This window comes from Thamnophis elegans, chromosome 2 (assembly GCF_009769535.1).
Source record: "Thamnophis elegans isolate rThaEle1 chromosome 2, rThaEle1.pri, whole genome shotgun sequence".
Taxonomy (NCBI): Eukaryota; Metazoa; Chordata; class Lepidosauria; order Squamata; family Colubridae; genus Thamnophis; species Thamnophis elegans.
In genome coordinates, this window is record NC_045542.1 from 146860469 (window position 1) to 147004647 (window position 144179).

The 144179-nt window shown below is 40.8% G+C and overlaps 7 protein-coding genes, 1 non-coding gene and 1 pseudogene across 16 annotated transcripts; all 9 read right to left on the reverse strand.

Annotated features, from left to right (window-relative positions):
* Positions 1-2163: 2163 nt before the first annotated feature.
* TRNAY-GUA lies at positions 2164-2252 on the reverse strand. The gene is given in 2 exon segments: positions 2164-2199; positions 2216-2252. It is a non-coding gene; the product is annotated as a tRNA-Tyr (tRNA).
* Positions 2253-16710: 14458 nt separating this feature from the next.
* Positions 16711-59900, reverse strand: MGAT1 (alpha-1,3-mannosyl-glycoprotein 2-beta-N-acetylglucosaminyltransferase). 8 transcript variants are annotated; one of them, XM_032208920.1, is made up of 3 exons: positions 59801-59900; positions 58437-58966; positions 16711-21238 (listed from the first exon to the last, which is right to left on the reverse strand). In XM_032208920.1, exon 3 carries the CDS (start codon positions 21162-21164, stop codon positions 19836-19838), a length of 1329 nt encoding a protein of 442 aa, XP_032064811.1. In that variant the 5' UTR covers positions 21165-21238; positions 58437-58966; positions 59801-59900; the 3' UTR covers positions 16711-19835. The 8 variants fall into 8 exon arrangements, 6 of the variants coding, with proteins under 6 accessions (XP_032064811.1, XP_032064812.1, XP_032064813.1 ...); XM_032208921.1 differs by having other exon boundaries at positions 59795-59892; XM_032208922.1 differs by lacking the exon at positions 59801-59900 and adding an exon at positions 59563-59683.
* Positions 59901-74807: 14907 nt separating this feature from the next.
* LOC116502912 (olfactory receptor 2G3-like) lies at positions 74808-80826 on the reverse strand. Of its 2 annotated transcripts, XM_032208932.1 has the most exons (2): positions 79900-80826; positions 74808-74849 (listed from the first exon to the last, which is right to left on the reverse strand). In XM_032208932.1, exons 1-2 carry the CDS (start codon positions 80824-80826, stop codon positions 74808-74810), a joined length of 969 nt encoding a protein of 322 aa, XP_032064823.1. The 2 variants fall into 2 exon arrangements, with proteins under 2 accessions (XP_032064823.1, XP_032064824.1); XM_032208933.1 differs by lacking the exon at positions 74808-74849 and having other exon boundaries at positions 79888-80826.
* Positions 80827-96051: 15225 nt separating this feature from the next.
* Positions 96052-96990, reverse strand: LOC116502918 (olfactory receptor 2G3-like). The gene has a single exon (XM_032208937.1). It carries the CDS (start codon positions 96988-96990, stop codon positions 96052-96054), a length of 939 nt encoding a protein of 312 aa, XP_032064828.1.
* Positions 96991-104247: 7257 nt separating this feature from the next.
* Positions 104248-105186, reverse strand: LOC116502919 (olfactory receptor 2G3-like). Its single transcript, XM_032208938.1, has one exon. The coding sequence runs from the start codon at positions 105184-105186 to the stop codon at positions 104248-104250; it is 939 nt and encodes a 312-aa protein (XP_032064829.1).
* An 8923-nt stretch (positions 105187-114109) lies between these two features.
* On the reverse strand, positions 114110-115054 carry LOC116502914 (olfactory receptor 2G3-like). Its single transcript, XM_032208935.1, has one exon. The coding sequence runs from the start codon at positions 115052-115054 to the stop codon at positions 114110-114112; it is 945 nt and encodes a 314-aa protein (XP_032064826.1).
* A 13079-nt stretch (positions 115055-128133) lies between these two features.
* LOC116502915 lies at positions 128134-129077 on the reverse strand (annotated as a pseudogene).
* Positions 129078-133666: 4589 nt separating this feature from the next.
* On the reverse strand, positions 133667-134611 carry LOC116502913 (olfactory receptor 2G3-like). The gene has a single exon (XM_032208934.1). The coding sequence runs from the start codon at positions 134609-134611 to the stop codon at positions 133667-133669; it is 945 nt and encodes a 314-aa protein (XP_032064825.1).
* An 8101-nt stretch (positions 134612-142712) lies between these two features.
* Positions 142713-143651, reverse strand: LOC116502916 (olfactory receptor 2G3-like). The gene has a single exon (XM_032208936.1). The coding sequence runs from the start codon at positions 143649-143651 to the stop codon at positions 142713-142715; it is 939 nt and encodes a 312-aa protein (XP_032064827.1).
* Between the last annotated feature and the right edge of the window lie 528 nt (positions 143652-144179).

The window sequence follows — 144179 nt, forward strand, 5'->3', positions numbered from 1 at the left end:
TCCCATGGGGCCATGCAGGGGCAACTCTCTAGGCTGCATTTTGAATCCAGGTTTGGTTCAGTTCTCAGATGCCATGTAAAGTGCCAATATTATCATGCCTTAAACCCCTCCCCCCTGGAGCTGAAGTGGAGAACACTTTATTATGTAAAGGGACTAGCTTGGCCTTCATTTTTCTGGGAGAGGACTGGGTGATAACTTCCTACAGCAACAGCAGCATCTCTGAACAGACATTGTCTCAGAATGGCCACTGAGCGGCAGCAGATTGAAAAGGAAGTGAAGGCTGGATGTCTAAAATATAAATATTATTGGTGAAAATGGACATTGATGGAAATATCTTGCTTCCATATTAGAATGTATGAACAGGTTTTGCTCAACTCCCCTCAGTCACAATCCATGTTCCAGTTCCCTATAATGTCTTTCAGATTTATAGCAAGAAAGTGGTTTATATAGCACCTTTGTAATTCTTTAAAACAGTGCATCTTTTTCAGAAATTACAGAGAAAAAAAAGAAGAAAAACTTCCAGAAACCTTTTTTTTAATCGCAATGTGTTATGCACCCCTAACTCTCTCAATAATATTGGACATTTTTCTGTGATATCATTCCACATCACTCAACCTTATGTGTGCCCCAGTCGTCATACTATACAAAACACAAATATTAACTGGACACTAACCATGGAAAAACATGGGGAGGCAAACGAAGGATTTATTTATCCTTTTAAATGATCTATAGCATTCATAGCAGTGTCAATAGCTAACCCTAGTGACTTCAAAATGGTGAAATTTGCCTCACAAAAATAATTGCTGTGTAGTTTGTATAATGTGAGGAAGTGTGTCTTCATTATTTTGACTATGGCTTGTTATGACATTGAAGTTACTATCCATCATTTAAGACATTGTAGGTGGAGAGTCATGTTACTCCATGGGGGCACATTTGAATTGAAGTGCATCCTATGAGGTTGGGTGCAAGTTCACGCTTTTAAATAAATTTTGTGAGCCAGAAACGCTGCCACCAGATTTCTGACTTAAGACTTCTTGTTAGTTCTGAAGTCGTGTCCAACCCATCGCGACCCCATGGACAACGTTCCTCCAGGCCTTCCTGTCCTCTAAGCTCACGCCAACTGCTTCAGCCACCTCATTCTCTATCATCCCCTTCTTTTTTTGCCCTCAGTCTTTCCCAGCATGAGGCTCTTCTCCAGTGAGTTCTTCCTTCTCATTAGGTAGACAAAGTACTTGAGTTCCATCTTCAGGATCTGGCCTTCTAAAGAGCAGTCAGGGTTGATCTCCTCTAGGACTGACTGGTTGGATGGCCTTGCAGTCCAAGGGACTCACAGGAATCTTCTCCAGCACCAAAGTTCAAAGACCTCAGTTCTTTGGCGCTCAGCCTTCTTTTATGGTCCAACTTTCACAGCCATACATTGCAAGTGGAAAAACCTTAAGACTGAAGAGAAACAAATCCTCACTCAAAAGCAAATTCCGTGTCCAAAACTACAGGTAGGCAACACCTTCATTTGGTCAAGCCAAGGCCCCAGAAGAGCCTGCAAGCTTTCAAACTCTCCAGGACTACTGTGATGTGGACGGCATAGCTGTGTGCATTTTACAAAGCACATGTGAACAGGTTGCGAGTCAGATTTCAGCTTGCAACTGGATTCCGCCTGCAAGTGACTGGACGAACCTCCTTGGGCCAGGTTCAATTTAGGCTTTCTATCCTCTAAGCAACCAATAGGAGGGCTCATGCCGGTCTGTAGGAGCCAATCGGGAAGCTCGTTTCCAGCCAGAGCCGCAACTTTTTTTTTTTTAACAAACTGGTTTGCGGTTTATTTTTCTCAATTGCTGCTGTTCGTTTTCTCCGTTCTCACGTGTGAGCAAAAAACCGGTCACGCTCCAAGTTTTTTTTTAATTTTATTTCAAAATAAGCAGAAACTCATATCACAACGCGCGAAGATCAGGCTAAGAACACATAGAGAAACAAAGGGCTCCTTTTATAAAAACGCATCCTTCGAGGAATACGTGGCGCCTAATCTAGCATAAGCTACTTTTTAATTTTAAAAAAGTTGCAAACGGGCAAAGGATAAGAAAGCGAAATGTATTCAAAACGTTCGGCTTCTGCTTTGCTCGGCCAAGGAATTAAAATAAGATTTAAAAAAAATAATAATAAAAAATCTCCTTCGAGCCGGAATCGAACCAGCGACCTAAGGATGACTCTTGGAAAGCCTCTACAGTCCTCCGCTCTACCAGCTGAGCTATCGAAGGAACATGGCAGCTGCTTCGTGTCGTTTCCTATATATTGCATTGGGAGGAAAATGTAGTGCTATATTTCCCCCCCCCTTTTTCTCATTTCATTTCTCTCATTTCTTTTTTATCCGAGCCTATTCCTACAGTGAATATAGTACATATTTTCTAATTCTAACGCCAACTCACAGGCCGATCATGGCTTGAGAATCTTGACGCAAAGCATCTGAGAAAATATAAACAGAGGTTTTCGGTTGTGCACAGAATTTCACTCCGGTTCATTTGCGGGGTTTTTTATTTTTAAATGCAGTGAATAAATACAGGATTCGGGAGACAATGACCGGTCGCTGCCAATGGCAGAGGACCTGCGGGCGAGCATATTTTGGGAACCACAAGTCGGGAAAGGACGACCCAACTGAAGCGCCTGCAAGAAAAGGGTTTAAACCAGTGTTTCCCAACCTTGGCAACTTGAAGATGTCTGGACTTCAATTCCCAGAATTCCCCAGCCAGCATTCGCTGGGGAATTCTGGGAGTTGAAGTCCGGACATCTTCAAGTTGCCAAAGGTTGGGAAACAGTGGTTTAAAATGTGCCCAAGACCATATTACGGTAGGTGGCAGCAAGAAACACATCTATTTGTGTGCCTGCGGGCTAAACGAAACAAGTATCATTGAAAAGATCCAAGTGAATGACCCACTCAGATTCCCGGGAACAAACTTCATAATAGCCGAACAGCCAAACCCCGCTCATCTAGCCACTTCACCGATTGCCATTCCAGCCTTCCTCCAGCAGAGGGCGTGGCGTCAACAAAGCAAGGAAAGCTCCGAGCCTCCCACGTGCTCAAGTGCAAAGATCCGCGAGCTCTCGTGGGGGCGCTGCCCGTCACCCGGCTTTAAGGTGCTCGAGAGCCTGTGAAGATTTTTTGGCGGCGGGGTGGGTAGGTGGGGGCTTTCCATGTTTCCTTTAGACTTTCCTGGCGCGTATCGCGCTTGCTTGGAAGCGCATATCAGTTTCAGCGATATTTTTTCACACCATGGCCCTGAACTAAACATACAGTAAAGAGCAGCGCTGTGTCTGCTCCCTTTTTGCCGAATTCACACGAACCGCCTTAAATTCGGGCGCGGGGTGTGTGTGTATTTCATCCGATGACCCCCCTAAAGTCGTCGGCTCGGGATTGCAAAGGGCCAACCCCTCTCTATAGAGCTGACCCGCATTCTATTCTCTCTCCTTTTTCCCCATTTAGCTACGTGGTAGGATTGCACCACTGTTAAAAGTAGTTTCAGGTTTATTAGTTTGTGGGAGGTGGAGAGAGAGATTGCCCCGTAGGCGTTATAAATTTCGATGGCTGAAGAATCAAAAATACCCCCCCCCCCAATGGTCCCATTTCTTTATACTTTCTGAAGGCAGAAAGTGTAGAGATTCCCAGTCATCCAGGTCATAGTTGTCCCAAAGGTGTTTTTTTCAAGAGGCAACTGGACTTCCTTGTTTTTTTTCTTTGAAGACATTTCGTTTCTCATCCAAGAAGTTTCTTCAGCTCTGACAGGATAGTGGGGAATGGAAGGATTTATACTCCCTGCAGACAGCTGATCATCTGCATCCTTTTTGAAGCACTTGGAAGCCGTGACCCGTCAAAACCGCGGTCCACTAAAGTGCGCCCGATCAAAGCGCGTATGTGACGTCATCAGCAGCGCGACAAATAAAATTAAAAATAAATAAAATTAAAATTAAAATAAAATTAAAGCAAGCCGATTCACATAAAGGTAAGGGTTAGGGTTAGGGTTAGGGTTAGGTTAAGGGTTAGGTTTAGGTTTAGGGTTACTTTAAGCGTTAGGGTTAGGTTTAGGGTTAGGTTAAAGGTTAGGATTAGGTTTAGCGTTAGGTTAAGGGTTAGGTTTAGGGTTAGGTTTGGGGGGGTTAGGGTAAGGTTTTTGCGTTAATTTTAAATTTACTGCTCACAGCGTGCCGTTTTCGTCGCGCTGTGATGACGTCATGTACGTGCTTTCGGCGAGCGCGCTTTAGTCTACAGCGGATTTGTGGTGGAACCCTTGGAAGCACCTGAGAACCAGGAGGACTACTCAGATGACTCTCCTCCTGTCAGAGCTGAAGAAGCTTCTTGGATGAGAAACGAAATGTCTTCAAAGAAGAAACAGGAAAGTCCAATTGCCTCCTGAAAAAGCACCTTTGGGACATTTTTGAAGGCAGCTTGTTCTGAATTGGTTTGTTTATTTATTTGTTTCAGAAGCCTCACAGTTAAAATAAGGCGTACTCTATGACATAGAATTAAAAATACAAGATTAAAATATGCACACATTAAACAGATCTTGCCCAGAAACTAGCAGCATTTTGTTCTGTCGCACTGCCATGAAGTCCCCAAGTGTACACTGATCAGGACACAATGGACGGGGGTGGGGGGTGGGTTGTTGTCTGCATGTCACTATAATCACAACGAACAGAAGCCACCAGATAGCCTTATTTGTTAATTTTAAAGTGTCTCTGGATCTCGTACTGGAAGATAGTCTACTCATTGATTTTCATACTTCCCAGCTGTCATCGGATCCAAGTGCCAGCTCCTCAATTGGTTCTATCCAATGTTGGTGTGAATTGGAGATTGACTGAATTCTTAGTTTGAATTGGTGATTGACCGAATTCTTAGTTTGAATTGGTGATTGACTGAATTCTTAGTTTGAATTGGTGATTGACTGAATTCTTAGTTTGAATTGGTGATTGACTGAATTCTTAGTTTGAATTGGTGATTGACTGTAAAATGGCAGAGATCCATGTGGTTCATATCTGATAAACTTGAGAGAAAAAGTACTATATGTTTGCAGGAGCGTGATTGACAACAAGTACGTCTTAAAATTGGCCCTGGCCTTTTTGTTGCTTGGACCATCAGAAGACAAGACAGACAAACATTTTCCTCTGCCCATCTCCCCTTTGAGCATTTCTCATAACTTAAAGATGTGTCTTTGCAAAAAAAAATTGTAGGAGACTGCCACTTGCTATTGAACTCCCGAATGTGATAGAGAATTGTGAGGTGTTGGGAGCACAATTCAGGCTTGCTGATTGGTACCCACTTTTTGCAAACCCTGTAGAGATAACCTGTTGTTCCTTTCAATGACGAATCAACTCTGTGTGTGTGTTTGTGTATGTGTTGCTTTCCCAGAATTCAAACCATGTGCCAGTAGAGAAAGAACACATTTTTTTAAAAAAAGAAACCACTAGCAACCTTTAAAAAAAAAAAATTGGACAGAAAGAGATGAAAGATCAGCAGGGCTCAGAATATGTGTCTTTATATCTTCCTATGATGTCTTGAATTTTGTGCTAAATAAGATTTGCACAGAATGGGATCATTTAAATATCTGCACAGTTCTAGATGTTGATGGGTATTATGGATTATGAAATGGTGTAACATAATTTTTAATATCCAGGAATAATATATTCTGACACACACACATCCTACTTAGCAAAGGTAGCACTTGGCTACAACTCAGTCAGTGATAATCAATTATTAGACTTTGTGGCTAATCCTTTAATGTTATCTTTTTTCAAGTTTATGCTCCAACCACTGCTGTAGAAGAGGAGAAACATGGCTGATTAGTTTATCAAGTTCAATCTGAAACCAACAAAACATATAAGTAAGTACTCCAGTTTATGCTTTGGTACTGGAATAACAAAGTTGGAACTATTTAGGAGGAAAGTAGTTGGACTATATGGCCGAGGTAACCAAAATGAAATCAGAGAGTGACTTACCACTTTCTGCCAATCCAATTTATTACTAATGGTTTTAAAACAATCCAAGTGATGCCTATATACATGGATATCACCAGATGGCGTATAGTCAAGTTGATTGTATTATTACCACGAAAAGATGAAAGAGTTCATATAACAGCAAAAACATGACTAAGAGTTGATTGTGCAACAGATCATGAACTGATAAAAATCAAGCTGAAGCAAGGGGAAAAAAACAGCTAATGATTTTTCATGATACTATTTTGAGCATATGACCCATCATTTCCAGGAGGAAAAAAACAAACAGGAATCACTTTGAAGTTCTGAGTCTCATTGGCAAGATCCAGACCAGAGTTTGCTTACACTATTTGCACTAACCTCTAATGTTAGTATTCTGGACATTACGAATTCAGAATGCTCTACAGAAATATGGCAAACCACAGGAAAAAAACCAAACCAGGGAATCCAAAGAATGACACAGTGGCCAACAGATTAGAAGAGACCAGCCTACATAGGAATTCCACAAAAAGAAGATTTAACACAGTGTATAAACATCATACAATAGCCTTAATTTCAAATACTAGCAAAACAATGCTTATGAAAATTCAACACAGATTAGAGCTGTAATGGAAGGAGACCTGTTCAATCTGGTTTGATATAAAGCCAAAGAACAAGAGACATTATTGCGGATGCATGCTGGATAATTGAGAAAGTCGAAGAATAGAAAGGGGGAAAAAGGCCCATATATGCTTCACTGATTACACAAAAGCCTTTCATTGTGTCAGTTAGTTGGAATGTCCTTAGGAAAATTCCTAGAACAGTGATGGCAAACCTTTTCAGCACCAAGTGCCCGAACTAGAACACATGTGCATATGTACATGCCAGAGCACCGGAAACCCAAAGACCAGTTGGCCGGCGCGTGCATGTCAGTTTTTTGGCTGTTTTGCGCTGTTTTCAGTCTGTTTTTTAAGTCCATTTTCAAGCTGTTTTTCAGGCCATTTTCCAGCACTTCAGCGCCCATGAACAGCAGCTGGCAATGGTGCACATGCCCACAGAGAGGACTCTGTGTGTCACCTCTGGCACACGTGCTATAAGTTCGCCATCACAGTCCTAGAAGATCTCATTGTTCTCATTGTGATGATTAGGAGACTGGAGGCTAAAACATATGAGGAACTGTTGCAGGAACTGGGTATGTCTAGTTTAATAGAAAGAAGGACTAGGGGAGACATGATAGCAGTCTTCCAATATCTCAGGGGTTGCCACAAAGAAGAGGGAGTCAAACTATTCTCCAAGGCACCTGAGGGCAGAACCAGAAGCAATGGGTGGAAACTAATCAAGGAGAGAAGCAACTTAGAACTGAGGAGAAATTTCCTGACAGTCAGAACAATTAATCAGTGGAACAACTTGCCTCCAGAAGTTCTGAATGCTCCAATACTGGAAGTCTTTAAGAAGATGTTGGATAGCCATTTGTCTGAAGTGGTGTAGGGTTTCCTGTCTAGGCAGTGGGTTGGACTAGAAGACCTCCAAGGTCCCTTCAAACTCTTTTTTTTTCTATTCTCATGAGAAACCTATACATAGGACAGAGTGCCAGAATCTGTGGCAAAGCAGGCTGCTTCTTCGTCACCAAAGGTTGTGAGAGGAGGCTGCGTATTCTCTCCTTATTTATTCAAACTTTATGCTAAATATCGGTATACATTGACAAAAATGAATTAGAAAATGAATGAGGTTTTAAAACTGGAGGAACCTGTTTTATGCTAATGACACTCCTCTCAATAGCTGAAAATGCAAATGATCTGCAAATACTAGTGAGGAGAATCAAGTAGCTCAGTGAAAAAGAAACAAGTATAAACACATTCATTTTCTTTCAATATAAAGAAGACCAAATAAAGGATTACAACAGCAATCGCCCTTAGAATTGACAATGAAGATATTAACAGAATAACAGAGTTGGAAGAGACCTTGGAGGTCTTTTAGTCCAGTATTAAATATTTAGGTGTGCCTGTGTATCGATGGTGGATATCCTCTGCTTTTTAAGGGTCCTTCTTCCTCTCCAAATTTTATTGTTTGCTTGCAGACATTTCGTTGCTAAACTGACAGGGCAAGTCATTAGTTTATAAAATGATAGCAAACCCCACTCTCTGCGAGCACTGATTATGTTACCTAGTTGGGTAATGAAATGTCTGCAAGAACACTAAGCTCAGAATACACTAAGGACCCCACAGTTAAACTCTGAGCTACAAATGTTCTCTTCTATAAGTTTGACTATCAACAGAAAAGGAACCAGAAGTCAAGGAATATGTCACAGATTAGGTACATAGCAATAAAATACTTTCGTGGGGAAATATTCAAATGCCACTATGTGTTCATACCTGCAAAAATCAGAATGGTGCAAGCAGTGATTTTCTCTTTGTGCACTTTGGATTTTGAGGAAACAGGAACAAGTACTTTGAACTTTCATGTTGGAGAAGATTCCTGAGAATACCATGAAAAATCAAGGTATATATGTCATAGAATAAACCAATCCACACTTCTCATTCAAAGCACAAATGACCAGGCTCAAATTATTCTATTTTGTTACATTTGCAAAGATCTGAAAATCTAGAGGGGTCCTGGATGCTCTCTGAGCTTGGTTGTTTTCTTGCAGACATTTCATTACTCAAACTAGATATCCATGTTATCCTGAAAATAAGATCATGTCTTATATATATATACAAATACAAATATAATACCAGAGTTGGAAGGGACCTTGGAGGTCTTCTAGTCCCACCCCCTTCTTAGGCAAGAAACCCTATACTATTTCAGACAAACGGCTATCCAACATCTTCTTAAAGACTTCCAGTGTTGGGGCATTCACAACTTCTGGAGGCAAGTTGTTCCACTGATTAATTGTTCTGTCAGGAAATTTCTCCTCAGTTCTAAGTTGCTTCTCTCCTTGATTAGTTTCCACCCGTTGCTTCTTTTCTACCCTCAGGTGCCTTGGAGAATAGCTTGACTCCCTCTTCTTTGAGGCAGCCCCTGAGATATTGGAAGTGCTATCATGTCTTCCCTAGTCCTTCTTTCATTAAACTAGATAGACATACCCAGTTCCTGCAACCGTTCCTCCTATGTTTTAGTCTCCAGTCCCCTAATCCTCTTTGTTGCTCTTCTCTGCACTCTTTCCAAAGTCTCCACATCTTTTTTACATTGTGGCGACCAAAACTGAATGCAGTATTCCAAGTGTGGCCTTACCAAGGCATTATAAAGTGGTATTAACACTTGACGTGATCTTGATTCTTCTATCCCTCTGTTTATGTATACATACAAACACACAAAAACACACAAACACACACACACACACACACCACCACCACCACCACCACCACCACCACCACCACCACCACCAAAAAAGGCAGATCTTATTTTCCGGGGGGGGGGGGGGGGATGGGATATCATCCACTGACTTGCCTCACTTGCATGTGTCACCCCCCCCACCCACCCCGACCTCCTTTTTGCCATCAGAGGCCATCAGGAACTTCTTCTGCAGCCCACAAGGCTTTCCTGAAAGTCTCTGCAGTCATAACAGAGCTCTGGATCGATCCGGAGCTCTGTTATTGGCTACAGAGGCCTTCAGGAAAGCCTTGCTGGCCTTGTCAGCTGCAGAAAAAATGGGATGGCAAGGCAGGTGTTGGAGTACACGAGGTCTGGCTGCAACTATCCGAAGGTAAGTAGTAGGGCAGCTCCATCCCCCATCCCCACTCTGGAAATTTTTACCTGTGCAGCCTGGAGTGGGCAGTGTCTTAATTAAGGCTTAGTTTGTGGGGTACGGCTTATCTTGGGCACACGTGTAAAAATTAAGCTAGGACTTACTTTCAGGGTAGGTCATAATTTTGGGGAAACACAGTGACATCACCAGTGCTAAAAAAAAAAACCTGTTGGCCTAGCCCTAGGCCTTCCATGCAGGGGAATAAGGTCCACACTTCATCATGCTTGCCATTTTTTAATCTTTGTTATACTTCATTGATTTTATTGTAATTTCTTCCATTGTTATGAGCTGCCCAGTCAGGCAACATACAAATTTGAACAATACCCTGTTTCCCTGAAAATAAGACCTTCCCAGATAATAAGCGCAATCGGGCTTTTGAGTGCATGCGCTAAAACAAGCCCTTCCCCAAAAATAAGCCCTCCCCGAAAATCTCGCAACACAGCAGCGGCCATGAAGTGACCACACTTGTCATGTCCTGCACCTCAAAAATAATAAGACCTCCCTGAAAATAAGGCCAAGTGCTTATTTCAGGGGTCAAAAAAAAATAAGACTGTCTCTTATTTTCAGGGAAACATGGTGGTGGTGGTGGTGGTGGTGGTGGTGGTGGTGGTGGTGGTAGTAGTAGTAGTAGTAGTAGTAGTAGTAGTAGTAGTAGTAATAATAATAATAATAAACACCCTGAACCTTCCACATCTATCTATCCCAGGTCCATGGGAAGATCACAGTGGATAATCAGTGGAGGATCAGGTGGATAAAAATGCCACATCCAGTCTGAACATCTGGTTGACTGTGTGACAAACAATAACAACATAATAATAGCACCAAGGAGGATGACTTGATTGCAGCGACGGTCTTGTGTGGTCACTAACAGTCAACACCAGCTTGATAGAAGATAAGTAACTCCATTAAAAGAATGTATATGAACGGACAATTGCTCTAAAATCAAGATTTCCAGTCAGCCAAATGGAAATAAGGTTATCAGACAGTCACAAAGGGCTATCCCATGACTCTGGGATACTGCCACCATCATAAATGTGTACCAGTTTTGAAATGCCTCAATGATGATCATGTGATTGAGGATGCCGAGACAGTCATTAAATAGTCTTTCAGCATAGTTGTAAATTTGAAAAGTTGCTAAACTGGGCAGTTGTTAACTGAGGACTATATGTAGGTCAACTGGTACCTTCTAGGGTTAAGGGAGAGATCTCTGTGGCTCTCCTGATGTTGTGGACTGCAGTCCTTATTAGTGATTACCGATAATTGTGGCAGCCAAAGAGTTGGACATCTTTATTTGGAGAATTACCAGTCTTCTTTTTATAGTCCAGATTCGTTTTCTCCAATCTGGCAGCTTCCACATATGTATATAGCCTCAATCTGGCAATGGTCATGCTGGCTAGAGATTCTGGGAGTCAAAGTCTGCACATCTGAAGGGCACCACCAGTTAAGGAAGGCTGAGCTAAATGTTTCACTCCATCAACTTCAACAAGTACTGTTAATGGTTAAGTGTAAAAACAAAAACCCAGAGGACATCAAGTGGCCTACCTTTGAAAGGATACGGAAGGCTAGGAGGGTAAGAAGCCAACCACAAGGATGTTCTACAAGTAAAGTAAGGTAAAGGTAAAGGCAGTGACGTGCACTCAGGGGAGGCAGGGCCTCACCACTGTCATCATGAAAAGAAAAATGTAAAAGGAAAAAGGCTGAGGTAGTTGCTGCCAGTCACAGTGGATGACTCTGCTTAGTGCTTAACCGTTTAAAAAAGCCTCTAAAAAGTGTCCTCTACAGGAGGAGGCGGGAGAACCACGTGCCTCATTTAGTCTATCTTTATGATCACTCGAGCAGTTAAGCAAGGGTTAAAAGCCAAAAATTCCTTATGTAGATGAGGCACGTGGTTCTCTTGCCTCCTCCAATAGAGGGCGGTTTTTTTAGAGGCTTTTTTAAACAGTTAAGCAGAGTCATCCATTGGGGACTCTGGAAGCAGCTAACCCAGCCTGACCTCAGCAGCTCTTGCCTTTTTCCGTTTACATTTTTACATTTGCATCACGGCAGACAAGAGCAGAGTTGAAATCCTCTGTGAAACAGCTGGAAAAGGTATGTGGATTGGAGGGAGGGGGAGGAATTCAAAATTAATGTAATTTGTAAGTAATTGTATTATTGTAAGTAATTCGTGTGTGTGTGTGTGTGTTTTACCCGCCTCTGCTGGCACGCGGGCTGGCACTTTTTTTTTATGTCGGACATAGCGGCAGGACTTTTGGACATAGCGGCAGGGCTTTTGGACGTAGTGGCAGGGCTTTTGGACATAGCGGGACACCTCTATACCGTCTGAACGCCCTGCCGCTGTATCCGGCATAGGGCGGCTTATGCCCGCTTGCCTCACCAGCCATAAACCTCACCGCACGTCACTGGGTAAAGGTTCCCCTCACACATATGTTCTAGTTCTTCCCGACTCTAGGGGGTAGTTCTCATCTCCATTTCAAAGAGCCAGCGCTGTCCGAAGATGTCTCTGTGGTCATGTGACTGGCATGACTAAACACCGAGGTGCACGGAACGCTGTTACCTTCCCACCAAAGGTGGTCCCTATTTTTCTACTTGTATTTTTACATACCTTCAAACTGTTTGGTTGGCAGAAGCTGGGACAAGTAACAGGAGCTCATTCTGTTATGCGGTGCTAGGAATTTGAACCGCCAAACTGCCGATCTTTCTGATTGACAAACTCGGCGTCTTAGTCACTGAGCCACCCTTGTTTTACAAGTAATGGTACTCAAAAAAGGAAATGAGAAACCTCTTGGTCTCAATATATTTTCAGAGCCTGTCTCTTTCAGATCACAGCAGTGATCCATTATTGGCCCAGCAATACACATTCTTCAGTGGACAATCAGTTGCCCATAGAAAGCCTAGAGACCAGGCCTATGGCAGCATGTTCCCATGTCATATTGCTCTTCAGCAACTGAAGGGTTGGGTTGTTGCCTCTGGGGATGTGGACAAGGCCATACGAGCTGTGAGTGCCTCCACCTGTATACTGGACCCGTGTCCCTCCTGGCTGGTTGCCAACAGCAGTGAGGTGACACGAGGCTGGATCCAGGCGGTCGTTACCGCCTCCCTTCGGGAGGGGCACTTCCCCACCACACTTAAAGCGGCGGTGGTGAGACCCCTCCTGAAGAAACCATCTTTGGATCCAGCCGTTTTTAACAATTACCGTCCAGTCTCCAACCTCCCCTTTGTTGGGAAGGTTGTTGAGAAGGTGGTGGCCTTCCAGCTTCAATGGTCCTTGGAGGAAGCTAGCTATCTTGACCCCTTCCAGTCCGGCTTCAGACCTGGTTACAGCACTGAAACTGCCTTGGTCGCATTGACCGATGATCTCTGGAGAGCCAGGGATGGAGGCCATGCGTCCATCCTGGTTCTCCTTGACCTCTCGGCGGCTTTCGATACCATCGACCATGGTATCCTTCTGCGACGACTGCGGGAGGTGGGGTTGGGAGGCACTGTTCTGCAGTGGTTCTCCTCCTACCTCTCGGACAGGTTGCAGTCGGTGTTGGTTGGGGGGCAGAGATCGTCCCCGAGGCCCCTAACATATGGGGTGCCGCAGGGCTCGGTCTTATCACCCCTACTATTTAACATTTACATGAAACCGCTGGGCGAGATCATTCGGAGGCACGGGATAAAATACCACCAATACGCGGACGATACTCAGCTGTATCTGTCTGCCCCGTGCCAACTCAATGAAGCGGTGGACGTGATGAACCAGGGTCTTGAGGCCGTTAAGAACTGGATGAGAGCTAACAAACTGGTACTCAACCCAGACAAGACCGAGTGGCTTTTGTGTTTTCCTCCCAATAATTTGGCCAGTGTTCCATCGCTCAGGCTGGGGGGTCAAATTTTACACCCCTCAGATAGGGTTCGCAACTTGGGAGTCCTCCTGGACCCACAGCTGACTTTCGACCATCATTTGTCGGCTGTGACCAGGGGGGCATTTGCCCAGGTTCGCCTGGTGCGCCAGTTGCGACCCTACCTGAACCGGGAGGCCCTCACAACAGTCACTCGAGCCCTCGTGATCTCTAGACTGGAATACTGCAATGTGCTCTACATGGGGCTGCCCTTGAAGAGCATCCGGCGACTTCAGCTAGTCCAGAATGCGGCCGCGCGAGTGATTGTGGGCACACCGTGGTTCGCCCACATAACACCTATCCTCCGTGAGCTGCGCTGGCTACCTGTTGATCTCCGGGTGCGCTTCAAGGTGCTACTTACCATCCATAAATCTCTCCATGGTAGTGGATCTGAGTACTTGAGAGACCGCCTCCTGCCGATTACCTCCCTTCGACCGATTAGATCGCACAGATTAGGCCTCCTCCGAGTTCCATCCGCCAGTCAGTGTCGACTGGCGACTACGCGGAGGAGAGCCTTCTCAGTAGCAGCTCCGACCCTTTGGAACGACCTCCCCGTGGAGATTCGTACCCTCACCACCGTCCAGACCTTCCGCACAGCCCTTAGGATCTGGCTATCCCGTCAGGCCTGGGGATAAGATTCTGATTCGCCCCACCCGAATGTTGAATGAAAGTTGCGTTTTATTGTTTTATTTTTTATTTATGCACTGTCTTATGTTTTTTGTGTTGCACCCCCCTTCCCATGTATTGTAGCCGCCCTGAGTCCCCTCAGGGAAAAGGGCGGCCTATAAATCATAAATAAAATCCTAAAAAAATAGATAGGGTCCCATATGGGAGCAATCTTCTGAAATGCAGCTGTTTTGGGTTTAGTGAGGGTTAGGGTTCTAGTGAATGTCTAATCTTGCCATTTCTTTATAATATATCCTAGTTAGTTCACAATCTAGTATTCAGGCATGGTATTCACCTAACCCTCCAAATGAAATCCAGGCTCCTTATTTAAAAGGGAACAAGCAAAACAAAACTAGACTTTCTTGCTGTCAAAAATATTGTTGGTTGTCAGCAAAAAAAGTACTGTAACATCTGCTTGGAAAACTTCTCTCTGGGGCTTAGTTTGAGACAGTGAACATGGAAAAAGAGAGGTTCACCTTAGCTCTCTTTTTCTTCATTTTTATTTTATTTATTTGATATCGTTTGCCAGATAATAGGCATAAGAATAGACATGAGTATGAATGAAATGGGTACGAATAAATGGGGACAGTAGGACAGGGACGGTAGGCACGATGGTGCGCTTATGCACGTCCCTTACAGACCTCTTAGGAATGGGATGAGGTCCATGATAGACAGTTTAAGGTTAAAGTTTTGGAGATTTGAAGATGTAACAACAGTCAGGTAATGCATTCCAGGAATGAACCATTCTGTTGCTGAAGTCGTATTTTCTGCAATCAAAAAATTTCTCAGGCGTATGATTCTTTCTCTTTTTCTCAGTACTGCCAGAAAGTAACATATTTTCCTCTTTTGCAAAAGGTTGGCTAACACAGGATTTGTAAACTAGTCTTCTGTTTAATTATTAATCTGGTGTCTGAACCTGCCACGTGGCAGAGTAAAATTGCCTGAGTGTAAAAAAAATCAATCAGCATTGCACAACTATTTATTCTTTGGATGTTCTTTTCAGAGTACATATCCTGACGCACAAGAGCAGATCCCCATTAGCCTACTGCCAAATATTTTTATACCCAATGCCCGCATCCGTATTTATATAAGGCTCAGGTACTTTTCAAGAGCTTTGAAAGCAGTGCCACGGAGGTGCTTTTCCCAAAAAATCTATAAGGAAGGGAGAATGGCAACACTCCACTAGTACTTGCACTAGTAGCTTTTTACCAGTTGCTGCTCCACAGGATTCTGCAAATAATTAAAAAGAAAAAATGAAATTGCTGGAGAAAAAGTATTGGAAACAAAACAAATGCAGTGTCTGGATTGTTCAATTTGAAACGGAATAATCAAGAAGTAATCCTATAAAAAGCTAACCGAGTGGAATTGTTGTGTTGCGTTTGCATTACCAATATAAATAGCAGCATTCATGCTAAACAAATGCTCATTAAAGAAGTACGTAGAACCTGAGCAGCTCAGAATTCTGGGATTTCAGAAAGCAGCAATTTCTCAATTTGCTATTTCTCAAACTGCATGTCCCCCACCCGTTAAAAAGTGGGAGGAAATCTAGGTTTTGATAGAAAATATCTTTTTTGCTTCACGAAGCAACATGGGCTGCAACAAGAAGTCATTGGTGTGGTAAAGTGCCCTTCCATGTATTTCATTTAAATACATCAGTACTAAAATTGCCAGGAAGTGTCCTGGAGCTTTGACAGCTGGATTACATAATAATGCTAATAATAATATAGGGCTTTGCATAAATCGAGGATAGCAAGGTAGGAAGCAGGGGTTGGGAAAAGAGAGGGGAGGGGAGGTTGGTTGCTTTTGAAAAGTGTTTGGGAAAATATCAGCAGGTAAATGAATGGTACCTGGGATTCCCATAACAGAATACTCCTTGTTGCAGTCTATAGGGCAGTCTCTCTCAACCTCCGCAACTTTAAGACGTGTGGACTTCAGCTCCCAGAATTCCCCACACGTCTTAAAAATTGCTGAGGTTGAAAAACACCTGATCTATCTTCATAAACCTGGAGGTAAAATTGAAGAACTAGAACACTTAAGACCACTGTGTCCAACCCTCTGCTCAATGCAACCCAAACTCTAGTCTAGAGCATCCTCGAGAGATGGTTGCCCATTGCTTCTTTGACTAGTTAGCCCTATCAAAAAGCTAGAAAAAAACATCACAGTGAAAAACAATTGGAATTTGTCTTCCTGTAACTTAAACCCAAAATCCCATGTCCCACGCTCTGGAACAACAGAGAAAAGGGTCTTGATCCCATTTCATGTAAAGATATATTTGACATGCCTAGAAATGCCACTTTGGATGCCAGGAGTTTTTCCTGGTTCAAGTGGAGAGTAACAAATGGTCACGTATGCCTCTAAAGAGACATTGTTATTCCCCGCCACCCCCGCCGTCTCCTTTGTCGAGTTCCACTTAAAGCATTACCAACGCAATAAATTGCTGCATGAGATCAATCACACAGGCTGTCTGAAAAGGAACGGTTTTTATTTTATTGTGGAAAATAATTCTTTTTTTGCTTTTTTAAGCTCTTCTCACCAATTGTCAACATAAAATTAGCGTCTCTCCATCCAACAACCTTGATTCAAACATCCAGATGTGATGACACTTATTTTTCAGCAGAGATATTTTCAGGAACAGAAGGCAGCGCAGGACAGAAAGGGAGAAAAATGGTGTGGCTGCTGGTGGGTTTTCCTTTCTGCTGGGATCTCCGCTGAGCATCTTCCAATTGTTTCACCAAAATCACAAACTGGAATGGGAAATATGATCATTTCACTGTGATCCAGGACAAAACACTAACACGGACAGTAGGCCAAAGGAGAGAGTTTGGGCTACAGATGGTGTGGATTAAGATACACAGAACTGAGGATTGGTGGGGGGACGGGGGACCCATGATATAGTATCTCTATCCTCCTATTTTCATTTCCATGATTGATTGGCTGACTGAGCACCAGAGGACAGAAATGAAAGGAAGGAACCTGAAAAGAAAATTCCATTTTCCCCTCCCTTCCACTGTTAAGTTCAGTAGCTGCCTTCTACTGAAAGAAGATGGCAGTATAACTTGCAAACTGAGACATCCAGGCCGAGTCCCAGAACATAATACTAAAAGTAAGAACAGCTCTCTTGCTGTTTCTAGTTTTAAAAATGGCAATTCTTCACCCAGCATCCAGCAAATCTTGAAAGTAGGGATTAAAATAATCAGCAAAATAATAATAATAATAATAATAATAATAATAATAATCTGATTTTCCATTACAACCCTCTCCTCCTCCTCACACACCCTCCGCGTCCAGATAAGGTAAGAGCACAATGGTTCCGATGGGGACCAGATTGCAAATGGATGACTCGAGGGATCATTTCTGCATGTATATTCAGGATGTTATTAAAGGTGAGTAGCATCATGCTGAAAGATCTTTGCTCTCCACAGAGACATTTCCACTCATGGTCTATACACATTTCTGCCCTACTTTATACATTTTTTTTCAAATGGAAGCCTGACCTAGAAAATCGTTAAACGGTAGTCTCTTGCAGAGAATTAAAGTGAAATCAAGGTACGAACATGTCCAAATTATCAACATCCCAGATGCAGATCACAGTCAGTCTTTTTTTAAAAATTATTTTTTTTTAGAACGCCTCTTCCTCTGCAGCATTAGTTTCTTTTTTTTTTCCCCAAAAAGAAAAATCTCAGGACTTAAGCAGATGCAGCAAACCATTCAAAGCAGTCTCCCCAAGGCACCATCTCCTCCTATCTGCCCATTTGCCCAACCAGAGGAGCAAATACACAAGGAAAAAACTCCCCTCACGGAAGTGAAATGCCAAAACACAATCTTCCCTCCTCCATTCACCACAGAGGTGGCCTTACGCATTTTTTTTTAAAGAGAGAAAGTAATAAGCATTCAAACAACACAATATACCTTTTGGTGTGGTCTAAACTTTGGCCAAAGGAGGTCTGAAAGTCACTTCCTCATGCCTGCCTCATAAAGTGGCATCTGGAGCAGCTCAGTGGCAACTCCCAAAGGCAAGAATGGGGAAGACTGGACTGTGCCCCACGGAATAAGGCTGGACTCCTTGCTTGGAGAAGTCCTTTCATGAGATGCTCCAATGCCTCAAGGAGTCTCCTCCCTCCACTCTACTTTAGTAAATATGTAGCAGTGACCAATTCCAATATGGCCATTCAGAAACAAAAAACCACAGCAATTTAAAAAAATGCAACAGCACACTCCGCCGTAGATCTGGATGAACTTCCTACACCAGGCAAATTAAGGCAGCCTTGGGCAAGTTCTCCTCATAAACCTGGGAAGAGGACATGGCACCGACGTCAAGCCATCGGTCGGCTTCCCTTAAAGAGATATACCGGAAGCCTCTTATCATTTCAGGTGACAAGTGGAGGCTGAAAGGTCTGACTGCTCCCTCATGCGTCATAAAGAGCTAGCCTTAGGCCTTCCTCCCCCAGCACCGCTTTCAAATTTCATGGCCCACTTGCAGCTCATCATTTCCCGTTGCAGCTTAGAGAAAAAGGACCATTTGACAGCAGGCACTGGCTAGAAGGCTGCAAAGTCAAGGCTTTCATGTATCTCAATACCAGGTAAGAGGATGAGAAGAAAATGCCCGCCTCCACCCAAAACGTTATTTAAGCTAAAGTTAACAGGTGCTAGCATGGAGCTATAAAAAGGGTAGCACGTAGCACATGCTCTCTGACTACTCTATCCTAGTGCCCAAATAAAAGCAATAAAAAGAGGCTCTGACTTTCCTTTCCATCTCATCTGAGTGACAATCATATTAAGTTTGTCGTTGTGCACATTGTTATCTCCACTGTCCCATTCAATAGGGTTCAATTAGGATATCTAAGAGATCAACATAAAAATGGCCAATATGGTCAATAAAGATGGTCCTTTTGAGGGTTCAATGATCATCCAAAAGAGCTTCCTGCTTTCCAAACCTTACAGGTGCCCAGGTGAGAGGTGAAGCAGCCGCCAAGAGCTGAGGAAAAAAACCTTTGATGTTCTCCCTACAGCTTTACCTGTGGCCTATCACGTTGAATGCAGAGTGCCGGTTTTGAATCATAGTTTCTCGGCAACTTAACAAGCTTCCCCAATTTGCTTGGCTAGAATTTAAAGATATGTATGAAGTCTGTGGCCAAACACACTATTTGATTGAGGAGTTACGTCTGCCGCGTGAGATCACAAGTTGCTCTGGCCTGCTGCATATCTCAACAAAACTGGGAAAACTTCAGTGGGTCACTGCTTTGGTTTAGCATTCACTTTGACCTCAAAATGCACCAATTTGGACAAGCTACCAAGGATCTAATCAGTGGACGGGCAGCATTGTCAAGAAGGAAGGCAGGCACTGGGGAGAGAACAGAGAACCCAGAACGCTCCTACGATGTTGGGGCTTTGGAATACCACCCCCACCCCCACCCCCGGTAACCTATCCCTCCTGCCATGAACTCCTCCCCCAAATTAAGTGCACAAAACAATCCTCATTCCTGGAATGCACCTTGAATGCCACACAAGAGAAGAAAATACAGAATTCTGCCCCCCTCCCAGCACCCTTTTCCCCAATGGGGTCCAACATGCTCAAAAATCATCAGCTGCTAACTCCAACTGGGGTCATAGCCTGTCCAGCCAGGAGGAGGAGCCAGGAAAACACGGCGGCCTCGGTAAAGGAAGCTGATAATGCCCTGATACCCAGCACGGGGCACTCCTGATTTGAGGTCATCCATAACACCCAAGGCTTTCGCAAAGGCCTTGAAAGAGTCACGAGTGGTGTACTGCACTCGGACAGTACCCAACTCCCGGCGCTGGTTCCCCTGTAATTCTTCGACACGCAGCTGAGGGGCATCGTAGACCTGGGCCAAGAATGAGTGTTCATAGTTATTCTTCTTGAGGTAAGAAAGGTCCATCTGGGTGAAAGGCACAAAACGGTCATTGAGCTTGATGAACTTCAGATATTGGTCAAAGAACTGACCGTGGCTCACGCCCTTACGGCCAAAAGTCATTGTGCGTGACACTTCAGGCCTGATGCACGAACGGCCCTGCCGCTGTTCAGGCTGTCGCATCCAGTCGTCCCAGAAAGCCTTGGGCCACTTGGGTTCCAGCTCGTCCCACAAGTCAGAGAGCAGAAGCCAGCCCAGACCAGGGAAAAAATCAGTACGATAGAGAAGTTCGGGATGGGCAACGTCTACCATCTGTTCCTTGCCGTTATCGTTCCAGGCAGAGATACACCAAAGAGTTGGGTCAGCCAGTAGAAGCGGGAAACTCGCTTGAAAATATTCAAAGAAATCAGGAGCGACTTCCAAGTCGTCTTCCACTACAATGGCTGCTTGGTATTTGAAAGTCCGGAAAACCTGGCTCAAGGCCCAGCGATAGTGTCGGGCAATTTTGTAGTATCCTTGAAACTTGCGATGGTCGGTAGGCACAGGGATGTCACTTAAATTGGGCTGCTTGATGTGCATGATAGAATCTCCATAGGAGGCAATGACTCTAGCGGTTTCCTCATGCCCACAGTCCTGGCTTACAATGATGGGGAATCGCTCCTTTGAGGGGCGGTAATGCAATAGTTTATCTAGACAACGGCGGACTGTGCTGCGGTCACAGGCAATCACCACCACAGGCAAAACGGCATCGGGGGATATCTGATTGTGATGGGGCAAGAGCACAGCTGTGGGAGGCTGGACCGACAGGTGGAGGTTTTTGGCCTTCCGTTTGTTCCAGAGTGCACTATAGCGGTAGATCTGATGTAGAAGCTCCTTTTGGTGCTCTAATTCTACCTCGGCATCCTGGGCCAGTCGGATCACCTCTTCAGTTAAGCGGCTATGGTCCGATAGATACTGTGGCCGAGTCCACAGGAAGAAAAGGATCAGGGCGTTCCAGGCCACAAAAAGCACCAGGCCCCAGGCAATCAGGCTACTTTTCTTCAACATCCTTCACAGGCATAGGCCACACCCTGTCCTCTTATGTCCACCCCTCGGATGAGCTTCAAATTGTCACCATCAACCTGAAAAATGAGGGAAAAACAGTATTATTGATTCATCTGCCTTTCCTCTCCTTCACCACTCTGATTATCGCCTGGCTGCACTTACATCCATCACAGTGAAACGTTTCGAAAGGCTGATAAAAGTACTTTAATCTATCCAGCCTCTCTCCAGCGTTTGACTCGCTTCAGTTTGCTTATCGGGTGAATTGCTCCACAGAGGATGCTATTTCCTCTGCTGTTCCCCATCTGAGCATGGCGCACTTAAGAGGAAAAAAAATCTCATGTGTGAATGCCATTTGTCGATTTTAGTTTGGCTTTGAATACAATCACCCCAAAACGTTTAGTACAAAACTGTACACAAGCCTTTAGGGTTTACTACTCCTTTGTGCAATTGGATTTTCACATTGATACACCCCAGAATGTGCGAGTTGGGACTAATATTTCTAACACATCTTTTGAGCACATGTATTCAAAACACACACATGCTTCTCTTTTGTTAAGTGTAAGTTTTTGCCAGTAGAGAAAACATATCTTCGTGCATTGTATTAAAAGCGCACATAAGCAAGTTAACAAGGAAGTAGTTATATGCCTTCATTCACTTTAAACAGCTCTTGCGTAAAGTGGAACAGGAAATCTCACCCCAGAATAAAAAAAATGAATTTGTGATTTATGGTTTTGACAATTATAGAGAGGCCAGATTGTAGAAAGAAGAATGTGATGCAACTTTGGGAGAGAGTGGTTAAAATGTATTTGTACTTGTAACTGCTCTGAAGAATATCAGAAGTGACTTAAGATCATTTTGGTTTATTTTCTATTTTTTTCTTTTCTTGCACTTTCTGCTTTTTCTCTGATTTCTTTTCTTTTTTTCTTCCTTCCTTTATGTTTGGGCTAGTTTTTTTTAATATTCTTGTTGAAAAGTTTTAATAAAAAATTTTAAGCAAAAAGAAATGAAAAAAATAGAAAAACCAGCATTTTTTATCCCAATATATAACATTATCAAGTTTAAATGGCTGTTATTGAACAAGGAACATAAAAATAGACTGCAGGATAAGCAACTAAAGTGAATAGAGATTCAAGCCCTTATCATCTCAATAAGCAGTTCTCAAAGGGTGATCTGGGGATCCTTTTTTAAGGGATCTGCAATGTCAAATAAACAAATATTTACACATTTCTCCCTTTAAATTTCCAGCACAGCAAATATTGATATAACCCCACAGGAATGAACATTCTTTGGAGTCCTCAAACAATTGTAAGAATGTAAAGGGATCCTGAGACTAAAATGTTTGACAACCACTGACCTAGACTACTACAGTTGTCTATATAGGGCTGCTCCTGGATATACCTGGTGCAAAATATTGCTGCCCACCTGCTGACAAATGAAAGCTATGGTAATTCCAATGCTTTTAGTACCTGCATTGGCTCCTGGTATGTGAATTCAAAAAGCTGGTTTATTACTGGTGTCCAGGTTATATTCAAGAATCTCTGCTCTAAACGCCCGAAACTGTTTGGGGTCAGATTGTTTCTAAATGTATTAATTAAAAAGTAAGTAATTTAGAATCTTCTCATGAAGTAGGAGCAGAACAAAGGGGCATGTTGTAGATAGCCCCTTCCCAGGATGTCAGTGGGCAGGGATTTGAAAACAAGCCTTTTTAGACAACGCCCTCTTGCAAACTGACATCAATTCCTTTGTAGAATGTTTTTTTGGGGTGGGTGGGTGGGGGGAAGAGTGATTTGAGGCAACTTCTGATTTCCATGCTGGCTCATTGCTATGTAACAGCCTATATGCGTTTTTATAATGTGATGCTTTTGTAATTCTTAGAATATTGTTTTATTTGTTATTGCTCCATTGTCCTTTCATCTTTTATTATTCTATGAATCACACAGTATTTCTTTGACTATTGGATAGAGGTGGCATGCAAATAATAAAACCAACTAAACAAAACCCATCAGTTTTAATTCTAACCTATAAAATTAGGCCTTCAGAAAATATTATCTTGATTGTATTGCACTAATCTACTCTTTTAAAAACTGTATTGCAGAGTTTAGAATTCCTATATTAAATAGAGTTAGAAAAATGGGATAAACTGTGGGAAAGAAATTATAAATTTACAACGGCAGTAGCTTACAAAGAAAATCTCTATAAAATGTTTTATAGATGGCATTTGCCTCCAGCGAGATTGGCCAAAATGTACCCAAATTTATCCCCTAATTGTTGGAGATGCAACCACAAGCCTGGAACATTCTATCACATGTGGTGGATGTGCCCCATCACAAGGAAGTACTGGTGCAAAATTCGGAAGTGGTTAGAAGAAATTACTGAGTGAAAAATAGAACTCAAACCAGAAGCATTCTTATTAGGACTACTGGATCAAAAAATGGACAAACAATCTCAATACATAATCATACCCATACTCACTGCAGCCAGGATTGCCTTTGCACAAAACTGGAAAAAAATCAATACACCCTCAGATGAAACAACAATCAGGAAAATACTCTAATGCGCAGAAATGGATAAAATGACAATAGAACTAAAAGAAAGAGAAGAATTGGACTTCTATAAAGTATGGAATAAAATGTACAAGTGGCTAGAAAACAGCGTGACCCGACAAATGTGCGAACGTCAAAAGTGCACCGACAAAACTGCGGCGCTAAAACCGCGATGTCAAAAGCGTGCCGACAACAGCGCGCCGACAAAAGCGTGCCAACAGAAGCGCGATTTAAGTTAAGGTAAGGTTTAGGGTTAGGTTTAGGTTTAGGGTTAGGGTTACAGCGTGCTTCTGTCGGCGCGCTTCAGCGCTCATTCATCGGCACGGTTTTGTCGGCGTGGTTTTGTCAGGCGCGCTTTTGTCGTTCGCGCATTTGTGGTGGAACCAGAAAACAGAAGCCAAGACAGAAAATAGAGAATACAAATATATGGAGATATAAATAATGAATACTATTATAAGTGTTAATACTATGTTTGTTACATTATAGGACAAGGTTATAGTGAGAGGAAGGCAATGCAGAAGGGAGAATTATAAAAACTAAGAAGGAAAGCCGATAGAGAAAGCATATAAATCCCAATAAACCTAAACCTAAACCTAAACCTATATATTGTTATGTATGTTCTGTGTTTTGTTTTCTCTTATTGTGTTTCTTTTTCTTTGCTGTGTCTTTCCTATTGTTTTTAAAGATCAAAACATTTAATAAAAATTATAAAAAAAATAGAATTCCTATATTAAAAAGCTTTCTTTTTTTCTTTCTTTCTCTCTATCGCTCTTTCTTTCTCACATAATAAGCTTCAAGTTTCCCTGATATGGATATTCATATAGATGCCGTAACTCCATTAAACCTAGAAGAAGAAAATGAACAAAAGTTTATCATTCCTTGTATTGGCAGGCAGGGAAATCCACTTCCTTATGTGCCAAGCCGGGCTCAAACCAATGATAAGAAGACAAAGAGATCCTTCATTTCAGTAGTGCAGGGTAAAATAAATACCTTCCTAAAATACCGTATCTCTTTTCCCCAATTCTGGTAGGCCTTCCAAATAGGTAGGTTTGGAAAGGAAGACAGCCTAATCCTAACTTCATTAGATTAAATGAACCTTTTTCTGCCCCGAGTAAATAATAACAGTACTGCCTTTTATGTTGGTGGGAACAGGAAGTAGTAGTATGCATAGGGATGACAGATCCTCACATATCTTTTTCTGAATTTTATCACCAGAATCTTTTACTTATCTTAACATATCATTTTCATTATGTTTTTTACCTCCACAAAACCTTAACATTATCCACTACAATGTCCTATCTGTCAATGACTACTTCAACTTCAACCACAACAATACACGAGCACATAATAGATACAAATTCGTTCACCGACAAATGCGCGATAGACATATGTGTGCCGACAAAACCGTGACGGACAAATGAGCGCCGTCAAAATCGCTAACTGATTTTCGACAATAGCACACCGACAAATGCGCGATGACAAAATTGCATCATCAACAAACTATAGACAGCCCAGTGAGTGTGCTGGGCCTTTAACATAATGGGATGCATATACGTACATTATAACCCTAACCCTAAAAAAATTTCGATTTGTGCTTGTCATCGTGTTTTTGTCGGCACGATTTTGATGTCGCGTTTTAATCGGCGCTATTTTCTCAGCGCGCAAATGTCTATCTCGCAATTGTCGGGTCACGTACAAATTCAAGGTAAACTGCTCCAAACGCAACTGCAGAAAATATGATTTCTGCAACAGGGTAGCCGATGCCTGGAATGCATTGCTTGACTCTGGTTTTTTCCCCAGACCCCAAAAATTTTAACTTTAGTCTGTGTACTGTCGACCTCTCCCCATTCCTAAGAGGTCTGTAAGGGACGTGCATAAGCTCACCAACCTGCCTACCGTCCCTATCGTAATGTTTCTTTTGATTTGTATCCATTTCATGTATCCAAAACCATGGTTATACATACATACATACATACATACATACATACATACATACATATATACACTGTTGTCTAATACATGCGTGATGAAATAAATAAATAACAAATATATAACTAAGTACAATTCCATCTTTTGGAGGAACCAAGTATGAACTTGGTGACTCCTTTCAGACTCACAAAAACCCCTCAACTTGGTTTCTTAAGAAAAGAGAATGGTTGGGCTGTTTTTGCAATAATACATAAAAATAAATAAAATATAAAAATAATAAATTGGGGGGGGGACCCTCAAAGGGCAGACTCGATGTACCGGTAGGTCTTTTTCTGCTGTCAATTTTCTATGTTTCTGGGACAATTACATATTTAAGGAACATTTCTTTCTTAAACAATTGGGGCTCCTCTGTAACAGCACCATAAAGGAACAAAGCAGGAAATATTCAGGATGGCTTTGTAATGCATAGCTCATTTAATGTTGTACTTTAATTTCAACAGCTTCTACATTTAGGAACATAGCAAGTGATTGACATTGAACTCAGAAGATAAATAGTTAAGAAGCAACTGATTATCAACTAGAAATCACACAGGTAGTCCTTGACTTACAACAATTCATTTAGTGACCATTTGATGTTACAATGGCACTGAAAAAAGTGACTTATGACAGTTCGTCAAACTATCTTGTTTAGCAACTGAAATTTTTGACTCAGTTGTATATCTGCAACAGCTATTTCTTCTGCTTATAAGGAAAACACTGAAGTATACTACTGAAATTACATGCCAAGCCTTAGTTTTTAGTGTTGGAAACCATGTTTTTAAGTCAAATGGCATAGCTTTGATAGTTTAACCAGGCAGGAATCTGAGCTCTGATGCAAATGAAATGATATATAATGTCTGACTGGCATTAGTAGGCTGAAAAACACCATCACCTACCTGGACACAATTCAATTAGAACAGAGGAACTGGAGTGGCGGGGGGGGAGGGCTGTTGGACTCAGTCAGTAGATGTTTCCAGAAAGTTTGGTTATTGTTATTGTACATGCTAGAGATGTAATCAATGTAAGTAAAGTTAATGCCTAGCCTCTGGTGGTTGTTTTTTTTTTTTTGCTAGATATTACTTTGGGGAATTACATTCTTGGAAAGAAGTTAAGAGCAAAAATATCAATGTTTTGTTAAATTATACTCCAAAAATGTGGAGCATCTCTCTCTCTCTCTCTCTCTCCTTCCCTCTCTGTCTCACACACACACATGTAGTGATAATTATGAATTCGTGGAAGAACACGAACATAAAAGCTGGTATAATGAATCTGTCAACTCTCAGCTTTTGAATTGGCTTTTCTCCATCAGCAGAGAGGAATCAAAGGCGAGATAATTCTATGGTCTAGATTTAATCTTCTGCTATAAAAACAAACTGAATAAACTGTTAGGGAGGGCTGCAATAATAATGGGGACTGTTGTTCACTGACCAAGCCCCCCTTTTAATGAGAAGGATGGCAAGATGGCTAACATACTTTTATACATAATGTGTGCCGAGCAGAAATGCATGGAATGAAGTTCCAGAGAATATCAGCATGGAAACCTAAATGTAAGACTGGGATCATTGTGATATACAATGGGGTAAGAATTAGACAATATAAAATGGTTTGCCTGACATTTCAATTTCCTGTGACATCATTTATGCCAAATTTACTGCGGCAAGTGATATCTGGTTCACATCCACCTTCAATTTGTGAGACTTTGAGTGAATCAAGCTCTCTCTCTGCCTGACTTACATCAAAGTAGGATTATTTCAAGAAAAACTGAAAGAGAATGTAAGGGAAAAAAAGGGATATAAACTTAATGAGCAATCGCTTGACTCTATAGACTCAGTTGGTCTCTTCAAAACAAATCCCTGATCGTCTTAACTCTGCTGTGGCTTCTGCTGCTTAGCAGCTGGATCAGTCGCCTTCTTAATTCCCCCTTCAGCAAAAGTTCCAGCACTGCATTAAGTCTTTTGGGAGACTCCCTATAATTAACATTGCAGGTTTGCAGGCGCTTTGGTACTTGACTACATTTTTTAAAAACAAACGAAAAGAAAATATTCCTACCTGATATATGAGGTATGATCTATAGAAAGCAGCTATTATCTAGAGCTCTTTGTGAAACAAGTGTGTTGAATGGAAAGAGACACCAATGCCATATTTGGTGTGCTCTATTGGGAACAGGCGTGCAGCCACATCTTAAGGCACAACATATAATAAATAAAAAGTAAAATGAACAGCAGTGTAAACTGAACTGCAGCCTTCTACAATCTAATTTTCTCCAGACAAAGTAGCTTACGGTAATCTCAGCTAGCACAGGATTTCTGGTGGGTTTTTTAAAAAACGTCTTCTTACCCTGTCAACCAACTCCAGTAGTTCCCCCCCTCCCCCCCAAGCCACAAATCAACTGGCAAACCCAAGTTTTAACACTCTTCCAGAAGTCCAAAATGGTGGGAGTAGTTCTCACCTCCGGTGGTAGAGTGTTCCATAGGAATGAGAGCCACAGTTGAAAAGGCTCTTCCCCTTGACCCTGTCTGCCGGAATTGCTTAGCAGACGGGGTCCATAGTAGACTTCTTCTGCTGGAGTGGGGCAGGCTGGGCCAATTGGGGTGAGAGGTCTCTTCAGTTTTCCTGGCAAGATTTCAGAAGTAACCAATGTCTGCTTCCTAGGGCTGAGAGAGAGGGACTAACCCAAAGTTACCCAGCTAGCTTTGTGTGGGTGCAGAATTCTTGGTCTCTAGTTAAGTGCCTTAACAGAACTGGTTCTTTGACAACTTTGCGGTTACTTTAGATCCACATATTTGAATGACATTACATCAGAAAAGCTGTTAAGAGTAGTATCGATATGACTACACTTTGAAACAGCAGAGTGGTAGGAGAGAGAGAAACAGAACTAGGATGATTTCTCTGACATTCTGGGACATTCCCAGAAGTTGCTTTTAACAAAAAATGGCCTTCATTCTTATAATATGAATGAGCTCTATAAGACTACTAAACCTCTAAAGTTTCCAACAGTTCTGCTGAAGAATTATTGCTCATTTTGCAATTGTTTTTCCGGGATCATAATGCCACTATTTCTTTAATACACACTGAAATTTTTGAGATAATACCACAAAGAAAAGTGCTTACAGCAGAGTAAAACATGTACAGTATTCTGAAGCATAGACACACACAACTTTGTAGCAAAGTATTGTCTTTATGTAACAGTGCATTCCTATACAGATATACATACATAATTTCAATTGCAAAGATTTGCCTTGTCTGATTTCAGCATTTTTCAAAAGGTAACATTCTGTACTTTTAGGCTTTGTGTTACTGGCCTAAATTTCAGCATCTGTCTCCATAATATAAAGAAGTATAAGTACGTTTCCTCATCAAAAAGCTTGGGTTCCCATTAAGTGTTACATAAGAAGCAATCCATTTTTTACGTGGAACTCAACTCTTCACCAAAGGAGTCTTGAAAACCGAAAACAGAAGACATACTTCAAGAAGATGGAATGAATGAGATGGAATTTTGGAGCTCACTAGAAGTGTGTGTGTTATATTAACTACTTTAAGGCTTATGCTATTTTTCATTGCTTTCCTATCACAACATGAAGGGAAACAGTGCTGACAATTTTTAGAAATCACGACCAAAAGAAGTTTAATTATCCCAGGGTATGTAGTCACTCAAATGCAACTGAAACTACAATTCCAAACTTCCTAACTAACGGTTACACTAACTAAAGTTAGTAGGAACTTTAGTTCATCAGGAGGGTTATGGATTAGGGTTTGCTCACCTGGCTCAAGAAATGCCTTGGCTGCTATCTTCCACCCACTTATTTAATTCCAATCAGATTTTCTGAGAACCACCAGCACTGCACTTGACATACTAAATTCACCAAGGTTGACTGCATTTCCCCAAATACACCTGACCTCTGATACAAGCCGTCTGAAGCTTTTTAGGGTGCAAGAGGAAAAGGCATGGGGAGAGTCAGGTTCTACACCATGGAAGCTCATAGATAAACTACTGGCAGCACAATTTCAGGCTGTTTTGGAGTACATTAATCATTAAAACATTTTTTTAAAAGGATGCTAATGGAAAGCTCACCTTCCACAGCTCTCTCTTCATTTCTACCCTTTTAAAAGACAAACAACCAATAATAGTTATAAAAAATAGCAATTTTGCCAGTGATTTTCAGCAGCATGAAAGATTCTTCTCTTGGACCCTGATAGCCAAAATTCCTTGACCAAGGGGCCCACAGCCTGCCTCTTCTGTCAGAGTGGGTGGGGAGTGCTAATCCCATCAGGATCACCCATATGCAGTCTTGTTAGCCAAGGGTTTTACTATTTTATCTTTTAAAGCAGAAGAACTGTTTCCTACATAGTAGTTTACTAAGTGGGAGAAAAGTTCTAAGAAGTGGATCAGTCTCTTATTTTTTCTCCTCTTAAATCAACTGAAATTTATCCAAGCAGCAGCAAGTAACTGAGAGTACTCTCTTTTTTTAAAAAAAAATCCTCAACAAAGTTGTTTTTCCTCTAATAAAAACAAAGTTCAGTTCCTTTTCAGAACAGGAAACTAGATTTTTGTATTTGCCTTGCAAAATAAAGATTAGGATATGCTGACAAAGAGAATTTCAGTATTAGCATTGACTTTCCAGAATGTTCCGTCTCCCCAAAACCTTTTATTATGTTTCAATTTCTTGTCTATGGAGATTCTCAGTCATCCAGGTCCCAAAAGTGCTTTTTCGAGAAGCAACTGGAGTTTCTTGTTTTTCTTTGAAGACATTTCTCTTCTGATCCAAGAAGCTTCTTCAGCTCTGACTGGATTCTGAATCCTTCCATTCCCCTCCATCCAGTCAGAGCTAAAGAAACTTCTTGGATGAGAAGCGAAATGTCTTCAAAGAAAAAACAGAAAGTCTACTTGCCTCCTGAAAAAGAACCTTTGAGTTTCAAATTCTTATTATGTTTCACTCAATAAAGTTTTTAAAATGGTAAAGAAATCAGGCCTGGTTATGTGGGTGCCTAAACTTATGACTGTTGTGATTTATGACTGAAATTCCAGTCACACTCTCAGTTGTCAGTTGAGAATTACCTGTACTTTCCAACCACAACACAGTTCTATTCACAAAGGAAGACAGAACGTTGTTTCACTAGTGCTTTGACTTTGAACTCCTAACTACATGTTTCTGCTGGCCATTTTGACTGTGACTTGCGAGAGCTGAAATTAACAATTCCTGGAGGACACCAGGGTGATTATCTCAGTCTCAGAGCAAAACAGAATAGTGTTTGATTCTCTAGAGACCGGTCCTCTAGAGTACATAAAGTAAGATCTTGGTGATATAAAGGAGCAAAGCATAGCTTTAGTTAGTCTACCTGGAAGCTTCAGAACTTTCTAAGTAGAAGACTTCTAACTTGAAGAAGACAGTTTTAAAACCAAGATAGGTTATTTACTAATTGACGGCAGACTCAGATTTCAGGCAGGAACTGTTGTCTGTCTCACAATGAACTCTAATAGTGTATTAGCACATGCATCCCATAAATTGCACTATAATTATTATCAGTTCTTTAGAAACAAGAGGCAGGAAGATCTTTTTATATTTTGGAGCAAACCAAGGATGATAGTTACAATGGTTGATTTATATTTCAATGCAAAGCAAAATCACTTGAATTGCTCAAATATGCACAGAGCAGAACACTGCTACAAAATACTGTTTTACATTTCAAGTTTCTATGAAGCCATTTTAAAAAAAGTTTTCACAATTTTTTTAAAAATTTTAAAACAGATGTGAAAGCACATGTGCCCCAAATGCAAAAATAAATCTGTTTTATGTACTAGACCCTATGAATCTCTACCAAAACTAGGGTGCTAAATTAATAAACTTTATTACTTTTTATTTAGCTTGCAGGATTCTGCCTTTTGCAACTGAGAGCCAGTCTGGGGTAGTAATGAAGGAACCAGGCTAGAAACCAAGAGATTGTGAGTTCTAGTCCCATTTGTGTACACAAAACCATTCAAACATAAGTTAAAGTCCATTTTAAACACAGAACACAAAACCAGATGGGCGAATTTGGGGCAGTCAGTCACTCTAGGAAGGGGGCAATGGCAAACTGTTTCTGAAAATCCTTGCTAAGAAAACTGCAGGGACTTGTCCTGGAAACTGACATGACTGAACAGAAGAAAAACATGTACTTAAATGTGGCATCATGTCAACACCCTTCCCCATTAAGAGAAAAACTTTCCAAATGCCCATTGTCTGAGTTTGTAAAATGCAAGTATCAATTCAGTAAGGTTTAACAAAAAAATTTCATGTATGCCTCTGTGGCGTTCCATCAGACTTCTAAAAACCAATGGTAAATAAAATTCCATTTTCCCTCAGAACCAGACTAGATAGAGAGTACGTGATTACAATGAAGTCATTTAGCAATCGTGTAAGCCACAATCCCAAGGACAAATACTATACAGCAAAAGAGTGTTTTAGGTATTCACCTCTAACATGCAATAATTTGGGGGGTGGATTGTGGGTGGAGCGTGGGCATTGCACAGAGGTTGACTTAGCACTGTTTAAACAAATGGAGTTTTCTTTCCTCTAAGGAAAAGGATGGTTCTGGGTATTAAAACATGATTAAATAAAGGAAGCAAGCCTTTGTGAATTCATGAGAAATGAAAGGCCAGACAAATCCATTTAGGAGAAGTCAGTAACTCATGTTTTGAGTCTTACCACCAAACCAGAGTTTTTTCAGCCTCAGCAACTTTAAGATGTTGGTTTAACCATGTTGGCTGGTTAATTCTGGGAGTTGAAGTCAACACTACTTAAAATTGCGGTGCTTGAGAAACACTGCAGGACTAATAGCTACTAGAATATCAGGAGCATTTATCAATCTGTCAGAGGAAGTTTCTGGCAGCTAAACCAGTTTGATTGCCTACCACTGAACCCTGACCTTATCTGAAAAGGAAATGAGGTTAACGGATCCTGGGTTCCCCCTGCTTCATCTGGTTGCAGCTTGAAGCCTCAGGAAGGAAAATCTGGTCTCAAGCAAGAAAAAACCAAGAGCACATACGGGTCAATTTCTCAAAGTGCTTTGCTCTTCAGATTCATAATTGTTTTGTTTTGTTTTAAATATAGCATTTGCTATAACCATCAAGTAAACATGCTTTCCTCAATTCTTCAAAACAAGAAGAATTCCAAATAATAATTATTGTATGTATGAAAACATGCATGTATACGTACATATGCACTTCTACCTTGAGATAACTGTATTTTTAACCTCAAACATACTTTGCGATGGATTTAGTCTGAACATTGTGACAATTTACAGTTTTATTCATTTGTTTAAATTTAGGCCCTGCCCCGATTAAGCTCACCATAAAACATGCCAAAAGTAGTACAGTATAGAGAAAAATAGAAACCCACATACCCCAGAAATAGAGAACAAGATAGTGATATTGTTGATAATACTGAAAACCATAAAAAAGCCATGGAGCATGAGAACAGATGCACCACCTCCACCCTCCACTATACTAAAGTTGATCTGAAGCCCAACTGAAACAATTCTCCAGGCAGATAATCTACTCCCTCTAGGATCCTAGGCATTTTTTAAAAATCCCGCCTTTATTATTTTTATAAATAACTCAAGGTGGTAATGTTTCTAATACTACTTCCTCCTCCTATTTTCCCCATAACAACAACCCTGTGAATTGAACTGGGTTGAGAGAGAATGATTGGCCCAAAGTCACCCAGCCTTCATGCCTTTTGGGGGGAACTAGAGCTCACAGGTTTCTAGCCTGGTACCTTAACCACTAGACAACCTTCCCTTTTTAGGAAACACAAGGATAAAAACCCTGGGTGCAGGGACAGCCTCTTGAGGAGGGGGTGGACTCCCACCTCCTTCAAGATTCCCTCAGAGAAGCTGCCGCATGGTCCCAATTCAAAGTCACCTCCTTGCCAACCCTAAGGACCCAGGAGGGCCACAGATCCAAGAAACAACTGTACTGATAGAGCACCTTAGTATCAGGCAAGAAAATGGTGTCCTATTTGTTGTTTTCAGTGTCCTAGGAAGAGGAATTATGATTATTCCAATTTTCCCCCATTATATATATAAAAACTACTATCAGTATTCCAACAAATAGGTTCATGAAACATTATCTTAGATTGATGTCACAGTTCTAAGCAATTAAGATTCCAGCCCTTACAATTATAGAATGCGGGGATGAAATGCAAGTACTGTATTTTTCAGAGTATAAGACACACCAGAGTATAAGATGTACCAAGATTTTGAAGAGGCAAATTTTTAAAAAAAAGTTTTTACACTCTTCAGACCTCTCAAAAATGGCCCGTTTTTGCTAAATGGCCTCCTAAAGGCTATTCATGCCCTCAAAAAAAGGGCATGAATAGCCTTTAGGAGGGTTGTAGAGTACTCCTGGGGGTGCCCCCCCCAAATGAGCAAATAAATCGCCCATTTTTCATGAAAATGGGCCCGTTTTTTGTCAATTTTTGTTTTGGGAGGCAAAAATATGCTGTATTCAGTGTGTGACACACCCAGGTTTTCAACCTCTTTTCTGAGGGAACAAGGTACATCTTATACTCAGAAAAATAATTAAGAAATTAAGAAAAAAACAGGATATGTTGATCAAGGTATTGGTTATAGTTGGGGAACTGGGCTCAACTCCACTCTCAGCCACAAAATTCAGTGGATAATTTTGGACCAATTAGTCACTGTCTATCAATTCAACAGACCTCACAGGAATGTTGTAGCAGGAAAGAAAAAAAGGAAATTGAATGTTATGTACTGTACCTTGGCATCTGAAAGGGATATGTTGTTTTTAATAAATAAAAAAGGAATTGGTTCTAACATCACACTTTTCTTCCATTAGAATTAAACTTTATGAAAGTTAGGGAGCTATTCTGAACTGGGTTTGGATCTTCTCATTACATTTATAGAGGATCTGAACATATTTCCTCCATATTTCTAGGGATCTAAATCTAATTACTAATAAAATAAACAGCTAATGCAGCAAATTGTAAATCACAAGGTTAATCAAATTTAAATTCTCTTAAGTTTATTTTGTAGCTCCACCTAGATAACAACTCCCTTTATCCTTGACTAGGATTATATAGGTGATATGTAATCAGAGAGCTGAAGGTATATGAGGAACTGAGGATAGCACCTCTCAAATAGATTAACAATATTAATATCTTTGACAGGAATAAAATTGGGTAGGGAGAGCTTCAGGCATATTAAAAAAATGTTGTTCAGCAAATTCTAAATCAAGTCCAAACCTACCCAGAGAAAATAAAATGTGTTTTCATACTGTACTGGAGCTAAATAAACTAATTTGGGTTATTGAGGAATTCAGTGCAGCTGCAGCCTCAGCTTAAACTTGATGGAAACACCCTCTTCCGTCCTGTTTTATATTCACAGGAACCCAATCCTGCTCTCTGCTCTCCAGGAAAGAAATGGGGGTGGGGTGGGGGGACTGAGAGAAAACAGATGTGTTCCCCTAACCACAATTTTTCAATCTGGAAGGAAGACCAAAAAGCACCAAAACTTACAAAGTTTCAGTAGCCCCAAAATGGGGCAGTCAGGTTCAGCAAACATTGTAACAGCAAAAAGTAAATAGCAACTATCAGCAAGTTATCTCAAGGTATATTAGCAACACAGCCTATGGACATGAGTCGCACTTTAACCTTGAGTTCTAGTTATATTTCTACACCCATGAACAGTGCCCAGAAGGCGCCATAAATTTGTTGCAATTATGGCACAGCTTCAAAGAATATATCCCTTAGGGCATATTACGTGGGGCCAAAATGTGGAAAGATTAATTATAAATACATAGCATGTGAAACTGCCAAATCTTGCCTGCTTGTCTCTTGTCTCTCATGAGTGTAAGTAAGCAAAATCGTATCCATATCTTATTTTAGGCTATATGCACACTGGACCTCTAGCTTGCTTCTCATACCAAAGAAGCATTTTCAATTCTCATAATTCTCACAATGCAGAGAGCAGGGCTCATCAAGTCTGTTTAGCACAGGGGTGTCAAACTCGATTTCATTGAGGGCTGCATCAGGGTTGTGCTTGACCTCAAGGGGCCGGGGTGAACATGGCCAGCTTGACATCACTCGTGTCAGGGGCGTCTGTGGTGGACCATAGTGCCTCTGCCAGCAAAAACAGGCTCCCAAGCTCTGTTTTTGCTGCCAGAGGGTTGTAGGAGGCTGTCGTAGCTGAAAACGGAGATTGGGAGCCCGTTTTCGCTGGCGAGCTAGATCTAAGCATCCTGCAGGCCTTGAGTTTGACACCCCTGGTCTAGCACTTCACACTAGGAGGGAGAAGCAAAGCTAGAATGAAAAATCAGTGACCATTTATGATTTAGTTTTATCTTCAGACAGCTTATAAATATCTTGAACTGTTATTTTTTTGAAAAGTGTTGAATACAAATATTCGTATAAATAAAACCTTTAGAAAATAAAACTTTTCTCTCAATTTATTGAAAGGAACACATTATCTAATGTTATTACTCCTAATGGAAGGTACAGCTAGTCCTCAGCTTACAACCATTTGTTGAATGAATGAAGTTACATCGAAGGGACTTATGACTTGCACTTACAACAGTGGCAGCATCTCCAAGGTCATGTGATCAAAATTGGCCCGCTTGCCAACTGGCATGTATTTACCATGGTTGCAGCATCCCGGAGCCACGTGATTGCCATTTGTAACCTTCCGACAAGCAAAATCACTGGGAGAAGCTGGATTTGCTTAATAACTGCATGATTCACTTAACAACCATGGCAAAAAAGATTGTAAAATTGCATGTGACTCACTTAACAACCACCTTGCTTAGCAGTGAAAATTCTGGTCCCAAAAGTAGTCATATGTCAAGGACTATCTGCACTGGATTTCAACTCTCATAACCCTACAGCCTACACCAATGGAACCGAGAGGACAATTTCATTAAAGAAACTATTCAAGTTTCTCAATGATTCTGAATATTCATTTTAGGAAAAATACATACAAAATTAGCAGGGATACAACATCCACAATTTACAGAGCATTACTGGGAAATTATATTATTTTAAAAGGTGGGAGGGGGAGATATATGTGCTGTATATGCTAGGTAGCAATCCAAGTCCACACCTGAATATAAACTCCTGCAATCAGTTTTTTCCAAGGTTATGTATGCGTTCCCAAATTTTTGCACAGTCCTGTGATCTTATTCCAATTAAGACAGAGCCACATTCAACATCTAAGACACACATGACTGCTTATACTGCCCCTACACACCATATTTCTTATGATCCTTCTGTGCGCCACAGAGTTACAGAGTACAGCTGGAATTCATCCATTTTAGAAATATTCAAAGGCCCTCACTACTTTAAACTTTTGCATGTGGTGCTCCTTAATCCTTCTCTCTGTACAGCCATTTTTTTGGGGGGGGGGGAGGAAAAAAAGTTCAGCTGCTACCATCACCACCATATCCCTCATCACACACTTGGTACCAGCGTTTTCCTCTCTCTACAAAGCTGTTTAAATCAACACATAGTAAGCAGATTATCGAGCCTACTTTGGAAACATCTCCTGTGTCCCAGCACAGAAATAAACCCAGCTCAAGAACACTCTGCTGTGAAGTTCTGCCTTTACCTGTTTCTTTCTCTTCCCTTTCCTCTACCGCTCTCCATTCCCATCCATTGTGATGAAGCTGCTGTCCGTCAAGCACCATTAATCGCTTGGAAAATCTTTGCTACCAGGATCCAATTCCGATTGGCAGCAAAGTTCCCGCTCTCTGTCAGATCTTGTGTGGGGATGCAGAGTAAAACGGCAAGCAATGCTTGGGCAAGCAGCCCTGCCAAGTCTGAAGCTCTGAACGCTTGTTTCATTTCCCTAAGGGGAAGTCAAAATCGTGACCCCTCCCTTGGAGGGGGAGGGAGGGCAGGGTTACAGAGGTTGCACAGGACAGCCCTCAGCCAGGAAGCCAGGGCCTCTTCTTCCCTCCAACCTGAGCAGAGAAGAAGGCTGGAGCCTCACACACACCCAAAGCCACGGGGAAATACCAGAATAAATAATTTGAATACTCACAAACTGTAAATTCACAGCAGTTGAAGATGGGCTCACACTCACACTCTCACATGGCTGGGCTTTTACTTAGGCCTTTGCGATCCTACAGCTGCTGCCCTGACAAACATGGGAAAAGACGAAGGCTGGGATTTTTACTTCCATTAGTGGCATCGCACTCGATGGCGCAACTCGACTAAAGTTCAAGCAGGAAACAGATTCTAATTCCTTGCTCTCACATCATATGACAGGATCCTTATCAAGGTGCAGTTAGCCAGTTGGGGAAAAATAAAATCAAATTAGGTTTGTTTTATTAGCCGTGCATGTGGGATGGGGCTGGAGTGGAGTCAGTACTTCAAATGGCAGTAATAGGGGAAAGATGAACACAAATTCCCGGTAGAAGATGACTGTTAAAAACGTTGAGAAAAAAACTCTGGTAAACAGCTTTTCTGGAGATGATTAGCTAGCAAAGCGAGCAAAGACCACAATGAGCTAATTTCTGCTGCCACGTTTCACCACAGAAGAAAGTTAACCATTAGCTATTCTCTTCCCAGTCAATTGTTGGCTTGTTTCTTTTGGACAATCTAAAGGGAAAGCTGTTCAGGAATAAACAGGATACAGGATGGGGAAGGCAGAACTGTATGGAACCACCAGTCAAAACAAACAGGTCTCTTGTGCATTAGATCCAGACTGTGGCCACCCCATCCAAGTCCTGTAGTGGAACAGGAGCTGGAAGGTAGAGAGGAAGCACGAGCCTTTCACTCTTGCTGGGCTCTATTTGTTGATTCTCCCACCAGCACAATGATCTCTGACCGAATGGGAAGGCGCATCTAGTATAAGTTTATAGGTACAGGTAGTCCTTGACTTACGGGCACTATTGAGCCCAACATTTCTGTGGATAAGCAAGAGAGTTGTTAAGTGAGTTTTGTTTCATTTTATGGCCTTTCTTGCCTAGTTGTTAGGGTGAGTCATTGCAGTTGTTAAGTTAGTAAAATGGCTGTTAAGTGAATCTGGCTTCCCATTTTAACTTTGCTTGTCAGAAGGTCGCAAAAGGGGAATCATCCTGGGACATTGCCACCATCGTAAAAAAAACCAGCTGCCAAGTGTCTGAATTTTGATCATGTGACCATGGGGATGCTGTAACAGTTGTGTGAAAAAAATGTTCATAAGTCCCCCTTTTTTCCCGTGCCACTGTAACTTCAAGCAGTCACTAAACAATTGGCTGTAAGTCAAAGACTACCTGTATTACCTGTTCTGTGACAGAGGAATTGAAAGAGCTACACAGTGCTTTTAGTTAAACCCCCAAAGGTGCTTCGGACAATAAACAGACCCCATCTGCAATTCTTTTTTTTTTAAAATATATTTTATTCATTTTTCATATTCCATTTGCAATCACTTATATACAGGGTATTTACTATAAGAAAAGAAAAAAAAAGGAGATAAAACGAACAAAAAAAGGAAACACAACTCATCATTCACAACCCCACCTAACCCTTCCATCCTCCATACACCCCATCTACCCCCTCCAACTTTCCTTTCTCCCTCTAACACTCCCCTCCTACTTCCCTTTCCCCTCAAGCCTTCCTTCTCCCCTTACTCCCCACACACCCTCCTTACATTCCCCTTACTCCTTCCTTACTCCTCCCTCTTCTTTCCCTCTACCTCCCTCCTTGGTGTATGCCTTTATTCGAGTGTTGTTTGATCTGTTAAAAGTAAAATGAACCAAGGAAAAAAAAAATAAAAGAAAAAAAAGAACCACCGTATATAAATACATTCTTGTTCTTATTAAGACTATGTTAACACCCACCCCCCCCACAAATCCCCATCCCTAATCCTCCCGACTTCCCAGGGCCCACACCTGGCACTACCTTCTGTCTAAAATATCTTGTATACATATGGATTAAAAAATAAAAGTAATATGTCAAAAGAAAGAAAAACAGAAAAAAAGAAGAGAGAAAAGAAAAGAGAAAAGAAAAAAAAAGAAAAAAAAAGAAACCACTCTTTGTGTTGATCTCAGCCCCCCATCTTTATCTATGCTTAAATAGTATAAATCATTCTATCTATATTTTATTCTCGTCTCTTACTTCTTTGCTATTTACCCCAACCTTCTGTAGACTCTCCCGTTCCTCTTCCTAAACCTTATGATCCCTTCCGATAAAATTTAAGCAACGTGGTTCATGCCACATATTCAAATTACTTTGCAGAAGAGTAATCAAGCTTTCCCTTCTAGTAAAATTTAAACAGCGTAAATGATCTTTCTTAACCTCCTTTTCAAACAGTAATTCAAAATAATCTAGCCAAGCTTCCCCTTCTTAGTAAAGTTAAGCAGCGTAGATCAAATATTACTTTACACAAAAATCAACTTCTATCTTAAGATAATTCCAACCGACTTTCTCTTCTAATAGGATTTAAATAACGTAGTTCATTCCACATGCATTTTACCCTCATCCCTTACTTGTCTGATATTTACCACTATCAAATTTATGCTAACATTTGTTTAAAATCTAACTCAAAGCAATTTCAACCAACTTTCCCTTCTAATAAAAGTTAAATAGCATGGATCATTCCACATATTCAAATAATACTTTCAGCAAGAGTCAGTTAACCTTCTGTTTTAAAATAGTCCCTTCTAACAAAGTTTAAACAACATAAATCATTCCGCATTCTTTTTACACCTATCTTAAGATAATCCCAACCTTTCTGTTCTAATAAGCTTTAAACAACGTAAATCATTCCACATATATTTTACCCTCATCCCTTGCTTGTCTAATGTTTACCACTATCAAATTTATGCTAACGTTAATTTAAAATCTAGCTCAAAGTAGTTTCACCCAGCTTTCCCTTCTAATAAGAATTATTCCGCTTTTTCTACCGGAGAGAGGTCTCAAACCCCCATTCAGTCCTTAACTTTGGCGAATATTTTGAAATGTCTAAATTCTCGATCTCCGTTTTTCTGCTTCTCCGAGGGAGGAAAGGCTACCCCCTCCATCTTGCAGCCACATGGCCTGCCACTTGCCTTCTCCTTCCGCTTGTCTCTCCTCTCTTCCAAGTGAGTCAGGAAGTCCCGCCTTCAAAGTCCTACAGTAGAAATCTTGAGCCTCCGAAACAGAGTTAAGACGAAATCTTTGATTCTCAAATGTAACCGTGATGCCGGCAGGGGCCTCCCATCTGTATCGAATCTGTTGACTCCTAAGCTCTTTAGTTAAAAAGGTGTAGTCCCTTCTTGCTTTCAACATCTGGAAAGGTATATATTTGAAGACAATCAGGTCCTGGTCATCAACTCGGAGACTGTTGTTATGAAACTTTTGCACAATCGCGTTTCTAGATTCTTTTGTAGAGAAATGTATAATTATGTCCCTCGGGAGCTGTCGCTGTTCCGCTATCAATGAGTTCTGGCGATAGATTTTCCGAATCTGCCAATCAAAATTAAGTCCCGGGCTTCCCACTGCATGGCTGAAGGCTTCAGCAAAGGTCTGTTTCAGATTCTCTTGCTCCTTTTCACGGAATCCTCTGACTCTTATTGCAAATGCCTTCCTATTAAAATTTATCATCATAAGCTGTTGTTCAGTGTCTCTAATTTTTTGTTGTAAAATTTGAATATTGGTAGTCAAATTAAAATTAGCCTTCTCCAAACTTTCCAATTTGTTCTCTATTTCAGCAGAATAATCTGACAGGGCAGACACGGCTGCAAACGTATTCGCCTTCAATTGATTAACTTTAGACTTTAAATCATCATGTAGTTCCAATACAAATTCCTTAATTTCTTGTTTAAAATCATTAAACATTTTAAAGAAATATTCCTGTGTTAAAAATTCTCCAGTAGAAAGCATAGGAGACAAAGGCTGTGGTTCCAGTAAAAATTCTTTAAATTCTTTAGACACATTTGTAGCAAGGCGCTTCTTTGACCTGGGTGCCATAATAAATAAACAAGTAAGCAGCGCTTTGCTCCCCTCTGTTTCCAAAGAAGAAGAGTTTATTTTGTTAAGGAGCGGTCTGCAGGAAGGTAAAACCGGCTAAGTATATCCACTATCAATCATCCACGGAGAGAAATCGCCATTTTGAAGTCCATTTAGACAAAGAAGTCTCTAAGACAAATGGTGCTGGTATTTAAGATAGTAATAAAAACATAAATCTCACAGGAGTGGGACCCGCCCGTATCAATTCTAGCTTGAAAAAAACTTTGTTTTGTCCTGGGGGGGGCTAGCCTGTCTGGGGCTGCCAAAAAAAAAAGGCAGCTGAGAAGAACTGGCTGGAGATAAAAGCTCCGCTCCGGCTGGATCTAATCTCTATCCACAGCCAAAAAAAGAAAAAGGCTGTGGCTTACGAATAGACCCTAGCCTACAGAGCTACTCCCTGCCCCTTTCTTAGCCAAAAAGGGGTGCTATCTATGATCTTATTTAGATATACAGACCAGATCTCTGAGGAGCTCGGTGGAGCCCTCCTCGGCAACAGGCCACGCCCCCAGGAAGTCCCCCATCTGCAATTCTTTAAAGCAGCTGTGTCTTGTCCTGGAATTATAAGGCTATACTCTACAGCGGCTTAAAAAGCTTATGTTCACATATAAAAGCATACCCTTCCCCAATTGAGCACTGTACTGCAGAGGCCTGAGCTTTTAAGCAACCCTAGACTTAAATTAAATTCTTTCCAATTAAAGGTGTTTGTAGATGGAATGGAAGGAAGGAGAATTTTGATTTATTCTAATCTATTGGAAATCAAACTGATTTAAGAGGACAAGTTTTAACTATACGCAGATAATGGAAGTTACAACATCTTTTAGTGTTTATATGTCATGTTATATACAAGCAGCACTTCTAAACTGATTTCATTTGGTTTTGCTTTCCAGGCAATTCCATGAAATCAGTTATCAAGAGGGTTGGAATCAAGAGAAAAACACTCTAACTTTCTTTGTGCCCTTCTAATTAACTTCACTTTTATTGGAATAAACCAAACTTCTGTCTGCAACAGAACAAGGACAAAGCCAGACATAAAATAAGGAAAAGCTCCTGCTCCACCTCCATCTACAGCCCAGCTGCCTGAACACTAATGGGAAAGAGAAATCTGCATCATGCGTGATCTTCTCTATAATATTAAGATGAATTAAAAAACAAAAAAACAGAAAAAAACTGCTTAGAACCATGGAAACTTCTACCCACAAAGATTTAAATCATGGGTTTTTAATTTATTCTTCCTATAATATTATAATTTTTATCATGTGACTGCTGGCCATGGGAGTAACATGTCTTTCCACAAGAAGAGGCAGGAAGGAAGAATGACTTGAAGGCTAGAAAGGATATCCAGAGAGATAACTGCTATTAATTGATTCCAGACAGGACAAATAGTTTCAGAACTGGTTTCTTGAAAAGACAGAGGGAAAGAGAAGGGGAAGATTGACAGTGCAATTTGGCCTAAAGTGTTTTTATATTGACCTTCAAGGGGAAAAAAAACTCCACCCTCTCTCCTTAAGCCACTTTCTTTCATGTAATTCAGACATCAACAAACTACTCTTCAAGTTTCTTCTGCCCACCATTACTTGCTTCAAACTGTATGAGAGACTCCCATCGCCTCAGCTGCTCACTCCCATTTCCTTACATTTTGGCTCACACAAAGGAATGTGCAGCTGGGATGCATTGTAAGGGCAAAGCTTTTCCAAAGGCTATGCTGCTTAAAATGGAAAGAGAGAGTATTAGTCATCTGTCCAGATCCTGATCAGTCCTAAAGCAGGTTCTCCCACAGATGTGACACCAGTAGCTCTTTTACTCAAAATGCAGCATCTGTTAAGAAGCAGCCACTCAGTGCTGACAGACTAATCAGTTAGGTCAAGTACTTTTCTCACAGTTGGACTGGATCTCTTCCACAAGGCTAGAAGGCAATGGACTAGAAGGTAAAGGCACTTATAAAAGAAGTACTACATAAATGTTAATATCTGAGCATAAACAGCAATGATGAAAATTCAGCTTAGTCACCAATACAAGTAGTCCTCAACTTTCAACAGTTCATTTAGTGTCCATTCAAAGTTACAATGACACCTTAAAAAAGGGAGTTATGATGGATGTTGATTCACATTTATGATTAATGCAGCATTCCTGATGGTCATGGGATTAAAATTCAGACGCTTTGCAACTGGCTCATATTTATGACGGTTTCAGTATCCCCAGGCTCGTGTGATCGCCTTTTATAACCTTCTGACAAGTAAAGTCAATGAGGAATCCAGATTCACTAAACAACTGTATACTACAATAACTACTGCAGCAATTCACTTAACCGGTGTGAAAAAAGGTCATAAAATGGGTCAAAACTCATTTAACAAATGTCTCACTTAGCAACCCAAATTTTGGCTCAATTGTGGTCATAAGACAAGGACTATTTGTATTAAATTCTCCAAATCCAATGCACGTGATTCATACATATTGATGTCAAAAGGAAATTCCAATCCTCTACCTTCTAGCTTATCAATGTAATAGAATAATACCTTGATCCCACACTGACATTTGCTCAAATGAGTCCAATTCTTCATGTAAATAATTTTTTGGACAGCACATGTAGATGTGCCTCCACAACATACACGATGCCTTAGCTGTTTCAACCACAAAATCTGCAGTAAATTCACAATCTTTGCACATGCAGTACTGACTCCTAAATTAACGGAGAGTATATTCAATTCTAATCAGTTTCATTAGCCACTAGTCAGGTTCTGAATAAAATTCAAAGTGATAATTATGACCCACAAAGCCTGATATTCTTATCAATTCAAACTGAGAAACCACAAGTGCATCACATGATCTTACTTAGATTTTAAGAATCTGCAATAGAAGATGTGCAGTCTTGCTTGCTAGCACTTATGGCACATTTTTTAAAAGGATCTGAAAGTAGGCCATCTTGGTTATTACTCCAGATTTCTGGAAGATCATGAAAAGGAAAACAGGACTAGCTCCATTCTCTTAGTAGCTGAGGAAAACATTTTTATTCATGTAATATTCTAAGAGGTTTGCTGAAATATATTTTACAGATTAATTGTTTAGGATTAACTTATTTGCTTATTCTATTGTATCTTAATTATAACAGCTTGTTTTCTCTGTATTTTTACTGCTTATGGTGTTATTACCTCAGCTTATATGCTGCTTCATTTCTATAGACACTGAGCAGCTCAGTTAATGTTAAAATCACTAGAAAATAACAATAATAAACTGTAATTAATTAGATGTGCACCATTCAGGGCCAGCATATTCTTCAATTACAGGTATTTACTGTAATTGGGATTGGCAACTTTTTTGCTAAATGACATGGTAGTAAAATGGGGGGGGGGAGGTATCATGTGACCATTAAGGGAAGCACCCGAGGTGGCGCAGTGGTTAAATGCAGCACTGCAGGCTACTGCTAGATCAGCAGTTCAGCGGTTCAAATCTCACCGGCTCAGGGTTGACTCAGCCTTCCATCTTTCCGAGGTGGGTAAAATGAGGACCCGGATTGTTGGGGGCAATATGCTGACTCTCTGTAAACCGCTTAGAGAGGGCTGAAAGCCCTATGAAGCGGTATATAAGTCTACTGCTATTGCTATTGTTAGGGTGTGGTGTCAAGTGACTGTCACTTGTAACTTTCTGCCAACTGCAGGTTGGAAACTGGCTGTGGTGGCTGCAGATGGCAATCATGTGACACCGTGGCTGTCACAAATGTGCAGCCAGAACTATGAAAACTGGTTTTAACTCTCCTTATTATGTAGCATTCTAATTTTTAATGCTCAGTGAATGAATGATTGGAAAGCAAGGACTACTTGAATCCCAAAATGTTTAAAAATAACATTGAGGAAGATAACTTTCTGTTAAATTTCTTATCAGAAAGATATAAAAAGATCAATGGAGCAACTTATAATTTCACTGAGCTATGCAGTCAAGAATAAAGTCAAACTTGAACAAAGGTGTATAAATACAGCCTTCTCTGGAAACTTCAGGAGGAAGTCCTTCTTGTCTAGCTTATTCCTGCACAATGTTTCCTAATGTAAATGGCCCCTTGCCTACCTATGGCACCCAGCCATAAAGGACCGGGAGAATTAATTATGATAATGCAGGGTGAAATATTACTACAAAGCTTTATATCTATATAAAGAAGAGTTGGAGAAGCAGAGCTGAGAGGTTGGCCTCAAAGAACAGACCATCCTGCATTCCTCAAGCAGCCAGGCCTTTTCTGGAAAAAAACACTTAGCATTTTCAAGAAGGCACCAGATGTTAAACAGGAAAAAAACAGACTCAGTTTATCTTTAGTTGAGCAAGACCATCAAGCATAATTAGGACTGGAATTTCTAGCACTAAAAAAAAAAGCTGTTAAGAGCTACTTCAAGTCTACACTTTGCATTCTGGAAACTTTCTGGTTTCTCTGTTTGTACACCTGTTGTTTTTAACGGCAAACTCCGCGGCTGGCTTTGGGCTGTAGAAATCAGTACTCAGAACACTGAACGTGTGTGTTTTAAGCATACTTTGTTCCTTTTTAGCAAATCCCAAATTCAATCCAGCTTTGTACTGAAACAAATAGGGAGAAGCATGAGTGCTGTGAGGAAGGACGAAAAAAAGCTTTGTCCAGGCTTTAACCTTTTATCGCAGTTGCTTGGCCTCAGTAACAAACTAAGTCACGTTCTACAATTTATCTATAAGAACTCCACAAATGTACTTAAGTAATATTATTACAGAAGACCGCAATGTATGCTGACCTAGAATCATGTGTGTTCTCTTTCAATCGTTGTGTTAATATGAACAGTCGTTATGCTTAACTGCTCTACATAAACGTTTCAGTGAACAAATTCAAAGCCTTTCCATCCAATTTCCTTCCTTGTTTCCAATCGTAATTACTGTAACAGAGACAGTGCACCTTCTGAAGTAGGTTCTAGCTGATGACTCAATGAATGTGTGGTAACCTTTAAGATTTCAGAAGATATTTTTATAAGAGTAGACAATTAAGTTGCCCAGATGATTAATTCTAAGTTGGGAAAAATAGGCAGAAGAAGAAGAAAACTTGCTGGGCTGTCTTCTTAGATGGATGAAATCTACCTACTAGATCATTTCTCCTCTCTGTGCTATACCACTCACTTTTGGTTTATATCCATTCTTTTAAATAAACTGTTAAACTGCCTTCCATTGAGGACCTGTATACAGCTTAGGTTGGAAAGAAATCTGAGAAAGCATCTACAGATGCTCACATCTTGGGCATAAACTGTTTCAACTATTCCCCTCGGGATACTGCTATAGAGCATTGCATGCCAAAACAACTGGTCATGAAGACAGTTTTTCCCCCATGCCATTACTCTACTAAACACCTAATTCCCACAGCGCTGTCTTACGCCTAAGGATATTTACCCAAGTAGTAGGGCTGTATTGCTATTATCCTTCACATTGTTCCTATTACTTTCTCCTATTGTTATCTTATGATTTATCACTTTGTTGCTTGTATCTTATGATTTATGATTGTGCCTTATAATTTACAATTTATGATTTATCACTTTGTTGTTTGTATGGGCACTGAGAACTTATGCACTTGGAAACTAATTCCGAGAAACAGAATTGGAAGGGACCTTGGAGGTCTTCTAGTCCAACCCCCCCTGCTCAGGCAGGAAACCCTATACCCTTTGAGACAAATGGTTATCTAATCTCTTCTTAAAAACTTCCAGTGGGGGAGCATTCACAACTTCTGGAGGCAAGTTGTTCCATTGATTAATTGTTCTGTGTCCAATCACATTTGGCCAATAAAGAATTCTATTCTATTCTATTAACAAGTACTTTGTATGTCAGTACACATACTAGGTAGTGACCCCCTATCTACTCCATCTGGGGTATCATGCTTGATAATGGCTATGAAGAGATTGAACATCTGAAACAGATTTATAGCCACACATAAGGCAAAATTCATTAGATAGATAGGTAGGTAGGTAGGTAGGTAGGTAGGTAGGTAGGTAGGTAGGTATAAATATAGATATATAAATAAGCCAAATACTACTCACTCATCACGAAATCTTCAGAGCCTACAAACTTGAAATTTGGCATGCATGTTCCTCTTGGCTTCTAGGTGCTCACTAAGAAAGGATTTTTCCAAATTACCATCAGATCATCAGTATTTCCTATATAGTATTATATTAACATGTGTCGATAAGGAGTTAGATGTTCTACTCCCCCTCCCACCTGAAAGGAACTATGTTCCAATTTGTATTTGTATTTATTGTCACTTATAGGCCGCCCTTTTCCCTGAGGGGACTCAGGGCGGCTTACAACTCATGGGAAGGGAGTGCAAGACAGAACGTAAAATAATATGTGGGTACAAATAAAAATAGCAATAAAACACAACATTCATTCAACATTCGGGTGGGGTGTATGAAGATCTTATCCCCAGGCCTGACGGGATAGCCAGATCTTAAGGGCTGTGCGGAAGCTCTGGACTGTGGTGAGTTGCCAGTTGCTTTATATGGGCTTGACCAGCATTTCTCATCCGGTCTGCCGGCTGGCCCGATTACATGGTTTTCTAGCGAAGCACAGATATCCAGCTAGTGTTTAATAAAATAGATTATTTGTGAGAATTTTTTTTTAAAAAAAACTATTTTTTTAAAAAACCATTTTTTTCTGTGCTAGATACTTCCACCATGAAATACAGTTGGTGGCCTCATGGCATACGGCCTTGTCTAGTCCATGAATAATTCCAAGGCTAATGAAACAAAATTGGATTGAGTGGAACACATTCAGAAGTTCTGTTTATATGTGCCACTTGGGGGACCATAGACAACATGTAGCTAAAAATACATTAATAAAGCATGTCAAATGTCTGCTATCTTTCTGTTTATAAAACTCTTAAAAGCAGCACGTTAGTTTAGAAAATGAACAGATAATAGTAAACCAAATGCACAAGCAAGCATTTCCTGTGCAAGGCAAATGTGCCTGTTTTAGTTTCCAACTACTATAATTGGCTCTCAAATTGTTCAAATCTGAAAGTTGTTATGTCATTTTGGACAGACACCTGTTGAGATAATGCACTCATTTTAGCAGCTCTACTCTCATTTCAATGACTTAAAATACTTAAAACAATTTTATTTTAGATCAGAAAGATTTGTCATTTCCAATTTAGCGTTTCTCTTTTTCAGTGAAAATCTTTTCCACCCCTTCACAGCTAACATCTTGGTATTTTAACAGACTGATACACACATACGCACATAACAAACTTTGGAAGAAATCTTTGTTAAATTTTGTAAGCAATTCATTTGTTTAGCTGATAGTGATGAATAAGAATTGTTTCCAGGTGATGAAGCAAATGATTTTGCATGAACAGCAAACAATCCTAAAAGAACGCTTATAAAAATATTAATGGGCTGGTAACCTTGGCAAAACTAAACAAATTTGAATTGGTCCCTTAATTTATGCTATCCCTTGTTGAGGAACATTAATAATGCACGACTGTATTGAAAAAAGAATTAAAACTACCCTAAAGTTAGTTTTTAAAATATGAGGCGTGTTGCCAACAATCTTGAAAATACTGTCTACTTGAACTTTCAAGTAAGTTTACAATAAGTATTATTTGGTTATGCTTTGTTCTTTTAAGCTGTGTATAACAACACTGGTTTGCTGCAACATGTCCTTGTGCTGGGAGAAAAATAAAGTACCACAACAGCATTATTTTTAAAAAGTAGGCCTAACGCTTTTTTGTACGTTACATGTTTTAAAGAAAAAAAAAGATATATTTCATATTTGCAATGAAATTGGGATGAAGCCGCGATATTTATTGTTCAAACCTAAAGCCCAACATCTTAAACATGAGAATCCTCATTTTATTTTTATTTTTTGGAAAGTGGGGTTTCCAAAAGGTTTCAATCTAATTCATTGTGCCGAGATTTAACATGTGTTTATACATACTTCCTTTTGCCCCTCTCAACAGGTTGATTATATACTTACTCTGAGCTAATAAGAAAAGCATAAAAATAAGGCTGCAATGAAATACAGGTTTCTGATTTGAATAGAAGTCTGAATAATTCCATCTGTTAACCCATTAGTACCTCATGACTGGCACCTATAAGTATGTTGCTTCCTCCTCTTTTACCCAGTATAACCTATGTATATTTCTCAAATCATAATTCCCCATGTACTTAACATATACACTTAAGCAGGGTACTAGATGATGACTGCAAATTCAAAGGAAATTACTAATGTGAACATTTATTTATCTTCTTCCTCCACTTTTGCTTACAGGAGGGAGAGTACAGCAGGCTAACCTTAATCAAGTCATCACATGACTATTTTCTAGGACATGCAAGGGGTCCTTGCTTACTGAAAGTTATTGAGATTGAGAACTCTGTCATTAAGTGATGCTGTCATAAGGTACAATGTCATGCAATCATACTGATTTATGACATTTTTGGTAGTCCCAGCTGCCGCTAGGCAAACCCCATGCCATTGCAGTGACCTGTTATCACATGATTGCTATTTGCGATTGCTTATCTACCTCCATGTTGTTGAAAGTTACCACTGAAAGTCGTAAATGGTGACCACATGACTGAGACACTGTGACAGCCACTATTACAAGAGCCTGTTGCAAGTATACCTTGTTCAGTGCTATCATAACTCTGGACAAGTGGACATTAAATGAGGAGTATCTATATAAACAATGGAAGCAAAAATAGATCCATATCAAAATGGGAGAATAAAGTAAGACTGAAAGGGTCTCTGGGCCAAAATATGATTAAAAGGTAAAGTATTGCATTACCAAGAATGTTGTTATTCAATTTAGGATGATTATGGACAATAGGTATACATATAATCTTGGGTTATAGTGGCAATCAGGACTGGGATTGCCATCACTAATGTTGCACTTTATGACTTCATTGGTTAGTGACAGCAATCCTGGTCCCAAATATCACTGTAACCCAAGGACTACCTGTATATTTTTGTACACAGCTGTTCTAAGATTGCTGGACAACATCTTGCATATGTCTGCTCACAACTGTGAGCAGTATTTCCTAACTACATAGTTGAGTTATTTTTCCCCAGAGAAAAGTTTATATTGTCCAGAATGAAAGCATATAAAAATGACAATGTCAAAGTATTCAAAATCTGTTTCATTTCATTTATAAAACTTTCTAGGCAGTTGTAACTGCTGAAAACAGGTCAGGACTTATAACTACAAATGATTTGCTATGCCTTTCTTGTGAATATTAGAAGACCATGAAACGTTTTCCACAGACATGTGATACTTAAAAAATACAACCTTCCAAAGTAGCTAATATTCACCAGATTCCACTTTTCTGGCACTGCTGATTGCGATCTTCCAAATTTTGTTAAATATTCCATATAATATGCCCATTGGCCATTCTTTCTGGATTGGATCATTTATTAGCACTGGCCACAGAATGGCAAGATCTATCTTCTGTTCAACCACAGAACAGCCAGCATTCATCCTATAAAACTCTTCCATCCTGACCTACTTTTTTAAAGACCTGCCACCAATTGCCAACACCACTCTCTTCAGGGTTTTGCTGCTTTCCCCAATTAAGCTATATGACCTAGCTTTTCCTACAGGCAACTCAAAGCAGAGAGAACAGAGTGTCAGGAACAAAGTGTGCAAAAATATACAACCAAACAGAGCAGTGCACCTTCAGCAAGCCAACCAGACAGAATGTTATTAAACTGGTTGAATGTCAATAGGGAGGTGGTGAGGCAAAGCCAGCTGGCCAGGCAGATATTTTTATTGTGTCTACGTGCAACATCAACCGCTATAAAGAAGGTAACCGTAAGGGCAGCATCTTTTGTACTTCTCAATTGTTTTCAGTTTACTCCCTAGCTCAGAAGATATAGGAGGTATATTATGGTTAGGTTAAGTTTATTTATAGGCCGCCCTTTTCCCTGAGGGGACTCAGGGCGGCTTACAATTTATATAGGAATGGGAAACATACAGTGACATATAGGACAATACATAATTAAAAGAGTAAAGCAACATTCATTCAACATTCGGGCGGGGATGGATTATACTCTTTAACCCCAGGCCTGACGGGATAGCCAGGTCTTGAGGGCTATGCGGAAGGTCTGGAGGGTGGTGAGGGTATGAATCTCCACAGGGAGATCGTTCCAAAGGGTCGGAGCTGCTACTGAAAAGGCTCTCCTCTGCGTAGTTGCCAGTCAACACTGACTGGCAGATGGAACTCGGAGGAGGCCCAATCTATGCGATCTAATGGGTCGTGAGGAGGTAATTGGCAGGAGGCGGTCTCTCAAGTTATTATGTCCCAATAAACCTAAAATTCAATCTATCCAGTGAAATGGATTCATTCCACAAACGTTTGTGTAACTTATTTTTACTTTTATTTTATTTAAATTGTTTACGTGGCCACCTTTCTCACATCAGTAACTCCGGGCAGCCTGTAAAGATTAAAACACAGACCATTATCATATAAACATGGCATCCAAGATAATGTATTTCTTAGTTGCTAAAGTGCCACATTTTTGGGGGGGGGGGATTGCATGGCTACTGTTGTTTTAAGGAGGCAGAGAGAAACAGATCACTGCCTACTAAACACTTTTCAGTATGCATAATGATCTGTTGAATATTGTTATTTCTTATTATTTTTTTTAAAAATCCCTTTTGAGAAGTGAAGAAGGGAAGTTTGCATCTTCTTGGTGTCACAAATACTGTGCAATTGTTTCAAAGTCAAAAATTAACACAAGTCATTGCCCTGGATCAGTGTTTCTCAATCTTGGCATTTTAAAATGTATTTGGACTTCAACTCTGAGATGAAGTTCAAATACCTTAAAATTGCTAAAACTGAAAAACTCTGTCCTAATATTCAGGGCTACCATAGGCCAATGAGCTTATGGTAAGGAGCAGACATTATATTTATGATTTACTTTTATGTATGATTATTCCTGAACTTCAGGCACCCCAAAAGAGACTTTTTCTCTTCCTATATAGGTAGTCCTTGACTTACAACCATTTTACAATGAAAAAAGACTTATAACTGGTACTCGCACTTACAACTGTTGCAGCATTCCCACAGAAACATGAACAAAACGTGGACACTTGGCAACCAGCATGTTATTCATGACTATTGCAGTGTTCTGGGGTCTTCACCATTTGCTACCTTCCCAGCCAACTTCTGATGAGCTTTGTCAATGGGTGAAACTGGATTTACTTGACTGAATGATTCACTTAACAACTGTGGCAAAAGGTTGTAAAATTGAGCATGGCTCACTTAACAACAGAAAGATTGGTCCCAACTGAGATAATAAATTGAGGACTACCTTATTTATTACAATTTTGTTTGTTATGTTGAGGGAAACCGTTTGCATCGAGACTAGCCAGAAAAAAGTTTTGGCTGAGTCAAAATATGAAGCTGTATTACACAGCATCAGAGTTCTTTAAACATTTATATCAGTGTTTTTCCAACTTGGCAACTTTAAGCAGTCTAGACCTCAACTTTCAAAATTCCCCATCTAGCACACTGGCAATCAAATGCGGAGCATAAAACCTGAGCATAATCAGTCAAAGATTTCTAGCTTTGCAAAAATCTCTGAACTTGGCAATGTTTATTCATACATTCTGCCAAGCCACACAACTCTGCTGAAATGGCTTTCAATATTTAATACCAATAAAATCAATTATTCTCCAGAACATGTACACATTCCTAGAACACTGAATTCGTGTTAGCCTATGCTGAACTCTAAATCTCAGAGCTTCAAAGAACATAGTGGTCATTATCCACCCACTAGATTATATCAAACGTGTTCAATCAACCTCAGCAATTGAAGGCTCATCACAAAAGTAAAGATCAGTCAATTTATAAATTTAGATTTTATTTACATCCCACCCTTTTTATTTTTATAAATTACTCAAGGCTATAAACATACCTAATACTCCTTCCTCCTATTTTCCCCACAAAAATCACCATCAGATGACATATCAGATGATATGTGATTACTTCCATTTAGTTTGATAACTAAATGGAAGTTATCACAAATGAAGGCAGTGTAACTGACCGTTTGCTGATCAGGGGGAAATATCTTCATATTTTGTCTATTGCTTCCTAGACTCTGTTTGAGAATAGGCCATTAGCCAACCCAGTGAGCTGATATCATTCTGGTAAAGGCCATTAAGCTTTTCTTTTGGCAGTTTACTAAATTGTTATGTTTATTTATTTAAAATACACAGTGATTTCTTCCTGGAGCTGTGGTTTTGCTATAGAATAAAGGCACTCTTATAAAAACACAAATAATTATTTAGCAACCCTGGAAGAACTGAATAACTCGTCAGATTGAGCAAAACAAAGAAGCCATTTCCCCCTGCAGTTCTGATAGTAAGAGATTTTCTTGAAGACAAGTCATTGTTGACACATGAGCTTTTCCTGGATCCATCCACATGTGACTCATACCTGAGCCAAAATGGTTAATCCCAATTTCATGAAAATGAGGTAGTTATATATCCTCATACTGAATTGACAAGCCACCGGGGGAGGGGAGGGGTGTGTGTGTGGGGAGAGAGACTCTTTAGGATCACACATGAATTCTTCATTTTATTCTGGAAGAATTAAAGTGTCTTAAAAAATGAGGGGGGCTTCTAAGAAATAAGACAGAACTTGAAATGTTCATACAGAATCAAGGCAATTTACTAGGATGTACAGTATATATGAGCTCAAAAAATAAAAAAATAAAAAAACTGCATCATAAAATGTTTTAAACCTTAAAAAAAAACAATCACAAACCAACAAAGGGAAGAATTATGGAATATAACATTTACTCTAGGTTGTAAGTTATGAGGAAACCAATACAAATTTTTTTATAGATGGTATACAACTCTGTCAATAATTATCAACATTGACAAATCATAGACTAGTAATTATTGGAAATGTCATCAACCTGAAAAAAACATTTTACCAAATGCGATAGACATGTAAAAGCCCCCAAAGTACTGGAAAGAAACACACAGCATTATTCAGAGAATTCTGGAAATCAGATTTGACATCTAACCACAATTCTTCTTACTAGGCATAATTCCAAAATGTTAACAAAAACAATCACTAAGATACTGTTTATGTCAGCAAGGATAAATTTAGCCCAACAGTGAAAAAGAGATGTGTTACCTAAAATATCAGAGTGGAAACTTAAATTTGAGAGAATATGCAATAATAGCAAAAGTAACAGCATATATTCACAACAGAAGTTTAATTAAATTTAAGCAAAAATGGGCCCCACATATATTACATATTGCGCACAGCACAGTAAGTAAAATATATGTATCCAGAGTACAACTTTTAAGAGGAAAAAGAACCAATTTCAATTAACTTTTTAAAATGTCTACAAATATTGTATGTTAAGCAAAGTATGACAAATAGTTAAAATCTAATGCTTTATCTATACTTTTTTCAGAAGGTATTCTTTGTATTCTTAAAGAACAAATAGTGGATTTTAGACTTAACTCGATATCAAAATTCCTTCTGTTATGTATTCTGTTATGTACTTAAATGCAACTTGTTTTTTATGGTTGATCTCTAGTCAAATATATACTGAGCACTAACTGTACAATCTTAATCATTATTTTGTACACTCACATATGTCTCTGATTTTTTTCTTTTCTCCTTTTGCTTGTTTCTTTTAAAAATACTAGTAAAAATTAAAAAGATGACATGATTTCTTCACAAGCTTTTATACCCCTCTGTGAAAAAAAAATCAATATTAAAAGGAACTTAAAAGAACAATATAAGTAAGAATTCTTACTCTGATTATATAATTAGAAGCAGAGTCATGGGTAGGGGAAGTCCTGTATTCACCATACAGATAGTCCTTGAATTTTCATTGCTAAAGACGACAACCTTTTTTTGTCAGGGTTGTTAAGTGAATCACCACATTGTGAAGTGAATTTGGCTTCCCCAATTGACTTAGTTAGCAAAGTTGGGAAGGTTGGAAATGGCAATCGCATGACTCAGGATTGCAAATACATATTGGCTGACAAGCACCTGAATTCTGGTTACATGGGAATGTTGTAGTGGTTGTATGTGCAAGAACTGGTCGCGTGTCACTTTTTTCAGCACCACTGTAACTTCAAACAGTCGCTAAATGAATGGTTGAAAGTCAAGGACTTTCATCTGATAAAGGTGAGCCAAAACCTCCTTTGGGGGACCAGCCTGATCAATTATCATGGAAGCAAATTCAGCATTACTGATTTGTTAGTCAACATGTACAGAGCGTGTACTATAGCATACATATACTGCATTTAAACACAGAGGCTGCATATGTCTGATTACTCAAATCAATTACTTCAGTATATCAATTCATCAGTTATGCTGTAGACCAGTGGTGGCAAACCTTTTTTTCCTCGGGGTCCAAAAGCGCGCGCAGAGACCCGACACCCATAATCTAATCCTCCCACAGACCCCGCCCCTTGCACATGTGTGCGCGATCCTCTTGCGCTCCCCCTGCATGCATGAGGAACCCCCATTTTGATGCTAGTAGGCCTCCCTGAAGCCCCCTGGGACAAAAACAGGGCTCAGGGGGACACCGCATCATCTCACCCCATGCACGTGCACGTGACCTCCCCATGCGCTGGCGACCCCTCCCCCCACGCATGCAGTCGCGTCTCCCAGCAGAGACCTGAAAATCATTTGGCTGGCAGGTGGTGCGCGAACATGTGCAGTGGAGCTGACCTGGGTGGCAGCTCACATGCCCGCAGAGATGGCTCCATGTGCAATAGGTTCACAATCACGGCTGTAGACCATTTGTGAAACAGAGTCTCAAATGATTAGTGGCAAAGAGACTGATAAGAGATCAATCCATTAAACAGAACTAGGCCCGGTAGAATCTGTCCCTCCTAATCAAAAGGAAGTGGCTTCTAGCCTATTAACGTGGACGCATGAGAGAAAGAGGCACAGAAATGAGAACCTTGATTTCATTATCAACTGAGCTTGTATTTGATATGGAGGTCACTGGAACCCTTTTCATGTTTCATTAATTTAATATTATATGATAATAAATTACTTAGGAGAGCTTGATGTCTTGGAGGTCTACCACAGTTCCTAGTCTTGCTGGCTAAGAGGTCATACCATTTATCATTTCCCTGTACTACTGATAGAAAAAAAAACTACACAGACTCTTTTATTTTGGCACATCCAGTATATTTGGAACACCTTTCTTGTCCTTTGTAGTATTTTATTATTTATACTATATTTTATTGTTGTTATAATGTAAGATGCCCGGAGTTATCTGAAATCATGCAGCATATAAATGGAATAAATTAAGTTTATCATTCATGTTCCTATTCCAGTTCAAAATAACTGCCCAATTCAGTATTTGGAATGATTGAGAAGAAATCCACATTCAATTCTCAGAGAATTACTGGCTCTTCTGAAACTTGCTACGCTTCAAATAAATTATGCAGATATTTTAATATACATGTATTATCAGGATCCCTATAAAGAAGGGTGCTTAAATCTTTGGTCAAAATATATTTTCATCAGAGTACTGCAAATTACACAAACATAAACTAAAAAAACCCTGATATAGTTTATACATAACAGCTTTTACTTGCAAGATGTTGCAGATTAACTCATGATATAGGGACACAATGGCTCAGTGGCTAAGACGCTGAGTTTGTCAATCAGAAAGGTCGGCAGTTCAAATCCCTAGCGCCATATAATGGAGTGAGCTCCCATTACTTGGCAGTTCCAGCTTCTGCCAACCTAGCAGTTTGAAAGCATCTAAAAATGCAAGTAGAAAAATAGGAACCACCTTTGGTGGGAAGGTAACAGCGTTCTGTGTGCCTTTGGTGTTTAGTCATGCCGGCCACATGATCACAGAGACGTCTTCGGACAGGGATGGCTCTTTGGCTTTGAAACGGAGATGAGCACCACCCCCTAGAGTTGGGAATAACTAGCATGTATGTGCGAGGGGAACCTTTACCTTTACCTAACTCATGATATAACTACCATACCAGGATAGCTACCCTAGTCAAATGTGGTTAAAACTGCACTTGAGAAAAGGCAGGATCAATACTGGGCATTGTCCTATTCACACCTTTTCCCAGTACAAATGATTATAAAATCTGGTATGATCCAAAACATATGAATAGGAACATATTTTCATATTAGTTTCCAGGAATTAGAGCTACATTGGTCCTGAAAATATTTATCAAACAACTCATCATCATCCTAAAAGAATCCACAAGGACTAATATGTACGATTAGTATTCAATACAACTATCCTATATATTATTGGCTTGTTCTGCAAAATTTATATATGGCCTTTGTCTGCCCTATATAGCCCCAATTCCTGGATTCCCCTGAAGTTCCTTTATGAAACTGTGGGAAGGTGTAAATTTCTTCACAAACTAATGCCATAGGACCATAAAACCTGTTCTTGCACTAATTACTGCTATCTTTTGGAGGCCCAAGTTCTATATGCAAATATTCAAGTGCTGGCAACATTTTTTTAAAACACTGCTTTTTACCAGAAACTTCAAATATTTAAAGAACTGTGAAGCTAAATTGAAACACTGCCCAAAAATAAATAAATGAAAGCCAAACAAACATCAATCAATTTACCTTACCTTATATACTAGAAGAAAATTAGACACAAAAAGAAATCTAAAGAGAAGAAATTGGCTGTTAACAGGTTCTGTTCCTAGGACCACAAATTTAAAATAATTATATTAAACATGTCAAAAATGGATCTGAACACTGACATGCAACCACGCTCTTCCAACATTATAAAGTATCTGAAATGAATTATACCCAATCCCATTCCACTAAAATAAATCTCACCTGGTAAACATCCTTGTTCCATAGATGTAGGATGGAGAGCCAAAAACCCTCTCTTGGGGGAGGGGGGGCTCTTGGCACCCCCTCCCCCTTCCAAGCTGCTTCTTGAAGGATCAGTGCAAACAGGTAAAGCAAAATGAGCGATGTTTCTTTAACTGCCTAGATAGATCTTATGCTGGAAATATGAAAAAGTATTTGTGGAATCCCAGCCACTACTTCAGGGTTTGTGACTTGGTTTCCTGATCCCAACGTAATTCCCTTCAAGTCTTTAAGGTTCTTAAAGAATTTTCCATCTCATAACGTAGATGTCCATTCTACAGTACGATGTCCATTCTACAGTATGTGTACTGTTGAGTGCACAAGGCACAATGTCCCATTGTCATATCCTGGCTGACTCCTCAGATCTTGTCTTCAAACTTAAATCTGTCCATGGAGTAGTCTTCAAAGGCAAAAACAAATAAGCACAATTGTTCTGGATTTAAACTATCCATACAGGGTCTTCTCCCAGTTGTTCCAGGCTCGGCCACCATGCCCTGCATAACATGTAAATCCAGATTAGAAAACATTTCTGATCTTGGAATAAGTTACTGCCACATGCTTTGACCAGTAACTGCTAAATCCAGAAGTAGAGTTTTGGGCTTCAATGTTTTCCCTTTATCCAGGTTTCTTTTTTGCTTTCCATAACAAAATCTAATACGTTAGGCTCAGCAAAGACATTTCTCATGACCCAAAAATGGAAGCCACAGAGTTGCTCAGCCACCTCACCTCCAGGGTGAAGGCAAGAAAGAATCAGCCCCCCCTCACTATCTCCTCATATAGGGGATGCCCCTGCATCTATAGTGTACACCCAGTCACTCATCCCCTCATACCCTGCCCAAAAACCAGTCTGGGAGAGATCTCCACTGACATCTCAGGTGCCAACCAGAAAGGCCAATACTAGCCTAGATTAACCAATACTCTGGCCCAATATTAGGCAGCTGCTCATGTTCTCCTATTTACGGTATAAATGCCGCGGTTGCTTTATGCACCCATCTTTTAGGAGTTTTCCTCATGGGTTCCCCTTGGAAAATTGAACGTTATCTCGGCCTTCCTCTCCTCAGCAACGCTGGGGGTTGGGGTCTTCCTTCACCTCGCCATAGGTTTTATGAAATAAGACGGTGGTTATCTGGAGAGAAAAACTGGCGTCCTCCCGAGGTCCACGAGCCCCGCGCCCCCTCCAGGTTCTTCCCCCACACTGCCTCGGTCACGCTCTCTCCCTCTGGGAGCCGTTGTTGCCCTCCCTCCTGCGAGCGGCCAAGGGGGAAAAAAACGGGACTCCCGCCTGCTCCGTCTTCACCCTCCCCCCCCCCCGCCTCGCTTACACTGACCGACGGCGACGGCGACAGACACCAAGCAGCACCAGGATTCCAGCCACTTCCGCCTGGCAGCGCCGGAAGCGAACCCATGGCAACCAACCGTTCTACCCCAGCGCCCCCTCCCCGCGCCCTCCCTTCCTCACGCTGAAACCACGCCTCTTTCTTCGAACGTAGTGGGCGCACAGGAGCCACACCCTCTCCTCCTCCCCTGTTTCTTCTGATTGGACGTTGGAGATGAACTCCTTCCTTTACGGGAAACAGCCAGGCCCACTCCCGGCTCGTAGGCGCCACAAAGCGTCTCCTTCCTAATAGCGATGCCCCTCCGTCATTTCTAAACACTAATGTTTATCTAATGACGTAAAAGCCATACACTGTTAGGCTCGCTAGCCACGCCCCACTGCTTCCAGCGCTCCAATCCTCTCCCGGCAGTCTCCCTCAAGCCACGCCCTCTTATAACTACTTTGCGTCTGCGAGTCTCTTGCGCCATCTAGCGGCTGAGAATAGTCGCGTTGGGTCCCGGGTAGAAATGGGAAACGATCAGCCTTTCTCTGAATCTATCTGAAGGGGGAAATGGGCAACTGGTTGGTGCCATTTTTGGCTTCTACAAAAGTTCAAAATGCAGAGTATGAGTCCAGTGTTTATAACTCGCTACTCTAAAAAATACCCCAATTAATTGATTGATTACTTATCATTCAATCATTGTTGACTCTTAGTGATCACATAGCAGAAGTCTGCAAACCTGGCCACTTATAGACTTGTGGACTTCAACTCCCAGAATTCCTCAGCCAATATGGCTGCTTAAAGAATTCTGGGAGTTGAATTCCACAAATTTTCAAAGTTTGAAGACACCTATCACATAGTTTTCTCCATAATGAGCTGTCATTCAGATCTTTCATTGGTGCCTCATCGTCACTGTAATTGAGCCATGCATCTTGTTTTCTTGGCTGTGTGTGATATTCTGAGGACTCTTCTCCAATACTGTAGAAAGTCAGCACCCACCCATCCTCCTAGAGAATGAAATATTTTGGGCAATATTATTTCCCCTAAAGGAGAAATGGGGAAAAATCTTAAGGGAGACAGTCTCCCTGCCCCAAGGAGAAACTGAGGAGGCCACCTTTTAGAAATGCAGATTTAGTAATCCATTCAGAAAGACTGGGTCAGACAAAGACTCCAGATGAGCCACTCAAATAGGCAAGCCAAAGATTGACAAGATTAGCTCAGACAAACACTTAGGATTTGCATTTCCTCTTTTGCCTATAGAGTCAGCCATGACCCCTACATGACCCCATAGGAATCAAGAAGGTATAAAAACCCACCCACTCTCAACTCCATTTGGTCAGCTGTCCCAGTGTGTGTGTCAGCTTTGACCATCAATAAACCGAACTTACTTTCTTAAGCAGCCTTCATTTTATTCCTGGCTTGTAACTGGACCTGGATTTTTCTTCCAACAACACAAAAGTTCAAAATGCAAATATTGCCTATCCACCTTTCATTTCCATTGCCACAAGGAATACCATCACTAGCACAATTCTGAGTTTTGAAGGTATACAGGTAGTCCTCGACTTACAACCATTCATTTAGTGACTGTTCAAAGTTATACCAATAGCATTTAGACTTATATACTATTTTAGCACACTCTGAACAACCCTGAAAAAAGTGACATGGCTTTTTTTCACACTTACAACCATTGGAGCATTCCCACGGTCATGTGGACAAAATTTGAATGTTTAGCAGCTGGCATGCATTTACGACAGTTATAATGACCTCTGTGACCTTCTGACAAGCGAAGTCAACGGGGAAATCAGATTCATTTAACAACAGTGTTACTAACTTAACAGCTGCAATGATTCACTTAACAACTGTGGCCAGACAGCTCGTAAAATGGGGCTAAACTCAGTTAACAACCCTCTTGCTTAACAACAGAAATTTTGGACTCAGTTGTGATCGTAAGTCAAGGACTATCCATATACAAATTAGGGTATCTCTTCCAAAGCTTTCATGGCTGTTCTATGGTGGCTAGTCTGTTTCTTCATTGATTGTTCCTTTGCTGTTGATGATTGATCCTAAAAGGCAAAAATTATCCCACACTTCGATGTCTTCACTGTCAAAAATTAGGTTGCTGTGTCCCTTAAGGTGAACACCATTTCTCCATCACAATTATTTGTTGCATGAAACTCAATTGACTACATGTAACTGTTATGTCTTAGCCTCGGAGACGTGGCTCCGTCTCCGAGTCTCGCCATTGGTCGAGGCACACGCGTGGCAAGAGCGGGAAAGTTACTGCGCAGTGATTGGCTACCCGGGGGTCAGCCTGCATATAAATTGCTGTCAAGCGGGAACTGTTCAAGCTTGTTGGTTCTAGAGTTGCTGTTGCGTTAGCTGTTGTAATAAAGCCTTGTTATCCGAGTCACTGCCTTGCCTCAGTCATTGCCACCCCTTCAAACTTAATAGTAACATTAGGCAGCTAAAGATAAAGGTAATGACTTTGTAAAGTCATTACCTTTGTCTTTAGCTGCCTAATGTGAGAGAAGCATGTTATGGCCCCAACACTCCAATATGGTTAGGTTAGCTTTATTGGACTTATATCAGAGGTGGGTTCCTACCAGTTTGCACCTATTTGGTAGAACTGATTCATCAAATCTACCGAACCGGTTAGAAGAGGTTCCACCAGTGGACCCGGAAAGCAGGCCACACCTACAGAAGAGGTTCCAAACTTTTTTGAAACCCACCACTGGTCCTTGGATATGATTATTCTACACTATCATGCTCATATTTATAAAACTCAGTGCCTCTGTGAAAGGTAAGGATGACTACTGCGTTTGTGGTGCAATCAGAACATTGCGTGTGTTGAAGTTGTTTTAACGCAAACCGAAGATGCCTTTTAAAAAACAAGTTTACATCATATTCTTATGCAGGCCAGTGCTGTGTGTGAGGTAATTTAAGGTGGTTCTGACAAGTGTCGTCGGCATCTTCATATCCGGTCACATGGGCGGCAAGCCACTCCCATCCGGTCACATGGGTGGCAAGCCACTCCCACAAAGGAGGCCACACCCACAGAGTAGGTTCGAACAATTTTTGAAACCCACCACTGACTTATATGCCTTTGTTGTCCCACCCCTGGGAGGGGGGCTGAATCAAGCAAATATTGCCCTAGGAAAAGAGGTGGTATTCAGCAGGTATTGACCAGTTCTGGAGAACCAGTAGCGGAAATTTTGAGTAGTTGGGAGAACCATTAAATACCAACTCTGACTGGCCTGCCCCATCTATTTTCTGCCCCCTGAGTCCCAGCTGATTGGAAGGAAAGGGGGATTTTGCAGTAACCTTCCCCTGGAGTGGGGAGGGAGTGGGGATTTTACAGTATCCTTCCCCTGCAATGCCCACCAAGCCATGCCCACAGAACCGGTAGTAAAAAAAAATTGAACCCACCACTGCCTAGGATGGTTCTTCTCACACACCTTTTGACTTCCTAGTTGGGAGCACCTTTTTCCCTTTACCTGGTGGGTAAAAAAAACAAACATGAATTTTCTGATACAAATCAAATTGAAAAAGAGAACTTGAATTTCTGGAATTTGGTGTTTTAAAAAAGCCAATCTGATATTCTGCCTTTCTTTCTCAAACATTTGTGTTTTTTTATATAGACGAGCATATGCTTTAAATAAAAATAATCATTAACCAGAATGCCGTTTTGCCATCTTTGAAAACAAACCATGCTGTGTGCTCAGCTATGAGAGAAAGCGTACAGTGCGACTAAGATGTATTTTAATAAGCCATGCGACTAAAAAGTTGAACTGTTCTCACTGTTTGCATTATGGAGCGGATCCAGTTGCAGAAGCTGCCAATAAAAAGCTCCTTAAAGTTGGGCAAGTGCCAGCAAATTGGCAATTTATCTGAATCCAAGATTGTAAGCCAGAGACTTAAATGAGAGCCAATAAAATCAAGTAAAATACAGAATGTAGATGCCCTGCAAACTAAGCAGCAACAAACCAGCCATCAAAGCTGGAATATAGTGTGAATTAATATATAATTAGAATACAACTGAATGCAATTGAAAACCCTGGGAAAAAAATCTTTACTTGATGCCAAAATGATGCTAATGTTGGTGCCAGTCATGCCGAATTCCATACATTATTTATTGTGGCTTCTGTTTATCTAGAGCAAGGGTATCAAAGTTGATTTCTTTGAGGGCTGTACGAGAGTTGTTTTTGTCCAGGATGGGCATGGCCAGCTCGATGTCACTTGTGTTGGAGGCGCCTGTGGTGGCCTGAGGGCTCTCCCACCAATAACGGGTTCCTGAGCTCCATTATCAGCTGCAACCGCCTCCTACAACCTTCTGCCAAAGAAAACAGCTTGGGGGTGGGGCACACATGTTTTTGCTGGCAGAGGCACCGCAGGCTGGTCCTTTGCTGTTTCCAGGGTGGCACTGCATGCCAGATCTAAACACCCCGCAGCCCAGTTCCAGCCCCCAGGCCTTGAGTTTGACACCCCTGGCCTAGAGAATTCACTTAGAGTCAGACAGCAAAGAAATAGTTGTAATAAATTAGTAACATTGGTGTCTGGGAGAATGGCGTGTTTCTAAAACGTACAAAGAGTTAAGTATTCTGAATAAGGAGTTAAGCCAGTGGTGGGTTCCTAACCAGTTTACTGCTTGTTCACTGAGATGGCATTTTGCATGTGCACTGTCGCTTAGCTCATGTGCACACTTGGGGGAGACAGCAAGGAAGAAAACAGGAAAGTGAGAGTAAAGGAAAGTGAGAGGAGAGAGAGATAGGGATTCTGAGGGAGAGAGAGTATGGAGAAAGAGAAAGGGGGGAGACAGAGAAAGAGGAAGAAGAAGAGGGAGAGAGACAGATCGGTGGGAGGGGGGAATGAGAGAGGTAACAAAAACCAGTTGTCAACTCTGAAGCGAACTTGGCTGAAGCTATCTTTTGTTCCCTCATAGTTGCCACAAACTCTGAACGGGGGAAGGGAGGGGGAAATAAGACTGGCTAGCAGTCAAAACAAAAAGCTTTCTTGTGGGAACCAAGGTCATCCCAACAGATTTCAGTTCAAGGAGGAATGACCAAGAAGCCTGCCAACTACTTTAACTGGACAATGTGACCTGTGACATCTGGGGACGGAAACACTTGCTCTTTTAATTAGGCTAAAACCACGGGAAATGTTAGAGTTGGTTTTCACCAGCTGTGCCGATATGATGTATCCAATAAACATGTTCTTTGAGGAATCTACCTGCTTCGGAGTTCTGCTTTTGACAGATGCGTTAGTCGGGACACTAACACCAGTTTGGTGTAGTGCATTTTTTCCTCAATTTGGACAGCCTTCAGATGTGGGGATCCCAACTTCCAGAATTCCCCAGGCAGCAGGGAAATCCCCCAGACATGTCCTTCTTTTGCTGAACATTTGATAACTTTCCCCAGGATGGATGAGATACTTTGCTCATTCTGCTCCACCACCCTACAATGTCTGTTTATGTCTTGCCATCCCTGAATGGACTCTGCCTTTTTCTCTGGATGCTGCTGAAGCCAGGAATGCACCGCCTAAAGGCATGTTGCCTCTCACTTCTTTCAAGTCCTCTTCAGAATTCACTCTTTCTGTGAAGTCTTTGGCACAATCCTTTCATCCATTCTGGAGCCTCACCAAAGAATTTGTGCATTCAATTAGATTCTGCCTGGGAGGCAAATAGGGAAATCCAGTTGGAGACTACTAGGCTGGGAAACTGAAAAGCCTCTGAAATAAAGTGATGGCAAACTACTTCCATCTCATTGCAAGAAAATAGCTTGAATGTGTCCAAGAACTGCCCAGAGTCAAGTTTGACTTGAAAACTTTACTTATTTTTTTTTCCTAACAAAAGGCACTTTGGGATATTCTTCCTTCTTTTGCTCCTCCCCATTTTGTTTCTCTTTTTTATCATTTTAATTTTTTTACCTACATTGAATGTAGCTGGAGTTTTCCTCTTGTTCTTTATAAAGTCTTAACTTACCTTCCTCCTCCTATTTTTCCCACAATAGCAGGGGCTGAGAAGCCTTTTCTGAGTCTGCAAAGGTAAATAGAACAGCGAGGGGGGTAACAGCTGTGTCACACGATTTAGATTAGCTAGAAAGCAGGATTTCCTGCTTTCTAGCAAATATAAATTGGGCAGCACAACTCATTGTCGCACAGCTGATTGTTGGAACTTTGAAAAAACTGTTTAAAATCATTTTTTTAACTACCTATTTGCCCAAACCGTTAGTAAAAAAAATGCTTAAAGAAGTAAAACAAGGTTCCAACAATCAGCTGTGCCGTGAGATTGTCAGAACCTTTTTATAAAACTTCTTTAAAGCATTTTTTTTACTATCAGTTTGGGCAAACTGGCCTGAACTGGTAACATTTCACCCCTGCATAAACCCTTATTTGTAAAGTTACCAGGCCCATAATTATTTTTGTTGGATTCTTAGTGACATTCTTAGTGTCAACACTACCCTGAGGCCAGTTTGGTCAAACTCAGTTCAAAATAGGTCTAGGTAAAATTCTGGGAGATAAAATTTGCAAAAGCTTCATGAGCTTCTGAAAAAATGTTGAGGTGGATAGAATTATCCCAAGCTTCTTCCTTTTGCACATGATTATAGGTTTGCATGATTTATATCCAGTTTATTAGGTGAGTTTTCTCCTCTTCATTACCTTGCTGTCCAGTTCATTTTCTGCCTACCTTAAACCTATACATTGCACAGGAGTAGTGCTAGAAAATGTGTGGAGTGGTAATTCTCAGAATAGAACCCCGCAATCTGGTGCTCCCCAGATATGTGGTGCTCTAGATCAGCGGCCCCAGTCTTTGTATTACTATTCTTCTTCTCATCCTTCCTACTATCTATCTCCTTTTCTTGTTGCTTGTATCTTTATGGTTTATATTGTTTTATTTAGTTTCCTAGTATGATTTTGATTGCTTATATAGTATCCTATGACTATCACTAAGTGCAGTATCTCACGATTCATAATGAATGTATTTATGATGACTGTGATCATGATTTATCACTTATATCTTTTATGTACACTGAGAGCTTATGCACCGAAGACAAATTCCATGTGTGTCCAATCACACTTGGCCAATAAAGAATTCTATTCTATTCTATTCTATCCTATCCTATCCTATCCTATCCTATCCTATCCTATCCTATCCTATCCTATCCTATCCTATCCTATCCTATACCAGGGACCAGTTTCGTGGAAGACAATTTTCCAATGGACCAGGGTTGGAAGGAAGGGGAAGAAGAGTGTGCAACCTAGATCCCTCACATGTGCAGTTTCATACTCCTATGAGAGTCTAATGCCTGATGATCTGAGGTAAAGCTGAGGCGGTGATGTTACTGTTGTGGAGCGGCTGCAAATACAGATAAAGCTTCACTCACTCGCCTGCCATTCACCTCCAGCTGTGCAGCCTAGTTCCTAATAGCCCATGGACTGGTACACATCCGTGGCCCGAGGTTGTGGACCCCTGCTCTAGATTGAATTCCAAGCTAGGGTATTTTGTAGTGTGGAAAGGAATGTCCTTCTGGGTTCGGCTCCAAGTGGGGAAAAAGACACTGGAGACAAGGAGGCTGCTTGGAAAGATGGTTTTAATAGTGGACAGGACCACATGGCTTGAATCCTGAACAGAAAAGGTGATCACATGCTTCAATGTTAATGGAGAAAAAGAGAAGAGAAAGAAAGCTGAGATGCTGAGTCCCTGGTTTTATGCCCTCTCTGGCCTTTGATCTTGAGCTTGTATTGGTTGTCAGACTCCCATGGGGCCATGCAGGGGCAACTCTCTAGGCTGCATTTTGAATCCAGGTTTGGTTGAGTTCTCAAATGCCATGTGGGGAGTTGGGTAAAGGGCCAATATTATCATGCCTTAATCCCATCCCCCTGGAGCTGAAGGGGAGAACCCTTTATTATGTAAACGGACTGGCTTGGCCTTCTTAATGGCTCATTGACAAAGTGGGTGGAGGCAGGAAGCTGCAGGGAGCTATTCTCTCTTTAAAACATGTTTCTTCCTTTTCACATCAGGGAAATATAATATTCTGCCTTTTCAATATTTCCTAGGATATTTCATTTTTTGCCCTTTCCACAGTAGGATTCCTGGAGTTGAGATCCTAATGTATCTGGAGAGTACCAGCTTAGAGAAGGCTGCCTGAGAGGTTCTCTGAGGATTACAGTATCTCATTAAAACTTTTTCAGAACACTCCATAGTTAGACACTGTTTGCAACTCATTTGGGATTCATCAAGAAACTTTCTGCCATTAAAAATGTGAAGATGTTTTTGTGGTTCTATAATTGTCAATAACTATCGGTGTTAATATAAAACACGCTCCCCTTCAGGTACCGTTTCCCAGCAGAGAAAAACTAATGAGACCCATTGTGCCAGGATAAAACATTTAAAACAATGAGATATAATGATGACTGGGGATCAGACCCCCTTAGATAATACTTCTCTCCTTAGTCATTCAAATTTTCTATGAACACAAATTGCCAAAAAGAAAAATGAAAAGAAAAGAAACATCTAAGGAGATTCAACATAGTATATTCCTGAATTTCAAATCTAATTAACACAAATTGCATATTTAACAGAAGAAACTTTATTTGAGGTGAGGTGAAGTTGGTTCTTCCTCCCTCTGCTGTTTTTTGGAGCTCTTCCTTGAAGTTGCTGGGAGTTTTTCCCAACTCACAGAGGGGTTAATCACAACTTTAAGAGTTGGCCAATTGAGTGACATCATCCATCTTATTTCCTGAATGAAAAATAAGGGAAACTTTGAAAACAAACACTTTTAAGACTAATGCAGAATAAACTTTTCTGGACCTTAGCGGCCCCACTCAATGTCTATGGAGATTCTCAGTCATTCAGGTCATGATTGTCCCAAAAGTGCTTTTTGAAAAGGTAACTGGACTTTCTTGGGTTTTTCCTTGGAGATGTTTCGTTTCTCATCCAAGAAGCTTCTTCATTTCATGGTAGAACTGAAGAAGCTTCTTGGATGAGAAACAAAATGTCTTCAAGGAAAAACAAACTCTAGTTGCCCTTTGAAAAAACACCTTTAAGCCCCACTAGATGGTAACCACTCTCTCTCTCTCAAGCAAGTGGAAGAAATCTAGGGGAATGTTGTAGGGGAGAAAGGAAAGTTGGAGGGGGGTGAAAGAAAGGGTGTATGGAGGGTTGAAGTGGTATATTGGGTTTGTATTTTGGGGAATATTGTTGACAAGGATGGCTGTGTTTATTGCTCAATGTTATATGGCCCCGGTTATGCACAGTATATATGTGACTGTATGAAATGAAAATGAAAATGAAAATAAAACATATTTACACACAAAGCAAGTGGAAGAAATCTAAAGAAGTTAGTACAAATCTAAACTGAGATTACTTGAACCCTTTGCAATTGGATTTCTACTATAGATCTGGAACTGAGGCAGCCATGGCTGATCTAATAGATATGCCATTCCAAGACAAGGTATACAGTGTTTGCCAATATTTGTCCTGTGAGTCTTTACAACAAGTTTTCATATCAACATTAGTAGTAATTTCAGAGTTTCTATTAGAGATAACAGTATAATAGAGTTGGAAGGGATCTTGGAGGTATTCTAGTCCAACCACTACTCAAGCAGGAAACCCTATACCATTTCCGATAACCAATGGTGGGATTCAAATAATTTAGCAACTGGTTCTCTGCCCTAATGACCGGCTGAGTAAGCATGGCCATGGTGGGCATGGCCAGAAGGTGTGAGAAGCAGCACTCGGCCTCCTGCACCCCTCTGGGAGCAAAAACAGGCTACAGGGGAGCATACCTCCCTGCACCACATTTTGGGCCTAATAGGCCTCCCTGCAGCCTCCTTGGAGCTAAAACAGGCCGTCGGGGTGTGTGTGTGCACCCTCCCACACCCTGTTTTGGGACTAGCAGGCCTCCCTGCACTTACCTAGGGGCCAAAACAGGGTGTGTGGGGACTCCTAAAAGGGTCAGGCAGACTAGGAAGGGGAGGAACCAGCCAGCAATTTAACAACCGGTTCACTTGAACCGGCCCGAACTGGCTGAATCCCACCACTGCAGATAACCTTCAGATAAGATTATTTATTCATTAGAGGATAGTGTTTATTATTATTTTGTGGTAGCTTTTATCCAACAGCAAGCAAGTGCAAGAAGACAGTGATATATGGGGCATCTGTTCCTTTCCTTGCTTCTGGTCTCTGGAATTCCTGCATTTCTCATCTTATTCTTTCTGTTAATTAAAATAATGAATCTGGAGTTTTAAATCTTCAATATGCTTATCTCCTGGCTCTGAATTTTCCTTTACTTGTGAGTCTGGGGAAATTGTGGCGATTTTGAGCCAATCCAAAACGGAATTAGGGTGGATGGGAACTACCAAGTAACAATTTATTCCAGGCAAGAAAGAAATTATGGTGGTCAACAAGACAATCAGTGTCAGATTTGGTGCACAATCTGTTCTGAGCAGGTTCACTTTCTTCTGAGCCTAGATCTGGCAGTGCTTCTGAATTTCTGGCAACTGCTGCCAGGACAGCTTATTCAGTGCTTCAACTAGTGAACCACCAACATCTTTTCTGGGTTCTGGTTTTCTGGCTTTCCACAAAATCAGTTCTCTGTGGGTCTTGAACACCAATCTGTTATTAGACAAGTTCATGTGTTCTGGAAGCCCCCAAATGCAACTGTCATTAATAAGCAATCATGTGTTAAATAATATTTGTGGGCTAAAGCTAAAAGGTCTTGTTATATATTTATGTAAGTCATCATTGTCCTTTGATGAGGTTCAGTAAAAGTGATTAGAACAATGTGATTTGCTATTATAATCCATTTGATATATTTATTTTTATTAACCGGAAGAATTCATATAGTTAATAAATATGTAGAAAAGGGTAGAAACCTGAGCTCACACTTCAGCTCATGCAAAAAAAGAGCTTTAGACACCATTGCCACCCTATTCTTTGTGTCAGCCATGCACGCACAACCCATTGTCTGCTACTGCTACGCCAGAAGAACCGGGTGGCCAGTGACAGTGGTAGGACTGAACTGAAGCTCTTTTTTGGCACGTTCAAGAAGAGGAGGTCAGTGGTTTGCGGTGCAAGAAGCCTGCAGCTGCCACTGCCAGCTCGCTTCCAGTTGGCAAAGAGGCAGTGGCTGGGAGGCTTCTTGAGCCAGAAACTACCAAAAGCTACAGGCCAAAAAAGAGGCCTGAACTCCCATTGCTGCCATCACCACCCTGTTCATTGCGCCAGCTAAGCATATGCCCCCTATTGCCTGCTAGTGCGCGTGCGCAGCCACACTCCACTGCCACACCCGGCCAGGAGAATGGTCTGCTGTGCCAGAGGGACAGCGTCACAGCGGAGTTACTTGGAAGGCAACTGGACTGTGGTGTCCCTTTAAGGTACTTTGATGTGGTGGGGAGGGGGGACCAAAAGGGACAGGCCACAGGAGCTGCCTTTTCTGCCAGTTCTGTGGTTGTGGCTTGGTGGAGGGAGCATCTTGTGACTGAGTGGGCATGGCCAACTTGATGTCACTCACATTGAATTGGCCACTCCCATTCAGTCACATGACCACCACCAAGCCACACCCACCAAGCCTCGCCCACAGAACCGGTACTAAAAAAAATTGAATCCTACCCCTGGTGATCATGATTCTATCCCTCTGTTAATGCAACCTACGACAATACAAGTGAAAATAAATAGATCACCATCGCAACATGGAAGGCTATAAAGAAGTGATATAGAAAGATTTGTGGCTTGACTGAGCAGCAAATATAGCTTGCGACATGAATCTGTGATCCGGAAATATAGTTAAACTTGGTCATAGCTAACTATATCTTTTAGCTCTTCAATCCTCAGTGAATTACTATGTGAGAGGAGAATATAGTAAAAATGTTTTTGCTATCCAGATATTTGAACAGAATTCTTTGTACAGGATTGAACAAGATACGTTTCTTCTTACAAATCTTTCTACCTTGCTTAAGAGACTAAGGTAGTACAAAGGGAATGAAATAAATCAAATCCTCAATATAGTCATAGAACAAAGTTGAATCACCAATAAAACATGTAACCTGTTTGGATGTTAAAACCTAACAAAATCAACTCTGCTTTTGTGAAACTATAGTTTGATTTAGAGTACCATTGTCAGCGTTCCAGATAACCTCCAAAATTAAATTAGAGTCCAAGGCAACATACAGCTCAAAGTTCCAATTTATTAAGAGAGCCATCCTGGCAGATCTGAGGGAAAACCTGAATCTGAAGCTTCTTCCGTTTCCCCCTCAAAGTTAAAGTTCATGATCTTGCCCCCATGCCCACAAGTCCATCACATGGTCCAATCTTCCACTGCCATGCTGGCAGTTCCACCCATCCAGTTCCAGTCAGGTGCAGAGGTGCTGAGACAAAAGATGACCTTGGCAATCTAGAAAGGAATTTTATTTTCTTTTCTTTTTTTTAAATATAATTTTTATTAAACATTATTACCTTTAAAAAACAAGAAGAAAAATACAACAACATAAATACAACGACATAAGCAAGACAAATCATACATAACAATATAGAGTAAAACATACAGATACAAATGCCGTTTTAAACATACAACCCCCCTCCCCCCCCACGGTGACAGTCATTCACAGCCCAATTTTTTCTTTCTTTCCTCATTATTAGGTCTCTAAGCCACATCTTCTCATTGCAAGATTCAGGGATCTATTACGGTACCTACGTTAACTTTCCCCATTTTAAGTCCCTGCTGTTCTCCTAGTCGCCCACATATACCATAGGTTCCAGCTAAGATAATGTTCTGTTTCTCCTTTGTCTCTCAGCCAGCCCGTCATTCTGTCCATTTCTGCACATTCGTAGATCTTTTTAATTATAGCATCTTCCGACGGTATAGTGGTGGATTTCCAAGATTGTGCATAGGTTATTCTTGCAGCCACAATTATATGCAGGCTCAAGTGCCATATTGAACTGCTTATGTTATCTGGTTTGATGCTTAGTAACAGGTTCTCAGGTCTCCATTCAATGTTTGCCCCGGTAACCTCTTTTAACCATTTTTTAATCCTTTTCCAATATTTCGTGGCCTCAGTACAGGACCACCAAATATGATAGAATGTGCCCTCCTTTCTTCCACATTTCCAACACAATGGAGATAACCCAGGAAACATCTTGGCTAACCTCGTTGGGGGGAAGTGCCACCTATAAACCATCTTGTATATATTTTCTTTGAATGCAGTGGATGTTGTAAGTTTAATGGTCTTACTCCATAGCTCCCACCATTTGCCCATTTCAATTTCATAACCTAGGTTTCTCTCCCATACTATTAGAAGGCTTTTGTCCATCTCTTCATTAGTATCTTGGCAGGTCAAAAATTGGTAGATCTTCGATAACATTTTCTTGTCTCCACCAAACAAAATCTTATCTAGCCCCTGAGGGTTTGGGTAGATCCCGAAACGTGCCTTATCACTTTTAAACCTGTTTCTAACCTGTAAATATTCCCACCATTCCAAATTCCTTCCCTGTTGCTCTAATTCCATTTTTGTTTTCATGTTGCCCTCTTTTGTCATGATATCTTTATATGTTATGTTTCTTGTCCAATTAAATAAACTCGGATGCGTTAAGGCCTCTAATGGTGCCAACCAACACGGAACCCTAAGATAATATTTTTTCCTCATTTTTTCCCAGACCCCCATCAAAATCTTCCGAATATAATGTCCCATGAAGTACCTATGGGGGGTGTCTCTTTCTTGCCAGAGGGAGGCATGCCATCCCTGGGGGAGGTCATGTCCCTCTATAGCCAATAGGCGCCTTCTATTCAACATCACCCAATCTTTCACCCATGTCATGATTGCTGCGTTATAATATGCTTCCCAATTGGGTACTCCGAAGCCTCCCAGTTCTCTGCGTTTTTGCAAAGTTTGGGCTTTGATTCGTGCTTTCTTTCCTTGCCATATAAACTGTGTCACTATTGTCTCCAAGGATTTAAAAAAATTTTTGTCCAATTTAGTTGGTGCCGTTTGAAACAAAAACAAAAATTTTGGTAATACATATGTCTTGACTGTCGCAATCCTGCCCATCAGAGACAATTGTTTGCTACTCCAATTAGTCATATCTTTGGATACCTGTTGTAGCAATTTCATATAGTTATCTACCTTGATAGAGGAACATCTCTCCGTCAGCCAAATTCCCAAATATTGTACTTTGTGGGCCATGTTGATCCCTAACAGGCTTTGTACTTCCCTTTTCTGGTTCAGAGTCATATTTTTAATTAACAGTTTTGTCTTCTCTTTGTTTATACGTAGCCCCGCTATCCTGCCGTACTCCTCTATTTTACGTAAAAGTTGTATCCCAGACGCCATAGGGTCCTCCAGGATAAAAACAAGGTCATCGGCGAAAGCCTGGACCTTAAATTCCTGAGCTTTAGCTCGTAACCCTTTAATTTGTGTATCGCTTCTCACTATTCTAAGAAGGGGTTCTAATGTGAGGATAAACAATAGGGGGGATAGCGGGCATCCTTGTCTTGTGCCTTTACCAATCACAATGTCACCCGCCTCTTCTCCGTTTACCAATATTGTCGCGGTTTGTCGTACATAAATTGCCCGAATTGCATTTAAGAAGCTTTCTCCAAACTTCATGTTTTCTAGTTGTGACAACATAAAATTCCAATTTACCCGATCAAAAGCCTTTTGTGCGTCAAGAAACATAAAGGCCACTTGTTTATCTGGCCGAGCTTCATAATATTCTAAGGCATCCAAAATAATTCTGACATTGTCTTTCAAATGCCTTGACGGCAGGAAGCCGTTCTGATCAGGGTGTATAAATTTGTTAAGGAAAAATTTGAGTCTATCTGCCAATATAGCTGCAAAAATTTTATAATCCACATTCAAAAGTGAAATGGGCCTATAGTTTTTAATTTGGGTACGGTCAGCTCCAACTTTAGGCAAAAGGGTTATATAAGCCTCAGCCCATGATTTCGGTGCAATAGAATCCATCAAGACAGCATTAAATATTGCTATCATCTCTTGTCCTAAAATTTCCAAAAAAGATTTATAGATTTCAACTGGCAAACCATCCATGCCTGGAGTTTTGTTGTTTCCCATTTTTTTAACTGCCTTTTCTAGTTCCTCTAATGTTATCTTTTGGTTCAGTACCCCTTTTGCTTCATTTGAAATCTTGGGTAGATTTGCATTATCTAAAAATTCCTTAATTTGGACCTCAGAAACTTCTTCCCTACTATATAGTTGCTGAAAAAAGCCTTGGATAATTTCCTGTTTCTCCCCCTTGGTTTCTACTAATTCCCCTTTACTATTCTGCAGTTGAGCTATACGTCTGCTCTCTCTTTCTTTTCGAAGTCTATAAGAGAGCCAGCGACCCGGTTTGTTGGCATGCTCAAAAAAGTTTTGCTTAATCCCCCTAAGTTTTCGAGCGACATCCTCCTGGTCTAAAAGAGAGATCCCATGCTTAATTCTAGCCATTTCTTCTTTTTTCCTATCGTCTAGTGGGTTCTGTTGCAAGGCTTTTTCTACCACCTCCAGTTTAGTTACCCATTTTGCCCTCTCTTCTAATTTTTTCTTGTGGGTACCTATTGTATGTTTAATAGCTAGGCCTCTCATATAAGCCTTGGCCGTATCCCAAAGTATTTGTGGGGTTACTCCTTTCCTATTTTCTTCAAAAAAAAAACCTCATTTCCCTTTTAAACATTTGCTGAAATTCTTGTTCTTTCACTATCTCTGTATTCATCATCCACCTTCTCTTCCTCCCCTGCCTTACTCCCTTCCACACCAATAAGAGTGGATTGTGATCGGCCCAAGTGTTGACCTCAATTGCTGCTTCCTTAATCAAGTCCCCAATTTCTGGTGTCAACCAGGCAATGTCGATCCTAGAACAGGATTGGTGTCTATGTGAAAAAAAAGTAAATTGTTGTTTCTGTGGGTGGAGTTCACGCCATACATCCTTTAATTCATATTCCTCCCTCATGTCTTCAAAGGTTTTGGGGAGAACTCTCCTCCTTTCTCTTAATTTCCCCCCCTTTTGGATGTTTCCTGGGTTGTAGTCCATTGTCCTATCTGCCACCGCGTTATAGTCACCCACCACACAAATATGATCATAGCCTAACTCTGCAATTTTTAAATGCAACCTTCTGAAGAAGGTACTTTGGTTGTCATTCGGTGCGTATATAGCCACCAGCAAGATTTTATATCGACCAAATTTCAATTCGACCATTAAGATTCTACCCTCCCCATCCGTATACACCAATTTAGAATCGATATGGTCTTTAACATACAACACAATGCCCCTTTTCTTTTCATCTGCTAAACTTGTATACATAATACCCAGCCGGGGGTAATACAACACATTTTGCTGGTGGTTCGCTATATGTACTTCTTGCAAGCATGTCAAATCACAATTCTTTTTCCGTAAAGCATTCAGTATTTTATTTCTCTTTCTTAGTAAATTCAAACCATTTATATTTAAGGAAATTAGGCGAAGTTCATCCGCCATGTTTATTTGTTTAAGGCTTTAGCTTTTGTTGTCTGCCTCGTTTGCGGTCTCTCATCTCTGCTTTGTTTCTCATTTCCCCCTTTCTCATCTCCCGGGACACTATTCTTTCGCTCCTCTCCTTGGCTTTTATTGTCCAATTCTCCCTCGTTATTCTGAGTTCCCTTCTTCAACTGGCTTTCGATAAAGTCTTGCGCATCTTGCAATGATTCAATCCGAAACCTCTGGCCTTGCCAGAGAAAAGATAACCCTTCTGGGAAAAGCCACCTATACATCACCTGAAGTTTCCTCAGTTGTGTTGTTAGGTCCTAATATTTCTGCCTCCTTTCCCTCACTCTTCTTGGTATCTGTTTTAGTACTATGACCATCTCCCCCGCATACATGGTATTCTGATTACGTGCCTTCTGGTAAATTTCTTCCCTCAGGGATCGCTTAGTAAACCTCACGTGCACTTCACGTGGCAGTTTCTGTCTCCTAGTATAAGAAGTGTAGACTCTATATACGTCATCAATGTCACTCTGTATCAACAATTTCTCTTTCTGGGCGATCCCTGCTATCATCTCCACCATGATTTCTTTCAGTTTCTCCCCTCTTTCCTCTGGGATATTTTGAAATCTGAGAAAGAAGGCTGACTTTTCTAATTCCAACATAGCAATCTCATCCTCCAACCTTCTGTTAGTATGTAGCTGCCTCATTTCCCACCTTGCCATATTCTCTTCACTTTCCTTCATTTTTACTCCTAACTCTTGAATTTGACCCTCCTGTTTCTCCATTTTTGCCCAAATCTCCTTTTGCTGTAAATTCAACTGTTTCAGTTCACCCCTCATGTCTCCCATTTCATTTTTGATGTCGGCCAGGGATTTTTCGGTGGTCTCTTGATTCCTAGCAATACTATTTTGTATCGATAGCAAAGTTGTCTGTATACTTTGCAATGTGGGTGCCTTCTCTACCCCAGCCATATTGTCTGAAGTTCTGTGTGTTATTGGAGGAGTTGAAGATGGGGACGGCTGAGTAGGTAATGTCGAGGTTTTTTTTCCCACCTTTGCCCAGCTCATATCAATTAAGTTAAGAATATCCCACTGTTTCATAAGCTATCTGCTACCAGTTTGAGCAATGTTCCAACTTATTTTGCTGCTATCTATACAGAAAATATATATATAAATATAGTCCCATAAAAAGGTCTAAAAAAGGTACAGGGAGGGGCTCATATCAGGAAGAAAGGAAAGAGGGGGAGGCAAATACCTCAACACAAAAAGAAAAATAGAAAAAACAAACCTCAAAGGGAAGAGAATAAAAAAGGAAAAAAGGTTCAACTTGAAGTGTTCACCTTTCAAGTGTCCAACACCAGTTCCAAAAGGAGAAAAGAGAAAACAATGCACACGGTGGATATAATATTGACTGTCTCACGTGGAGCCTCTGCGCAAAAGTTTTCCAAAAGTCTTAATAGCAAGCAGGGCAAGTTCGCTGGTTACTCAGCAAAAAAGTTTTCCACAGGTCTTGATAGCAAGCTAAGCAGATTCGCTGAGTACTGTCAGCTATGCCTCTGGGTAGAAAAAAAAAACAAACTTCCCTCTTCTGTTTCCACCAACCTAAGCCGTCTTCAACGACTCTTTATAATGTAAATCCGTCTTCAATTGTTAGTTCATTTACTCCTGTTTGTCTTAGTTGCCGCTAAAAGTCCCATCAAAGAGGAAAAAAAAGATTGCCAGAGATGCAGTAACCAAATAGTAAATCCAACTTACACTTCAAAAAAGTTAGGGCGTCCAGATTCACTCCAAAAAATCCTACGCCGGACAAAAATGCTGTATCATGGCTGGGACAGCTCACGCGTCCCTCTCCAGGAGTCTGGGATCAATGCAGAGCCTCTGTTTAGCCGAGGAGATTGCACTTCCCCCCGCCTGCAGAGAAGCACCTCTATTCTTCGCTGAGTCCCTCCAAGACAGCGAACGGCAGCTCTCTCTGCCGCCAGACCCCCTGATTGTCAGCACGGCTTCGGAGCAATCTCCAAGCCTGCCGCCATAGCCAATGACGTCACCGGCGATCGGAATTTTATTTTCGCTGCATCACATTCTACACCTTACTATCCCCCCTCACAACTCCCCACTAATGAAACAGCATAGTAGAAAGAAGTGTGGCAGGCCAAAGATCCAAAAGGAACATGGCTGCAGGCCTGACAACCATTAATAATGTAATAAAAAAAATCAGCAAGCTTTTGATTAAGTCTACCACCTGCTGATTTCTTTATGGCATTATTTATGTTAGGGCATGTGTTCCCACCTTATTTGATTCTTCTCATCAAAAGGCAGCCATTCATGTGAATTTCCCCTAATGTCTTCTCCATTTATCTTTTTCTCACTTCTTTCTTTAAATGTTGCCAACCTTTTGCTCTTTGAGGAACATCTTGCTTTCCCTTGCAAATTCTGTCTCCCCCTTTTCTCTCTTACGTTCTTATTTTCATCTTTAAAAAAAAATTTCTGATGTCCCTTTCACCTTACATGTAAAACATTCTCTGAACGAATGATATAAGAGAACAGTAGTATAGTAAGCCTTAGCTCAGAAAAAAATTCTAGGGAGAGAATTTTCATGAGAAACCATCTATGACAGTACAGGTCACATTGCATGTTGAAAGTACAGGTTACAAATTGGGAAAAAAATATTCATATACAAAATATACAATTAGGATATAATGTAATGTAATAACATAACATCATAACATAATAATAATTATATATGTATGGATTGAACTAGATAACCCATGACCCAATTGAAAAGAAACAAACACAATTATGGGTTGTATACCAGACACAGATCGGCACTTTCTTTGCTGCTGATTCAGGGACTCAGTAAACTTCTCTATGTGGCCTCAAGATGATAAAACCAAGCTGGCCAGACTAAAACATTTTCGAAAAAACAATACTATATATTTAACCTCTGTCCTTTTTAGTCACTTAAATTACTTCTGCAACTTATAGTTCTATCCCATTCTAAGATACTGTATTTTCAATATTCCTCTGTCTTGGGAAGAAGCAGCTTCTTTCCCTCCATATCAAGTTTGTACTGAGGCTAGGAATATCTTTGATGCACCGATTTTGGAATGTGAAGGTCTACAGCTGTATTTTTGTCTTACTGTTTGAATGAGACAGTAAGTAGACAATTTCTCTCTAAAAGAACACAGCGAGAACTTCAGAAGATGCCTTTTTCACAGGGGAAAAAATCCTGAAGAGACAGAGTTGACACAAGATGAAAGTGTGCTATCAGCAACAACATAAACACACTTCAGAAAGAAAGTCCTGACCCGTCTGTTTTGGGGGTTATATGCTCTTTAATGTACAGTCTTGTGAACTGTTAGGGTATCTAAACATGTTACAATTTTATTATGAAAAGAGAAAGAGAAAGGAAGGCACAATCAAAACTATTGCAAGCAGTGGTGGATTGCTAGCCAGTTTACTACTGGTTTGTTTGCGTGCATGCGCAGAATCGTCTGGGTGGGTGGGCGGAGCCTCCCACCGCCACCACTACCAATTCAGCTGAATCGGGAGCAACCAGGCTAAACTGGGAGCAACTCACCTCTGATTGCTAAACTAACAAAGATTATTCCTGTCGAACCTTCAAATGCAGTTTCCAGTCATGTGTTTGTTTATTTCTTCATCAATAGTCTTTGGAGAGCCTTATGCACTTCTTTGTTCCTCAAAGTATAGATCAGTGGATTAAACGTGGTGGTGAAAAAGATATAGAAAAGGGAAAAAATCTTGCCTTGATCACCAGGGGTGTTGGAATGAGGCAGCAGATAACTGAAGATGGCCGTGCCGAACAAGAGCCAGACCACTATCAAATGGGAGGAACAGGTGTTGAAGGCCCTCTTCCTGCCCTCAGCTGACTGGATTCTCATCACTGCAGTTGCGATATAGCCATAAGAGATTGTGATGAGACAAAATGGTACTACGAGGAACATCACACTACCTGCAAGTAACAAAACCTCATTGAGGGAAGTGTCAACACAAGGCAATTTAAGAAAGGAAGGAAGCTCACAAAAGAAATGATCTAACTGATTTCGCCAACACAGCGGAAGTCTAAGAGTCATCACTGTTTGAATTAGTGAATGGCTGAAGCCGCTTAACCAGGAGACAGAAGCCATTGTGATACACACAGAGGGGCTCATAATGGTAGTGTACTGCAGTGGATGACTGATAGCGGCATAGCGATCATAGGCCATGACAGTCAACAAAATGCACTCCACAGAGCCCAGAGCAAGGGAGATGCAGAGCTCAGTTACGCAGTCACCATAAGAGATGGCCTTGCTTTTTCTCCAGAAGGTCACCAGCATGCGGGGCCCAATGCTGGTGGTGAAGATGATGTCAAGGAAGGAAAGGTTGTTGAGGAAGAAATACATGGGAGTGTGGAGCCCGGGATCTAGTCTCGACACCACAATGATGGTTGTGTTGCCTAGGAGATTCATCAAGTAGCAGACAAGAAGAAGGGCAAAGAGCAACATCTCCAAGCGTGGCCGGTCAGCCACTCCCACCAAGATAAATTCTCCTTGGAAGCTTTGGTTGCTGTGTCCCCACATGGTTTCCATGTTTATTGTCTAAATAATTAGAACAAGTAATGTCATAAAAAAGGAATCCAGTACAAAACAGATAGCATGATCAAATGGTTCCCATTTTTGGAGTGAGGCTTGAATGTGTTCTCCAGTAACCTAGATTGATGCTTAATTAATAGACTCTATGGAAATGATTGGAAGACCAGATCCATTGCAGGGATGGGTTGCTGCCGGCATTACTGCCGGTTTAGTGCATGTGCACTTTTGCTCCTTGCTCATGCACATTTGCCCATAAATGCAATTAAAATTGTTCTGCACATGCACAGAACTGAAAAACAAGATCGCAGCACCATCCGCGCCACCCGGGGAACCAGTTTGGGGGCATGGCAGGCCTGAGTTGCTGTCGGTTCCAGCGACCCAGGCCACCAAACCATTACCAGTTCGGCTGAACTGGTAGGAACTCACCACTGATCCATTGGCACTGGGAGCCAAAATGGGGCTTGTGGGGATCCTGGAAGGGGTGGGTGAAGATAAGGTTGTGAACCCGGTGGAGATGGTGGGGGAAGCGCAGCAAGCTCCGAGATGGGGTGGGGGGGCAGTGAGCCTTACCTATAGGCAGAAGGAGGCAGCTAAGTTGGGGCACAGGTTAGGCACTATGTGGCAGTTTAGGCAGGCAAGGGAGTTTAGGCAGCTTGGGCAGGGAAGCCGCTGAGGAGGTGAGGAGTGACCCAGGAGGGGTGAGTGTCCAGGGAATCGGTTCAGGGGCGTGTTAGGCCTGGGTCACTGCCATTTCCAGCGACTCAGGCCGCCAAGTTACTACCTATTCGGATGAACCAGTAGGAACCCCCTCTGTGATGGAGATCACCCATCCCTGTCCAGCTAAATACCACCACTGGTCATGACCTTCAATTCTGGAGGCCGGGGGCAGGTCTCAGCATCCCGTATGTTTTATTAGGATTTCAGCAATTAAATATACTAAGATTTTGTCAATCAACCGCATCCTTCATTTCCAACACCATTTCCAAGATATGATCACCTGTCTTACACAAGTAGGTTCTCCAGAAGCTTCCTCCAGGTTCTTTATGACAGTGAAAAAAGGCTGTTCCAATTAGGTCCGTTCTGCTAGATCCTCTCCCCACCTGTGAGATATTTATTGATATATTTATTCACTTATTTGTTGCATTGATGTCCCGCAACCTCTAGACTCTGAGAGATTTCAACAATAACACTATCTGAAGTATTTATTGCAGGATGAAGAAAAGTTTTCAGAAACAGCTAAAATGTCATCTCCAAAGGCAATAATTACATCACTAGGAATTACAAAGGGCATTAAAAACTGGAGAGGTAGATACAAAAGAAGATCAGGTTCTTGCGGGTTTAATAGTGAATGAATTTCAACAGGTACAGAATCAAAGCAGGTACAGAATCAAAGAAAGAGAAATCTGAAGCAAATTTTAATGTGCAAGGGAAGAGAAATGAAAAAACACTCCATTCTCCTGCCTCCCCAGTTGCCCTTTTCTCTTACCATCCAGGAGTCTTGCCTGTCCAAAAATTAGGACAAATCATATTTTTTCTCTTTCACACTATTTATGCATTACATTCATATCCCACCTTTTATTCAGGAGTTCACAGCAATGGCCATTCTTCTGTAAATTGCGCAAATTAATAATAAACTACAAATCAAATTAGTTTCGTCAATATTTCTAGCACGAGTATCAGTGCTTGCAATGGAAATATATCCATTAAAAAGTGACATTTTAAAATAAACAGATACATTCAAAAATAACACTGACAACTTGGAACAGAGACCAGCAGACATAAAGACCCAGAACAACTGAGACACGTATGCTAAGATGGGTGACTAAGAAATTTTATTAAAAAATAAAAGCTTGCCTGTGATGAATTTGGCTGTAATCAAAGAAAAGCCAGATTGTAGCATATTTCATGAACAATGTTTATTCAGTCTACAGAACATTCAAAAATATTGAAAATATATAAAATATTCAAATTAGTTCTAAAAGCAAAAAAAAATTATGCCTTCATAATTTAGAAAAAGTGGTACTCATGATAGAAATATGACAGGTGTGCGTGTGTGTGTGTGCGTGTGCAAGAGAGAGAGAGAGAGAGAGAGAGAGAGAGAGAGAGAGAGAGAGAGAGAGAGAGAGATTGTGTAAGGTCACAAAAAAACAACAACCACATAATATTTTCCACATAGAAAACCCCAGATGGATAAGATATAATTTAATATGTATGGACACTGACATCACACAAGGCAGTCAACTTAACCGGATATAAGACTTACTGACATTAAGCTTTTTCCTAAAGTCACCTAAATTATATATTAATTCTCCTCACCACCTACACCACCCCAACACACTTAAATGAAAAGAAGAAGGGAAATGAATGTTTATTCATTTCTAAAAAATATTCAAATGAGTTCTAAAATGAAGAAAATGTATGCTTTCATAATTAAGAAAAAATACTCATTATGGGATTACATAGATATACAAAGAGCAGAGACAGAAAGACAGACAGAGAGAGACAGGCAGAAAGACAGAGAAAGAGAGAGAGACAGAGACAGACAGAAAGACAGAGAGAGACAGAGAGAGACAGAGAGAGAAAGAGGAGGTAATCGATATATTACCTCTCCCCATCCTCACCTGTGTCTGTGCAAGAGAAATGTTGCTACCTCTTGGCTCATCCAGGTGTGTTGGCTTGGAGGATCTTGGATGCCTGTATGATCTCAAATAAGAATCTAACTGTGACTCTTTTTCTACTTCTTATGAAGAACCAGCCTCTAGTCAAGCAGCAGATGATACATTTTTCAGGTGAAAATAATTATCACTGGAGGATCTCTGAAAAGACTTTCGTCTTCCACAGATTTGAGGCTGAAACACTTAGGAAACTAGACAGGAGGAGAAATATAGGGACACAGAGTCCAGGAAAGGAAAGAAGACATGAAGTGGGCTAACAGGGATGAAGATGGAGGCAATGACCAGCATGAAAATTGTAAGACTGAATGTCTTTCTCCTAAGCAAATGGATATAGCATTGCAGTAACATTTCAAGACTATTTTTCACTTGATCCTCTAGGGAAATAAAGATAAAATCAAAGATTAATGCATCTTTCCATTTAAAAAAATGGTGAGAAATTGTAATGGAGAGAAAGAAATAAGAAAGAAAGGGAAACCTTGCAGGTTGAGCATTTGGAGTGCTGAACAGGCAACATCAAAGCAGATGGGGAAAAAAGAAGCTGAGGTCACCTTCCACCCAACTTCAGCCTCAACTCCATCTCTGATCAGCCCACCTGCTTCAGCCCAGCATCTTAGCTCTTCCAGGTCAGCAGTGCTCCAGAAGGTTTAAGGATATCCTACAGACACACAAGCAATAGGCAACCCGAGAAGGCAAAATTGAAGGATAGTAGACTTTATAAGCATTTTGAGTGAGGAGAAAGTGGAGAAAGGAATGAATATTCCTGCCTATTTCTCCCCCTGTGGTGAAAGTTGCTATAGAGTAAAGATTCCCAGGACACCAGCACTCAATAGGAACAATTAGCATTAAACTAATCATTTTCCTCCTGGGTTCAGTAGAGTCCTTGAAATTTTTTGAAAAGTTCATCCTGGAAGAATAGAGGGGGGGGGAGAGGGCTCAGAAAAATGACAGGAGCAATGATTAAGCAGTGGGAGGAAAAGATCTGCAAAAGTTTGGATCAGCAAACAAAGGAGTAAATATCAAATGGGGCCAGAAAATAGTATTTGCTATTGCAACAGTATGATGGAACAAATTTCCGTACAGCCTTTTGCAGCACAAGACACCAGATTAAGGATGGTGGGCAACCCACACACAGAAACACTTCAATTGTTTGCTTCTCTTTTTATTAAAGCTGTACACACACATCTACATTCAATTCTGGATAAAACGTTTAAAATGTTTTTGGCCACCACATTAAGGTGACCAGATTTTCAGATTGGTAAAGAGGGACACCATTGACCGGCGGGGGGGAGGGGGTGGTGGTCTTGATTAAAATTTTTATATGGAGCAACAAAAATTTTCATAGAACACAAAAATAGTATTGTAATATATATATATATATATATATATATATATATATATATATATATATATATATATATATATATATATATATATAGTGTTTTTTTTAATTTGTGCTGATAAATAAATAAAGGGAGACTAGTATAGATCTATTTCAAGCTATTTAGCTCTCATCAGCTAGCCATACCCTTACTGGGCTTTGAACCTGGGCTATATTACATCCTAGGCAAACTTCTTAGCCATTAGGCCACAGGCTCTTATCCTCTTATCCGTTATCAGCGAAGCCAGGGTGAAAGGTATCTATTAGATTTTTTACCCCGGCTTCGCTGATAACGGATAAGAGCCTGTGGCCTAATGGCTAAGAAGTTTGCCTAGGATGTAATATAGCCCAGGTTCAAATCCCAGTAAGGGTATGGCTAGCTGATGAGAGCTAAATAGCTTGAAATAGATCTATACTAGTCTCCCTTTATTTATTTATCAGCACAAATAAATAAAAAAACACACACAAAATATAACAAAGGCAACAGTAAAAATATTGGGTTTCTGTCCTGATGGACTCTTGTGACGAGCCGATGGACAGATGATGGAGGCAGTTAGCTTCATCCCATAGTTGGGGCTTACCAGGGGTTGTAAAAAATCTTATATATATATATATAATTTCAACATAACTACAATTTACAAATATAATACATTTATTTACATTTATATTTATTAAATATATTTACAAAAAGTATGTACAGTATTATTTTATTCTTTGGCATATTTCTCACTTGAGTGATTTTTTTTTAGTAGATTGCTGTCGTTGTTTAAAAGGTCATGAAATTTTTCACAAGAATTTGTTAAATTATATTTCACACATAAAATGGCTTTCAATGTCTCAACACTTAATTGTGATTTTTATGATGTCCACACTTTATTTACCGTAGAAAAAACATGTTCAGTCACAGCATTAGTTCCTGGTAAGGACAGCGCGTATTCCACAATTTTTAGTGCATTATTCTATGGAATATGGTTTGTTTCAAAATGATGAAATATTTCTAACCATTTGTTCTCTATTGTGATTTTTGCTGATGCCCAAGATTTAACCTTTTCCTTATCAATATATTTTTTTAATAATGATATCTCATCAAAAAGATCATTTTCAGAAATATTACTATATGGGAAATTTTGAGTAATATGATCGAATGATTTTTGCACATCATTCCAATTAAGTTCTTGTTTTAATGCAACCCAGTGAAAATGTTCAATATCATTGTAATGTACCGTCCACTCTTCTAAATAAATCTATGCAGTTACTATAGAACTTTTTAATGTGATTCATGATATCTGCACGATTTATTGCACCTTGTTCTTCTAGCTGGCTTATACTATTACCGATAGTTAACGGAATAAAAATATTTTCTAACCGCTCTTGATACTGACATTTTAAATTATTAACTTCATTTGCTACTTTGATTACCAAAATTTTGTCACCTTCAATAAGTTTTATAGCATTTTGAAAAAGAGCTGCTTGATTGTGTACAAACTCTAGCCAAATTTTTGAAGATTCTTTTTCAAAAAACTCTTCTAAAATTCTAGGACATTTATCCTGTGATAGAAAGTAGGATTTCAAAGGATTGTATATTTTCAAAATTCTTTCGACAGCTGGCAAAAGAGCTAACTAGCGCGTTTTACTGTATCCAAGTATTTTCTGATATTCGACTTCCGCAGTTTCACAAAATTATTTAAGCATTTCAATGCACACAGTGTATATATAGAAATAAGAATATATATTTAAAGTCACAACCCCTGGTATGCCCCAATTATGGGAGGAAGCTAACTGCTTCCATTGTCTGTCCATCGCCACAAGAGACCATCCAGACAGAAAGCCCAATATTTTACTGTTGCCTTTGTTACATTTGTGTAGTATTTGTGCTGATAAATAAATAAAGGGAGACTAGTATAGATCTATTTAGCTGATGAGAGCTAAATAGCTTGAAATAGATCTATACTAGTCTCCCTTTATTTATTTATCAGCACAAATACTACACAAATAAGAATATATATATACCGATATATATATATTCGAATCCCAGTAAGGGTATGGCTAGCTGATGAGAGCTAAATAGCTTGAAATAGATCTATACTAGTCTCCCTTTATTTATTTATCAGCACAAATAAAAAAAACACAAATATAACAAAGGCAACAGTAAAAATATTGGGTTTCTTTTTTTTTTTTTAAATATATTTTATTCATTTTCACATTCCATTTTACAATCACTTATATACAGGGTATTTGCTATAAGAAAAAAAATAAAAAAAAAATAAAAAAAATAAAAAAGAAAACACAACTCATCATTCACAACCCCACCTGACACTTCCATCCTCCATACACCCCATCTACCCCCTCCAACTTTCCTTTCCTCCCTCTAACGCTCCCCTCCTACTTCCCTTTCCCCTCAAACCTTCCTTCTCCCCTTACTCCCAACACGCCCTCCTTACATTCCCCTTACTCCTTCCTTACTCCTCCCTCCTCTTTCCCTCTACCTCCCTCCTTGGTGTATTCCTTTATTCAAGTGTTGTTTATTATAATCTGATAAAAAGTAAAATAAACCAAGGAAAAAAAATATAAAGAAAGAAAAGAGAAAAAAAAGGGGGGGAAAAAGAACAACCGTATATAAGTCCATTCTTGTTCTTATTGAGACTATATTAACACCCACCCACCCACCCCCCCTAAATCCCCATCCCTACTCCTCCTGACTTCCCAGGGCCCACACCTGGCACTGCCTTCTATCTAAAGTATCTTATGTTCGTATGGATTAAAAATAAAAGTAATATATTAAGAGGAAAAAAAAAACAAAAAAAAAAGAAAAGAACAAAGAAAAAAGAAAAAAAAAAAGAAACTCTTTGTGTTAAGCTCAGCCCCCATCTTTATCTATGCTTAAATAGTATAAGTCATTCTATCTATATTTTATTCTCGTCTCTTGCTTCTTTGTTATTTACCCCGACCTCCTGTAGACTCTCCCATTCCTCTTCCTTAACCTTGTATTCAGATAAACATTTATCCAAATTTGTATAGACATCAATATACAATCTAGCTCAAAAATAATCCCTTCTAGTAAAATTTAAGCAGCGTGGATCATTCCACATATTCAGATATTACTTTACAGAAGAATAATCAAACTTTCCCTTCTAATAGGATTTAAACAGCGTAAATAATCTTTCTTAACCTTAATTTCAAACAGTAATTCAAAATAATCTGACCAAACTTTCCCTTCTTAGTAAAATTTAAGCAGAGTGGATCAAGTATTACTTTAAAATGATCCCGACCGGCTTTCCCTTCTAATAGGATTTAAACAACGTAAATCATTCCGCATGCATTTTGCCCTCATCCCTTGCTTCTCTGATATTTACCACTATCAAATTTATGCAGACATTAGTTTAAAATTTAGCTCAAAATAATTTCACCAAGCTTTCCCTTCTAATAAAAATTAAATAGCATAGATCATTCCACATATTCAAATAATACTTTCAACAAGAATCAGTTTACCTTCTGTTTTAAAATAATCTCATCCAGCTTTCCCTTCTAACAGAATTTAAACAACATAAATCGTTCTGCATTCATTTTACATATATACATTCAGTATCACCCCACCAATATACGTAAATCATTCCGCATGCATTTTACCCTCATCCCTTGCTTCTCTGATATTTACCACTATCAAATTTATGCAGGCATTAGTTTAAAATCTAGCTCAAAATAATTTCACCAAGCTTTCCCTTCTAATAAAAATTAAATAGCATAGATCATTCCACATATTCAAATAATAGTTTCAACAAGAATCAGTTTACCTTCTATTTTAAAATAATCTCTTCAAACTTTCCCTTCTAACAAGATTTAAACAGCGTAAATCATTCTGCATGCATTTTACATATATACATTCAGTATCACCCCACCAATAAATTCCGCTTTTTCTACCGGAGAGAGGTCGCAAACCCCCATTCAATCCACAACTTTGGCGAATATTTTAGAATGTCTAAATCCTCGAACTCCGCTTTTCTGCTTCTCCGAGGGAGGGGGAGCTACCCCCTCCATCTTGCAGCCATGTGGTCTGTTGCTTGCCTTCTCCTTCGGCTTGTCTCTCCTCTTTTCCAAGTGAATCAGGAAGTCCCGCCTTCAAAGTCTTGTAATAGAAATCTCGAGCCTCCGAAACAGAATTGAGACGAAGTCTTTGATTCTCAAATGTGACCGTAATGCCGGCTGGGGCCTCCCATCTATATTGAATCTGTTGATTTCTAAGCTCTTTAGTTAAAAAAGCATAGTCTCTTCTTGCTCTCAACATCTGGAAAGGTATTTCTTTGAAGACAATCAAGTCCTGGCCATCAACTCTCAAACTATTATTGTAAAATTTTTGCATGATCGCGTTTCTGGATTCTTTTGTGGAGAAATATATAATTATGTCCCTCGGGAGCTGTCGCTGTTCCGCTACCAACGAATTCTGGCGATAGATTTTCCGAATCTGCCAATCAAAGTTAAGTCCCGGGCTTCCCACCGCATGGCTGAGGGCTTCAACAAAGGTCTGTTTCAGATTCTCTCGCTCCTTTTCGCGGAATCCTCTGACTCTTATTGCGAATGCCTTCTTATTAAAGTTTATCATAACGAGCTGTTCTTGAGTGTCTCTAATTTTTTGTTGTAATATTTGAATATTAGTAGTCAAATTAGAATTAGCCTCCTACAAGCTTTCCAATTTATTCTCTATTTCAGCGGTATAATCTGACAGGGCAGACACGGCTGCAAATGTATTCGCCTTCATTTGGTCAATTTTAGACTTTAAATCACCATATAGCTCCAATACAAATTCCTTAATTTCTTGTTTAAAATCATTAAACATTTGAAAGAAAAATTCCTGTGTTAAGAATTCTCCAGTAGAGGGCGTAGGAGACAAGGACTGCGATTCCAGTGTAACTTCTTTAAGTTCATTCATAGATTCTTTAGGCACATTTGTAGAGAGACGCTTCGATTTTGACCTAGGTGCCATTATAAATAAACAAATAAACAGTGCTTTCGCTCCCCTCTGTTTCCAAAAAAAACAAAAAAAATTATTTTGTTAAGGAGCGGTCTGCAGGAAGGTAAAACCGGCTACGTACATCCCCTATCAGTCACCAACGGAGAGAAATCGCCATTTTGAAGTCCGTTTAAACAAAGAAGCCTCTAAGACAAATGGTGCTGGTATTTAAGATAGTAATAAAAGCATAAATCTCACAGGAGTGGGACCCGCCCGTATTAATCCTAGCTTCAAACAACTTTGCTTTGTCCTGGGGGGGGGGTCGCCTGTCTGGGGCTGCAAAAAAAGCAGCTGAGAAGAACTGGCTGGAGATAAAAGCTCCGCTCACGCTGGATCTAATCTCTGTCCACAGCCAAAAAAAAAGAGAAAGGCTGTGAATTACGAATAGACCCTAGCACACAGAGCTACTCCCTGCCCCTTTATAGCCAAAAAGGGGTGATATCTATGATCTTATTTAGATATACAGACCAGATCTCTGAGAGGAGCTCGGTTGAGCCCTCCTCGGCAACAGGCTCCGCCCCCCGGATGACTCAAAATATTGGGTTTCTGTCGTGATGGACTCTTGTGATGAGCCGATTGACAGATGATGGAAGCAGTTAGCTTCCTCCCATAATTGGGGCTTACCAGGGGTTGTGACTCTAAATATATACCTTCTTCCCTGGCTTCAGCTGATAAGGAGGAGACCTGTGGCTTAGTGGCTAAGATGTTTGCCTAAGATGCAATACAGCACAGGTTCGAATCCCAGTAAGGGCATGGCTAGCTGATGAGAGCTAAATAGCTTGAAATAGATCTACACTAGTCTCCCTTTATTTATTTATGGCAGGAAGCTAACAGCTTCCACTATCTGTCAATCGGCTCGTCACAAGAGTCCATCATGACAGAAACCCAATATTTTTACTGTTGCCTTTATTACACATTTTGTGTTATATTTGTGCTGATAAATAAATAAAGGGAGACTAGTAAGGCTATGGCTGGCTGATGAGATCTATACTAGTCACCCTTTATTTATTTATCAGCACAAATATAACACACACACACACACACACACACACACATATATATATAACATATTTTTAATTTCCATTTTCACAACATACAATCACATGTATACTATACATAGCCAGTATCATATAGTAACAAATAATGATCACATCAGTTCCTCTTGTCATCAACACCCCCCAAAAATAAAAACCCATTATTAGCTCTTCTGCTCTCCATACATCTCCCTCTTCTACCTCTCTCCTACTTCCTATCTTATCAATTTGCCAATCATAATTCCCCCCTGGCCTTCCCAACAGATTATCAAAGGCTTCTGAGAGAATCTGTTTCAAATTCTCCTGACTGTTTTCACGCAAACCTCTTATTCTTAAAGCAAACTCCATTTGTCTATAATGTAGCATATTATGCTACAGAAATAACAATATATTTTAACAACAATATTTTCCACATCTATGGGCAACAAGTCAGCAGCTCTTTGAATGGCGTTATGTATTATGTGCGCTGCACAACCAACACCAATAATGTTTTGATTAAGGTTTTTGTTTAATTTATAAAAAATATTATTTGTACCTCTTCTCGCTTTTCCTCCAAAATTTGCGTTCGTGTTGTCTCTACAATATGCAATTATTTTATGTTTAAAATTGTTTTGTTCCAAAATATTAATAATGGAACTGAAAATTATTTCAGAAGTTTCGCTGGGCAAAGAAACAAAATCTAAAATTCTAATTTGTATTCCAGTTTCCGAATTAAAAAAATCTAATAATGGTTGGAAATAATTTTATATCCTTATGATTAGATGCGTCAGAATATATGGATATAAAATTAATTTTCTCTAGATTTTTGTTTAATTCTGAAAATGCATATGGGGAAAGCACATTACACACAATTGCCTCGGATTTTGTTCTAGCACAGGCAAATTTTTTGTTGAATAACTTTTTGACAACTTGTGATGTACAGTCCATAGATCTGAAGGAATGATTGTGATTAATAGCATGAAAAGACATAAGTCCTTCTGCTAATGCTAATTTCTTTTCTTCATCTCCATAAGTTGTTTTCCGAAAAAATTCCTGTATTTTGGAGGAAGATGCAGCAGTATCTAAATATCTTTTATGTTTCTGTGAGTCCAAGTGCTTTGAAATATCATTCTTCCTGCCGTGCGAAATAGAAAATTCACCATTACATTTCTCACATTTTACCATGTGATCGCTTTTGGTTTTTTTAAGAAAAGGAAATTCACTTCTTATATCATCGTTGAATTTGCATCCTCTTTTCTTACTCATTATGTTAATAATGTAAAAAAATTAAAATTATACGATTTTATACGATATAAAATTCAATGAGGGTGAAACACACTAAATCTGGCAAAGCTGCCTTGCACCAACCTGGCCTGCCCATAGAATAGCAGCCACTTTGAGACACATAAACCTGGTCTGAACATATTGCATCACAAAGAAAACATTTGCAAAAAGGAACATTTCTTGTAGTAAATATATTTTATAAACAATTAAAAAATAAAATTCCCCCCAAAATAATTAAAAAAGATATTCTATAAATAAAAGAAGTCCTTAAAAACCATTGTTAAGTATTACACCAGCAATAATTTACACTGTAACCATTTCAAACTATTCCACACAGAATAAATTGAAGTAAAACTATTTTTAAAAATTCTATGCTCAATACTTTAAAATGTAATGTGCATAGACTTTATAAAATAGTTTTACTTCAATTTATTCTGTGTGGAATAGTTTGAAATGTTTTACTTCAATTTATTATGTGTGGATTCTTTTTTTAAATTGTCTTAGACTATTTAAAAAAAGATTCTATCAAAAATAAATTAAAATAAAGCATTTTAAAAAATTCTATGCACAATATAGCATTTTTAAAAATGGTTTATTTTAATTTATTTTGGATAGAATCTTTTTTTAAATAGTCTAAGACAATTTAAAAAAAGAATCCACACAGAATAAAACTATTTTAAAAAATCCTATGCACAATAAATATTATTTTAAAATACATTAAAAAAATAAAAGAAAAAAACCTGGGTCACTTACCAGCAGACAGAATCAGCAGAACTCTGATGCGATGGATCCTTGCAGTGATGGATGGAAGCAACACGGAGCAGGCAGGCAGAGAGGCAGCAGGAACAGGTAAGACACTGGACTGGACTGTGGAGGGACAACAAGGCTAGGGTCACTAAGCAGGTCTGGAGGGGGGGCTGGGGGAAAAGCTAGGCCGCCTTCACTGTAAGCCCACAGTTTTTGGGAAAGCTAGGCCGCAGCGGTTACTGCCAGCCCGCGGCTAGGCTAGGGAAGGCCTTTGCAAGGGAAGGCCTTCCCTTGTGAAAGCTAGGCCGCAGCGGTTACTGTTAGCCCGCGGCTTCACTAGGTAAGACATTTGCAAGGAAAGGCCTTCCCTTGTGAAAGCTAGGCCGCAGCAGTTACTGTTAGCCCACGGCTTCACTAGGGAAGACCTTTGCAAGGGAAGGCCTTCCCTTGCGAAAGCTAGGCTGCCACCGCCCACCAGAAGGCCTTCCCTTGCAAAAGCTAGGCTGCTGCTGCCCACCAGAAACCTCCTGAGTCCCACTGCTGGGGCTTAGTTGCTTACCTGATGGGGAAGCAGCAAGCTCCTGGAAGGCAAAGGCGAAATGGAGGTCAGACTCAAGCAGCGCGAAGCTTTTAAATTTAAATGCTTCACCCCCAGCCCGCTCACTGATTGGCTAGACTCCAGCCAATCAGTGAGCGGCAGGCTGGGCTGGCTTAGTGCGGATGGGCGGGGGAGTGAGTGAGCTGTAATGCGCCAAAAATGAAAAATCAGGACTTTTTAACGACGACGCGGGATGCGGGGCAAATTGTGGAAAATCGTGACTGTCCCACCAAAAGGGGACGTCTGGTCACCTTACACCACACCCAACCTAGACCAAACCTGACGGGATTGGGGCATTTTTTGTCCTCTTATGGACTTTCCATCCAGTCTACATTCTATTACCACAAATTGTATTCCAAATATTGGCACTGTCATGTTCTGGAAACACAAATGGCAGCCCTGGGCCATTTGGTGGTCCCCACCCACAAGTCCCCACCCACCGGGATGGGAAGAGGCACCTGTTTTGGACCCCCTGTATGGTTGCTGTTCTCACTGGACATAAAAGGCTACTGTGGCACACTGGGTGGTTCTTACCAAGAAGCGGGGGCACTTTGAGCTCCACTGTAACAGGATTGATAACCCATACAATTGGGGAGGGCCCTAGAAACTTTAGGCCTAACTTCCTATTGGGTACTTTGAGCCTAAGCTATTTTGTGGATAGGTACTCTTGCTCCCTTACTTTAAATGGGACCTGGCCCTACATTTCTTATCAGCTTGAACTTTATAGGCTTCTGCCGAGTTTTGCAAGGCCTGCTTGGTATTCTTCCACACCAGCTACATGCTTGCCATCCAGTCACGCAGTCCTTTGTCTGCAGGGACTTCTCGAGGACACTCAGATATCAGGAAAAATTCAGTTCCCGTCATGATTTGGAAGGGCGTAAACCCAGTACCGCTATGCATTGTGTTGTATTCCATCTCAATGAATTGCCCCAGTCAGTCTGCTGGTACTTAACATAGCAGCTGTCAGGCCGGCAACCAGGTTCCTTTTGGATCTTTGGCCTACCACACCTCTATCTACTGTGCTGTTTCTGTAGTGGGGAAACAGGGGGGGATAGTAAGGAGTAGGATGTGATGTAACCAAAATAAAATTCCTTTTAGATTGCCAAGGTCATCCTTCGTCTGGGTACCTCTGCACCTGACTGCAACTGGATGGATGGAAATGCCAACGTGGCAGTGATAGATTGGACCACATGATGGACTGGTGGGTGTGGGGGCAAGAGCTTGAACTTTCAATTGGGTGGGGAAAACCAAGAAGCTTTCAGATTCGGGTTTTCCCAGATGTGCCAACATGGCTCTCTCAATAAATTGGAACTTTGAACAATACTTTGCCTTGGACTCTGATTTAATTTTGGATGTTATTTTGAACCCTGACAGCAGTGTAGATACTGTTCCACCATCAAGTTGGTTGTTTTGGCCACCCCATTAGTAGCAGGGTGGAACTCATTTCCAAATCAGTATCTACAAACAGGTCTTCTCATTAGTCATTATACACTATATTACCAAAAGTATTTGCTCATCCATCCAAATAATCAGAATCAAGTGTTCCAATCACTTCCATGACCACAGGTGTATAAAATCAAGTACCAAGGCATGCAGACTGTTTTTACAAACATTTGTGAAAGAATGGGTCGCTCTCAGGAGCTCAGTGAATTCCAGCGTGGAACTGTGATAGGATGCCACCTGTGCAACAAATCCAGTCGTGAAATTTCCTCGCTTCTAAATATTTCACAGTCAACTGTCAGCTGTATTATAAGATCGTGGAAGTGTTTGGGAATGACAGCAACTCAGCCATGAAATGGTAGGCCACGTAAATTTGTCCAACATCAGTGTGTGACCTCACAAATGCGCTTCTGGAAGAATGGTCAAAAATTCTCATAAACACACTCCTAAGCCTTGTGGACAGCCTTCCCAGAAGAGTTGAAGCTGTTATAGTTGCAAAGGGTGGATCGACGTCATATTGAACCCTATGGATTAGGAATGGGATGTCACAGTAAGTTCATATGCTAGTAAAAGGCAGGTGAACGAATACTCTCCTGAGCATTTTAATAATATATACAATATATCTATTGATGTAGATTTTTTATATTTTATTGCTACTTTTACTTTTTTCATTAATTGCTTACACTGGGCAACAAAGATTGTACTTCTTGAACACTGTTGGGAATATCTTATAGATGTTTGGTTGCTAAGCACAAAAATATGCATCCTATCATGGATCATTTTATAAAAATCTAGAAATTACATCGGATCCAAATGTGTGAGATATCAAGAGACTTAGTTGATAAAAGATGGAAGTGTGTTGTCCACAATAAGCTAAGTAGATTTCAGAAAGTAAGTTCTTACTGTCGGTTTGGGGACTTATATACTCTTTAATTTACAGTCTTGTGTACTGCTGTGGTATCTAGATATGATACAATTTTATTAGGAATAAAGAGAAAGAGAGGTGCTCTCAAAACTGCTGGAAGAATAACAGATAAAGAGTATTTCTGTTGAATGTTCAAATCCACCTTTGAATTGTGTGTTTATTTCTTCTTTATTAGTTTTTGGAGAGCTTTATGCACCTCTTTGTTCCTTAGACTGTAGATCAATGGGTTAAGCATGGTGGTGACAAAGACATAGAAAAAGGAAATCAGCTTGACTTCAACACTGGAGGAAGTAGCGCGAGGCTTCATTAAACTGAAGATGGCTGTGCCGAAGAAGAACCAGACCACTATCAAATGGGAGGAACAGGTGTTGAAGGCCCTCTTCCTGCCCTCAGCTGAGCGGATTCTCAGCACTGCAGTTGCTATATAGCCATAAGAGACCGTGATGAGACTAACTGGTACTATAAGCAACACCACACTGCCAGAAAGCACCAAAGCCTCATTAAGCAAAGTGTCAACACAAGCCAATTTAAGAAAGGCAGGAAGCTCACAATAAAAATGATCCACTCGATTTTGCCCACACAGTGGAAGCCTAAGACTCATCACTGTATGAATTAGTGAATGGCTGAAGCCACTGATCCAGGAGACAGCAGCCATGGTTATACACCGAGAGTGGCTCATAGTGGTAGTGTAGTGCAGTGGATGACAGATAGCGGCATAGCGATCATAGGCCATGACAGACAACAAAATACACTCCACGGAGCCCAGAGCAACACCAATGTACAACTCAGCCACACAGGCACCATAAGGGATGGTCTTTCTTGCTCTCCAGAAATTGACCAGCATTTGTGGCCCAATGCTGGTGGTGAAGCAGATGTCAAGGAAGGAAAGATTGCTGAGGAAGAAATACATGGGGGTATGGAGCCCTGGATCTAGTCTCGACACCACAATGATGGTTGTGTTGCCGAAGAGGCTCATCAAGTAGAATGCCAGGATTAAGACAAACAGCAACATCTCCAAGCGTGGCCTGTCTCCCACTCCCAGCAAGATGAATTCTCCTTCATAGCTTTGGTTACTATTTTCCCATGAGGTTTCCATGTTCACTGTCTCTGCACACTAGAACAAGTAATGACACACAGAAGGAATTCGGTTCAAACAACTGACTGAATCCATCATGATCAACTGATTCCCATACTTGAAGTGCTGTTTGAATACAGGTGCCAGTTAGGTAGCCACTGTCAAAGATCCTTAGCAACACTTATACCTCCATTAATCCCACAAAGGATATTATAATCAGTAATGGTTTTTTCTTACTTTTGCTGCCAGTTCGGAACTGGGAGCACACATGTGCGCACTTGGTTTGCTCGTGCACAGCACTTCTGTGCATGTGCAGAACCTTCTGTGCATGCACAGAGTGCCCATGGTGACATCTGGGCAGGTGGGCAGAGCCTCCCTCAGCTGCCACTAACAGTTTGCCTGAACTGGGGCAAACCGGCAGAATACCAGCTCTGCACAGAATGCTGTCACCTTCCCACCGAAGTGGAACCTGCTCATCTACTTACATTTGCATTCTTTTGAACTGCTAAGTGAGCAGGAGCTGGGACAAGGATGGGAGTTCAACCCATTACACAGTGCTTGGTCTCAGACCTCGACTGTCAGCTTTCCAGCTGACAATCTCAGTGTCTCTAACCACAGAGCCATCCTGCCCACCAAAGGATGTAGTTAGGGAAGTGCTAAGATTTCCCTTTTCATATCAGGCATTTCCTGTATGTACATTGCCTTTCTTTTCTAATGATACAAAACCTGCCCCCCTAATCCTTGTCCAGTTAGGTAGCCATTTTCAAAGACCCTCAGCAACACTTATACCTCCATTAATCCCAAAACGCATATTATATTTGTGAATGTAAAACAGAATCCTACTCTGTGCAAACTGAATATTGCAGGCAGAAAACCTTAATCTGGCTACAGAAAATTGGGCAGCATGACACAATGAAAAGTCAATGAACATCAAATAATGCCAGGAGCCTGCCAGAATCTTTTTTCCAGTTCCAGAATGGGTAGGGTCCAATGTTTTGGCTAGGGAAAGACAGAAAACTGCAGCAAAATTTAGTACGTAAGAAAGGAGAAATGCAACAACACTCCAGTTCCCCCACCACCGCCCTTTTTTCTTGACTATTCAACGTCCTTTCCTGTCCAATGTCTAACAAACCTCTCTTTACACTCTTTATACATTTACATTCATATCTCACCTTCAGTTCAGGAGCTCATATCCCTTGTACATCGTATCCATTCCTCCAATTAAGTGAGTTGACCTGGAAGAGAGAGGTGGGGGGAGGGAGAGATTTGACAACAAACACATGGACACAGCTAATAAAATCTTATTTTTCCACATAAAGAAACCCCACATAATTAAGATATAGCTGTATCTGTTTGGAGATGGCATTGCACATGGCTCCGTTACTTGTCCCACCTTCTGCCAACCTAGCAGTTCGAAAGCATGTAAAGAGGCAAGTAGAAAAACAGGGACCACTAACAGCGTTTCATGCGCTTTTGGTGTTTAGTCATGCCGCTACATGACCACAGAGATGTCTTTGGATAGTGCTGGCTCTTCAGCTTTGAAATGGAGATGAACAACACCCCCTAGAATCAAAAACGACTAGCACATATGTACGAGGGGAATGTTTACCTTTTAAAAATCTTACTGATTTCATGCTTATTTAGTGTTGTTGTTGTTAGCTGCGAAGTCTTGTCCGACCCATCGCGAGCCCATGGATACTGCTGTACATAGGATTTTCATGGCAAAGATCCTGGAGTAGGTTGCCATTTCCTTCTCCAGTGGATCACGTTTTGTCAGAGCTCTCTGCTATGAATGTTCGTCTTGGGTGGCCCTGCACAGCATAGCTCATACCTTCATTGAGCTACGTAAGGCCCTTTGCCATGACTAGGCAGTAATCCATGAAGGGGAATTATTTAGTAATTACATATACATTCCCTCACCAACCCTTAAACAAAATAACAGAAGCCAGGTAGATGATTTTAGGCAATTTGTTCATATGTTGGGAAACACCGAAGATATATTAATTAGGAAGGAATCATATGTATGATAAGAATGATTTGATTATGATTACATTCTAATTAACTTTTTGGAGTGTCCTTTTCTCTTTTGACATTAATGTATAATTTTTGAAATAAAAAATGGACCCATTTTAATATGAATATTTCTTAGCATATATATATTTGGGTACATTTCCTATGTACAAGGTTTTACACAATATAATAATTTTCACTATGCAGATTTTTGAAATATAAATTTTTATACACAAATCCCTTAAAAATGATATCTGTGTATTGTTCTCTCTCTCTCTCTCCCTCTCCCTCTGTGTGTGTGTGTGTGTGTGTGTATTTATATATCTCCATCTCTATCTCTCTATATCTATCTATCTATCTATCTATCTATCTATCTATCTATCTATCTATCATCTATCTATCATCTATCTATCTATCTATATGCTTGAGTAGAAACCACATCACAGTGTATGGATTTTATTATTTAGCTGCATTCCATTTTGCATATAAGTTTGGGATTGTAAATTGCCCAGTTTTATATTAACATACAAATCAAATTAACATGTTCCTTATTACCAGCACAAATGTTACTGCTTCTAAAGAAATACGCCCACAAAAATAATTTTGTACAATGAACAAATTCAAAAATCATGTTGACAATTTGGATCAGCAGCTAGTAGACAATGATCCACATTTATAACTATTTAGATTTACTGTAGCTTAGGCTCACCTTTGCTGAAGTCAGTTCTAATCAATGAAAACCTAGGTTACAATATATTTCCTGATCAACATTCACTTACTTCACATATAAATGTGTAACAGGGAAGCAAATGGAGATAACATTGCAGCAATAATTTCAGAACAATTTTACACTTGAGCCTGTAGGGAAAGAAAGCTAAATGCAAAGATGAATGCATTTTTCTGTTTAAAGGAAAAGGGAGATAAATTACAGTGGAGAGACAGCAGCTGGTTGGTGTGTTTGTGTGTGTGTGTGTGTGTGTGTGTGTGTGTGTTAGGAATCCAAAGAGATGGAAAAGAGAGAAGTCCAAGTCTCCCTCCACCCAACTCTTCTCAGCTCACCTTCTTCAGACAGGCATTTTGGCTTATCCAGGTGTTCCAAAATATTTAGATTTCATGCAGACACACAATAATCAATCTTAAAAGGCAAGAAATGGAGTAGAATGATAGATTTCATAGGCATTTTCTGGGAAGGAGGGAAGAAAGGGAGGACTATTCCTGACCTATTTCTCACCATTTAGTGAAAATTGCTATAAAGATGTCATTGAATCCCAACACACCAGGTCTCAAGATGAAAAATTAGCGGCAAGCAAGACACTTCTCTCCAGAGTCCAGCAAAACCATTTGCAAAGGCTCACCCAGGAAGGATAGAGGGAGGGTGTGTGTGTCGAAAAAGTGACAGTAGCAAAGATACAGGAGTGAGAGGAAGTGATGGCAAAAGTTTGGATTAGCAAAGAAAGTAGTAAATTTCAAATAGTGTAATAATAATTTCAAAAAGTGCAAGAAATATATGATGCAACAAATTTATGTGCAGCCTTTACAGCACAATGCCAGGTAAGGATGATGGGCTAAAAATACACACAGAAACCGACAGACAGACAGAAACAGTGTTTTTATTAATGTTGTACATACATATCTATATGTGATTCCAGATAGAACTTCTAATAGTCTTAGGCCATCACACCCAATCTAGACCAATCATGAGGGGATCAGGGCACCTATATCCAGCAGTGGTGGGTTTCAAATTTTTTTACTACCTATTCTGTGGGTGTGGCCTGTTTTGTGGGTGTGGCTCAGCAGTCACGTGACCGGGTGGGAGTGGCCAAGTTGATGTCACTGAATTATTTGCCCCAATGAATGACCTACAAAAAGAAGATATAAAAAAGGAAATGTATTATTTTGTGCACTTACTACTTAAATAAGAATAAAATAAGTACACAAAACGGAGACTGAATTCACTAGAGAAACACACAAAATCTCTCAAACAATGCACCAACCGGCACACTTAAAAGCAACATATTGCATCACAAATAAAACATTTCCAAAAAGCAATAACATTTCTTGTAATTAACATTTTCTGAAAATAATAAATAAAAAAAACATTCCCTAAAACAATAAATAAAAAAACATTCCCTAAAAACAATTAAAAAACATTTTCTGAAAACAATGAATAAAAGAAACATTTCCTAAAAACAATTTTTTTTCTGAAAACAATAAAAAAAACATTCCCCGAGAGAGCTAAATAGCTTTAAATAGATCTATACTAGATCTATTAGATCTATACTAGATCTATTAAACAGATCAGCAAAAATGTAACATATATACACATATATAAATGCAACATACATATACATACATACATACACACACACATACACACAGAGACAGACAAACAAACACACACAACACCAACGCAATCCTAAATTGCATTAACAGAGGGATACAATCAAGATCAAGTAAGGTACTAATACCATTCTATAAAGCCCTAGTAAGAACACACCTAGAGTACTGCATCCAGTTTTGGTCACCACACTATAAACAAGATGTCAAGACTCTATAAAAAGTGCAGAGAAGAGCAACCCGGATGATTAGGGGACTGGAGACGAAAATGTACGATGAACGGTTGCAGGAACTGTGCATGGCTGTGCAGAGTGAAGAGAAGAACCAGGGGAGACATAATAGCAGTGTTCCAATATTTGAGGGGTTGCCACAGAGGAGATCAAGCTATTTTCCATGGCACCTGAAGACCAGATAAGGAATAATGGATGGAAACTGACCAAAGATTCAACCTTGAAATAAGGAGGAACTTTCTGACAGTGAGAACGATCAACCAATGGAACAGTTTTGCCTTCTAAAGTTGTGGGGAGCTTCATTACTTGAAGCTTCAAGAGATTGGACTGCCATTTGTCAGAAATGGTGTAGGGTCTCCTGCTTGAGCGGGGGTTGGACTAGACCCTGTTAATCTGTTACTTGGTATCTGTTACATTAATAAGAAATGGCAATATCAAAAGAATTTGGTTCCAGGCAGAGGTGGTATTCATCAGGTCTAACCAGTTTTGGAGAACCGGTAGCGGAAATTTTGAGTAGTTTGGAGAACAGGTAATAGAACCCATTTATTCTCTTCCTCCTGAGTCCCAGCTGATCAGGAGGAAATGGGGATTTTGCAGTATCCTTCCCCTGGAGTGTGGTGGGAATGGAGATTTTACAATATCCTTTCCCTCACACACCCGCCATGCCCACTAAGCCACGCCCACAGAATCGGTAGTAAAAAAATTGAATGATACCACTGGTTCTAGGATAGAAAAAACGTGGCACATCAACCACGTTTGACCCAACAAAGATATTTTTTACTTTTCCTTCACATAAAACTCATAATGATGAAAACTTTTTTAAAAGCAAAGAACAAGAAGGTGAAGGTTTTCATTGTTTGTGATGGATATATCCAAGAATAATTTGAAGCCAAGGTTAAGGAAGGCATTTTTGTTGGTCCGCAAATCAGATATATCATTAAGATAAGTGGGGAAAAGACCTGTTAGTGAGGCCAGAGAAAAATCACCTGGAAAGTATGCAAAGATGTTTGTGAGAATTTTCTTGGCAACTATAGAACACTCAATTACATTCAGCTGGTTGACAAACTTCTTACAGCATATAAGACCATGAAGCACAACCTATCACTGAAGATTCATTTTCTGCATTCGCACTTGGACTTCTTTCCCAAAAATCTAGGTGCATTTGGTGACCAACATGGTGAAAGTTTCCCCAGGAAAATGCCACCATGGAAAAACAGTATCATGGCAACGGGAATCCATCCATGTTGGCTGACTATTGGAGACTGTAACGAGATGCATCAGAAACCAAGTACAAACAAACATTTAGACCTGTTGAACACATGTAATATGTCAAGAAGCACGATTAGGTGGTTAAATGCGTCATAGCCATTAAAAGTTAATTTCCTACTTTTGAAGATTCCTACATCATGCCATTCATTCTGACATTATATTTGTGTTTAGTTTGAAAGGAACTATCATAATCACCAAAGGTTTTTCAAAACTTTTGAATTTGTTGTCCTATGTTAATTCTTTCTGTATATTATCCTGCATTTCATAAAATATTTCATGAATTGTTGTAATCAATACGTTTAATTACAGAACACCCCCAGCTTCATTTTCTAATGGCAAGTAGGATAGTCCTGCTTTATGTCAAATAAATAGCACTTAGCAATAGCACTTAGGCTTATATACCACTACACAGTCCTTTACAGCCCTCTCTAAGCAGCTTACAGAATCAGCCTATTGCCCCCAACAATCTGGGTCCTCATTTTACCGACCTCAGAAGGATGGAAGGATGAGTCAACCTGGAGTCTGGTGAGATTTGATCTGCCAGCAGAAATAGCCTGCAGTACTGCACTCTAACCACTGCTCCACCATGGTTCTTATGTCAAGAGCCATGGTCAAATGTCAAGTGTTTAATTTTTGGATCCTACATAGACCATGGAAGGGGCCTTTGTATACATGGAATCCTCAACTACATAGATCTGGATTATATAATAGTCCTCAAAAACCCACGATGGCAACGTCATGGTCTACCTAAAGGGAAGGTTTGGGACCTGTTCTTGTACAGGGAGAAAATCATGAGCAAATTGTTCTTTTAGGTTCAGGATATAGGAATGTGGAAGAAGGATGGAAAAATCATAATGAATATGTAGCATTTGCAAGGATGGAATCCAGAGGTGAGATGCTCCCCGCTCGGCCTGGTTCGGCTGAACCGGTAGTGAAATTCAGGCCTGGGTCTCAGAATCAGCAGCAACCCAGGCCTGTCGTGCCCCTGAACCAGTTCCTTCACCGCCACTGGGCGATCGCCATTTTGGTTTTTAGTGACTGCGCGTGCGCAGTTCACTGTAAATTGTTCAGCACATGTGCAAAGAACAATTTACATTGAACAGCACACATGCCGGTTGCGGACTGGTAGTAAAACCGGCAGCAATCCACTCCTGGTGGAATCATATCAAGTCAAATTATCTTTCAAAGAACACAGTAAGAACTTCAGAAGGTGCCTTTTTTCCTCAGGAGAACAAAACCTCTGAGATATCAAGGGACACAGTTGACACAAGTTGGAAGTATACCCTTTAATTTACAGTCTTGTGTACTGCTGTGGTATCTAGATATGTTACAAGTTTAACATGACCAAAAGGGAGAGAAAAAAAACCATTTAAATAATAACAAGTAAAGAGTATTCCTGTTGAACCTTCCAAATCACTTTCAATCTGTGTGTTTATTTCTTATGGAGTAGTCTTTGGAGAGCTTTGTGTACCTCTTTATTTCTCAGAGTGTAGATCAGTGGATTAAGCATGGTGGTGACAAAAGCATAGAAAAGGGAAGTTAGCTTGACTTCATCACGGAAGGAGGAGGAGCGAGGCAGCAGATAACTGAAGATGGATGTGCCATAGAAGAGCCAGACCACCATCAAGTGGGAGGAACAAGTGTTGAAGGCCCTCTTCCTGGCCTCAGCTGAGTGCATCTTCAGCACCACAGTAGCTATATAGGCATATGAGACTGTGATGAGACTAACTGGTACTAGGAGAAACAATATACTACACACAAGTACCGAAAGCTCATTAGCTGAAGTGTCAACACAAGCCAATTTAAGAATGGCAGGGAGCTCACAAAAGAAATGATCTAACTGATTTCGCCCACACAGTGGAAGCCTAAGAATCATCACTGTTTGAATTAATGAATTGCTGAAGCCGCTAACCCAGGAGACAGCAGCCATGGTCATACACCGAGAGTGACTCATAGTGGTAGTGTAGTGCAGTGGGTGACAGATAGCGGCATAGCGATCATAGGCCATGACCATCAACAAAATACACTCCGTGGAGCCCACACTAAGAGAGATGTAGAGCTCAGCCACACAGGCACCATAAGAGATGGTCTTGATTTTTCTCCAGAAGTTCACCAGAATGTGGGGCCCAAGGCTGGTGGAGAAACAGAGGTCAACTAAGGAAAGATTGCTGAGGAAGAAATACATGGGAGTGTGGAGCCCTGGATCTAGTCTTGACACCACAATGATGGTTGTGTTGCCTAGGAGATTCATCAAGTAGCAGACAAGAAGAAGGGCAAAGAGCAACATCTCCAAGCGGGGCCGGTCAGCCACTCCCAGCAAGATAAATTCTCCTTGGAAGCTTTGGTTGTTGTGTCCCCACATGGTTTCCATGTTTATTGTCTATATAATTAGAACAAGTAATGTCATAAAAAAGGAATCCAGTACAAAACAGATAGGAAGCCAGCATGATCAAATGGTTCCCATTTTTGGAGTTGAGGCTTGAATGTGGTCTCCAGTAACCTAGATTGATGCTTAATTACTATCTATTCGGATGAACCAATAGGAACCCACCTCTGGTGATGGAGATCACCCATCCCTGTCCTTTAACTGAGAGTAAGCAAAGATGAATGGCCTGGTTAATCAACTGATTGATTGATAATATGCCATTAATGGTTTCTCATGCTTAGCGATCAGAGATATTTTCTCCATCATGTGAAACCAAACTCCCTTCTTTAGTTGGCTGAGGGAGACCAGGAGGACGATGCAACACTCAATGCGAAAGAAGCCCTTTACAGTCACTTCAATTAGTCTAAGACTAAAACAAACATACAGTATATAAGGGGAAAGAGAGGTAGGTTTGATGATTCCTAAAATCTCTGCCCTCCATTGAGCAAAGGAAAGGGAGCTGTGTGGTCATGACTAGAGGTAGGTTTCACATAATTTTACCACCAGTTTGCCATGCACCAAAACTGTGAGTGTGCACTCATGCGCATGTGTACGGCCTTTTGCGCATGCACTTTGCTATTATGCATGGCTTGCATGCATGCACATGGATTAGAAAACATGGCTAAATAGGACAGCATAGGGCCAGGGTTCCACCACAAAACCCCGCTCGACTAAACCGCGCCCGACTGAACCGCGTTGCTGACGTCATCAACAGGGCGACAACAGCGTGGAGACAGAAGCACGCTGTAAACCCTAAACCTAAAATTAACCCCTAAACCTAAACCTAACCCCCTAAACCTAATCCTAACCCTAACCCTAACCCTAACCCTAACCCTAACCCTAACCCTAACTCTAACCCTTAACTTAACCCTAACCCTAACCCTAACCCTAACCCTAACCCTAACCCTAACCCTAACCCTAACCCTAACCCTAACCCTAACCCTAACCCTAACCCTAACCCTAACCCTAACCCTAACCCTAACCCTTAACCTAACCCTAACCCTTAAACTAACCCTAAAGCTAACCCTAAAGCTAACCCTAAAGCTAACCCTTACCTTAAGTTGAATCGGCTTGCTTTCAAAGCACTATTTAAAGCACCCTTTTTTCTCCGCGCTGGCTGTTGTCGCCCTGTTGATGACGTCAGCGACGCGGTTTAATCGGGCGCAGTTTAGTCGAATGCGGTTTTGACGGGTCACGTAGGGCCAGGGTGAGTGGGCAAGCCCACTTGCAGATTGCCACTATTGGTTTGTCCGAACCGGCTAAATGCCACCACTGGTCATGACCTTCAATTCTGGAGGCCGGGGCAGATCTCAGCATCCCGTATGTTTTATTAGAATTTCAGCAATTAAATATAATAAGATTTTGTCAATCAACCGCATCCTTCATTTCCAACACCATTTCCAAGATATGATCACCTGTCTTACACAAGTAGGTTCTCCAGAAGCTTCCTCCAGGTTCTTTATGACAGTGAAGAAAGGCTGTTCCAATTAGGTCCGTTCTGCTACATCCTCTCCCCACCTGTGAGATATTTATTGATATATTTATTCACTTATTTGTTGCATTGATGCCCCGCAACCTCTAGAATTTGAGAGATTTAAAGAATGAGAGAGAGAGAGAGAGAGAGAGAGAGAGAGAGAGAGAGATTGTGCAAGGTTACAAAATAAACCACATAGTAAGAACCCCAGATGGATAAGATATAGTTTAATATGTATGGATACTGACATCACACAAGGCAGTCAACTTAGCCAGATGTAAGCCTTACTGACATTAAGCTTTTTCCTAAAGTCACCCAAATTACATATTAATTCTCCACACCACCTACACCACCTCAACACACTTAAATGAAAATAAGAGGGAAATGAATGTCTATTCATTTCTAAAAAATATTTAAATGAGCTCTAAAATGAAGAAAATCTATGCTTTCATAATTAAGAAAAAAACTACTCATTATGGGGTTACATAGATATGCAAAGGAGAGAGAGAGAGAGAGAGAGAGAGAGAGAGAGTCAGACAGACAGACAGACAGATAGACAGACAGACAGAGACAGAGACAGAGACAGGCAGAAAGACAGAGAGAGAAACAGAGACAGACAGAGAGACAGACAGAAAGACAGAGAGAGAGAAAGAGAGACAGAGAGAGACAGAGGAGGTAATAGATATATTACCTCTCCCCAACCTCACCTGTGTCTGTGTAAGTGAAATGTAGCTACTTCTTGGCTCATCCAGATGTGTTGGCTTGGAGGATCTTGGATGCCTGTATGATCTCAAATAAGAATCTGTGACTCTTTTTCTACTTCTTATGAAGAACCAGCCTCTATTCAAGCAGCAGATGATACATTTTTCAGGTGAAAATAATTATCACTGGAGGATATGTAGATTGTAGCATATTTCATGAACAATGTTTATTCAGTCTACAGAACATTCAAAAATATTGAAAATATATAAAATATTCAAATGAGTTCTAAAAGCAAAAAAAATTATGCCTTCATAATTTAGAAAAAGTGGTACTCATGATAGGAATATGACAAGTGTGTGTGTGTGTGCGTGTGTGCGTGTGTGTGTGTGTGTGTGTGTGTGTGAGAGAGAGAGAGAGAGAGAGAGAGAGAGAGAGAGAGAAATTGTGTAAGGTCACAAAAACACCCCCACATAATATTTTCCACATAGAGAACCCCAGATGGATAAGATATAATTTAATATGTATGGACACTGACATCACACAAGGCAGTCAACTTAACCAGATATAAGACTTACTGACATTAAGCTTTTTCCTAAAGTCACCTAAATTATACATTAATTCTCCTCACCACCTACACCACCTCAACACACTTAAATGAAAAGAAGAAGGGAAATGAATGTTTATTCATTTCTAAAAAATATTCAAATGAGTTCTAAAATGAAGAAAATGTATGCTTTCATAATTAAGAAAAAATACTCATTATGGGATTACATACATATACAAAGAGCAGAGACAGAAAGAGAGACAGAGAGAGACAGGCGGAAAGACAGAGAAAGAGAGAGAGACAGAGACAGACAGAAAGACAGAGAGAGACAGAGGAGGTAATCGATATATTACCTCTCCCCATCCTCACCTGTGTCTGTGCAAGAGAAATGTTGCTACCTCTTGGCTCATCCAGGTGTGCTGGCTTGGAGGATCTTGGATGCCTGTATGATCTCAAATAAGAATCTAACTGTGACTCTTTTTCTACTTCCCATGAAGAACCAGCCTCTATTCAAGCAGCAGATGATACATTTTTCAGGTGAAAATAATTATCACTGGAGGATCTCTGAAAAGACTTTCGTCTTCCACAGATTAGAGGCTGAAACACTTAGGAAACTAGACAGGAGGAGAAATATAGTGACACAGAGTCCAGGAAAGGAAAGAAGACATGAAGTGGGCTAAGAGGGATGAAGATGGAGGCAATGACCAGCATGAAAATTGTAAGACTGAATGTCTTTCTCCTAAGCAAATGGATATAGCATTGCAGTAACGTTTCAAGACTATTTTTCACTTGATCCTCTAGGGAAATAAAGATAAAATCAAAGATTAATGCATCTTTCCATTTAAAAAAATGGAGAGAAATTGTAATGGAGAGAAAGAAATAAGAAAGAAAGGGAAACCTTGCAGGTTGAGTATTTGGAGTGCTGAACAGGCAACATCAAAGCAGATGGGGGAAAAAGAAGCTGAGGTCACCTTCCACCCAACTTCAGTCTCAACTCCATCTCTGATCAGCCCACCTGCTTCTGCCCAGCATCTTAGCTCTTCCAGGTCAGCAGTGCTCCAGAAGGTTTAAGGATATCCTACAGACACACAAGCAATAGGCAACCTGAGAAGGCAAAAATGAAGGATAGTAGACTTTATAAGCATTTTGAGTGAGGAGAAAGTGGAGAAATGAAGTAATATTCCTGCCTATTTCTCCTCCTGTGGTGAAAGTTGCTATAGAGTACAGTTGTCATAGATTCCCAGGACACCAGCACTCAATAGGAACAATTAGCACCAAACTAATCATTTTCCTCCTGGGTTCAGTAGAGTCCTTGAAATTGTTTGCAAAGGTTCACCCAGGAAGAATAGAGGGGGGGAGGGCTCAGAAAAATGACAGGAGGAATGATTAAGCAGTGGGAGGAAAAGATCTGCAAAAGTTTGGATCAGCAAACAAAGGAGCCAAACAAATGGGGCCAGAAAATAGTATTTGCTATTGCAACAGTATGATGGAACAAATTTCTGTACTGCCTTTTGCAGCACAAGATGCCAGATTAAGGATGGTGGGCAACCCACACACTTCATTTAATAACCAAGAAAGAAACCACTCAACTCTATATTTCAGAATTAAGTGTACTTTTACTGGCTACAAACGAAAAGAAGCAAAGCAAAGCTGAATCTGAATAAAAGGCGCGAAAGCAATAGATATCAATACAAAATTCAATCCCCTCCCCTTGGTACCCCAGTCCATAGTCCAATCATATTTCACCCAACGTCAGGTGAGAGACATCTTTGAAAATCATCATCAGGATGGAGTGCTGGACAGTTGGCCTTGGCGGGAAGCTCCCTTCCTTCCGCATGCGCAAAGAGATGGTGAGAATAACTCCCTAATTAAACAGTCCTCCAGTACAGAATGATTCCCCTCCCAAATACCATGCCCCCCCTCCCCGTTTCAATGGCAGCCGAAAAGCAGCAGCGAAGCAGAGGCTGACACAAACACTTCAATTGTTTGGTTCTCTTTTTATTAAAGCTGTACACACACATCTACACTCAATTCTGGATAAAACGTTTAAAATTTTTTTGGCCACCACACCCAACCTAGACCAAACCTGACGTCAGGGCTGGATTTAGATGAAAAGTGGCCCTAGACTATTCCACTTATGAGGCCCTTTCACCTCCCATTTTTAAGTTTGTAAATTACATGAGAGACAATAAAATACATCATTACTGTGATATATATCAATATATATCAATATATATAGCTGGCCTCCCGACGGAGGGCGGCTCTGTTCTGAGGCAAAGGCAGCGAGGCTAGCCACCTCCCCTGCTGCGCTCAGCTCCCCGGCTCAGCCCCCTCGCCCTCACCTGCCTTGCCGCTGGTGGGCTCCGCGTCGACGGGGCGGCTACTGGGAGCGGCCGTGCCTCTCGCCCGACTGCCGATGCCGGGAACATGGGCGGGCTCCCCAACTGCCGCGGCGCTGGAATGATCTTAACCAATACATTTTTATGTTTGTTTATTAGTCATATGCGTAGAATTTCTCCTTATTTTTGGTTCAGTGTTTTAGTGTTCACTGTTTTTAGAATAGTGTAATTTTAATTTTGCTAACAATTTGAATGTAGGCCCCTCTTGATCTTGAGGTCCTAGGCTGAAGCCTAGTTAGCCTATAGGAAAATCCGGCCCTGCCTGACGTGATGTGATATTTCCCTAGTTGGCTATGGGAACATCTCTCACTCTCTCACACTCCTTAACTCTCACATGCATTTAAGATGTTTCCCTGCTACTACAGGCAGCGTTCATCACATTTTGTTATCCGGGTGGTTCCCCCTTGGCAGGAAAATGCTCCTTGAACAAAAAGCTGGAAGGAAAAAGGGGGTGAAAAAAGGGAGGCTACAAAAGAGGAAGCCGAACAGCACAGAGAGACGCGACCAACAAGAGGAACCAGGCGGCTGCTTGGGAACTGTTGCTGCCGGCATGTAGCTTCCCATTCAAAGAGCCCCGCAGCTGCGGCGTTACTATATAGAGCCCCCCGGATAACAAATGTGCATAACAACATTGCCTGTAGTAGCAGGGAAACCTCTTAAATGTGTGTGTGCCCGACAGAGAGGCAGAGAGAGAAGGAGTGTGAGAGAGTGAGATGTTCCCATAGCCAACTAGGGAAATATCACATCTTATCCACTCGAAAAGGGGGAAAAGAAGGTGTCTTAGACTACCGTATTTTGAGTGGGCGGTTGGGTGGAAGGAGGAGAAAGGACAAAAAGGAGAAAGAGAGGGAGAAAGAGGAGGTGGGGGATAGTGGGATCCTTGCTGCTTTCTGAGCTTGGTGTTTTTCTTACAGACATTTCATTACCAAACTAGGTAACATCATCAGTGCTAGAAGGGAATGGGGTTGTGGGGAAAGGAGGAGGAGGAGAAGTTGAAGGACAAAAAGGAAAAAGATAAGGAAGGGTAGGACTGTGTGGTCCTTGGTGCTCTCTGAGCTTACTTGTTTTCTTGCAGATGTTTCATTACCTAAACCAGGTATTATCATCATCATCATCAGTGCTAGAAAGAGTGGGATATATTGAGAGGAGGAAGAGGAGTGGGGGGGGAGGGAGATGACAGCGGGGTCCTTAGTGTTCTCTGAGCTTGGTGGTTTTTAATTATTTTTAGGGACTTTTTATTTATTTATTGTTTATAGAATGTTTATTACAAGAAATGTTATTCCTTTTTTTCAAATGTTTTATTTGTGATGCAATATGTTGCTTCTAAGTGTACAGGTTGGTGCATGGTTTATGTGTCTCAACGTGGCTGCTTTTCTATGGGCAGGCCAGGTTGGTGCCAGGCAGCTTTGCCAGATTTTGTGTGTTTCTGTGTGATACCTGGTTGTTTAGGAAATTGTGAGATGGTTGCTGGTTCTGTGAGCTTCCTGGCACTGTTCTTTATAATTTCCCACAATGTCTTGATGGTTTTTATTCCAGTGGCTTTGTCTTTCCTGTTCTTAGGGTTAGGGGAAAAAAACTGGTTTCATCTGCAGTCTTTTGGGGGGAAATTGTTATTTTTTGGTGTTTTCCTGGCACTGTCATAGTTTGTGTGTGTGTGTGTGTGTAATGTCCCGTAGTTATCTACACATTAATAATGATCAAATACTAATATTATTTCCTAATTTTTAGTGACCTTTAGTGACCTTCCTCAATTTTAGTGACCTTTCCTTACATAATTGGTGTTTTCTTTCATACTTTTAGATTTCTAATTGCTGTTTCTGTTAGTTAGCAATTGATAGAACAAATCCCACGTGAAAAAGTATTCGAAGCCTTCTTGATTTTAATTGTCAATTTATTCATTCCTGCGCATTCTAATATTTATTTTTCATATCTTTGTTTTTTCCACTGTTGTGCAAACACAATTCCAACAACTGTTAACATGTGTAAAATTAAATATGTATTTATTCCCTTTGAAATACAAGTAGTAAGTAGTAAGCTACTTACCTTCTGTAAGTAGCTCTTTTATTGTTTTGTGTACTTATTTTAATCTTATTTATGTAGTAAGTGCACAAAATAATAAATTTCCTTTTTTATATCTTCTTTTTGTAGATCATCCATTGGGCCAAAGAATTCAGTGACATTGTCTTGGCCACTCCCACCTGGTCACATGACCTGCAAGCCACCCCCACCTGGTCACATGGCTGGCAAGTCACCCCCCACTCGGTCACATGGCCGGCAAGCCACTCAAACCCGGTCACATGGCCAGCAAGCACTTCCACAAAGGAGGACACACCCACAGAGTAGGTTCCAAATTTTTTTGAAAACCACCACTGAAGCCCGGGTAAGTCCTTTGTTAGCAGGCAGGTTCTAGGATACCTGCCGCCACCAAAGGACCTTCCCGGAGTTGCTTTTCTGAGCACGGGATCCATGCAAGGCTGCAAAATGTCACTGGACTCACTTATAGTTCAGGGCCGTGGCAGGCCGCTCCAGATGACCTGCCACTGCCCCCCTGCCTCGCGCTTAGTTGCAGCTTACTTAACTCCTTGGAGTCGGCAGGCAGCAATAGAGAGCCAAGCAGGAAAAAAGGTAAGTGCGTTTAGATAGGGTTTTTAGAGGCAGGTGGGGTGATTGGTGAGCCAGCCAATCAGTGACCGGTGGGTGGGGCTAGGATAGTGCGGATGGACAGCGGGAGCAAGCAATGGAGTGGATTCCAGATGGGCGGGGGCGAGTGAGTGAGCTACAGGGCTTGGGCAAGTGTTCCGGAACTTGCTTCTGGGTCCACCCGTGACAAACCGGTTCGCCCGAACCAATGTGGACCTGCAGAAACCCACCACTGTTCTACAGACATCATGGAATGGTCTTTGTATATATGGAATCCTCAAATACTGCATTGCTGACTCAGATTATATTAGTCCTCAAAAACTCACCATGGCAATGCCATGCTCTGCATAAAGAATTTTTTTTAGGAACTGGTCTCATAAGGGAAGAAAACCACGAGGAAACTCTTCTTTTAGGTTTGGGAATTAGGAATGTCCAAGCAGGATGGAAAAAGCACAATGCAGATAGGATTTGGTAGGGTAGAATAATACCAGTAGCATCAGTTCAAATTTGCATTAGAAGAAAAGAGGAACTTTTAGAAGAGCTTAGAACCGTAATGGCGAACCTTTGACAAGCATGCCAGAAGTGGCATGCAGAGTCATTTCTCCAACTCTGCCAGCCATCGCCCATTGCTCTTCTAGTCTTCGCACATTCATGCATGCCAAAAAGCAGAAAACCAGATGACCAGAGTGCATGCGCAAACTGAAAACCAGAAGATCAGCTTCCTGGTGTACGCATGCGCACCGGGGAATTGCTCTTCAAGACTCTGGTGCTCCCATGCATGCATGCCAGAATGCTGCTCTTCCAGTTTCTGGTGCTCCCCCATGCACTCATGTGCGCCCCCGTTTCGACACTCGGTGGCGAAAAGATTCTAAGCATTGACTTAGAAGAACTTCAGAAGGTGCCTTTTTCACGGGGAAACAAAATTGCTAAGACATCATGGGGAAGAGTTTTTTTTTTTAAAAAAACTTATTTATAGTCTGTGTACTGCTGTGAAACCTAATGTGTTTGTGAAAAAAAGAGAGAGAAAAGAAGGCACAATGAAAAGCACTGCAAAAATAATAAATGAAGAGTATTCCTGTTGAACCTTCAAAGCAGCTTCGAATTGTGCGTTTATTTCTTCTTGATTAGTCTGTGGAGAGCTTTATGCACCTCTTTGTTCCTCAGAGTGTAGATCAGTGGGTTAAGCATGGGGGTGACAAAGGTGTAGAAAAGGGAAATCATCTTGCGTTGATCACTGGAGGAGATGGACAGAGGCTGGATATAATTGAAAATGGCTGTGCCATAGAAGAGCCAGACCACCATCAAGTGGGAGGAACAAGTGTTGAAGGCCCTCTTCCTGGCCTCAGCTGAGTGGATCCTCAGCACTGCAGCAGCTATATAGCCATAAGAGACTGTGATGAGACTAACCGGTGCTAGAAGAAACACCACACTTCCAGACAGCATCAAAGCTTCATTAAGGGAAGTGTCAACACAGGCCAGTTTCAGAATGGCAGGGAGCTCACAAAAGAAATGATCTAAGTGATTTCGCCCACAAAATGGAAGCCTAAGAATCATCACTGTATAAACTAATGAGAGACTGAAGCCACTTACCCAGGAGACAGCAGTCATCATGAAACACAGAGACTGGCTCATAATCAAAGTGTAGCGCAGTGGATGACAGATGGCGGCATAACGGTCGTAGGCCATGGCAGCCAACAAAATACACTCTGTGCAGCCCAGAGCAAGGGAGATATACATTTCAGCCACACAGGCACCATAAGGGATGGCCTTACTTTTTCTCGAGAAGTTCACCAGAACATGGGGCCCAAGACTGGTGGTGAAGCAAAGGTCAAGGAAGGAAAGGTTGCTGAGGAAGAAATACATGGGGGTATGGAGCCCTGGATCTAGTCTCGATGTCACGATGATGGTTGTGTTGCCCAAAAGAGTCATCAAGTAGCAGGCCAGGACAAGAGCAAAGAGCAACATCTCCAAGCGTGGCCGGTCAGCAACTCCCAGCAAGATGAATTCTCCTTGGTTGCTTTGGTTACTGGTTTCCCACGAGGTTTCCTTGTTCATTGTCTGTACACATTAGAACAAGTAATGATACACTCAAGGAATCCAGTTCAAACAATTGACAGCAATCCAACATGATCAACTGATTCACTTAGAAGTGCTACTTGAATTTTGACTCCGGTAATCTAGATGGAAGCTTAATTAGTAGACTCTTTGAAAATGATTTGCGGTCCATATCTGCTTCTTTCTGACTATTTAATTTAATTAAGGAGGAATTGTGTATGGATAACAATTTAGAGATTTACCTCTTCTATGTTGTTTTTTGCCAATTGCCCAGTCTTTATCTAAAAGATTGATAATATAAGGTCATTCCTTTTGTACACCCTGTCCAACTCTCCTGATAGGATGTACTTAGCTAGGTACAATTAATTTTCCCATTTCATGCATTGAATTTCCTGTACAAAAGTTTTATTTTTTCCTAGTGATACAAAATCTAATCATTGTTCAGTGAGATAGCTATTGCCAAGGGCTCTCACAAACACATTCCTCCATTAACCCCTAAAAGCTTATTATAACTGTAAAGTACTATCTAACTATGTGAAAAGTGAATATGCTAATTACAGGGCACAAAGCTTTGCATCATTTGGCAGTATGATACAATGAATAGTTTTTGAAATTCTTTTTTGACAGATCTGCCCTAGCTAAGAGGCTGAAAGAAGCCACACTTGTAGCACATGTCATCATTATAAATGATGAACATCAAACATGCTCCACAGTCCACCAGAATCCATTTTCTGGTGCCAGAATGGGTAAGGTCAAAGATATTGGCTATAATTCTTATAGATAAGTGGCAAACTTCACCTCAATCCATGAGGTGAATTGTAAGGGAGATCTTTGAGGTAGATCTCCCTTACCATAGGATCAGTGGTTTAAGTTTCCCTTTTATTTATTTTTAACAAAAGCCCTTAACTAGGACCACAGTTACTGTTTTTCCCCTAAAAGATCATCCTGATTGTGCTTGATTTCCAACTAAGTAACAATATTTAGCTTAGAACATTCTTTGGGAACAATTCCCTCTATGCAGGAAAATTAGAGACAATGCTGTATGTCCTATGTAGAGATGGTAAGGCATGGGAAAAAAAACAGAAAAAATTGGAGAAAGCCATTTAGAAAAAAATGGGGGAAAACTGAATCCCCCCCTCCCCCAATTTTTCCAGTTTTTTCCAGGCCTTCCCATCTCTAGTCCTATGCTCATCTCATAGATACAGTCTATGAAATTCCCAGACTGTTGAAGCCCAATCACAATGCTGTGCTGAACTATTTGGGGCAGGACAAAAAAGGAAGGCAAGCTTGGTTGACATGGGTGTCCAATTTTGTTCAAAACGGCTGAGCTTTCTAGCGGGTCACAACGCTAAGCCTCACCCTGATCTAGGGTCAACGGCCATATGCAGTCTAGAATGATGGAGGTTGCCCATCCCTGTTTTAAAACTGAGTGTGAGCAAAGATTGGACAACCTTTTGTTGGAAATGGTGTAGGATTTCCTGCCTGAGCAGGGGGTTGGACTAGAAGACTTCCAAGATCCCTTCCAACTCTGTTATTCTATTCTATTCTATTCTATTCTATTCTATTCTATTCTATTCTATTCTATAAATGCCCTCATTATCAACTGATTAATTGATAATGTGCCATCAAGGCGTCCTCACCCTTAGTGATCACATAAATTTTCTCCATGACATGTTACAAAACTGCCTTCTTCAATTGGTTGAGAGATATCAGGAAGAAAATGCAACAAGCCAGGGAAGACAGGGGTGAAATTCAGCAGATTCTGACAGGTTCTGGAGAACCAGTAGCGGAAAATCTGAGTAGTTCTGGGAACCGGTAAATACCACCTCTCACTGGCTCCAAATTGGGTTGGGAATGGGGATTTTGCAGTATCCTTCCCCTGCCACACCCACCAAGCCACGCCCACCAAGCCACACCAAGCCCACCAAGCCACGCCCACATAATCCCTAATAAAAATTTGAATTTCACCACTGAGGGAAGGAAACCCTTTCCAGCCAGTTCAGATAATTCTAAGACTACAAACAAACTTACATAACAGGGAACAGACAGAGGTAGATTTGATTATAAAATCTTGGCCCTTTGTTCAGCAAAGGAAAGGGCATTGCATGGACATGAGCCTCAAATTTGGAGGCCATGGGCAAATCTCAGCATCCCGTAGATTTGATTAGGATTTCGGGCGTGAATTATACTAAGGCTCTATGACTCAATCACCTTCTTCCTCTCCATCACCATTTCCAAGATGTGATCACCTGTCCTGCACAAGTAGATTCCAGAAGCCTCCTTCACGTTTCTATATGACAATGAAAAAAGATGTTCCAGTTACTATAGGTGCTGGATCCTCTTCCCATCAGCAATACATTTATTCCTTTATCCAGGCATTTATTTATTTATTACATTTATCTCCCATTCAGAGGTTCAAACAAAATGCTTCCGGAAGTGAGTATGAGTATGAGTAGTTTATTTATATGCTGCCCTTTTCCCTGGGGGGACTCAGGGCGGCTTACAATTCGAAAGGAGGGGAAAACAAACAAATTAACACATAAGACAGTACATCATTAAAAGCACAACATTCATACAATTCGGGTGGGTTACGGTCTTTAACCCCAGGCCTGAAGTGCTCCTTGCAGAATAAATGAACGTTTCAGGAAACGGGGAGATAAAATGCAATCTTCTACCCCATAATAATCACATGCCCATTAAGAAAGACCGTTAGAAAATGGACAGCCAGATTTGACTGGAAGCTCTCCAGCTGGACAGATGTGGGAGGGTGTGAGCTCTCAAGAGCCTCACATGAACCCTGTCTGACAAACTACTCCAAGATTATTTTTGGATCAGAACCCCCTGGAAGGGGGGACAAAGAAGGGGCAGCGTTTCATCAGATCCAGAGGGAGGCAACAGGTCCCTTGCAGGTCGGAGATTTGCCCTCTGAATTGGAGTAGGGGCAGCAGCATGGCTGCACAGAAGCTGGCTTCCAGCCAAAGCACTGAATAGGAGCATACAGGAAACGAGATGAAAGACCGGTAAGAAGATTCATCTAACCCACAGTCATAAATCAAAACTTGGGAAAGGCAAAGAATCTTGAGAGTACAAATAATATTAATAGACAGATCTGGATTTTGGCAAAAGGAAAGAAAGAATGGGAAAATGGAGTGTTGAAACGCTAGCCCCCCCCAAAAGCTATTTGTTTGAAATAATTCAGACAGAAAGGGAGAAAGCAGAGAAGTGACAAACTTACTCAAATATAAACTCTAAATTTGGTTTGGATTTGAAACAGAAGTCAAAAATTCTGAGGGATTTCATCTGAACTTCTTCCAACTGATATATCTTAAGCAACTCCAATTAGGGAGAAAAATCAAGAAAAAAGCACTACCTTCCCACTGATAACTGATAACCTAATCTTGACTGTGCGGGAATTTTTTTTTTTTAATAAATGTTTTTTAATTTTACTTTAAAACAGGTACACATCTTTCTTTACATCTGTAGAAAATGTATCAATCAATTACAGATAGGTTTTGGTACATCTCCTCCACAGTCAACCAACATAGCTCATATTAACTAAAGCATTATTATATATCCATTTTAATTTAACTGTAATTATTATTTAGAAATATTGATGAAAGTAACAATCTTGAACAATCCCTGCCCACACCGGTGGGAGAGGAAAGAATCAAAAAAAAAAAAAAAGGAGGACAGATAAAAAATAAAAATTAAAATAAAAAATAAAAATAATACAAAAATAGACGAAAACGACAAGAAACAAAGCAGGAAAACAAAACAGAACACAGGTGTCTATCATGAGAATAAAAAAAGAAGAAGTATATCAACTGGTTACAACATGCTTTGGTGCTTCTCTTCCATTAACTCATATTAATTCAAGTATCTTAACTCGAATATTTACCATATCAACATCATTATACCTCCAGTTTTAATTACCTATGGTTATTTAAACATGCCTCATCCTTAGCTATGCATTACATAATTAATCCATAACACATGCTGACATTTCATTTACTTATTTGTAAAATCCTCTATTATCATCAAATCCTCATATCCTATTTTAGCTGGACATCCATGATATTTAATTATATCATATATCATAACATTTTCCCCGTATTGATTAACATTTGATTGTATGTATTTTATTTAGTTTTTTAATAGTGGTAATCATTATAGTTAATACTCTTTATGTATAATCTTCCAATTGTTAGTTATCATATCAACTCCACATTATATACATTACTATCAATATCAATTATCATTCAACTATATCTGTTACAAGAAAAAGCAATTAGGTTTAACTAGTTTTCAATTGTATTCTTCAGTCTATCAGCCAGTTCCAAATTATATATATTACTATCCATATCAGTCATTATTCAGCTATATCTATTACACATTAAGGTAATCAGATTTAGCTAGATTTTAAATTACGTTCTTCCATCTATCAGCCAGTGTCTCTCCAATAGCAAGATCTTCTCCAGCCAATTGCCACGCGTTGGATAAATTTACCAAGTGTTTTCATAATCAAATCCAGACAAAGATATTTTGGCACCTTTGGACTCTGAATGCCAACGATGAAATAATAATGTTGTCCTGGGCTTGTAAAATTTTCCGAATTAATTTTAATTCTCAAGGGTGGATTTTCCATTCCTCCTGCACTCTGTCTTTTTAAATGAGTCTTCTTTATAGCTCCCTCCCTCCTTTCTTCCTCTGAGATAGACCAGACACCATTTCTCACATTTTCCGTTTGTATTTCAGGAGCATTTAAACATTCAACGATCTTAGTTTTTACTTCATATTTTGAAATCAGATGATCCAGTTTTCTTTCCAGCGTTTGATAAGAGTCAAAAAGTCCTTTGCATGCGGAAAAAAGAGTCTGAAATGAAATCTTGGAGGTATTTTGGGATGCCATGATGTGTCGTAGTTAAAAATTGCAAGCTCTTTTTTTTTTCCCCACAGATTTCTTAGTCTCTTACAGGCTGGCAATCTTATCTAATCGTAAACAAAGTCAAGTAGTAAAGTAATAAAAGTGTCGAATCGTGACGGGCTAGTTAGTAGCAAATAAATTTTACGATCCACTTAGGGAGATTCAGAGGGGGGAGGATGTCGAGGAGTTTCTTGAAGCATTTTAAAAGTAAAGTAACCACCAGCCATAAATCCATTAAAAGAAGCCAATTCGCCGCTAAATTTCCCTGTTCTTTGGTTTCAGTTATCTTAAGTTTTTAACGCGAACATTCTCTCTTGAATAATAAAGTCAGCTTACCAGATGACATCACTTCAACCATTCTTAGGGGCAACCTGCAGTTTCAGTTAGCACGCAGCTAATCCAGAAAGGAATTGGCACGAGGAGTTAATACCCCCCCCCCCAGAGATTTGCGGGTATCTCTGAGGTCCTGGGTCTCTCCTCACCTTCACTGTCGTCTCCGGGACAGCTAGAGTTCAAAGAACCCGTCCAAAAATCCTTCGGTATAGAGGAATTTCAGGGGTAGCCTGAAACTCCATCTTCTCACTGCTAAGCCCCGCCTTCTTCCCCTCTGTGCGGGAAGTTTTAATTAACCAACTGCCATAAATCAGAATTTGGAAAAGCAGGAGGCGAAGAGTTCAAGATGGCCCCAGCTTCTCTTCTGTTTTCACATAAATTGAATTAGTTAAATTTGAGGTGGACCAGAAACTCAAAATAAGATCTGCATAACTAACTGCAATTTTGGAACTGGACATTTAAGGAAGAACAAAAGACCAAGATGGCTCCCGTCGCTCTTCCCCATAGTAGCTGAAGTAGATAAATTTAAGGTGGACCAAAACTCTGAAAGAAGAACTGTATAATTAACTGTAACTTTGGAACTGGACATCATGGAAAGCTGAGAATTTGAAGAACTACGTGAAATTATAAAAAATATGCATAAATCATTAAAATCATTAAAATCAAGCCTAAATAGAATTCTGACTCAGAGAGGCAGGAATTTAAGAGGGAACGAAGAATGGGGAAAGATAATGAAGGGGTGGAAACAGTGGGAAATAAAAAGCAGACAAAAAACTACATTGGGGTTGGCAGTGGTATAAGGAAAATGGTAACGGGGGGATGTGCCCCCCCAAAAGGGAATAAAAAGCAAACAAAAGATGTTTCAGAGGTTGACAGTGGTATAAGGAAAATTGAAATAGGAGATTATGCCCCAACAAAGGATGTATAATTATACAAATGTAATGATGAGAATAGCTGGGAATTGTAACCAGGGATTTAAAAGCACAATGACTATATATGTATACTTTTTTGTTGTCTTTTATTTTTTAAAAAAGGAGGAAGATATATGTCAAAATTAAATATGTATACTGAAAAGGAATTATAAATCCCATCAACATAAAATGGAGCTCGCTCAGAAGCTGAAATACACTAAGTAAATAAGATAATGATTATGAGACGGAGAGGGACAGATTTGACAAGAAGCACATCTTATCTTATTTTTCATGCAGAGAAACTCTCCATGAATTCTAGTTTCATATGTGTGAATATTGGCACTGCAAAAGCTAGCCAACTTTACTAGATATAAATCTTACTGATTTTATGCTTTTTTTCACTTTGGAACTTACATATCAATTCTCCCATCACTGCCACAAACCCAGCACACTTAAATGAAAAAAGAAGAGAGATTGATGATTTTAGGTAATTGGTTCATAGGGTGGGAAACATTGGAAAGCGAATATAGGTCTGTTAGGTATTGTTGGAAGAAATGTCCTTCTGGGTTCAGCTCCAAGTGGGGAAAAAGACACATTAACATTAACAACTGAAACAGTCTGGCAAACATTCAGATTTATTATACCTTCAGATCACGCTTGGTGAAGTTGACTGTAATCAATGAAAAACTAGGTTACAATATATTTCACTATCAACATTCACTCTCTTCTAGAAAATATTCAAATGCTCTAAAATGAAGTAATTTTTTGCCTTCATAATTAAGAAAAATAAGTACCGGTACTTATCATAGATGATATGAGAGAGAGACAGACAGACAGACAGAGACAGAGAGGAGAGAGACAGAAAGACACACAGAGAGAGGGGAGAGAGACAGAGAAAGAGAGAGAGACACACACAGGCAGAGACAGAGACAGAGAGGAGGAGGAGAGAGAGAGACAGACAGACAGAGACAGAGAGGAGAGAGACAGAAAGACAGAGAGAGAGAGGGCAGAGAGACAGAGAGAGAGTGGGGAGAGAGACAGAGAGAGACACACACACACAGAGACAGAGACAGAGACAGAGAGGAGGAGGAGAGAGAGAGAGACAGACAGACAGAGACAGAGAGGAGAGAGAGAGAGAGAGAGAGGGGAGAGAGAGAGAGAGAGAGAGAGAGAGAGAGAGAGAATGAATATATTGCAGGAACTGGGTGTGTCTAGTTTAATGAAAAGACGGACTAGGGGAGACATGATAGCAGTCTTCCAATATCTCAGGGGTTGCCACAAAGAAGAGGGAGTGAAACTATTCTCCAAAGCACTTGAGGGTAGGACAAGAAGCAATGGGTGGAAACTAATCAAGGAGAGAAGCAACCTAGAACTAAGAAGATATTTCCTGACAGTTAGAACAGTTAATCAGTGGAACAGCTTGCCTCCAGAAGTTGTGAATGCCCCAACACTGGACGTCTTTAAGAAGATGTTGGATAACCATTTGACTGAAGTGGTGTAGGATATTCTGCCTAGGCAAGGGGTTGGATTAGAAAACCTCCAATATTCCTTCAAACTCTGTTATTCTATATAAACATCTTCTTCCCTGTTACATACATGCGGAATCGGGCAACTTGCCACAGCCAACTCGGTGCGGCTAACTTGCCATGGCCAACTCACCACCGCCAACTCACCAGGGGACAACTTGCTGAGGGACAATTTAACAATTCTATTTAATTATTTTAAATAAAGCAATTATTATAATTTTTGCAATTTGCATTTCATTCTATTTCTCCTTTTGCATCCTTTCTTTAATTATTCAATTCCACTATTTCTTTGATATTAGTGTAATCCTTGTCTTGCAGAGAGTTGGCCATGGCAAATCGCATAGTTCCTCATACATGTGTATGTGTATATTATATAAATTATATAAAGTTCAAAGTTCAAATCCTTTATTGTTATTGTACATCATATATACAATTAAAGTGGTTTAACCTCTACTGATGCAGTCCATACTAGAATACAAGGCAACATGAGTAATATAAAGAATAATCTTTATACAAATAGTTAGGGGAAAAACTAGTCATACGTTTCCATATGTATGTCATATTCTGTGCAACATGTATATTACTCTGGTGTATGATATTATGGTATATACATACGTATTACACACTACACTGGCACCAGTGAAATCCATCATATTAATCTGTTTGTGGTGTTATATTGTGTTTACCATGGGTAGAAGCTGTTTTTAAACTTGTTTGTCTGGCTGGCTATATTTCTGTGTCTTCCGCCCGATGGTAAAAGTGAAAAAAGACACTGGCCAGGTGTGAAATCTCCCTAACCCTAACTCATTCCATTTCCCAAATATTCCATTTCCCAACTGTGTCTGAGTAAGAGAAATTTGCAACCTCTTGACTCACCCAGAAGGCGTTGGCTTGGAGGATCTTAGATTCCTGTATGATCTCAGGTAAAAATCCCTAATTTTGACTCCTTGTCTTCTTCTTAGGAAGAATCAACCTCTACTCAAGGATCAGATGACATATTTTCAGGCCAAAATAGTTCACACTGGAGCATCTCTGAATGGATCTTTCTACTCCAGAGGCTAGAGGTTGGATTGAAATGTGAGGACAGGAGACAGATTGGTGGGGAGGAGAGCCCCCCTAAAAAGAGAACAGAAAGAATCACTGAGGAAACTAGATCCAAGCTAACAGAAATATTTAGATAGGAACAGAGGAAGAAAGGATTGAAAGAACAAAGGCTGAGGTAATGAACAAAATGAAAATAGTCAGACTGATTAGTGCATTGTCTCATATGGCTTAATCTCAGGCAAATGGAGATAACATTGCATCAATAATTTCAAGACCATATTTCAGTTGATCTTAAAGGGAAAGAAAGCTAAAAGCCAAAATTAATGCATCTTTCTGTTTAAAGGAAAAAAAGAGAATTACACTAGAGAGACAATAATATGAAAGAAGGGAAAATCTTGCAACTTGAACATTTGGAGTGTTGAATAGGCAACATCAAAGGAGATGAGAAAGGCAGAAAGCGACGTTTCCATCAAAATTCTGGATGTCAGCCCACCTTATTCAGTCCAGCATTGTGGCTGTTCCTGGTCGTTGGTGCTCCAGAAAATTTGATATCCAACAAGCACAGGATAATCAATCTGAGAAAGCAGAATAGTAGACTTTGTAGGTGTTTTCTGGGAGTGGAGGGAGAAAGGGAGGACCAGTTACGGAAAGTTGCTATGTTACTCTGTAGAAAAGTTGCCGCAGAGCCTCATGGCACCAGGACTCAAGATGAACAATTAGCAGCAAGCAAGACACTTCCCTATAGAGTTCAGCAAAGCCCTTGAAACCATTTGCCAAGGCTCACCCAGGAAGGGGAGGGGGGAGTCAGAAAAGTGACAGGAGAAAAGATGCAGGAGTGGGAGGAAGTGATGTGCAAAAGTTTGGATCAACAAACAAAGCAGTAACTTTCAAATAGTGTCATGAAATTGTATTTGCTGTTGCTGGAACTGTATGATGGAATTAATTTTTGTGCAATCTTTGCAGCATAAGATCCCAGTCAGGTTAAGGGTTGTGGGCAAGAAACACACATGCACTTTAATTGTTTGCTTCTCTGTGTGTGTGTGTGTCTGTGTGTTAAATTAAAGTTGTATACACACATCTACACACACTTATGGATAAAACGTCTAGAATGTCTTTGGCCATCATATCCAATTTAGGCCCAGTAGAAGGGGACTGAGGAACCTATGTCTTCTGCATGGACTTTCCATCTAGTCTACATTCTTTTGTCACAAATCATATACCAAATGTTGGAAGCATTGCAAAAAAACAAACAAACCAGCTGATTGGGAGGGAATGGGGATTTTGTAGTAACTTTCCCCTGGAGTGGGGAGGGAACGGAGATTTTCCAATATCCTTCCCCTGCCACTCCCACAAAGCCACCCCCACAAAGCCATACCATACCCACGGAGCCACCCCCACATAACCGGTAGTAAAAAATGTTGAATCCCACCACTGAAGTGAACCCAGAGGGCCTATATCCTTCCACCCTGCTACTCAGCAGTGTTTTCTCTCTTTCTACCTCCATTGAGGGGGCAGTAAGGAACAACTGCATCTTTAGCATTGTCAATATATGCTAGGCAAACCACCCATTGCCCAGAAGCTTTCCTGCTTCATCTGCGCAAAGTGGTCCCAGATTTGGCATTGAGGACTCCGAATACATTATTCTGGAAGACTTCAGGGCTCCTAGAGGGACTTCCTTGGTAAGTGTTGTTAGGGATTTCGGGCTGCTGTAGTTGCAGTGACTATATCTCAACTTATTTTGGCCCCAAACACATGGTATCTCTTCAGCTTCATCCATACAAGCTTTCTTAGTCTTCCCTTTCTCTCCAGCCATTCACTACTCATTTCTATATTTGTTTTTTGCAATTATTTTTAATATACTCTGTTAGGTAAGCTCCCCATTGGGAGAGCAAGTGCGTTCACAGAAGCGTTGTGAGAGTAGTTTTGGAGAACACACAAACCAGCATACAGAGACACTGCAGTTTAAATAGGCTTTTACTTTCGTGGAAATAGAGGTATCAGAGTCCATTAAACAGTCCAGTCATACACGGTTAAGACAGACAGTCATCAACGTCTTTCAGTTAAGGGATAATCCAAATAACATAGTCCATAATCATACAAACAGTCCGGTACACAAAGTTTGCTAGCAGTTGCGAAACTTACAATATCTCACGCTGATCACTATACGGGACTTCTAACAGCCAGCTTCCAAAACACTCAGATCAGATCAGCATCTAACAGTGATTCTGGCTCCATCTTATGGCTGATTGAGGAAACAGCAACGAATCACATTTACAGCATGATTTAAGGAAACAGGTACAGCATTGTTACATGATTTATATATTGCCAACCCAATTATCAGATTATATTCCTAACACTCTCTGTCAACTGTAAAGCATTCCTGCCCTGCTCTTGAGTTGCCATAGGCAGGAGGGGGAAGCTGCCACAACCAGAAGCACATTCCACGCATACCTTTCTCCAGATTGTATCCCAGGTTACCAGAGCCAAATGGAGAGACGTGGTTTTTACAGCCCACAAAAAAATGCTCCATTCGAGAATGTGATTTATGACACACCCTGGGAGGAGAGGGGGGGAAACAGGATCATGGTTGGGCCATAAATCACGTGGGGCAGAGCTAACTCAACTCAGGAATGTGCTGATATATTGCTCCTAATAAATCACTGAATTTCCTTTGAAACTTGGCTCGAGGCTCATAAATTAATTAGGGCATCCTTCAGAACCCTGACACTCTCTTTGTGTGAACAAACTGCCTCAGTGTCTTCTTTTATCCTGGTCACTCAATATTCAGCACAGATGGACATTATTCATTCTTGCACCACACACATTTCTGACATTCTCCATCTGCGCCACATTCAATTTATCAATATGTGTCTCTTGATGTAACCAATTCTCATTTCCATATGAGTATCTACACACAGGCCTTCTCATCAGTAGTCCCATAAATTGGGATGCTTCTTGCAGTGAACTATAATTAGTGTTGTCTTCATTGTCTTTTGATGCCGGACAAAGATATATTATTCTCCTGATCATTTTAATAGCATGTTAATTTTGCTATGATTCTTTACCTTTTATTGCCACTTTTACTATTTTGATTGATTGCTTACAGTGGGCACAAAGATCTTATTTCCTGAATACTTTGGGTTGTTTCTTATTGATTTTTGGCTGCTAATCATGCAAATAATCTATAATTTAACCTATCATGTACCATTTTATATAAATCTTCTGTTTTTACACAATGGCAATGGACAGCTTTCCATAGCTGTTGGCTGTGCCGCTCACTTGGCAGAAACATATGAAAATATGGAACTTTTCTTGAAGTGCATCCAGTACACCATGTAAAACTAGAATATTTGTGAAGATCTAAAAATGATGGTTCTGCTGCTTGGAACACAACTCATGTACCTAGTATTTTTGTTACATTTGTGAATGGGACAGCCATGCAAGAGAGTTTCATTACATTAAAAAAACAAAAACTATTATCCAGTGTTATTTCATTCTGTATTTTATTGATAATTGTTACAAGCAATGCATGTAATTTCAAAGCACTTCTAATTTTATTTTCTAATGCAAGAAGCATAGTTCATATCAAATAAATTACATGTCAACTTTTACTTTTGGGGTCCTACTGACACCACGGAAGAACCATTATACATACATACATACATACATACATACATACATACATACATACATACATACATATCCTCAAAAGGCCATTGCTGACTCTGGATTATAGTCTTCAAAAACTGATTATGACAATCTCAGAGTCTACAAAAAGGGAAAGCTTGGGAACTGGTTTCATAAGGGAAGAAAATCCTAAGCAAATTCTTCTTCTTAGTTCAGCTTATTAATAACCTTGACTATCACTAAGTATTGAATCTTTTTATTTTTGATGAATGTATTTTATTCTCCTTATGTACACTGAGAGCGTATACATCAGACAGTTCAATCATACTTGGCCAACAAAGAATTCTATTATATTCTATATTTGCTAGGGTGGAGTAATAACCGTTCATATTCTCATTAAAAGAAAATTTCAAGAACTTCAGAAGATGCCTTTTTCATGAGGGAATATCAAGGGACAGAGTTGAAAGAAGATGAAGTATATTATCAACAACAGGCTAAACACATTTCAGAAAGTGACTTCCTATGGTTGGGTTTAGGGGTTTGTATACTTTTAATTCATTAGTTTGGGTAGTGGTGTGGTATCAAGATAAATTGCATATTTATTATGAAAAAAGAGAGAAAAGAAAGGAAGATACAATCAAAAGTACTACAAAACAACAACAACAACAAAGACCATTCCTGTGGAATCTTGAAATACAGCTTTGAATCATGGGTTTATTTCTTCTTGATTAGTCTGTGGAGAGCTTTATGCACCTCTTTGTTCCTCAGAGTGTAGATCAGTGGGTTAAGCATGGTGGTGACAAAGGTGTAGAAAAGGGAAATCATCTTGCGTCGATCACGGGAGGAGATGGACAGAGGCTGGAAATAATTGAAAATGGCTGTGCCATAGAAGAGCCAGACCACCATCAAGTGGGAGGAACAAGTATTGAAGGCTCTCTTCCTTCCCTCAGCTGAGTGGATCCTCAGCACCGCAGCAGCTATATAGCCATAAGAGACCATGATGAGACTAACTGGAATTGGAAGGAACAATACACTAGTAGAAAACATTGCAACCTCATTAAGTGAAGTGTCAACACAAGCCAATTGAAGAAAGGCAGGGAGCTCACAAAAGAAATGATCTATCCGATTCTGTCCACACAGAGGAAGCTTAAGAGTCATCACTGTATGAAGTAGTGAGACACTCAAGCCACTTATCCAAGAGACGGCAGCCATCATGAAACACAGAGACTGGCTCATAATCAAAGTGTAGCGCAGTGGATGACAGATGGCAGCGTAGCGATCATAGGCCATGACAGCTAATAAAGTCGACTCTGTGGAGCCCAGAGCAACAGAATTGTACAATTCAGCCACACAGCCACCATAAGTGATATCTTGCTTTTTCTCCAGAAATTCACCAGCATGTGGGGCCCAAGGCTGGTGGTAAAGCAGATGTCAATGGTGGAAAGATTGCTGAGGAAGAAATACATGGGAGTATGAAGCCCTGGATCTAATCTTGATACCACAATGATAGTAGTGTTGCCCAGAAGGGTCATCATGTAGCAGACAAGAACAAGGGCAAAGAGCAACATCTCCAAGCGTGGCCGGTCAGCCACCCCCAGCAGAATGAATTCTCCTTGGTTGCTTTGGTTACTGGCTTTCCAGGAGGTTTCCCTGTTCATTGTCTATAGACATAAAAAAGAAATTCAGTACAGAACAGAGAAGAATCCAGAATCTAGATGAAAATGTTTGGAGGGGCACAACCTCTGGCATGGCATTCTCACCGTCTCAATTCTTAATAACCAGAAGGGAGTAATTGTGTAGAGATGGCAAGTTAGAGATTTACATGATCTACTTTGTTCATTAATTAGTTTTATTAATTAATTATTTTTTTATGCTGCCCATCTCCACTACAAGGTAGAGAGCTTACAAATTTCCCAATTGTGCACTCTTTATCTAAAAGATTGATAAAATAAGGCAATTTCCTTTTTGTATAACTGGTCCAACCAGTAATCGGCCAGTTGCCTCTGATCTGCCTGCCCTGTGTCCGCGCCTGGCTCCTGCGCAGTCATCTGACCGCGCTGCCCTCTTGCTTTTCTCCCCGCCTCCCCCAGCCGAGGGTGCTGGCCAGGAGAAAAGAGAAGCCAAGTCTGCAGAGGAGGAGGATGGTGCGCGGTTCTGTGAAGTGCACCAGGGAACTGGGAAGGAAAGCATTTTCAGGTTGCAGCGCATGCTGGAACCAGCTGCCACCTCAAACACAATGCATTTTTTTGGCCTCTGCACGCGCCCTTTTTGGAATCGGGGAGGGAATCATGGCGCTATAGCCCAAAAATGCTTTCATTGAAAAGGCTTTGAACATAATTCCCCGGGTTGCTTCGGGAATCAGGCTCCATGTGGAAGTGAGGATCTCTGCCTGGAACCACAGAAAAATGCGATGCACGGAGTGGGTGGGTGGGACTACATTTGGAGTATAAGACGCACCCAGATTTTCATGCTCTTTTTTGGGGGGAAATGTGCGTCTTATACTCCGAAAAATCTGACATATGTATATGTATGTGTATGTTTGTATATATGTATATCCTATACACATACACATTGCCATGTAAAATTGATATTTGTATATTGGACTCTGTGTGTATATGTATCTATGCATAAGTAGAAACTGCATCATAGTTTGTGGGTTTTATTGTTTAGAACATAGAACATAGAATCAGAGGGATGGAAAGGACCTTGGAGGTCTTCTAGTCTAGTTTAGGTGTGTTGCCTTTAAGTTGGGAACTGTAAATTGCAGAATTAATGTCAGTATTTGTAAAGAAATACGTCCATTAAAAAGTGATTTTTTGCAATATATAGACAGGTTCAAAAATCATGCTGACAATTTGGAAAGGTGTCTAGTAGAGATTAAGCCTCAGAAGAGGTAAGAGATTTATTATAGCTTTAGCTTACCTTTGGTGAATTCAGCTGTAATAAATGAAAACCTAGATTAAAGCATATTTCATGATCAACATTAACTCATTTGTATTCAAAAGAGTTCTAAAAGGAACAAACTGTATGCCTTCATAATTTAGAAAAAGCAGTACTCATAGAGATAGATAATGATGAAAATAGATAGATAGATAGATAGATAGATAGATAGATAGATAGATAGATAGATAGATAAGAAAGGGTGGGGGGTGGGGGGGTAGGATAGATAGATAGATGATAGATAGATAGATAGATAGATAGATAGATAGATAGATAGATAGATAGATAGATAGATGGAGAGGGAGAGAGAGAGAGAGAGAGAGAGAGAGAGAGAGAGAGAGCATATAATATGATCGTGTTACTTATATATTATGTAAACTATAACCCCAAAACTCTCCACTCCCCAATCTCACCTGTGTCTGTGTAAGAGAAATGTTGCTGCCTCTTCGCTCATCCTCATGTGTTGGATGCTTATATGATCTCAGGTAAGAATCTCTAATTGTGACTCTTTTTCTACTATGTAGGAAGAACCAGCCGCTATTCAAGGAGCAGATGAAACATTTTCAGGCCAAAATGCTTGTCACAGGAAAATCCATGAATGGAGCTTTGTATTCTAGAGATTAGAGGCTGGGATGAAAAGTGGAGACAGACAGATTGGCGGGGAGAGGAAACATCCTGAAAAAAAGAACAGAAAGAAACACCCAGGAAAGTAGATAGGAAGAAAAATACAGGAACAGAGTCGAAGGAAGGAGGGAAGGGGGGAGAGAGGGAGGGAGGGAGGGAAGGAAGGAAGGAAGGAAGGAAAATGATTGACAGGAATGAAAGTTGAGGCAATGAGCAGCATGAAAATAGTCTGACTGACAATTCTATAGAGTTCCACAGGGTTCCATCTCAAACAATTGGAGACAACAGTGCAGCAATAATTTCAAGACTATTTTTCACTTGAGCCTATAAAGAAAGAAAGCTAAAAGCAAAGATGCATTTTTCTGTTTAAAAGAAAAAGATAGGGAAATTGCAGAGGAAAGACAGTAATAAGAAAGAAGCAGAAGCGGTGTAGTTGAACATTTGAAGGGCTCAACCTGGCATCTTGGCTCTTCCAGGTCAGCGGTGCTCCAGAATATTGACATATATTACAAAGACAGAGACAATAATCAACCTAAGAAGACAAGGAATGAAGCAGCATAGTAGGTTTTATAGACATTTTCAGGGTGGAAGAGGAGGAGGAAAAACGCCTGTTCCTGTCTATTTCTTACTATTTAGTAAAAGCTGCTACACAGTAAAGTTGTCATAGATTCCCAGGGTACTAGGACTCAAGATGAACAATTAGCAGCAAACTAGACCCTTCCCTCCAGAGTCCAGCAAAGCCCTTGAAACCATGTGCAAAGGTTTGCCCAGGAAGGATAGAGAGGATCAGTGACAAGAGCAAAATGTAGGAGTGGGATGACTAGATCAGCAAACAAAATGGTACATTTCAAATGTGTCAAAAATTGGATTTCCTACTGCAGGAACTGTATGATGGAACAGATTTTTTGCACAGGATGCTAGGTTAAGGGTGATGGGTTACACACATGCACTTCAATTGTTTCTTTGTGTTTTATTAATACTGTACAGAAACACAAACTACATGCAATTCTGGATATTGCTTCAAGAATGTTTTTGGCCACCATGCCCAAGTTGAAATCAACCAGGAGTGAATCAGGACACATATATCCTCTCCATAGACTTTTCAAAAAAACACAAAGTGGTATTCATCAGGTTTTGATCAGTTCTGGAGAACCGGTAGCGGAAATTTTGAGTAGTTCGGAGAACCGGTAAATCTCATCAGTAGTCCCATAAATTTGGGGTGCTCCCTCCAGGGAACTATAATTAGTGTTGTCTTCATTGTCTTTTGATGCCAGACAAAGATATATTGTTTTCCTGATCATTTTAATAATATGCTAATTTTGCTATGATTCTTTACCTTTTATTGCTACGTTCACTATTTTGATTGATTGCTTACAGTGGGCCACAAAGATTTTATTTCCCGAATACTTTGTGTTGATTCTTATTGATTTTTGGCTGGTAACTATGCAAATAATCTGTAATTTAACCTATCATGTACCATTTTATATAAATCTTCTGTTTTTACACAATGGCAATATACAGCCTTCCATAGCTGTTGGCTATGCCGCTCACATGGCAGAAACATATGAAAACATGGAACTTTTCTTGAAGTGCATCCAGTACACCATGTAAAACTAGAATATCTGTGAAGATCTAAAAATGATGGTTCTGCTGCTTGGAACACAGCTAGCATTTTTGTTACATTTGTGAATGGGACAGCCATGCAAGAGAGTTGCGTTACATTAAAAAAACAAAAACTATTATCCAGTGTTATTTCATTCTGTGTTTTATTGATAATTGTTACAAGCAATGCATGTCATTTCAAAGCATTTCTATTTTTATTTTCTAATGCAAGAAGCATAGTTCATATCAAATAAATTACATGTCAATTGTTTACTTTTTGGGTCCTGTAGATACCATGGAAGAGCCATTATATACAATATATAGAATTCCTCAACAGGCCATTGCAGACTCTGGATTATATTAGATTATATTATAGTCCTCAAAAACCGATTATGACAATCTCAGGGTCTCCATAAAGGGAAAGTTTGGGAACGGGTCTCATAAGGGAAGAAAATCATAACCAAGCTTCTTCTTAGTTCAGGAATTTATAGTGTCCAAGGAGGAGAGAAATGCAGACAGGATTTGGCTTAGCAAAGCCACAATGTAGATAGAATTAATGTGAAATTCAATGTGATAGCTTATTAGTAACCTTGACTATCACTAAATGCTGTATCTTCTTATTTTTGATGAATGTATTTTATTCTGCTTATGTACATTGAGAACATATGCACCAAAAACAAATTCCTTGTTTGTTCAGTCACACTTGGCTAATAAAAAATTCTATTCTATTCTATATTTGCTAGGGTGGAGTAATAACCTCAGTAAAAAAATTCATTAAAAGAAAATTTCAAGGACTTCAGAAGATGCCTTTTTCATGAGGGAATATCAAGGGACAGAGTTGAAAGAAGATGAAGTATATTATCCACAACAGGCTAAACACATTTCAGAAAGTGACTTCCTATGGTTGGGTTTAGGGGTTTGTATACTTTTAATTCATTTGTTTTGGGTAGTGGTGTGGTATCAAGATAAATTGCATATTTATTATGAAAAAAGAGAGAAAAGAAAGGAAGGTACAATCAAAAGTACTACAAAAAAAAGACCATTCCAGTAGAATCTTGAAATGCAGCTTTGAATCATGGATTTATTTCTTCTTGATTATTCTGCGGAAAGCTTTATGCACCTCTTTGTTCCTCAGAGTGTAGATCAGTGGGTTAAGCATGGGGGTGACAAAGGTGTAGAAAAGGGAAATCATCTTGCGTCGATCACGGGAGGAGATGGACAGAGGCTGGAAATAATTGAAAATGGCTGTGCCATAGAAGAGCCAGACCACCATCAAGTGGGAGGAACAAGTGTTGAAGGCCCTCTTCCTGCCCTCAGCTGAGTGGATCCTCAGCACCGCAGCAGCTATATAGCCATAAGAAACCATGATGAGACTAACTGGAATTGGAAGGAACAATACACTAGTAGAAAATATCACAAGCTCATTAAGTGAAGTGTCAACACAAGCCAATTGAAGAAAGGCAGGGAGCTCACAAAAGAAATGATCTATCCGATTCTGTCCACACAGAGGAAGCTTAATAGTCATCACTGTATGAAGTAGTGAGACGCTGAAGCCACTTACCCAGGAGACGGCAGCCATCATGAAACACAGAGACTGGCTCATAATCAAAGTGTAGCGCAGTGGATGACAGATGGCAGCGTAGCGATCATAGGCCATGACAGCTAACAAAGTACACTCTGTGGAGCCCAGAGCAAGAGAATTGTACAATTCAGCCACACAGCCACCATAAGTGATAGTCTTGCTTTTTCTCCAGAAATTCACCAGCATGTGGGGCCCAAGACTGGTGGTAAAGCAGATATCAATGAGGGAAAGATTGATGAGGAAGAAATACATGGGGGTATGCAGCCCTGGATCTAATCTTGACACCACAATGATGGTTATGTTGCCCAGAAGGGTCATCATGTAGCAGACAAGAACAAGAGCAAAGAGCAACTTCTCCAAGCGTGGCCGGTCAGCCACCCCCAGCAAGATGAATTCCCCTTGGTTGCTTTGGTTACTGGTTTCCCATGAGGTTTCCTTGTTCATTGTCTATACACATTAGAACAAGTAATGACATAAAAAAGAAATTCAGTACAGAACAGAGAAGAATCCAGAATCCAGATGAAAATGTTTTGAGGTGCACAATCTTTGGCAGGGCATTCTCACCGTCTCATGCCTTAATAACCAGAAGAGAGTAATTGTGTACAGATGGCAAGTTAGAGATTTACCTGATCTACTTTATTTATTAATTAGTTTTATTTATTTATTAAATTTTTATGCTGTCCCTCTCCACTACACGGTAGACAGTTTACAAATTTCCCAATTGTGCACTCTTTATCTGAAAGTTTTTGGATAACTGGTCTAACTCTCCTGGTAGGATCATGTAGGTGCTCTGCTTTCCCTTTTCATACATTGAAAAGAAGAACTAAGACATTTATCATAGCTTCAGCTGACATTTGGTGAAGACAGCTGTAATCAACAAAAGGCTACGTTTATATTTTATTGTCAATACTCACTCATTTTTAGAAATTATTCAAATATTATAAAATGAAGAAATTCTATACCTCATAATTTTAAAAAAGGAGTACTCATCATAGATAGAAGATTAAATAGATAGGATAGAAAGAGAGATGGCGGGGGAGAGAGCGGGGGAGAGAACATGTAATCTCTTTCTGTTAACTTCTATATACATGTATATTATATAAGTAACTACAAAACACTCCACTCACCAACCTCACCTGTGTCTGGGTAAGAGAAATGTTACTACCTCTTGGCTCATCCTCATGTATTGCTTGGAGGGCCTTGGATGGACGTATGATTTGAAGTAAGAATCTCTGTGACTCTTTTTCTACTACATAGGAAGAACCAGCCTCTATTCAAAGAGCAGATGACACTTTTTCAGGCCAAAATACTCCTCACTTGGAGCATCTCAGAATGGATATTTCTATTCCAGAGACTAGAAGTTTGGCTGAAACATGGGGACAGAACAAGACCAATTACTGGTGACTTGAAATCTTCTAAAAAGAGAACAGAAAGAGAGACCCCCATGAAATTGGATGCAAGCTGATGACAGCGTATGAGGAAGAAAGAAATCTATAAAAAGGAAGGTTGAGGCAATGAGCAACATGAAAATGGTCAGTCTGAATAGTCCACAGAGTCCCACAGAAGGAAGGGAAATAACATTGCAGCAATAATTTCAGGACTATTTTTCACTTGATCTTGTAAAGAAAGAAAGTTAAAAGCAAAGATTAATGCATCTTTCTGTTTAAAGAAAAAGGGAGAAAAATTATAATGGAGGGACAGTAATAAGAAGGAAGCAGAAACTGTGCCGTTGAACATTCGGAGTGTTCAGTTTGACATCTTGGTTCTTCCAAGTCCGCAGTGCTCCAGAATATTGATATATGTCACACAGACATGCACAGTAAGCAACATGAGAAGGCAAGGATTGAAGCAGCATAGTAGATTTTATAGAAATTTTCAAAGAGAGTGAGAAGGAGGAGAAATCCTTGCCAATTTCTTATCTGTTGGTGAACATTGCTATAGAATAAAGTCATCATAGATTCCCAGGGCACCAAGACTCAAGATGAACAATTAGTGGTGAGGAAAATGCCTCCCTCCAGAGTACAGCAAAGCCCTTGAAACCATTTCCAAAGACTCACCCAGGAAGGATAGAGGGAGTTAGAAAAGTTACGGGAGATACAGGAATGGGAGGAAGAGATGTTCAAAAAGGTTGGATCAGCAAATCACAAGTTGTGTCAGAAATTGTTTTTGCTATTGAAAGAAGTTACAATAGAAGACATTTCTGTTCAGGTCAACATGGTGGGCAACAGACACACAGACACACACAAACACACACATTTCAATGGTTTGCTTCTGTTTTTAATGAATGCTGTATGCACACACCCACATGAAATTCTAGACAGAACTTCTGGAACATCTTTGGCCATCACACCCAATCCAGACCAACCACAAGGGGATCGGGGCACCTACATCTCCTCCATGGACTTTCCATGCAGTCTGCATTCCTCTACCACAAATTCTATTTCAAATGTTGGCAGCATCGCAAAAAACACTTTCTCTCTCCATTGAGGTGTCACCATGGAGTAGTTGTATATTTAGCGTTGCCAAGAAATAGTAGGCAACTCACTAAGTGTGTGCTGCTTTCTTATTTCATCTGATGAAAGTGATTTCGGATTTGGCATTGAGGGATCCTAAAATTTTAATTCTGGAGGTCTTCAGCACCCATGTTCAATGTGTGTGTGTGTGTGTGTGTGTGTGTGTGTGTGTGTAGCAGTTACTATTGTTCTCTACAGAGAGGTGGACCAATACTGATCACTCAATTTATTTTCAGTCCAGGTTGATTGTGTCATTTGTTGTACCCAAGAGAATCCTGACATTCTCCATTCGCACCACATTCAACTTATCTGTGTGTATTTCTTTACATGAACAACTTCCTTTCCATATCACTGCCTACAAAGGGGGCCTTCTTGTTGGTAGCTCCATACATTTGGATGCTCTCTCCAAGGAACTATAGCTAGTGCTCTCTTTGTTTTTTTGCTTTTTAATTCCAGACAAAGATATATTAGTCTCCTGAGCATTTATTGTTGTTTTCACTTTTTTCATTAGTTGCTTATTTCAGTCTATATTTTTTTGCATTTCAAAAACATATTTCATTAATTGTTATAACCAACAGATGTAAATTCAAAACATTTCCAATTTGATTTTTCTAATGGCAAACAGCATTGTTACGTACAGACGTATGTTGTTAAATTTGTAGGCTCACCGTGGATTGGTCACCCAAACCACGGGAAGTTTAAACCACTGACATTGGCCGGCTGATCTGCCAGAGCTCCTTAAAGGACAAGCTCCAGCAGCCTAGCTGGCAGAGTGTATTACCTTGCCTTGCCAATAAAAAGTGCTGAAACTCACTGGCACCTCTTGCCTGCTGCTTCTGCGCTGATCTAACACTGGCGACGAAGGACAAAGGCACCTGAGAACCCCCTCATGGATCACACAGCCATTTTGCAACAAGGACAAAGATCCTGAATCACCAACGCGAGATGGCATCTCAAGCATCCCCAGCACCAGTAATCTTCGACCCACAAATGGAGGACTGGCACACAAACATGGGGCTATTCAGAATGTTCCTGGAAGCTAACGACTACCAGGACTGGCCAGACAACAGGAAGCTAGCGTTGTTCCTCATGTAGTGTGGTACCAAGATCTACAAGATGGCACAGACACTGATTGCCCCAGCAGATGTGGAGACCGTCACATGGACGACCCTGCAACACACCCTAGAGGACCACTATGCGCCATCTGCTGTGAGCCAAAATGAGTTCTACCACCGGCACCAATGGGAGGGAGAGACAGTTAACAATTTCATTGCCAGTCTCAGAGAACTCGCCACAAGGTGCAAATTCATAAGCCCAGATGACATGATGAAAGACCGAATAATCCTGGGCATGAGAGACCTCTCCCTACAAAAGAAACTGCTAATCAGGGGAGGGGTCTCATTTAAGGATGTGGTCAAAGAAGCTAGAGCTGCAGAACCATCGGACAACTTGGCGGCGAATGTAAGAAAGACCAGCGGAGTGCACCACACATACAGGGAACCCGACTGGTCAACAGAAGTCCAGAACTATGAGGAAGAGTGGGACGATGCTGATGCCATCCACCACGTGTACCCAAAGAGGTAGCAGAATCCCAAGGGCATGGAAGGTAGGCAGCCCCATGGTCCAGGCTGCATGGGGTTCCACACAAAGACCGCTTGCCATTTCCGGGACGCAACTTGCCACCGATGCCAGAAGAAGGGCCACATTGCTGAGGCCTATAGAGCATCCCACCCCACCCTGTTCCAGTCTAAGCCCACAGCACCACCGGGAAGACCAAACAACCCGAGAGCTGGTCAACAGTGGAATAGACGGAGAGAGGATCACTTCCAAGCCTCCAGGGAGATAAACCACACCACAGTAGGGCACTCAGATGCCTTTGGGGGGGGAGAAATACCATGCCACTGTCCCCATCGAAGGGAGCCCCTGCAAAATGGAGCTGGACACAGGCTCATACTTCACCATTGTGTCCTGGCAAACAATCAAGAGATTAAACCCCGCCACTACCAGGGAGCTCCTCAAGCCACCAAACATCCAACTGAATGACTACCAGGGGAACCGGATTCAGGTACTGGGCAGAATAGAGGTCACAATGGTGTTCCACGAGTTTTGGGGCTGCCTATCCCTCACGGTCGTCACTAGCAACCAACCATCCCTGCTAGGAGTGGAATAGTTCAAGCCCCTTGGACTAAACATCACCGGCTTACACCGAATAACCACCTATGATCTGGATCGGCTACTGGCGGAATTCACGGACGTTTTCGATGGGGGCCTAGGTAAATATACGGGGAAACCCATTTCATTTAACAGAGAACCCCATGTAACCCCCATTAGGCTCAAACCCCATTTGCTCTACGTCCCAAGGTGGATGAGCAACTAGACAAACTAATCACTCAGGGAATCCTAGTGCCAACCGACCACGCGGCATGGGAGGCTCCCATAGTCACCTCCGTGAAGCCAGATAGTTCCGTCTGCATCTGCGCGGATTACAAGTGCACACTGAATAAAGCCCTCCAGCAAAGTGCATATCCGATGCCAGGGGTGCAACATCTGTTGCATTCCCTAGAAAGCGGGAAAGTATTCACTAAACTGGATCTGGCCCAAGCATACCAGCTGTTGCTGGTGGATGAAGCCACCGCTGAAGCACAGACAATAGTGAACCATAGGGGGGCTTTCAAATGTACTAGGCTGCAGTTTGGGGTCAGTGTAGCCCCAGGACTTTTTCAATGCCTAATGGAGCGGCTGTTGCAAGGGGTGGTGCCATACTTCAATGACGTATTCATCTTGGGGGAATCCATAGACCAATTGATGGAATGCATGCGCGAGACATTAGGGTGGTTCCAGGAAAAGGGACTCAAAGTACACCCACACAAATGCAAAATCGGCGTAAGGCAGGTAGAATTTCTAGGCTACCTAATAGATGGGTCGGGCATCCACCCCACCGATAGCAAGGTGAAAGCCATAAAGAATGCTCCCACACCAAAAAACAAGACAGAACTGCAAGCCCTCTTGGGACTGTTGAACTTTTATAGTATTTTTTTACAACAGAAGGCCACCGTTGCTGAGCCGCTCCACAAACTCCTGGGGAAGATGACACTGTGGACCTGGGGACAGAAGGAAGCCTGGGCTTTTGTGGCAGTAAAAGAACTCCTATCCACTGACAGTTTCCTCATTCAGTTCAAACACACATTGCCAGTCCTGATCACCTGTGACACCTCCCCCTCTGAAGTCGGTGCCGTCCTCAGCCACCACCTGCCAGATGGTTCGGAAGACCCAATAGCCTACTACTCCAAGACCTTGCCCCCAGCTGAGCGGAACTAAAGCCAAATCTATAAGGAAGCCTTGGCCGCGGTAGCAGGGATCAAGCGATTCCACGAGTATGTGTATGGAAGGCGTTTTGAACTTGTCATCGACCATAAGCCCTTGCTGGGACTCCTCACCGGCGACCAACAAACCCCTCCCTACATGTCTCCTAGAATGACCAGATGGGCCATTTTTCTCACAGCTTACAACTATAAGCTGGTCCACCGACCTGGGAAAGACATCAGCCACGCCGACGCCCTCAGCCGATGTCCATTGCCAAAATTTGTGGAAGACCCTGCCCCCACCACCCAAGTGCTGCTGATTGACATCGACCCAGCCAGCCTGGTCACTGCCAGAGACATTGCCAAGCACATCCAAAAAGACAAACAGCTGCACAAAATTCTGAACTGGGTGTTGAGGGTGTGGCCGCAGGAGAAGCTGGGGGAAGAGTACCAGAGCTATCAAAGTAAGGAAGCCAAACTACATATCTACCATTAAGGGCTGCTTACTGTGGGGAGAGAGAGTTATCATACCCCAAAAGCTACGGAGGCAAGCTATGGATGCCCTACATGTGGGACACCCATGAATAGTGAGGATGAAGGCACTTTCCCGGAGCTACATCTGGTGGCCCAATATGGACAAGAACATTACCAAGTGGATGGCCACTTGCAGGCCCTGCCAGGAGACGCGACCAGCCCTGCCATGGGCATCCACTCAGGAATGGGAGGCAGCCAAGGGCCCATGTCATGCATACATATCGACTTCACGGGGCCAGTGGAGGGGAAGACATTCCTGATCGTTGTGGATGCCTATTCCAAATGGCTGGAGGTCATTATCATGCCAACTACCATAGCAGAAGCCACCATCTGAGCCCTCTGATGACTCTTTGTCACCCACGGCCTACCCGACATCCTAGTCTCCAACAATGGGCCGCAGCTAACAGCCAAAACCATGGAGGCATTCCTCACAGAACAAGAAACCCAGCATGTACTCATCGCACCCTTCAACCCAGCGAGCAATGGACAAGCCGAGCAGATGATGAGATTAACCAAGGAGACCCTCACCCGGATGGGGCCCGGCAACTGGCAGTTCCTCCTTGCCCAACACATCACACACACACATCCACGCAACCACCAACAAGAGCCTAGCCAAACTGTTGATGGGGAGAAGACTGAAGTCCAGGCTCAACTGGTACCACCCAGATTACCTCCCCGAGACCCCCCTGGACTCGGCTCAGCCAACCTGAGCATTCAGCATAAATGACTGAGTGTTTGCCCACAACTATGCTGGGTATCCAACCTGGCTGGCAGGCCAGGTTGTGGCCATCACCAGGCCGAAGTCATACCGAGTGGAGCTGGAAGATGGGAGAATCTGGAGGAGGCACATAGACTAGTTCAGACACTGCCTGGGGGATACTGAGCTAAGGAACCAAGATGATTGGGCCACACCAGTGAGTTCAGAGCAACCCCCCGAACAACCAAGGTCTCCGTCCTGAGGAGCGTGCTCAACCGCAGGCCAGGAAATAGATGAGCAGGAGCCGGCCCAACCAAGTGGGCAAAAGGGGGAATTGCATTCCAACCCGAGCTGCGACCACTTATCTGGAGTCGAAGATGTCCAGCGGAAGGTTGGAGTCTCAGGGGCCGAGGGAACCAAGCCAGAGCTCGACTCGCGGGCCAAGGAGATCCAGAAGGTTCCCTCCCAAGCAGCCAGAGGAGCAACAGGTCCGACCGCATCGGCCAAAGTCCCAGGAACAAGTCAGCTGTGCAGGTCCAGTAGGAAGCCAGCATGCCCCACCTACCTGAGGGACTATGTCACATACGTAGGCAGGGGATTGGACACTGTTCATTCTGGGAGGGGAGGGGTGTTACGTACAAACGTACGTTGTTAAATTTGCATGTTCACAGTGGATTGGTCATCCAAACCGCGGGAAGTGTAAACTGCTGTTATTGGCTGGCTGGTCTGCCAGAGCTCCTTAAAGAGCGAGCTCTGGCATTCTAGCCGTCAGAGTGTATTACTTTGCCTTGCCAATAAAAAGTGCTGAAACTCACTCACGCCTCTCGCCTGCTGCTTCCGCGCCGATCTAACAAGCATAGACATGTTTTACTTCAAATCAATGAAATATCAACTGTTTATGCCTTGTAGACATCATGGAAGGGCATTTCTATATAGGGAATCCCCAAATACTGCATTGCTAACTCTGGATCGCATTATAGTCCTCAAAAACTCATGATAATAATGTGATGTTCTGCATAAAGGGAAAGTTTGGGAACTATTCTTGTAAGGAAAGGAAACCATGACCAAATTCTTCTTTTAGGTTCAGGAATTAGGAGTCTCCAAAAAGAATGGAAAAGTCACAATGCTGACAGGATTTAGCCTAGCAAAAGTCGCAATCAGGATAATAGCATCAGTTCAAATTCTCATCAAAAGAAAACAGTAACAACTTCAGAAGAAGCCTTTTCACGGGGGAACAAAACCTCTGACATATTAAGGGACAGAGTTGACACAAGATGTGTGTTAGCCAGGGCAAGCTAATCAAGTTTGAGAAAAAAAGGTCTGATCATCAGTTTTGGGTGTGGAAATTCTTTAATTTACAGCCTTGTGTACTAGTGTGTCACCAAGATATGTTACATGTTTATTAGGAAAAAGAGAAAAAACACAATGAAAAGTACCTTAAGAATAACAAATAAAGAACATTTCTGTTGAATCTTGAAATGCAGCTTCGAACTATGGGTTTAGTTCTTCTTCATTAGTCTGTGGAGAGCTTTATGCACCTCTTTGTTCCTCAGAGTGTAGATCAGTGGGTTAAGCATGGTGGTGACAAAGGTGTAGAAAAGGGAAATCATCTTGCGTCGATCACGGGAGGAGATGGACAGAGGCTGGAAATAATTGAAAATGGCTGTGCCATAGAAGAGCCAGACCACCATCAAGTGGGAAGAACAAGTGTTGAAGGCTCTCTTCCTTCCCTCAGCTGAGTGAATCCTCAGTACTGCAGCAGCTATATAGCCATAAGAGACTGTGATGAGACTAACTGGTACTAGGAGGAACAATACACTAGTAGAAAACATTACAACCTCATTAAGTGAAGTGTCAACACAAGCCAATTGAAGAAAGGCAGGGAGCTCACAAAAGAAATGATCCACTTGATTCCGTCCACACAGTGGAAGCCTTAGAATCATCACGGTGTGAACTAGTGAGTTGCTGAAGCCACTTATCCAGGAGATAGCAGCCATCGTGAAACACAGAGAGTGGCTCATAATGGTAGTGTAGTGCAGTGGGTGACAGATGGCAGCATAGCGATCATAGGCCATGACAGCTAACAAAATACATTCTATGGAGCCCAGAGCAAGGGAGATGTAGAGCTCAGCCACACAGGCACCATAAGAGATGGTCTTGCTGTTTCTCCAGAAGGTCACCAGCATGTGGGGCCCAAGGCTGGTGGTGAAGCAGATGTCAAGGAAGGAAAGATTGCTAAGGAAGAAATACATGGGAGTGTGGAGTCCTGGATCTAGTCTCGACACAACAATGATAGTAGAGTTACCCAGGAGGGTCATCATGTAGCAAACAAGAACAAGGGCAAAGAGCAACATCTCCAAGTGTGGCCGGTCAGCCACCCCCAGCAGGATGAATTCTCCTTGGTAGCTTTGGTTTTCCCATGAGATTTCCTTGTTCATTGTCTAAAATCATTAGAACAAGAAATGACACACAAAAGGAATCTGGTTCTAACAACTGACAGTGATCCAGCGTGATCAATTGATTCCCATATTTGAAGGGGAGCTTGAATTTTGGCCCCAGTAATCTGAATTAAATTTAATTAGTGCACTCTATGAAAATTATTGGAGGTGCATATTCATTGGCACTGCTTTCTCAACCATCTCATGCTTTAACAACCATAAGGGAATTATAATGTATGGTTGGAGCCTAAAAGGTTTACTCCATTTACTTTCTTGCTTCTTGCTTGTTCTTTATCAAAAAGATAGCTAATATAAGGTCATACCTGAGAGTTGCTACAATAATCAATATAAATGCTAAACATCAAACAGTTTTCCAGTCCCAGAATGGATAGGGTCAAAAAAAAAATGGTGATTATTTTTAAAGGCTATTTTGAAAGATGAAACTCAAATTGTCTCCCCAAGTCATTGTTCTTATGCCTGGATTTCCTTCGTCATAAGATCAGTAGCTTAAAGGAACTTATCCTTTAA

Excerpts from the sequence above, each read along its gene's own strand:
- MGAT1 (XM_032208920.1), bottom strand. The coding sequence starts at position 21,164 with ATGTTGAAGAAAAGTAGCCTGATTGCCTGGGGCCTGGTGCTTTTTGTG.
- LOC116502912 (XM_032208932.1), bottom strand. The coding sequence starts at position 80,826 with ATGGAAACCATGTGGGGACACAGCAACCAAAGCTTCCAAGGAGAATTT. Across the intron at positions 74,850-79,899 it reads AGGCTCTCCAAAGACTATTG|GGGAAACAACAAAACTCCAG; the intron begins ATGAAGAAATAA and ends AGTTAAAAAAAT.
- LOC116502918 (XM_032208937.1), bottom strand. The coding sequence starts at position 96,990 with ATGGAAACCTCATGGGAAAATAGTAACCAAAGCTATGAAGGAGAATTC.
- LOC116502919 (XM_032208938.1), bottom strand. The coding sequence starts at position 105,186 with ATGGAAACCATGTGGGGACACAACAACCAAAGCTTCCAAGGAGAATTT.
- LOC116502914 (XM_032208935.1), bottom strand. The coding sequence starts at position 115,054 with ATGAACAAGGAAACCTCGTGGGAAACCAGTAACCAAAGCAACCAAGGA.
- LOC116502913 (XM_032208934.1), bottom strand. The coding sequence starts at position 134,611 with ATGAACAAGGAAACCTCATGGGAAACCAGTAACCAAAGCAACCAAGGG.
- LOC116502916 (XM_032208936.1), bottom strand. The coding sequence starts at position 143,651 with ATGAACAAGGAAATCTCATGGGAAAACCAAAGCTACCAAGGAGAATTC.